General features: G+C 43.7%; 1 protein-coding gene and 1 pseudogene across 1 annotated transcript; both read right to left on the reverse strand.

Annotated features, from left to right (window-relative positions):
• Positions 1–3,460: 3,460 nt before the first annotated feature.
• On the reverse strand, positions 3,461–63,552 carry LOC116508144 (WSC domain-containing protein 1-like). Its single transcript, XM_032216644.1, is given in 14 exon segments — positions 3,461–3,893; positions 3,896–4,078; positions 6,342–6,492; positions 6,494–6,543; positions 9,766–9,796; positions 9,798–9,846; positions 9,848–9,896; positions 9,899–9,926; positions 14,297–14,472; position 33,299; positions 36,095–36,213; positions 44,545–44,729; positions 47,726–47,840; positions 63,126–63,552. Coding segments are annotated over 14 exon segments (1,731 nt in total). The 3' UTR covers positions 3,461–3,726.
• A 19,626-nt stretch (positions 63,553–83,178) lies between these two features.
• LOC116508548 lies at positions 83,179–83,301 on the reverse strand (annotated as a pseudogene).
• Between the last annotated feature and the right edge of the window lie 60,878 nt (positions 83,302–144,179).

Below are 144,179 nucleotides of genomic sequence, written 5' to 3' on the forward strand. Positions count from 1 at the left end.
TGTCTGGCTGGGGAATTCTGGGAGTTGAAGTCCACACGCCTTAAAGTCACCAATGTTTGGAGGCTCCTGTTACAGATAATTGAAAACCTATTTTTTCACTTCTATTTTCAGAAGAGAATAACTGCTCGGGCATATTTTATCTAGAAAATTCAAAGGGTCAAAACTCATAAAATCCACAAAGCCTCTTGAAAAAGCAGCTTTGGGACAGCCACTCAAATATTTTCTTGTTTGCAATCCAGATGTGGCAACTCTCTAAACTGCTTCATACAACAACATAAGCATCTCAATCCACACCCGTTTCCCAGACCAGTGCAAAGCCTCCATTGCCCTCCAGCAGTTCTGAATGTTGCAGGATATGCTTCTTTCATGTAGCTTTCAAAAGCAGAAGCTTTTGAGCTGCTAGAACAGGCTAGATCCGTGATGGCGAACCTATGGCACGCAGGCCAGAGATGGCACGTGGAGCCATTTGTTAGGGCACGCACATGTTCACTGACCAGCTGACTTCGGCCTTCTTTTAAGGCCATTTTTCATCCTCTGGAGGCTTCCCTTGGGAATGGACTTCTGGTTTGCCCATAGGGCCATTTTTCACACTCTGGAGGGCCTCAGGGTGGGGGGAGGCTGTTTTCGCCCTCCCCAGGTTCTTAAAAAGCCTCTGGAGCCTGGGGAAGGCGGAAAACAGGTCTATCATGCGCCAAAGGTGGGGGGGAGGGTTGCACGTGCATGCATGTGGGGAGTCGTGCACATAGCATTATGGGTATGGGCATGCCTGCGCATGACCTCCTTGAGCTCCCCCACTTTTGGCACGCGATGGGAGAAAGTTTAGCCATCACTGGGCTAGATGGTGTTCCAAAAAAAACCCAGGATCAATTGTACTACATTTTCACAGGACGAATCATGTTGCCTTTGGTATGCAAAGCACCTTGTTCAAAATATTGAAGCCATATTTCCTAAACCTAATAAGGATCAAAAGGATAGACAGTTTATAACAGTGTGTTGTTTATGCCGGCTGGGGAATTCTGGAGTTGAAGTCCATGCATCTTAATGTTGGCTTTGTAATCAACGTTTCCCTAAACCTTTATGGCAACACAACAGCTGAGTTGAAAATTCCACTATATTTTGGATTATTGGTTTCCATAAGCATTGTCTACTGTTTGAACCACAGTTTAAATAGTGAAAATACATTCTTCTTAATTTTTGTAAAAGATGTTGAATTATTTCTCCTTCTGATACATTGACAGTATGGTTTGTGTGGTCTATGGCAAGTATTTTGCATGCTCTGTTTTGCAAATGGCCATTGCCAATTAGGTGCTTCTTAATGTCTGCATCTTCTGCTTTCATTTCTCTGTTATTTCTCAATGTAGAACTTAGAGCCTAAGCCATGGGTGCCAAAGTCGCTGTGTGACGTTGCCGTCATGTGGCGTTTGATGAAATTTTTCCCATTTGTGGAGCTGGGGTGGGTGTGGCCAGCATCTGGCCCAACGGCCAGCAGTTTGACACCCCTGGCCTAAGCAATTGGCAGTACTTAGCTATCCTTGATTGTCCCCCCCACTTTTCGACCTAATCTTTAGTTACAGCTTGGTCTCTTTTTTGGAGCATGCTGCTAGTTGTTACTCATGTTGTAATCATATACTATTGTTTTTTAGTTTTTTTTACATTTTATCGAATCTTGCAGTGCTGAATAAAGTTTAGGTGGGAAATACTGTCTCCTTTACTGAATAGCAGGAAAGGTTAATTGCTCAGATAGCTTTCCATAGAGCCACAGGGTTACAAATTAGCGAATCCAAAGTATTCAAAAGTCCTTATTCAGTGTCATGATCCATGTCTCTTAAAATGAAAGCACTCCTCTTATTTAAGGGCCTGTGGGCTGGATGCGTCACAGGCTGGCCATGTCCACAGCCGGTTTAGCGAAAGTGGGGGGAAGTAGTGATATGTCACATGGTGCTGCCATAACAATGCTTGTTTGACACCCGTTATAAACCAATTAAAGTAAGTTTATGAAAATAATTTCCACCAAATTAATTTCATTGCTAAGCCTGTAATCCCCAGCACACTTACCTGGGAGTAAATCCCATTGTACTTGTCAAGACTTACAGCTAAATTCCCACATACAAGATTATCCTGTAAATAAGAAACAGCAAGAAGCAATGCAATGTCTTCATGTATCATATACTAGCTGGATTCCCATTGTCAGATCCCTAAAAGTGATACTGCCATTCAATTGGGAGGAGGGGGCCTCGGAATTAAATCACTAGCTGTATCTATAATGACTGAGTTTTACAACTGGTTTCCTGTCACCGGAAAACTGAAGGTCCCAGCACCTCTGAAGAGATGTTTATGATGGCCATGTGGGATATCTTACTTTAATGTCTAACTAGAGATAGCCATGGGAACGTGTGTTATTCGACTCTCAGGGCAGAAGAGTTAAGGAAACATCTTCACACTTGTGTATTGGTCGGAATCTGCATTCGGACAAAGGGGAGGGGTCATTATCAGTTTAATCCCACTTGTATTGCCTAAAGGGTTTCAGATGCTGCTTTGCCTCTAATGGTTTTTCATCCTGCTTGATTAAAGGTTCCTTTTGAAATAATCCATTTCAAGAGTCTTTACTTTCTTAAATTAGGAGGGGAGCTATTACACCTGTGCTCCACTACAAAACAATGTGATCGGGCTTGATAAATCAACACTTACAGCTTGAAAATTAATGAGTAGTTAACATTGGCCTCTCCTCTCCCTTTCTCTGCCTCAGGCAGAGACCTCTCCTATCTTATCCCCTTCTCTCCTTCAGGCTTGCCCCACAGAGGCCTCTCCTATCTTATCTCCTTCTTTCCATCAGTCTAACTTCTTAGCATCAGAGTGTTTTTGAGATGGGGAGAGGGAGTAAAATATCTAAACTCCCAGCCCGCAGGCTGGATGAGTCATGCGTTGGCCACGCCCACGTGGCAGTTGGGACAGAGCTTTTTTTAGATGGGAAGTGGGAGTAGAACATCTAACTTCTTAGCATCAGAGCGTGTTAATAATAATAATATAAGAAATAATAATGATCTGATGGTCATTTTGAAAAATCCCTCCTTAGCGAGCACCTAGAAACCAAGAGGCACATACGTGCCAAATTTCACGTTTGTAGGCTTTACAGTTCTGGAGATTTCCTGATGATGCATGAGTGGTATTTTGCTTTTATATATATAGATGAAACGGCGGGAAAAAAAAGACAAAGACAGTTATTGTTTTTTTCCCATTAACTTGCTTCACTAAAAATATTTATCAGGATGAGTTTTGAAACAAAAGAACCAACGAACCAAAAACCCAGGGGAAAAATACACATTTGAATTGCCAAAAAACTCTATAAAAATGTTTGATACTCTTGAGAAAATATTGCTAGTAGGCAGTAAGGATAAGAGAAAGGACACTGTTGCTTCCCGCCCCCAGCCACATTTCCCAGAATTAGCAGTGCACAAAAATGTTAAAATTCGTAGCCATTTATAGAGAAAAGGACACACACAGGCAGAGATGCTAATGGCTTTTGCCTCGGTTTATAACCTAATTTCCATCCTTCATTGCTTGCCTTTCATAGCACTTAGTACCCTGAAGACTGTCCAAGTCTTAAGAATTTGCATTCATCAGCAGACTCTGTGCAAATCTTGCTTTTAAATGCTATAAAATCCTGCCTTTTCTTTAATTTCATTATTCGGTCTTTCCTTAACAATGCAGCAAGCTGGCTGCAGGGCATCATCTGCGCAAATACATTTTTGGCAGCCCCGTAAAGTTCCTCTCACGTAGGGCTTTGTCCACGATCACAATAAACTGATCTATCATTTCTTTCATTTCCTTTGTGAAGGGTTCAAACCCTTTCTGCTTGGCTCCCGACCGCTTGAAATTCCCATCTCGGTTGTTTCAACGCAGAGGAGCCGGTCGTAAGTCACTGTGACGTTCAGAAATTCAACCATTTCCCTCAGCTTGGGAAGAAGGGCTTCTTCTAAGTCTTCATAATGAACCACAAGGAGATGCCTGCCGTATTTAAGCCAGTCGAGCACATGAGAGGCCCACCAAGAAGCATAGCTGTTTACAAAATCCGGCCATTCTGCGGGGCAAGAAAGATAATAAAAGATGTTTTTTATGGCTTTTTGGAACCCTGTGCAGAACATAAAATTGTTACACCTTCTTATATCTACATAGTCAACTAATAGTCAGCTGTTGTGGCCCAGCAGGAGCTGTTGGAGCTGCCACCAGACTCCGACAGCGAGGGGCCCTCTGAGTCGGCTCTGGAGGAGGTTGAGGACTCTGGACAGGGTTCCGACTCCGAGCAGGGCACAGAGAGGCTGGTTGGCCACCAGGTGGCACCTGAGCCTTGGACAGTGGGGAGGAGACAAGGGAGAGTGATCCAGAAGCCAGCAGTGAGTTGTTCCTGGATGCATGCCATCGAAGAGCTACTCGGTGTCAGGAGCAATTATGCAATTACAGGAGGTAATTGCGCTCCGCTGATGGTCATTAGGCTCCTCTCCAGACTATAAAAAAGACTGCTTGTGACATGTCCTTCTTGCAGAAGTCAACACATTGACTTCTGCAAGAACATGGTTTAGGACCTGGCTACCTGAGAGACCGCCTCCTGCCATTTACCTCCCAAAGACCGATTAGATCACACAGATTGGGCCTCCTCTGGGTACCATAGGCGGGTCAATGTTGGCTGGCGACCCCACGGGTGAGGGCCTTCTCTGTTGCTGCCCCGGCCCTATGGAATGATCTCCCCGTAGAGATCCGGACCCTCACTACTCTTCCAGCCTTCCGTAAAGCCGTTAAGACCTGGCTGTTCCGGCAGGCCTGGGGCTGTTGATCAACATCCAGCCCCATTTTAAGTGTATGTATGTTGTGTATTTTTAAAATGTTTATATTTCTATTTTTAACTTTAATTCCCTTGTTTCTCTGTAAGCCGCCCAGAGTCCCCGGGAGTGGGCAGCATACAAATACCAATGAATTGGAATAAACTGGACTAAAGAGAACGTAACTAACTTGGCCGGCTGGATTGCTGCCAAGGTTTGTCTGAATTGCTGCCAAGGTTTGTTGGACTTGCTGCCAAGGTCCTTATCTGTTTGTTTGCTTGGCTTTCAGCCACCGAGATTCTAGTCTTGTTATTAAAGGACATTCTAATTAAGCTCATCTCGGCTTTCGTTACTGGACGGATGAGGGGGTCAGAACATTCAGCACTAAATGGACACTAGATAGAATGAACAGAATTCAAGCGGGCTGGACTTGGGCCATTTCTGGCAACATAACGATTCTAGGCTACTTCCTCATTTGATTCTGCCCCAAGTTTTGCCTGCTCTTCTTCTACAGTAGAAGAGTCACAGAAGAGTAGAAATAACATTTGAAATAAAGGCTGGTTAACCTAAGAGAGAGGGCCTTTTCTGCAGTGGCCCCACTTGTCTGGAAGGGTTTGCTTAAAGCAGGGCTGTCAAACTCAAGGCCCATGGACTGGATCCGGCCCACAGGATGCTTAGATCTGGCCTGAGGGGCTACCCGGGAAAACAGCAAAGAACTGGCCAGTGGGGCCTCTGCCAGTGAAAATGGAGTCTCAGCCCTCCTGAGCTCCATTTTCACTGGCACATGGTTGCAGGAGGCTGTCCCAGCCAAAAATGAAGCTTGGGAGCCATTTTCTCTGGCAGAGCACTTGGGCCACCACAGGCGCCCCCAACACGAGTGACATCAATGGCCACATACACCCCTGCCAGAGATGGGTTCCTACTGGTTTGGACCGGTTTCGACCGAACCAGTAGTAACTTCACTGCCTGGGTCGCTGGAACCGGCAATGACCCATGCCTACCATGCCCCCGAACTCATTCTCCTATGGGCCGCCATCTTGTTTTTCGGTTCTGCACATGCACAGAACAATTTTCAGTGGAAATTTTTTTTTTTTTTAGGGTTTTAGTGTACAAAATGATGTGCAAATTTTTCAGGCACCGAACCGGAAGCAATGCCGGCAGCAACCCCACCTGACCCCCCACCCCCACCCCCCCGGAGATCACACACAACCCTGATGTGGCCCTCAATGAAATCGAGTTTGACCACCCTGCTTAAAGGTTACTCATGGAAGGATTCAATGAAGTCCAATCTATGTTAAAAGTGATAGCAGCTCTCAATTTATTCTGTGGGCAAGAAACCTTTACATTCTCGTCCCAGAATAAATTAATCATCTGAGGAAGTTGCAGAGAGATGCTATGGGTTGATTTGGCAGTGATTCTAATTGACCCTTCTCCGTTGCCATCCCAAACTGACCCCAATCCTTCCATGGCGGGAAGAAATATTCCCAGGGCCAAAATGATCACAAGAGACCTAGCTATCCTAGTTACCTTTACTTTTCCAGTTTTGGTCTGTGGCATATCCAAGATGGCCAGCACATTTCCTGTTGAATTCTGCCACCAGCGATTTGTACGGGTTGCGTATCAGTAAAATGGCCGCATCAAACATTTCAATTTCCTTTCTGCCACTCTCATGTGTTTTTGACACAGAGAGTTCTTCTGCTTCTCCAGTGGTCCTTTTCTCCTTTGAAACCTGGGCAGGATGTAAAGACTGGGGTTACTATTTTCAGAGTCTTAAAAAGTCTTGGATATGTTATGTGAGAAATAGCTTCTTCCTCTATAATTCCTCCCCATTTATGAAATCATCTGAAGAAATTCACCTATAAATGACATCATTGACATCAGGTGATGACCCAGGTCAAATATTTCTGTAGTTATCCGAGTTTCCATTCACAGAGCAAAGTGAAGTTCTTATTGACATTAAAATACCATAAAAAGCTTGGTTATTAAAAATGGTGGGGTGTCTAATTGTCTATGATTTAAATTAATTTTCATTCTGAATTTATTTATTTACTAGCTGGATACCCGTGTTTCGCGATGAAACTATAGATTTGGCTATTGAGGGAAATTCCAGTTCGCAATCTGTTGGCTCAGTGATGGTTGGTGCTTTGTGAAACACATAAGGAATATTGCTCCCACCAACACTTGAGTCCTGGAAGCAGTTCCATAGGTGAAAGGGTAGACATTTTCATGCAGGTACCAATGTTTAGTGCTGTAAGGAAGCCCGGCTCGCTCCTTAGTGGAAGGAGTGAACGTCTGCAGTTTGACTGAGGTAATGGAATGTGAGGATAATTGGCAGTTGGAACAGAGTTTCTTTATCAGGAGGGAGAGGGAGTAGAATGCTAACTCCTTAGCATTAGAGCATGTGTAATATGAGGCACACTGTCAGTTTGTACAGAGTTTTTTCAGGTGGGGAGGGGGAGTAGAAACTCCTTTAGCATCAGAGGATTATAATTATTGTATAAGAAACTACTAATGATCTGATGGTCATTCAAAAAATCCTTTCTTAGTGAGCACCTAGAGCCAAGAGGAATATACATGCCAAATTACAAGTTTGTAGGCTTATGGTTCTGGAGATTTTGTGCTGATGTAGTGGTTCTCAGTTTTTATATATATATAGTTTAAATGTATTTGCTGCCTAGTGTTGGCTAGGCTACAGCATAAAAATATTTAAATCACCAAAACTAAATATTCCTGATACAATAAATGAAAACATCATCAAAGTCAAATCATAGTTACAAGTTGGGATGTCAGCATTCTGAGTAATGCATCGATTGAAAGCAGAACTCCAAGGTAGGCATATTCCTCAAAGAACATATTTATTTTGATACATCATATAAGATATCCAAAGGGCAGGAGCCATGGCAGAGAAGGCTCCCTTCTTGGATCCCACCAGCCAAATTCCTTGGCTGATGAAATTTGCAGTATAGCCTCCTCTGCCAGCGTGAGTAGGGCAAGCCAATCCATCAGGGTGAGTCAGTTCCTCATATAACTTGCAGCCATGCCATGCAGGGCTTTAAAGGTAATAACCAACACCTTGAATTTGCACCCGGAATTGATATTTAAATATCTTCAGAGATTCTAATGATATGCTTGCATAGTATAATTGGTGAGCATTATTAGCAATGTAAGCATGTGATGGCAAATGAGGAACTGAATAAATGTAGGCCTCCAAAATTGGAGCTAAAGAGAAGGGTGGTCACATGAGAATACACAATCTTGGGTTTGATCGAAAGAGGGTTTGAAAGAGGCTTTTCAGAATGAGCAGAGCACAAGGATACATCTATTCAAACTGGAAACCTCACTAATTAGACAATTCATAAAAGCAACCATATCTTTATGTTATTATTTTATTTATTTTATTTATTTTATTTATTTTATTTATTTTATTTATTTTATTTATTTTATTATTTTATTTATTTTATTATTTATTTGTTATTATTTTATTTTATTTATTTATTTGTTGTTATTATTTATTTATTTATTTTATTTGTATTATTTTTATTACCACAGGGACACGGCTCAGTGGCTAAGACACTGAGCTTGCCGATCAGAAAAGTCGGAAGTTTGGCAGTTCGAATCCCTAGCGCCACATAACAGAGTCAGCTCCGGTTACTTGTCCCAGCTTCTGCCAACCTAGCAGTCTGAAAGCCATATAAATGCAAGTAGAAAAATAGGGACCACCGTTGGCGGGAAGGTAACAGCGTTCCCGTGCGCCTTCGGCATTACTCATGTCAGCCACATGACCACAGGGACATATGTGTGAGGGGAACCTTGACCTTTACGTTTACCTCACCACAGGCCAGATAAAAGCAACCTGTCTTTAATATGATCATTAATACAGCCATTCTTACTCCAGGCTCAGATATGGATTATTTTTTTTTATTTTTTTTTATAATGCTTGATTGAATTGATTGGATGGTTTTTAACTCCATTAAGGGTTATTTTTTTCTTCTTAAGCTTGGAATATAAAGAAGATAATAAGAAGGATTATAAAGAGGGTTGTAACAACAGGAGGAAAAGCACTGCCACTTAGAGGCTGGATACATTGTTTTTTCTTCTTTCTCTTTGATCACTTGAGATTCAAGGTTCTTTCAGTTTGTTTACGGAGAGTGATAATAGGAAGCGCACAAGTTGTTTATACAGATGCTTTTGGGAGTTGTATCACTAGCTTTTGGAGGAAAGACAACATTTTGACTTGAAAGATATAAATGAACCTGTTTGAAGTTTATTAAAATAGCCTTGAATCCTATAGGTGGCAGTGCCTGTAAAATTGGAACAATGGCGCAGCAGGAAAAAGAAACTGTAACATTGCAAATGATGTTTGAAATTCAAAATCTATTAGTTGTGACAGAGAGAATTGAAAAGAGATGGGAGAATATGGAATACAAAACAGAAAAATTTGATGGAAAAACTGAGGATGTTTATCAAATGAAGAATGTGGAGGACAGCGTTCAAAAAAAATGGAAGAAAAAAAATGAGCAAAAAGATAAGAAATCTGTGGATACTGACAACAAAGTGAGCGTGGTTGGTAATGGCAAAAGCGGAATATGGAAAGGGGAGATAGAACTCTACCCAGACTTCAAAGCACAGAAGAAGAAAAAAGTGTAGGCCGAGGTGTGGTGCAGTGGTTAGGGTGCAGTACTGCAGGCCACTTCACGACTGACTTATCTGCAGTTCAGTGGTTCTAATCTCACCGCTCATGGTGACTCAGCCTTCCATCCTTCAGGTGGGTAAAATGAGGATCCGGACTGTTGTTGGGGGCAATATGCTGACTCTGTAAACCGCTTAGAGAGGGCTGAAAGCCCTATGAAGCGGTATAAGTCTAACTGCTATTGCTATTGCTATCCATTGACTTCCAAAAGATTGCCTGCTTTTAATCCACAGCTTCAGTCTAGAAAGAGTCAACACATACCTTTATTGTACAGAGTTCCATCAAAGTAAAGAGCTCCCTGTGTAGACTCCTGTGGCATGCTCTATCAAATGGCGAACCCATGTTTCCTGCTCCTGGGAAGCTCGACAAAGCAACAAGAGCTTTTGATTGGTAGGGAGAAAATTCCGGTCAATACAAGGTGTCTGCAAGCAACATAGATGACAATTTGACCACAGTTAAATCAAACTGCCCCTCCCATTACTTATTAAGTTGCTTCCACCACCCCAATACTTTATTTTTATTTATTTATTTATGCTGCCAAATATGTATTAGATACAGATATAAATATAAACATGATTATGAATACATGAAATGGATACGAATAAAAGGGAACATTAGGACAGGGACAGTAAGCACGTTGGTGTGCTTATGCACGCTCCTTACGACCTCTTAGGAAAGGGATGAGGTTGACAGTAGACAGTCTTAAGGTTGAAGCTTTGGGGTTTGGGGAAGAAACCACAGAGTCAGGAATACATTCCAGGCATTGACCACTCTGTTGCTGAAGTCGTATTTTCTGCAATCGAGTTTGGAACGGTTACCTTGAGTTGTATCTATTGTGTCCTCATGTATTGTTATAGCTGAGATTGAAGTAGTCATGACAGGTAGGACATTGTAGAAGTTATTGTATGTACTATGCTTAGGTCAGATGAAGGCAGCATAGTTTTAAGATGTCTAAGCCCCAAATTTTAAGCCTGGTGGCATAAGGTATTCTGTTGCGAGCAGAGGAATGGAGGACTCTTCTCGTGAAATATATTGGACTCCTTCGATTGTATTAATGTCCGATATGCAGTGCGGGTTCCAGACAAAATGTCATTGAATAACAGAATGACAGAGCTGGAAGGATTATGGAGATCATCTAGTCCAACCCTCTACACAAGCAGAAAACAACTATATCATTTCAGTGGTTATCCAATCTCTGTTTTAAAAACCTCCAGTGCTGGCACCCACAACTTCTGAAAGCAAGCCTTTCCACAGGTTTATTGTTCTCACTGTCCGGCATTATAAAGTGGTATTAACACTTCACGTGATTTTGATTCTATCTCTCTGACTGCAACCTAGGACTGCATTGGCTTTTTTTGGCATCCGCAGCACACTGTTGAGTCATATGTTATCCATTAGGACTTCAATGTCCCTTTGCAGGTACTACTGTTGAGCCAGGTACTTGTGCGTTTGGGTTTGTGGAGCCCAATTGCTGTCTTGAGATGCTGGATGAACCAAGCCAATATGAAGATGTGGTGTGTGTGTGTGTGTGTGTATGTGTGGTGTGTAGCATGCTATGTAAAGATAGCAGTTATGTGGTATAAACCAGGGTTAAATGCATTGCGTGAAAGTTGGACTATAGGAAATATTGTTTATTTTTAAAATGTGACATTTATTATATATTACTATTTAGTAAATTTATAGACTATCTTTCTTCAGGGGAATTGGCTTCTTCTTCCTTCCTTCCTTCCTTCCTTCCTTCCTCTCTATTCTTCTCTCCTTTTCTTTCTCTCTGTCTCTCTCTCTTTCTCTTCTCTCTGTCTCTCTTCTCTTCTTTTTTCTCCCTCTCTTTTTCTGTCTGTGTCTGTCTTTTTCTTTCTTCTTTCTCTTCTTTCTTTCTCTCTGTCTCTCTTCTTTCTCTTTCTTTCTCTCTCTCTGTCCCTTTCTCTGTCTATCTCTTTCTCTCTCCCTCTTCTCTGTCTCTCTCTATCTCTCTTTTCTCTCTCCCTCTATCTCTCTCTGTCTCTCCGCTCTGTCTCTTTTTTTATCTCTGTCTCTTCTTCTTTCTCTTCCCTCTCTTCTCTGTATCTCTCTCTCTCTCTCTCTGTGTCTCTCTCTCTCCATGATTTTTATTCTACTTGAGCCACCCAGAGTCACATGACAGCAAGATGGGTGGCCTATAAATCTCATAAAATAAATAATCATTTGTTTCTGGGGCTATTGGTCAAAGGGGCGGATGGCTGACATAACAATGGGAAAACTGGAATTTAAAAATCTTGGATTTTTTTTTTTAAAGCAAAAGCAGTTGGAGATCTTTTTACAGATAAATGTGTTCACACCTGGACACACAGGGACCTACAGACTCTGGTTTATCTTTCCCTGCAAATGGCTTCCAGGCAACATTAAAGAAGATGAACATTGATAAGACACAGTTTCAAGGGGAAATGCTCAGAAGTTCTGAAACCATGAAATGAATGCAGTTCAACCAGAAAAAAAAAACAGTTCTGAAAACTGCATTAAAAACACAGAACAGGATGGAATACAGGATGAGCGATTATTACTTATTAGATTTAGACTCTGCGTTTCCTCCAGAAGTTTGTCATGGGAAAAAACTAAAACCTTTTTTCTTCAATGTTAAGCCCATAATTGCCAGGCATAAAGAACCGAACACGACACATGAATGGATTGGAGAGAAATATTTATGTTGCTTGCCTACGGACAGGAATCTTGCCAGACTAAAGCACATACTGCATAACTACTGCATAAATACTGTATTTGTATTTGTATTTTATTATTTGTATGCCGCCCTTCTCCGGGAGGACTCAGGGCGGCAAACAATTCAAGGGGGGAAAAAAAGGGGAACATAAAAGACAAAATACAAATAATAAAAGTAGACAACAGTCGCACAGCCATACATGTCGAGAGGGGAGGGAACTCATCAAAGTTCTAGGGAGGATCTCCCTTCAGCTCTTCCTCCTGACAAGGGAGTCATCTGTTTCATTTTCCACCTCTCCCCAATGCCAGATTCCATCACGACTTCACAAAGATAGTTGAGTAAGAGAGGGAGAGACTGTCCCTATGTCATCCAATTTGATCTTTCTCTATCACATGTCAGATTTGAAACTGGGTCCTCTGGTCCCTTTCAGTGTAGTAACTGCTACAACAGAGCAATTTGAATTCTGTCTCACTCTACCTTACCCCATAGACCCTTGGATACTTTTATAGTGGTATGTTAAATTGTACCCTAAAAAGAGGGTAGGACCCTAGAACAAACCATTCCTAACCATAAGGAGGTGAACATGATGAAATGTGTGGTGATGTCCACAATGCAAGGTCCACCTTTTTCTATTTGTGTTGCATATCTGTCTGTCTATCTATTTATCATCTATCTATCTATCTATCATCTATCTATCTATCTATCTATCTATCTATCTACTATCTATCTATCATCTATCATCATCTATCTATGTCTATCTACTATCTGTCTATCATCAACTACTTAACTTTCTACATCTATCTATTATCTATCTATCTATCTATCTATCTATCTATCTATCTATCTATCTATCTATATCTATCTATCTATCACATCCATCCATCCATCTATCCATCTAATCTATCTCTCTATCTCTACATCCATCATCAAATCTATCTAGATCTATCTATCATCTATCTATCTGTCTGTCTGTCTATCTATCTATCTTCTCTCTCTCTTCTCTCTCTCTTCTCTCTCTCTATCTATCTATTATCTATCTATCTATCATCTATCTATCTATCTATCTATCTATCTATCTATCATCTATCCATCTAATCTATCTCTCTATCTCTATCATCCATCATCAAATCTATCTAGATCTATCTATCATCTATCTATCTGTCTGTCTGTCTGTCTATCTATATCTCTCTCTTTCTCTCTCTCTCCTCTCTCTCTCTCTCTATCTACTATCTCTATCTATCTATCATCTATCTATCTATCTATCTATCTATCTATCTATCTATCTATCTATCTATCATCGTCTAATCATCTGTATCATCAATCATCAAATCCCACCCATCATCCATCCATCATCATCCATCCATCCATCCATCTATCTATCTATCTATCTATCGATCACTATCTATCTATCTATCTATCTATCTATCTATCTATCATCTATCTATCCCTGTGTGTCTGCAAGAGTGGCAATAAGGGGAAATGACAAAGTCAGGCAATCTCCAGAACTTTATTTCATGCAATTATCCTGCCAGGATGACCATTGGTGACAATTCTGGAAGCTGAAATGAAGTGAAGTGTTAGTCTAGATCAATGCTTCCCAACCTTAGCCATTTTAAGATGTGTGGACTTCAAATCCCAGAATGACAATAGCAATAGCACTTAGTCTTATATACTGCTCCACAGTGCTTTACTGCATTCTCTGGGGGTTTATAATGTTAATATATTGCCCCCAATGATCTGGCTCCTCAATTTACCACCTCAGAAGGGTACAAGGCTGAATCTACCTTGATCCGGTCAGGATCAAACTGCTGGCAGAGGGCAAAGTTAGCCTGCAGTACTGCATTCTAATCACTGTGCCACTACAGCTCTTATTTAATGACATATTTCTTATTTAAGAACTTCAACAATGCTGACATACATCTCAAAATGGTTATGGTTGGGAAACATTGTTCTAGCATGTTTTTGAAACAAATCAAATTTCTGTCTTCCTTCCTCCATCCCTGGGTGTTTGTCTGTATGTGTTTACTATATAAATATTAATATGATGATAGATGATATGAGTATGAGCAATGTAGGTCTCAATGCACTCTCTCCTACCTGGACTGGAGTCTGATAAACAAAGCGATGGTCTCCTGCATTTAAAACTTCAGCCGTAGTGTTGACATTTTCAAGCCTGCTGCAAAACGATCTGTCAGAACCATTATGCAGTGGGAAATTAATTGTTGCAAACCCACAATGGCATTGAGGCCTTCTAATAACCGCCAAAGGGAATTCTCTAATGGAAGAAAGTGAAGAAAATCAGGCTGTCATCCATAGTGGTAAACATCAGTAGATATTAACTACTTTAAAAAAAAAGTATTTATCCAACGTATATAGCCACCTGTGTCACCACTATGCAACTCTGAGCAGCATTCAATCATCAAGTAAAACCACAAAATAAAAACAATCATTATAAAAATATAGACAATAATCATTTAAATCATTAAAAAAGAGTAGGCAAACCATAAACAAAGAATTACAGTTACCACATATTCAATGGTGAAATTCAATTTTTTTTTTACTACTGGTTCTGTGGGCGTGGCTTGGTGGGTGTGGTGTGGCTTGGTGGGCATGGCAGGGGAAGGATATTGCAAAATCTATATTCCCCCACTCCAGAGGAAGGATACTGCAAAATCTCTATTCCTATTCCACTCCAGGGGAAGGATACTGCAAAATCTCAAATCCCAGCCACTCCAGGGGAAGGATACTGCAAAATCTCTATTCCCACCCACTCCAGGGGAAGGATACTGCAAAATCTATATTCCCTCCCCACTCCAGAGGAAGGATACTGCAAAATCTCTATTCCTATTCCACTCCAGGGGAAGGATGCTGCAAAATCTCAAATCCCAGCCACTCCAGGGGAAGGATACTGCAAAATCTCTATTCCCACCCACTCCAGGGGAAGATACTGCAAAATCCCCATTCCCTCCCCACTCCAGGGGAAGGATACTGCAATATCTCTATTCCTCCCCACTCCAGAGGAAGGATACTGCAAAATCTCAAATCCTATTCCACTCCAGGGGAAGGATGCTGCAAAATCTCAAATCCCAGCCACTCCAGGGGAAGGATACTGCAAAATCCCCATTCCCTCCCCACCAGGGGAAGGATACTGCAAATCGATATTCCCTCCCACTCCAGAGGAAGGATACTGCAAAATCTCTATTCCTATTCCACTCCAGGAGAAGGATACTGCAAAATCTCAAATCCCAGCCACTCCAGGGGAAGGATACTGCAAAATCTCTATTCCCACCCACTCCAGGGGAAGAATACTGCAAAATCCCCATTCCCTCCCCACTGCAAAATCTCTATTCCTATTCCACTCCAGGAGAAGGATACTGCAAAATCTCAATCCAGCCACTCCAGGGGAAGGATACTGCAAAATCTCTATCCCACCCACTCCAGGGGAAGGATACTGCAAAATCCCCATTCCCTCCCCACTCCAGGAGAAGGATACTGCAAAATCTATATTCTCCCCACTCCAGAGGAAGGATACTGCAAAATCTCTATTCCTATTCCACTCCAGGGGAAGGATGCTGCAAAATCTCAAATCCCAGCCACTCCAGGGGAAGGATACTGCAAAATCCCCATTCCCTCCCCACTCCAGGGGAAGGATACTGCAAAATCGATATTCCCTCCCCACTCCAGAGGAAGGATACTGCAAAATCTCTATTCCTATTCCACTCCAGGAGAAGGATACTGCAAAATCTCAAATCCCAGCCACTCCAGGGGAAGGATACTGCAAAATCTCTATTCCTATTCCACTCCAGGAGAAGGACGCTGCAAAATCTCTATTCCCACCCACTCCAGGGGAAGGATACTGCAAAATCTCTATTCCCACTCCATTCCAGGGAAGGATACTGCAAAATCTCTATTCCCACTCCACTCCAGGGGAAGGATACTGCAAAATCTCTATTCCCCCCCACTCCAGGGGAAGGATACTGCAAAATCTCTATTCCCACTCCACTCCAGGGGAAGGATACTGCAAAATCTCTATTCCCACTCCACTCCAGGGGAAGGATACTGCAAAATCTCCATTCCCACTCCACTCCAGGGAAAGGATACTACAAAATCGCTATTCCCACTCCACTCCAGGGGAAGGATACTGCAAAATCTCTATTCCCACTCCACTCCAGGGGAAGGATACTGCAAAATCTCTATTCCCTCCCCACTCCAGGGGAAGGATACTGCAAGATCTCTATTCCCACCCCACTCCCCAAAATTAACGACTGCAACACAGCAGCAGCCGTAAGGTGACCATGCTCGCCGCTGCCTGCACCTCAAAAATAAGACCAAGTACATATGGGGGGGGACGACGACCCTGTCTTATTTTCAGGGAAACACGTAGAAACAACAGTACTCATATTCTTTATTCAATCAAAACAGTCAGTTTAGCCTTCTCTATTAACTCCCTCAACTTTGACAGCCATTTGTCCATGGTGGGAATCGATCCATCCTTCCAATATAACCCAGATCCTGAGGGACCTTCCGAACATTAGCAAGGATGAAGCTATCCTAATGAATGAAATTAAGTTCTCCACTCTTTTCAACTTCATTTTCAATATATTGGGGCCTTTTGAGATAGATTGTGTCAGATGAAGAGGATTAATGAGACTGTCTGTTGGGATATTGAATTTAGTAGCTGGAACATTAAAGTGTATAGGAGGCCAGAACACACAGTTGTAGTTGATTAATTAGAGAACGCTGACTGTAGCAATCTACGCTATGATTGTTTGATGTGGGTGTAAAGAGGGAGTTTTCCTTTCCCCCCTCATTTTCTGTGGGTTTGGTATATAGGTAGTCCTCAACTTATGACCACTATTGACCGTCCAAATTTATGTTGCTAAGTGAGACATTTGTTAAGTGAGTTTCCCCCCATTTTACAATTTTTTTTGCCACAGTTGTTAAGTGAACTACTGCAGTTGACCCCCTAATCCCTTGCATCAGGGTGGAATCGGGGCAACTCAATGGAGCTGATGTTTGGTGGTGTTTACTGGCCAGATGTCCTTCCTATCGCCAATGCAGAGTGTATTGTGCCCAGAGAGAGAAATATCCCTCTACTTAGCATTGAACTCATAGCCTCCTGATTGTGAGGCGAGAGCTCCACCTCTAGGCCACAGTACCACCCATGTTAGTAACACAGTTTGCCCACAGTTTTTCGCACTCCGGAGGCTTCAAGGAAGCTCCTAAAGCCTTTGGGGGGGGGGCTTCCAGGGGGGAGGGGAGGCTGGTTTTGCCCTCCCCAAGCTCCTAGAAAGCCTCTGGTAGCTGCGGAGGGAGAAAAAAAAGTGTACCAAAAGAGGGGGGGGAGTGCTGATCGTATGAGCATTTATGTGGGGGAGAATGCGCACATGCACACTGGGTTCATGCGCATAGCATTATGGGTGTGGCACACCCGTGCACGACTCCCGTGCGCTCCCCCCACTTTTGGCACATGATCCAAAAAAGGTTAGCCATCACTGTTCTAGTCCAACCCCTCTGCCTAGGCAGGAAACTCTACACCACTTCAGACAGATGGCTATCCAACATTCTTAAAGACTTCCAGTGTTGGAGAATTCACAACTTCTGGAGGCAAGTTGTTCCATTGGTTAATTGTTCTAACTGTCAGGAAATTTCTCCTTAGTTCTAAGTTGCTTCTCTCCTTGATTAGTTTCCACCTATTGCTTCTTGTTCTACCCTCAGGTGCTTTGGAGAATAGCTGGACTCTCTCTTCTTTGTGGCAACCCCTGAGATATTGGAACACTGCTGTCATGTCTCCCCTGGTCCTTCTTTTCATTACACTAGACATATCCAGTTACTGCAACCGTTCTTCATATATTTTAGCCTCCAGTCCCCTAATCATCTTTGTTGCTCTTCTCTGCAGTCTTTCTAGAGTCTCCACATCTTTTCTACATCGTGGTGACCAAAACTGAATGCAGTATTCCAAGCGTGGCCTTACCAAGGCATTAGGAAGTGGTATTAACGCGTCACGTGATCTTGACTATCCCTCTGTTTATGCAGCCTAGAACTGTGTTGGCTTTTTTAGCAGCTGCTGCACACTGCTGGCTCATTTAAATGGTTGTTCACTAGGACTCCAATATCCCTCTCACAGTTACTACTATCGAGCAAGGTACCACATATACTGAACCTGTGCATACTGTTAAGGGTATTTAAATAAATACCTGTGCTAGAGATAAGAAGAATTTTTACTGATCTGCATTTAATGATAGGCGAGGCAATATTAAAGAATGCTGAAATTATCAAACAATTGCACACCTTGCAAATCCTTATAAAATACTCCTCAGGGTTTTACAAAACAGACTTCACGGAATAAGAACTGACAAGGATAAAAGCTGAATTCAGAAAAGGAAAGGATCATATTGCTTAGCATCTGATGGATAATAGAATGAGCAAGGGAATTCAAAAATATGCCTACTTTTGATTGACTATTGAATAGATTACAACTAATTATGCCTGGTGTTTAAAAACATGGATATAACAAACCAGTTCAACAGCTTATTATACAATTTGGATGATGAGCAGGAAATGAATCGTGAATCATAGTAATTAATTTGACCTATAGTTAGAATATAAAGTGGCAATGAGTGTACCATTGGAAGACCTGGAAAATCAGGTTAGAATAGATCATTAAAGTCTACCTATGTCAGGGGTCTGCAATCTTAAACACTCAAAGACGCATTTGAACCCGTTCCCCACAGAAAACACTGGGAGCCACAAAACCTGGGTGGGCATGGCCAACTCAATGTCACTCTCATCCAGTCACATGGCCACCACCCACAGCCACGCCTACCCAGGGGTTGTGGCTCCGTGTTTTTGTGGAAAATGGGTCTCTCTCCCCCTCCCTCCCTCTTGTTTTTCTCTTTCTCTCCCTCTTGCTCCCTCCCTCCCTCTCTTTTTTCTTTCCTTTCTTTCTCTCACCCTCTTTTCACACTTTTCCCTCATATTCTCTCCCACCAGCTCTCTCATTTCTGTGTGTCTCGCTCTCCCACTTTTCTCTCTCGCTCTCATTTGTTTCTTTTTTCCTCTCATTCTCTCCTCCATCATTTTCTCATTTCTCTCTCCACTTTTCTCACTCTCAATTCTATCTTTCTTTCCCTCCCCCTCTCTTTCCCCCTCTCTCTCCCCCTCTCTCTGTCTTGTGTGTGTGCAGCGGTGGGTTTCAAATTTTTTAGAACCTCTTCTATAGGTGTGGCCTGCTTTGTGGGTGTGGCTTGCCAGGCATGTGACCGGTGGGAGTGGCTTGCCAGCCATGTGTGGGTAGGAGTGGCTTGCCAGCCATGTGATTGAGTGGGAGTGGCTTGCCAGCCATATGACTGGGTGGGCATGGCCAACTTGTAAAACGTGATGAAACTCACTTAACAACACTCTTGCTTAGCAACCAAAATGTTGACTCAGAAACTCTGGCATTTCAAGCACGCAAGTCTTAAAGTTGTCAAGTTACAAGACCCTTGCATCCCCAACCCTTTAGGAAAAAAAACCCAGGGGTGTTCAAACTTGACAGCTTTAAGAATTGTGGACTTCAACTCCCAGAATTCCTCCTCCAGTTATGTTGGCTCAGGAACTCTGGCATTGAAGTGTGCAAGTCTTAAAGCTGTCAAGTTACAAGACCCTTGCACCCCTAACCCTTTAGAAAAAAAAACCCCAGGGGTGTTCAAACTTGACAGCTTTAAGACTTGTGGACTTCAACTCCCAGAATTCCTCCTCCAGTCATGTTGGCTCAGGAACTCTGGCATTGAAGTGTGCAAGTCTTAAAGCTGTCAAGTTACAAGACCCTTGCACCCCAATCCTTTAGAAAAAAAAACCCAGGGATGTTCAAACTTGACAGCTTTAAGACTTGTGGACTTCAACTCCCAAAATTCCTCCTCTCACTCTTCATCTTGATGATGTGCGGAAGGGCGGCGGGGGGCGGGGGAGGGAGCTGGAACTGGTTCTAAACAGCACGGTAGATTTGTGGAACCTCTTCTATAGAAGAGGTTAGAACTGGAAGGAACCCAGCCCTGTCTGTGTGTATATGTGTGTGTGTTCCCTCTTGAACTGTTTCCAAAAAGAGGCAAGGGTTGATTGTTGGGACTTTTTTTTTGGTGATTTTCTTTCTTCTTTTTGTATGCTTTTTACCATATGACTTAAATAAAGAGTCATTTCAGGTTCTCAGATAAATGAAGCTCTTTCATTGCTGCTGCTTTCGCCACCTCCATGGCCTGCTCAATGCTTTTGCAGCACCTTGCGCAGCACGCTTAAATTTAGCGCACTTCACAATGGGGGAGACGGCGTCCCCTCCTCCTCCTGGAGCCCATTATGATGTGGAGCATCAGCTGCATCCCCGAGTGACCGGGTACGCACAGCACCAAGAAGTGCCAGCCAAAGCACCTCGAGATGAGAGGCAAGTACAGGGCACTTCCCTCCCGCTCTGGAATATGGAGCGAGTCTACATCCCTGCCATCGCCCTTACCTTCTCAGGCCACATGAGGAGTGTTTGGGAGGGGAGGGCAAGGAGCAGGGCCAGCCAGCTGACAGGGAGCCATGGTAGGGGGATGAAAGAGCCACATGTGGCTCAGGAGCCGCATGTGGCCAACACCCAACCTATATGGTCACTAAGAGTCAACAACGACTTTATGGCCCTTAATAATCAGATGATTTAAAATGGAAAGGAATGTGTCAAGATTGCCTACATTCATTTTCCTTCTGTAATAATATATTACATATATATATATATATATAATTAGTGTCACAACCCCTGGTATGCCCCAATTATGGGAGGAAGCTAACTGCTTCCATTATCTGTCAATCGCTCTCACAAGAGTCCATCACGACAGAAACCCAATATTTTACTGTTGCCTTTGTTATATTTGTGTTATATTTGTGCTGATAAATAAATAAAGGGAGACTAGTATAGATCTATTTCAAGCTATTTAGCTCTCATCAGCCAGCCATACTGGGCTGTATTACATGTTAGGCAGATGTATTAACCACTAAGCCACAGGCTGTCCTCCGTTATAAGAGACATCCAGACACAAACCCAATATTGTTACTGTTGCCTTTTTGTTACATTTGTGTTGTATTTGTGCTGATAAATAAATATCATATCATATTTGGGCATACCAGGGGTTGTGACTTTAAATATATACCTTTCTCCTGGCTCAGCTGAGAGCCGAGGTGGCGCAGTGGTTAAATGCAGCACTGCAGGCTACTTCAGCTGACTGCAGTTCTGCAGTTTGGCTGTTCAAATCTCACCGGCTCAGGGTTGACTCAGCCTTCCATCCTTCTGAGGTGGGTAAAATGAGGACCCGGATTGTTGTTGGGGGCAATATGCTGACTCTGTAAACCGCTTAGAGAGGGCTGAAAGCCCTATGAAGCGGTATATAAGTCTAACTGCTATAACGGAGGACAGCCTGTGGCTTAGTGGTTAATATATCTGCCTAACATGTAATACAGCCCAGGTTCGAATCCCAGTAAGGGTATGGCTAGCTGATGAGAGCTAAATAGCTTGAAATAGATCTATACTAGTCTCCCTTTATTTATTTATCAGCACGTATACATATACATACAAATATAACCTCACTGAAAACAATGATTTATGGCTGGTTTTCACACTCACAAGCAGCATCTTCATGCTCATGTGATCAAAAATTCAGGTGTTTGGCAACTGGCTTGTATTTATGATGGTTGCAGTTTCCCGAGGTCATGTGGTCACCTTTTGCAGCCTTCTGACAAACGAAGTCAATGGGGAAGCCAGATTCACTTAGCAACCCGGTTACTAATTTAACAACAAAAATGACTCACTTAACAACTATGGCTGAAAAGTTCATAAAATGGGGCAAAAAAATCATTTTATAATGGTCTTGCTTTCTGAAAGAAATTTTGGGCTTAAGTGTGGTCATAAGTCAAGCTACCTGTACATATTGTCAAGGCCATGATTCTCCCAATTGTGGCACAGAGATGTAAGAGTTACATTATTAGAAAGAGTGAACAGAGACAGTGATGGATGTCTTTGAATTGTGGTGCTATCCTTGGACACCAAGAAAACAAATCATTCAGTGCCAGACAAAGTAAAATCGGATGGCAGTAGTAATAAAGCTAAACTTTAAATACTTTGGGCCCATATTGTGAAGGAAAAGAGTTATTGGAAAAGATCTTGATAAAACTGAAAGCAATAGAAAGAGATGCCAAAAGATGGCTGCTACCGTATTTCCTCAAAAATAAGACCTAACTGGAAAATAAGCCCTAGCATGTGTCAGGATTCCAAATAGCACCCAAAATTAAATCAGAGTCCAAGACAAAGTATTGCTCAAAGTTCAAATTTATTAAGAGAGCCATTTTGGCACATCTGGGAAAACCCGAATCTGAAAGCTTCCCGCTTTCCCCACCTAGTTGAAAGTTCAAGATCTTTCGCCCACACCCACAAGTCCCTCACATGGTCCAATCTTCCACTGCCACGCTGGCAGTTCCACCCATCCCGGTCAGGCTCAGAGGTGCAGAGGCAAAAGATGACCTTGGCTTTCTAGAAAGGAATTTTGTTTTGGCTACATAGCATCTAACTCTGTACAGTTCCCCCCTCTCATTTTCCCACAATAGAAAAAGGCATAGTAGAATAATAGAAAGTGTGACAGGCCAAAGAACCAAAAGGAATATGGCTACAGGCTTGACAGCATGATTTTTCAGGATGATCGTAAGATAAGCCTCAAAATAAGGCCCAGTTAAGGTGGTCAGCCAGACAGACGCATTTATCACATTTCCCTGAAAATAAGCCCTAATGCAGAGGTGTCAAACTCAAGGCTTGCAGGCTGGATCCAGCCACGGGGTGCTTAGATCTGGCCCTTGGGGCTCCCCTGGAAACAGTGAAGGACCTGCCTGTGGTGCCTCTGCAAGTGAAAATGATGTGGCCAGCTTGTCGTCTCTCCTGTTGGAGGGCACCTGTCATGGCCCAAGCATTCTGCCAGCGAAAATGGGCTCCTGAGCTCCATTTTCGCTGGCAGGGGGTTGCAGGAGGCCATCCCAGCTGAAAACTGGAAACTTGGCCATAAAAGCTAGCTGAGTGACTTTGGGCCAGTCCCTCTCCCTCTCAGCCCAATCCACCTCACACGGTTGTTATTGTGAGGCAAATAAAAGGAGGAAGCTAGGATGTATTGAATACATTTGCCACCTTGAAATATTTGTAAAAATAATACAGGTGGGACACATTTCACCCCCTGTAATCCCTTACATTGGGGTGGAGTTGAGCGACTGAATGGAGCTGAGCATTTATTGGCCGGATGACCTCCCTGACACCTATGCAGAGTTCACAGCAGACAATTACTCATTGAGCCCAGAGAGAGAAATATCTGCTGCTATATACGATCGAACTCACAGCTTCCTGGCTGTGAAGCAAGAACTCCACCTCTAGGCCACCACACCACGCAAAGGTGGGATACAAATTAAATAAAGAAAATGTATGTGAACTTGAAAGGAAGCCCCATAATGCGGTGGGTGTTATGACTGAGAAGGTGTGCCTAGGATCAGGGCATCGGGAATAAGTAAGTCTATTCTTTCTCTATCTATTATCTGCACCAACTCCTATTTCTGCCAACTCAAGAAGCTCAAACTGCCCAAGGAGCTGATGATACAGTTCTACAGAGGAATTATTGAGTCTGTCATCTGCACCTCTTTAACTGTCTGGTTTGGTTCTGCAACCCAATAAGACAGACACAGACTTCACAGGATAATTAGAACTGCAGAAAAAACAATTACTACCAACCTGCCTTCCATTGAGCACCTGTACACTGCACGAGTCAAAAAGAGGGCTGGGAAAGTATCTACAGACCCCTCACATTCTGGACATAAATTGTTTCAAGTCCTACCCTCCAAGCAACACTATAGAGCACTGTACACCAAGACAACTATAACAGTTTTTCCCAACACCATCACTCTGCTAAACAAATAATTCCCTCACCACTGTCAAACCCTTCCCTAAGGCTGCATTACTATTACTATTAGTCTTCTCATCATTCCTATCACCCATCTCCTCCCACTTATGAATGCATGACTGTAACTTTGTTGTTTGTATCCTCACGATTTATATTGATATTGTTTCCTGATTGATTATTTGTACCCTATGGCTACCATTAAGGGTCGTACCTTATGATTCTTGACAAATGTATCTTGTCTTTTTATGTACACTGAGAACTTACGCACCAAATATTTCTTGTGTGTCCGTTCACACTTGGCCAATAAAGAATTCTATTCTTTTCTCTTTTCTTCTATTCTATTCTATTCCATTCCATTCCATTCCATTCCATTCTGTATTTTATTGTTGTATTCCATTCCATCCATCCCATCCCATCCCATCCATCCCATCCCATATCATTCTATGCAAAACAGAAGGCTAGTTCAAAGCAGGCAACAGCTATCAACTACCCTAAATGTGTCTGATGAAAAGGATCCAATGCTATTCTCCTAAAGAGAACTTTCTCGGTAATGATCCCCTCCTAATGAGGTAATTTATGGAGAGTCCCTAAGGCTTTTTTTTTCTAATGTTCCATCAGCATGACAAGGCATTAAATAGTTGTCAACATAATTGGGTTCAAACTGTCCCCTTCTGACTTTCCCTTTAGGTTAAAATCATGGCGGGGGAGAAAACTGTGGCTCTCATTAGTCCATTTTAACAGGATAGAAATAAATTCAGTTTGATTACATGTAAAAAATCCATTTTCTAAGAGAAAGGCATTAGCAGATTTTCCCTTTTCCTTCGTGGAGATGAAGTCTGGGAAAACAGTGAGGTTTATCTAAGCAAGCCAGAGCTGTGATTTGGACTGCTAAATTGCATCTTCTGGATACGCAACACAACTAATCTCAGCAGAAAAGCTTGTAGCTGCCTTTGCATAATAGGCTAAGTTTGGTTAGTATTAACCAAAATTGAGTTTTCTGTGGCTTAGCCTATTATCTTACTTATTGACTGGATTATGGTCCAGTGTGTAGCACAAATTCAGAAAACAGGTTACTTTAGAAATGAGGTTAACAATAATGTTTGAACAACACCATTGAATTGGAAGAGACTACAGGTAGTCCTTATGAGCCACGGTGGCGCAGTGGTTAGACTGCAGTACTGCAGGCTACTTCTTCTGACTGCCAGCTGCCTGCAATTTGGCAGTTTAAATCTCACCAGGCTCAAGGTTGACTCAGCCTTCTATCCTCCCGAGGTGGGTAAAATGAAGACCCAAATTGTTGGGGGGCAATAGGTTGAGTCTTTAAACCACTTAGAGAGGGTTGCAAAGCACTATTAAGCGGTATATAAGTCTAAGTGCTACTGCTTAACTTCCAACAGTTCGTTTAGTGACAGCTCAAAGTTACGAGAGCACTGAAAAAAGTGAGTTATGACTGTTTTTCACACTTACGACCGTTGCAACATCCCCATGGGGATATTTGGCAACTAGCATGCATTTATGATGGTTGCAATGTCCCAGGGTCATGTGATCACCTTTTGCAATCTTCTGAAAAAGTCAATGAGGAACTTAACAACTGCAGTGATTCATTTAACAAATGCGGCAAGAAAGATCGTAAAAGGGGCAAAACTCACTTAAGAACTGCCTTGCTTAGGAACAGACATTTTGGGCTCAATTTTGGTCAGAAATTGAGGACTACCCATATTTAGGCTGTGTAGCTCAACTTTTTATTGAGCACAGACTAAAGCATCTCTGACAGAAAAACACACTCATCAAAGGGGAATTCACCTCCAATATTGGTGGTTCAGTTGTTCTTAACACTGGTGTGTTTCCTAATGTTCATTTCGACTCTGCCTCCTTGTAACTTAAAGACATTATTTTGCGTCCTGCATTCAGCAAAGATAGAAAACCGTTCTGATCTTTTCCCATATGATACCTTTTCTTTCTATAGCAATAGCACTTAAGACTTGTATACTGCTCCACAGTGCTTTACTGCACTCTCTGGGTGGTTTATAATGTCATACCTATGCCCCCCCCCCCAACTATCTGGGTCCTCATTTTACCACCTCAGAAGGATGGAAGGCTGAGTCAACCTTGATCCAGTCAGGATCAAACTCCTGGCAAAGTGGAAGGGGGCAAAGATAGCTTGCAATACTGCATTCTAACCACTGTGCCACCATGGCTCTATCATTGTCTTTGCTCAAAATTAGTGCCTTTCAAGAGTGTGGCAAGACATCAAAAAATTGAGTACTGATTTTCAGATCTGAATGGATTCTTTGGACATCTCAGTGGGCTTCTGATACTAATCAGGACATCCTGGATGTATTCTGAACTCCAACAGCCTCACTGTTCCCCAGTGGAACAGCCCCGATTCCAATTCAAAGTAGATTAACTGGAAATTTCTTACGCTTGCTATGAAAATATTTCTATCAGGAAATATTGAAACAGAACAACCTGCTTCAATTGTTCTTCTGACCTAAGCTGCCCCAACAGCAGCACGAAGCCGAGTCCTCATCCCGATAAACCCTTTTTATTTAATTTACAGTCAATTTCTCTCCAGCAAAGTCTTTCCTCTCCCACAGTCTTTCAAGATAGTTCACAATTACCGACCTTTACCAGGCTTGGAGTGGTCAGGCTGATATCTTTCAGACGCCGATATCTTTTAGATGCCGCAATACTTGGCAAGAATGCAGGAACAAACTAATTGTCTCCTGCAAACACCCCTTCCCTTTCGCTCCTCTTTTATTCCCTATGTAAGGTTCACCTGTGGCCTTACTCCCAAGTCAACCCCTGTTCTTTAGCTGTTCCCTTCATCTGGCAACTCTGCCCATGTACACACTGGGAACAGGCTCCAGCTGTTTCTCTGCATCACTGATGTCTGACTCCGAAGGCAGCTGATAACAGTTGACGGCCTTGGCCCCCTCTGCCTCCGACACAGAGCCCTCATCAGAGCCTTCCCCAGACTCCAGGACTGGCCCATGTTCCTCCCCAACCTCCTCACTGTCCGACTCTCTGCAAACTCCGCTGGGCACTAGCAGGCCACAACAATTGTTTCCTCCTCAAAAGATGTTTCGAGCCCAAAATGTTTTGAATGCAAAATTCCTACAGGTAGCCCTTGATTTAGGATCACCAAGGGGCCCATTAAATTGTTGTTGCCATTAAGCAAGACACCAATGCAATTCCCGCTCTCCCCTTGCAATCATTATGCTGAACATGGGGTGCTTCAGAGGGTGGGGGAAGCTCTAGGTTTTTGAAGGAATAGTCATGTGGGAAGTTATCATCCAGCCCTCTCCCAGAAAAATGAAATATCCTAGGAAATATTGAAAAGGCAGAATATTTATCTGGATGTGAAAAGAAGCATGTTTTAAAAGACAGAATAGTTGCCTGTAGCTTCTTGCCCACCCCCACTTTGTCAATAGGCCCATTAAGACTAGCCAGGCTAGCCCACTCTACATAATAAAGACTTCACCAGCAGCTACAGAAAGGCATGATAATACTCAATTGACCACAAGGCATCTGAGAACTCATCACAGCCTAGAGAGTAGCCCCCTGCATGGCACCATGGGAGTCTGACAACCAATCAGAATATATTCTTACACAGGAACAGGAAACAGAGAGGTGGGACTAAACAGGGTATAAAAAGCCTAGCCAGCCCCTTCCTCAGCCCTTTTTTCTTCTTCTTCACCAACATTGAAACATGTGATCACCTTTTCTGTTCAGGGCTGAAGCCATGTGGCCCTGTCCAACAATAAACCATCTTTCCAAGCAGCCTCCATGTCTCCAGTGTCTTTTTCCCCACTTGGAGCTGAACCCAAAGGACATTTCTTTCAACAGTCATAAGTTGAGGCCTGCCTGTACACTTCCCTCCCTCGATCTCTCCCAACAGGGCTCTGATCTTCTTAACCCTAACCTTATTAAAAATTCCTGGAACCACATAAAATTGGAACTCAAGTTTTATTAATCCTTTTTGTTATGTAATCCTCTTTGCAGAGATTAGTAGGAAGGGTCAAAAAAGATGATGATCAAAACCCACACAATTAAAATCCTGCCTACTTTTGTGGGTCTGTGTGTTTGTTTGTGGGTGTGTTGCATAAAAAAAGAATTTTTTTAGTGCAATTGCCATCTTGATATTTTGACTGTGCCCAGGACTCCCCACAAGGTAGGGATTGGGGTTAAAAACAGAACTGGTTCCAATGATCTGCCTTGACATTTTGATGGACGTGATGATGGCTTCTTTGGGACTGTCTGTCACCCTATTCAGCCACAGGCAAAGCAAAGGTGTGTTATTCCAAACGCTTTGTGTTGCCTTTTCTTCTCAAATTTGAAATACAGCATCGTTTTCTCAAAGAAAGCCATGATCTGACATTAAACACATTCAACATGAATCACGGCAGGAGCAAACTCACTTTTTACTTTCATGGAAATAATGAACAGAAGAATGTTAAGAATGTATGTTATCATGGAAACAGTATTGAAGGTGAAGTGAACTCCAGACACCTGGGGACCTGGGCCATTAGGAAAATCAATCTATCTATCTATCTATCTATCTATCTATCTATCTATCTATCTATCTATCTATCATCTACCTACCTACCTACCTACTTACCTACCTATCTCTCTGTTACATCACCCATCTCACTGTGCAAAGGTGACTCAGGGTGACTTACAAAATAACAGGAACTGAAATATAGAAACAATTATAATATAAGAACAATTAAAGTAACAAAGGATTGGTACTTCTAAAATTAATTGCATGGGCCTGTAAGTGTAAAAAGGGGCTGGATGTCTTCTTCAGAATAATGAGTTGGAAAGGACCTCTTGGTCCAACCCCTTGGCTCAAACAGAAGACCCTATACCATTTCCTTAAAAAGCTCCAGTGTTGGAGCACCCACAACTTCTGAATGCGATTCCTTCCACTGATTAATTATTCCAACTGTTAGGAAATTGCTTCTTAGTTCTGGGTTGGTTCTCTCTTTGATTAGTTTCTATCCATTGTTCCTTGTCCTGCCCTCAGGTGCTTTGGAGAACAGGTTGACTCCCTCTTCTTTGTGGCATCCCCTCAATATTGGAACATTGCTATCATATCACCCTAGTGACTAGTCCCCCCCCTTGAACTAGACAAGCCCAATTCCTGCAACTGTTCTTCATATGTTTTAGCTCCAGTCCCTTAATCGTATTTATAATCATCTTAACATCAATTCCAGATATGTTTTCTATATCAGAAGCTCCTAGCTTTGAGGAGAAGTTAGGAATCTGAAGACCTAGAAGCAGAGGTGGGTTCCTACCAGTTCGCACCAGTTCAGTAGAACCGGTTCGTCAAATCTACTGAACCGGTTAGAAGAGGTTCCACCAGTGGACTCGGAAAGCAGGCCACACCTACAGAAGAGGTTCCAAAATTTTTTGAAATCCACCACTGCCTAGAACTTACAAACTTCTTTCATAGATATATCCCAAGGCCCTTTGACCTCATTTGCCAAGGGATGGTGGCATAGATTGCTGTAATTTTGTAGCAGAAAATAGGAAATTGAAATGTTCTGTAATAATAATAATAATAGCCCAGAGAAAAATGCCACTGTAGAAATAAATTGAAGTAAAATCTCGAACAATAACACAATTGAAATGCTAAATGGCCAAACCATTAGGAGCCATCAATCTGAAGCCAACAAGTATCTGAGCATTTTACAGTTGGATAATATCAAGCATGACAAATTTAAAAAGTAATTAGTGACAAATATATCCAAAGAGTGAGAAAAGACAAAAATGAATGGTGGAAATACCAAACAAAGACATCAATATCTGGGCCATAGCTGTGACTCAATATGCTGCTGGAATTATTAACTGGACACGGGCTGGATTGGACAATTTGAACAGAAAACAGGACAGCTAATGACTGTTCACTATGTATTACATCCCCATAGTGAAATTGATGGATTATATCTGCCCCAGGACTACACAGCCCTAGGCTGCATAAACAGAAATCTAGAATCAAGATCACATGAAGTTTTATTACCATTTTATAATACTTTGGTAAGACCACACTGAAATATTGCATCTAGTTTTGGTCTCCATGATGTAAAAAAAAACATTTTCAGACTCTAGAAAGAGTGCAGAGAAGACAAGAAAAATGATTAGGAGCCTGAAGGCTAAAATATACAAAGAATAATTGCAGGAATTGGGTATGTCTAGTTTAATGAAAAGAAGGACTGGGGTAACACAATAGCAGTCTTCCAATATCTAAAGGACTTAGCAATGAAAGCCAGCTGGGTGTCCTTTCTCTTAGCCCAACCCACCTCACAGGGTTGTCATTATGGGGAAAACAGGAGGAAGATATGTTTTCCATTGTGAGTTATTTGTAAAAAATAATACAGGTGGGATATACAGTGTGCATGTGTACTGTATGCACAGTATTATCCCACCTTTATTATACACACTATACACACACTGAAACTTAGTAAATATAGCCAACGGTATATATTCAATAAAATGTGTGGGATATAGATTAAAATTACTACTTGTGGATAACCAATTAAATGAAATGGTTGCTATATAAAATTAAACTTGAGGATTATTAATAGTAAAAAAAGAATAATAGATGGAAATGATGTTAAATTTGATTAACTTTGAGAGGCAAAAGGATACTGTTTATATTAAGAAAAATTCAAACTAAGGGAAGAATATGAAATAAAAATAAGACGACTGAAATTAAAATGGAAATATGATGTAAAATGTAATACATAATAGAAAATGAAAAGAGGGGAGGGGAAACCAGGACAACACTTTCTTCACAAAAGAAGTTAAAATATGCAACAAAAAAATAAATAAAAAACTTTGTTTGAAAAAAAAAACCTTGAAAAAGCCCGCCCAAATATGAATGTTTTAAATTTCCTTTCAAAACAGTTACAGTTAACAGTTAGGGTAAGGTGACCAGACATAACGCTTTTGGCGGGACACCCCCGCTTTTTGATGCATTTTCCCGCGTCCCGCCCGCTTTTTTAAAAGGCACGCTTTTTTTGGCGCTGGCAGCTCCCGCCCATCAGCTGCTGGGCTGGCTCATCCTTCTGTTCTATGCTACCTACAAATTTAAGCCAGCCCAGCCTGCCGCTCACTGATTTGATTGGCTGGACTCCAGCCAATCAGTGAGCTGGCCAACCAGCTCACTGATTGGCTGGACTCCTTAGCTGAGGACGCAGAGGAGTCTCCATTTTATTTTGTCTTTCTTGTTGGGGTTGCAGCTGCGCTTACTGGTGGTGAGTAAAATTAATCATGTTTTGTAAAAAATTTTACTCGGGAGTAAATTTTACTTACTCCCGAGTAAAAATTTTACTCGGGAGTAAAAAGCGGCTGCCGGTCGCGCAGAGAACTTCCACGTGGTTCCATCCAGACTTGCTGCCCGTGCTGGCTGTGAACTCCGCAAAGCCAAAGGGGGAGAAGGCAGGGGGCTGTCTCCTCCTCCCAGCCCAGCAAACAGTCCTTTTTTCAGCTGTGCAGACAACTTCCACGTGGCTCTCGCAGCCCGGCAGAAGCATTTTTTCGGGGGAGGGCTCTGCCTTAAGCAAGAATTGCATTAAAGACCAGAGCAACAGGTATTTCCTTATTTGCCTGGAGAGACAAATAATTCCTAGGGATACTTGCCATGTTCTTTCATCACCATGACGATCTTATTTTTTTGAGCTAAATGTATTTTTCCAGTTTGAATTGGGCATAATCTTTTTTATTGATCCACTGTCAGGAAGAGGGATTATAATTTAAAATAGATGATTTCAGTGGCATCTTTTTTATTAATTTAAATTTCTTTCCGTTCTCCATACCCATCTTCTTGTATCAAAATAATAGCTGTGGATTCATGTTTGAAGCAGTGCAGGAAATCTTGAAAACTTATGAATTTCTCTCCCCTCTGTGGCATTAGGCCTTAGTATCTGATTTGCTATATAACTTAGCAGTAGTTATTAGCACTCTTGGTGAATGATTCCCTTTTCTCAAATTATCTTGAACAATAGTTTGCAGTGTTTTCATATCTTGCACCCAGCTTTTTAAATTTATTATTAAATAATTTGTATTCTATCAGGGGCTTTCAGCAGTTTACAGCAACAAAAATGCCAAATAAATTATATTAATATAAAATCATTGTAACAATTCCACAAAAACAATAAAAAGAAAATCCAGTGATAAAACCATATTAAATCCCAATGGCTCTAGAAGACAGAATAATTTGTACAGCCTTCCTGAATGGACAGCAGGTTAGGGCTCCCTGCTCTAGGAGGTTTCCAAAGGATGGGCACCAGCTGAAACCTTCCTCCTGAGAAAGCCCTACCTTTGTCATGAATGGGATTACAGGGCCTCCCCAGATATTTAAAGCTCTGGTAGATAGCTTTGAGGGGGGTGGTCTTTAAATATTTGGACTTTAAGCTGATTTTGGAACATCTGTAAATTTGAAAGCACAAAAAATGCTATTGGCTTGTTTCCAGATGAGTCATTTACTGTAAGGAGTATAGGCTCAATGTATTTTAAAATAATATTTTATTTATTGTGCATATGATTTTTTAAAATAGTGGTATTCTGTGTTGATTCTTTTTTTAAATTGTCTTAGACTATTTAAAAAAAGATTCTATCCAAAATAAATTGAAACAAGCCATTTTTAAAATTTCTATGCACAATACTTTGAAATGGACTCAGGAGTCATGATTGACACTGAGTGAATTTGCACTTTAATAATCAGGAAGATACAATGGCATTGAAAAAAGTGACTGATGACCATTTTTCACACTTAGCGACCATTTTCACACTTAGTGACCGTTGTGGCATCCTCATGGTTACGCGATCAAAATGTTGATGTTTGGCAACGGATTCGTATTTCTGATGATAGTTTGAAATAGTGACAGTATAAATTATTGCTGTGTAATACTTAACAATGGTTTTTAAGGATTTCTTTATTTATAGAATACCTTTTTTATTTTTTGGGGGGATTTTTACTTTTAAATTGTTTATAAAATGTATTTACTACAAGAAATGTTCCTTTTTGCAAATGTGATCTTTGCAAATCTTTGTGATGCAATATGTTCAGACCAGGTTTATGTGTCTCAAAGTGGCTGCTATTCTATGGGCAGGCCAGGTTGGTGCAAGGCAGCTTTGCCAGATTTGGTGTTTTCACCCTCATTGAATTTTATATCGTATAAATAATGGAAGGAGGAAGGAAGAGAAAAAAGGAGGAAGGGAGTGAGTGAGGAAAGAAGAGGATGGAAGGAGGAGGAAGGAAGGAAGAAAGGGAAAGAGCAGAAGACAGATAAGGTGAAGGTAGATAAGCAAGAGGAATGAAGGAAGAAGTGAGGAGTCTCGAGGAGGGGGAAAACATTTAGTGACCAAAGTTACAATGGCATTGAAAAAAGTGACTGATGAGCATTTTTCACACTTAGCGACCGTCGAGACCATTTTTCACACTTAGCGACCGTTGCGACCATTTTTCACACTTAGCGACCGTTGTGACCATTTTTCACACTTAGCGACCGTTGCAGCATCCTCATGGTCACGTGATCAAATTTTGTTTGGCAACAGATTCGTATTTATGCTGGTTTCAGTGTCCTGGGGTGACCTTTTGACAAAAAATTTTTTTTTAATCAAGCCCCCCCCCCCCCCCCCCCGGTCAAGGGTGTCCCTCTTTTCCAATCTGAAAATCTGGTCACCTTAAGTTAGGGTCATCTAAAGATTAGTTTCACTTTAGCAGGGCTTAACCCAACTATATATTCAATACATAACAGCCAGTACATTAAAAGGAAAAAAGGCAAAGCAGTGTGGGAAGTTATCCGTGACCCGACAAAAGCGCGAACGTCATAAGCGCGCCGACAGAACCGCGGCGCTAAAACCGCGATGTCAAAAGCACGTCGACAACCGCGCCGACAGAAGCGCGATTTAAATTAAGGTAAGGTTTAGGGTTAGGTTTAGGGTTAGGTTTAGGTTAGGGTTAGGTTTAGGGTTAGGGTTAGGTTTTGGGTTAGGTTACAGCGCGCTTCTGTCGGCGCGCTGTTGTCGGCGCGCTTCAGGGCTCATTTGTCGCTCCTTCGTCGCGCAGTTTTGTCGGCGCGGTTTAGTGAGGCCGCTTTTGGCATTCGCGCATTTGTGGTGGAACCAAGTTATCATCCAGCCCTCTCCCAGAAAAATGAAATATCGTAGGAAATATTGAAAAGGCAGAATATTCTCTGGATATGAAAAGAAAGAAACATGTTTTAAAAGACAGAATAGTTGCCTGTAGCTTCCTGCCCATCCCCACTGTTAATGGGCCATTAAGACGGCCAAGCTAGTCCACTTTACATAATAAAGACTTCTCCACCAGCTACAGGAAAGCATGATAATATTGGCCCTTTACTCAACTGACCACATGGCATCTGAGAACTCATCCATACCTGGATTCAAAACACAGCCTAGAGAGTTGCCCCTGCATGGCCCCATGGGAGTTGGACAACCAAGCAGAATACATTTCTTACACAGGAACAGGAAACAGAGAGGTGGGACTGAACAAGTTATAAAAAGCCTAGCAAGCCCCTCCCTCAGCCCTTCTCTTCTCCACCAACATTGAAGCATGTGATCACCTTTTCTGTTCAGGGCTCAAGCCGTGTGGTCCTGTCCACCAATAAACCATCTTTCCAAGCATCCTCCATGTCTCCAGTGTCTTTTTCCCCACTTGGAGCTGAACCCAGAAGGACATTTATTTCATCAGCAAGTAACAAAAAGGCCTAGCGATGGATGGGTAAGAGCAGGAAAGTTGAAGAAAGAAAGAAGCTAATTCTGGCTGCATAAGATCAAGTCTTAAGGACAAATGTATACAAAGCCGAATTGAGAAGGGCACAACAGACAGGAAATGCCATCTGTAAAGAAGCTGAGGAACAAGAGGACCAGGAAACAGAGGACCGTCTGGTTAGCTTGTGCAAGAAGATCACACGGGGTTTGCAAACAATGGCACGACAAGGTAGCAAAAATGATGCATAGGAAATCTCCAGGAAATACTACTTGCCGGAAAGCAAGAATTGATGGGATCACAAATAAGATGAAGTAATATGAAATGAAGAGGCTAAAGTGCTCTGGGAAGACCCCAGACTTAACAATTGTTGATAAGAAAAAAAAAAAAATGTCTGTCTAGTGGATATTGCTGGAGATGATGGGATGGAATAGAATACAAAGAACTGGAAAGAGAGAGAGAGAGAGAAAAATCACAAATATACAGAGTTGCAAACAGCGGGAGAACAATTGTGACAATAGAAAGCAAAGATAGTGCCAGTGGTAATAGCGGTCTTGGTTGCAGTTCCAAAACATCTGGTTCCAAAACATCTGGAATACCATTGGCATTGACAAAATCACCAGTGGTCAATTGCAAAAGGCAGCTTTAAAGGTAGCCTTCCAACTTACTATCACAGCTGAGCCCCAAATTAGGGTTGCTAGGTGAAAATATTTGTTCAGCGTGTTTGCCCATTTTGCGACTTTTCTCGCCACGGTTGTTAAATGAATCTCTGCAGTTTGGTAAGTTAATAAGACGGCTGTTAAGTGAATCTGGCTGCCCCCATTGATTTGGCTTGCCAGAAGGTCGCAAAAGGGGATTGCGTGACCCCGGGTATATGAGCCAGTTGCCAAGTATCTGAAGTTGAACATGTGACCATGTGGATGCTGCAATGGTCATAAGTGTGAAAAACCTCACAATGTGAAAAACAGTCATAGGACACTTTTTCATACTGTACTAACTTTGAATGTCATTAAATGAACATTGTTAAGTCAAAGATTACCTGTACTTGGAAGCTTAATCCTGCAGCCAATATCTTATTAAACCCATTCAACTATGACCACCATAATAATATATTAAAGAGATAGAAAGGAGGGGAAAGGAAGGAAAAGAAGTAGGAAGGGAGGGAGGGAGGCAGAAAGAAGGGAGGAGGGAGGAACAATAAGGAAAAGGAATTCTTACCTTTTTGGAGCAAAATTCAGAGCACATCTCCACGTCAAATGAATGTATTAATGAGGCTGGCAAGATGTTTGTTAAATTTTCTGGTACTTTAAAACATCCTCGATAGATAATATTTTGCCCTGCAAAGAAAGACAGAAGTTTGTTCTTAGGTAATAACACCATGAAAACCTCCAATCACCACAAAGAATATAACCAACACACACATACATACTCAGAGGGAGGGAGGGGAGATAGAGAGTGGGAGAGGGGCGGGGGGGAGGGAGGGGGAGGAGAGGAGAATACATCTGGTTTCTATTAGCTAGTCAAATTCTTGATTTCAAGCTTGGCCTAAGGTAAAGGTAAGTTCCCTCCCACATATTGCTAGTGTTCCTGACTCTAGGGGGCGGCTTCTCATCTCCATTTCAAGCCAAAAACTGTCCAAAGACTCTCTGTGTTCATGTGGACGTCATGACTAAATGCCGAAGGCGCACGCAACGCTGTTACCTTTCCCACCAAACTGGTTCCTATTTTTCTACTTCTTTTTACATGCTTCAAACTTCTAGGTTGGCAAAAGCTGGGACAATAACGGAAGCTCACTCCCTATGCGGTAATTCGAAACCGCCGAACTGCTGCCCTTTTTGATCGACAAGCTCTAGATTAATGTGTGTGTGTGTGTGTGTGTGTGTGTGTGTGTGTGTGTGTGTGTATGGATATAGTATATGTTGTGGCCCAGCAGGAGCCGTTGGGAGCTGTCGATGGACTCCAATAGCGAGGAATCCTATGAGTCTGCTATGGAAGATGTGAAGGACCCTGAGCAGGGTTCAGACTCAGAGCAGGGACCAGAGAGGCTGGTTGGCTACCAGGAGGCGCCTGAGGCATGGAGCAGTGGGGAAGATCAAAGGGAGTTTGTCCCTGATGCCAGGCAACGGAGGGTGGAGAAATAGAGGCAGCAGTTACAGAGACTGACTCATAAGAGATAATCAAGCCCAGGTGGTTGTGGCTTGCCCCCCCCCCCCCAAGAGAGTATATAAGAGGAGACTTTGGGAGGAATCCTTTTGCAGGACACAACCGTTCGTAATAATCTGGAGAGCTCCTTGTCTGGAGTTCTTGTGTCTGCCTTGTGTTCCGTGTCTGTTGGAGTCTGGGTTGCTGCCAACTTCTTGCCAGTGAGTCGTGTCTGGGCTTTCAGCCAACAGGATTATAATTGCTGTGAAAGAAGAGTGGCAAACAGCTAAGCCTGTGTCTGCGTTCATTACCGGACGGAGGGGGCCCAGAACAAACAAACAAACATACATACATACATACATACATACATACATACATACATGATAAATAGATAGATAGATAGATAGATAGATAGATAGATAGATAGAGAGAGAGAGATAGATAGATAGATAGATAGATAGATAGATAGATAGATAGATAGAGATAGATAGATAGATAGTAGTAGATAGATAGATAGATAGATAGATAGATATAGAGAGATGGAGAGATATAGATTAGATATAGATTAGATATAGATATCCCCAAAAAAATCCTCTTCCTGGAAAGATCTCAAATTTCAATGATTGCAAAAACAGCTTCTGGAAGCCTCCTGTGTACTTGTGTCAGGAGGGGAAAGGGGATTTTTTTTTTTAACCAAACACATTTCTTCATCTTTATTCCTTTTCATAGGCAGGAAAGTTATTTCAATGTTCAAATGCTAAACAGATTTCTACTGTGGTGATCTGTCTCTGGAGATTCTCAGTTCATCCAGGTCATGGTTGTTGCAAAGGTGTTTTTTTTTCAAGAAGCAACTGGAGTTTCTTGGTTTTTTCCTTGAAGATATTCGGCTTCTCATCTAAGAAGCAGTTCTGTTAGAAGAAGTTTGTTGGATGAGAAGCAACATATATCAAGGACAAACAAAAAAAGTAGAGTTGCCATTTCAAAAAAAGCACTTTGCCATACTGTGATCATTATCATCATCGTAGGGATGGTTCCAGGAAGCACTACTGCTGATTCACTCTTGGGCATGCATGCATGTTTGATGTGCATATGCAGAAGCAAAAAACAAGATGGCACTGCCTATGGCGCTACCTATGGCGCTGCCCAGAGAACCAGTTTGGGGGCGCGGCAGGCCTGGGTCGCTGTCCTGCATCATCGTCTTTAATGAACCCATAATCCCATACCAGATGGAGTCTGAGCAACTGAATGAAGCTGAGTGTTTAGTGGCCAGATGCCCTTCCTGTCGCCAATGCAGAGTTGTATTCAATACAATACAATAGCAGAGTTGGAAGGGACCTTGGAGGTCTCCTAGTCCAACCCCCTTCTAGGCAGGAAACCCTATACCATTTCAGAAAAATTGCTATCCAACATCTTTTTAAAGACTTCCAGTGTTGGGGCATTCACAACTTCTGGAGGCAACTTCTGTTCCACTGATTAATTGTTCTAACTGTCAGGAAATTACTCCTTAGTTCTCAGTCACTTCTCTCCTTGATTAGTTTCCACCCATTGCTTCTTGTTCTATCCTCAGGTGCCTTGGAGAATAGTTTGACTCCCTCTTCTTTGTGGCAACCCCTGAGATATTGGAAAACTGCTATCATGTCTCCCTTATTTCTTCTTTCTATTAAACTAGACATCCCCAGTTCCTGCAACCGTTTTTCATATGTTTTAGTCTCCAGTCCCCTAATCATCTTTGTTGCTCTTCTCTGCATTCTTTCTAGAGTCTCCACATTTTCTACATCGTGGCGACCAAAACTGGATGCCATATTCCAAGTGTGGCCTTACCAAGGCATTATAAGGTAGTATTAACACTTTATGTGATCTTGATTCTATCCCTCTGTTTATGCAGCCTAGAACTGTGTTGGCTTTTTTGGCAGCTGCTGCACACGGCTGGCTCATCTTTAAATGGTTGTCCACTAGGACTCCAAGATTCCTCTCACAGTTACTACTATTGAGCAAGGTACCACCTATACTGTACCTGTGCATTTTGTTTTTGTTACCTAACTGTAGAACCTTACTCTTTTCACCATTGAATTTCATTTTATTAGATAGTGCCCAATGTTCGTTTGTCAAGATCCTTTTGTTTCTTAAGCCTGTCTTCTGGAGTGTTGGCTATTCCTGCCAGCTTGGTGTCATCTGCCCAATTTGATGAGTTCTCTATTTATTCCCTCATCTAAATCATTGATGAAGATGTTGAAGAGTACTGGGCCTAAAACAAAGCCTTGGGGTACTCCACTGCATACTTTCCTCCATGTAGATGCAGTTCCATTGAGGACTACACGTTGAGTGCGGTTGGTCAGCCAGTTACAAATCCATCTGGTGGTGATGCTGTACAACCCACATTCTTCTACTTTATCTAGTAGTAGGTTATGGTCTACCTTATCAAATGCCTTACTGAAGTCCAAGTAAACAATATCAACAGCATTCCTCTGGTCCACTAATTTGTCACTTTGTCAAAGAATGCAATAAGATTAGTCTGGCATGATCTGTTTTTGACAAACCCATGTTGGCTTTTGGCTATTACTTTGCTTGTTTCTAGGTGTTCACTAATTCATTGCTTGATTATCTTTTCCAGAATCTTTCCTGGTATTCAACAGATAGAATCTCAATGTGCCCAGAGAGAGAGAAATATCTGCCTCTACCTAGGATCGAACTCACAGCTTCCTGATTGTGAGGAGAAAGTTCCACCTCTAGGCCACCACAACACTCTTTGGGACACTGTGATGGTCAGAAATAAAAACAGCTAAATCCAGGGGCACCCAAGCTTTCCAAAAAAATTCAGTTGAATGATTCAGTTATAAAAAAATAATAATGTTCTTATAAAGATTTGCCAAAGATCCTTGAAAGCTAGGAGACTTTAATGAAGGAGGAAGCCATGGATTGTACGTAGAGGTAATGTTATATACAGATAGTCCTTGATTTGCGGCCACAATTGACCCCAAAATTTATGTCGCTAAGTTAGACAGTTGTTAAGTGATTCTTGGCCCATTTTTGCAACCTTTCTGGCCACTGTCGTCAAGTGAATCACTGCAGTTGTTTTGTTAGCCACATGGTTGTTAAGTGAATCTGACTCCCCCATTGACTTGGCTTCTCAGAAGGTCAATACATGCAGGGGTGGGCTTCAAAAGTTTCAGCAGTGGGTTCTCTGCTGGGTTGCTGGGTGGGTGCGGCCTAGTTGACCTCCTGCACCATAACGGGGGACGTTTTCACCTTCCCCAGGCTCTGGAGGCCTTCCTTGAGGCTCTGGGAGCATGAAAACTGTCTCCCCCAGGCTCTGGAGGCCCTCCGGAAGCCGGAAACAGGCTCCTTCCGGCCTTCTGGAACTTCCGTGAGGACCCCTTTTTTAAAGTGACCAGATTTTAAAATTGGTTAAGCGGGACACCATTGACGGGGGGCGGGGCGATGTGTTCTTGATTAAAAATTTTGCCGCCCGGCGCTGCGGCTGAGGTGAAGCCGCCAAAGCTCCTGCTGGCGCCCCTGTCCGTGGCTGCCTCCTCCTCCACTTGGAGCACCTGAGCTGGGCACCACGTTACTCCTGCCCCCTCCTCCTCCTCCACCGTGCTTTTGAGAAGCCATAGGGCCTTTTGTTTCCTGCTCCCCCCGCACCCACCCTCCGCCGCCTTCCTACTGGCTCCCGCGGCCTCATGACTCCTCAAAAGCACGGCGGAGGAGGAGGGGCAGGAGTAATGCGGTGCACAGCTCAGGTGCTCCGAGCAGAGGGGGAGGAGCCGCTGCCATGGGCGGGGGTGCCAGAGGGAGATTGGCGGCTTCACCTCAGCCGCAGCACCGGGTGGCAAAAGTTTTAATCAATAACACACACCCCCATCCCATTCCCAGGCAGAAGAAAGAGACTCCGGGGAGGAGAGCTTGGCCAGTCATTGGAAGGCGTTTGAGAAGGAGAAAAGCAGGCAAGGAAACTTCTCAAGAAGTTCCAGAAGCAGCTGCTTCTCCTCTGGGCTGGAGGGAGGGGAGGAGAAGGAAGGAAGGAAAGAAAGACGGGAGGGAAAGAAAGAGGGGAGGAAGGCGAAAGGGAGGAAGGGGAAAGGGAGGAAGGGAAGAGAAGGGAGGGAGGGAGGGAGGAAGAACCCGGCTTTCCCGAGAACAATCTGCTCCGGGCCGGGGATGGCAAACCAAGAAGTTTAGATGGGACTTCACTGGCAGTTGCAAAGCAGCCTTCCCTCGATTGCCTTCCCCCAACGCCCCCCAACCCTTTCAAAAGCCACCCCCATCGCCAGCCTCTCCAAACCGGATCCCCGCCTGCCTCCCCTCGGCTCACCCGGACCAGTTTGCTGACGGCGGCTTGCACGGCATGGCTGCAGGGAGAGTGGCACCCAAGAGAAGCGGGCAAAAAAAAAAAAACCTTCCGATGGCTGAGCCGCTTGGCCCGGACCAAGCCTCCTCCTTGCCACACTGCCGCCACCAGAAAGCCATCGCTCTCCCTGCAGAAAAATGGCACGCGTCAGCACTTGCACGCACAGGAGGGGAGGGAGCCTCGCCCCTCGTCGGGCGCTGCGAGCAAGGCGAGTGGAGAGGGAAACCACTGCCCTCTAAGGCCACATCGGGAATGACATTTCAGAGAAATACAAACTTTTTTTTAACGGCATCCTTTTTAAAATTGATGATTCAACGTCTTTTCTTTCTTTGGAAAATCGGGACTTTTTTGAACATGCCGTGGGACATGGGACAAATTATTAAAAATTGTGACTGTCCCGCCAAAAGCGGGACATCTGGTCACCTTAACCTTTTCCCCCCTCCCTGAGCCTCCATGCAGGCCCTGCACATACCTAACATCCAAAACGGGCCGCATGGAGACTCCTGGGAGGAGTGGAGGGTTGTGGAGGTTGGCAGTGGGGCATGGTGGTTAGGACCAGCCAGAGATGGGATTTGGAGGTTCTCTGAACCGTCTGTAATGCTAGCTATGGGTTCTCCCGAACCCGGGCAAATCCATAGCACACCACCCCTGAATACATGCCAGTCGCCAAGTATGTAAATTTTGATCATGTGACCACAGGGATGCTACAATAGTCATAAGTGTGAAAACAGATGATAAGTCACTTTTCCAGTGCTGTTGCAACTTGGATAGTCACTAAAGGAATAGTTTTAAATCAAGAAGTATCTGCATTTCATTCTGACTTTTGTCCTTTAAAGGGGGAACACCTAAGGACCGGAGCTTCTGCATTTTCGGCCAAAAACAAAAGGAAACCTACAAAGAGGTCAAATTCTTCTTGATCATTATTCTTTTAAATGAAATGTTCAAAAAAGTCCTGGCTTCATTAAGGAGGAAGCGGGCTCCCTTATTAGAAAATTCTTAAGCAACTGATTTTATGTGATGAATCAATTAATCTTGATTAAATCTGCATATGGAAGATGACAAAAATGCATTCTCTGCCACATCAGGACAGGAGAGTCAGCCAGAATGTGAAAGTACCTTTTCGGGTGATATACTTTGCAGAATCTGTAAGTATCCCGATTAAGAACAGTTTTCAAAAAAAAGAAAAAAATTAATTAATTGGGGCATACTTTAAGAAAAATGCAGAGGCTGCAATTCTTCAGCCAGAAATTTTTGGATTAAGTTACATTGCAGACTTTATTTCTAAGTCAAAAATGAGATAGTAAATGCTAATCATTTAATCTCCCCCCCCCCAATTAATCATTAATTGTTCTGGCTATTTTCATCAATAATAATGCTTTTTTTTTATTTAGGCATTTCTTAGAGCCGAATTGGTATCAATCAGAATTTTGAAAGCTTCAGTGTTAGTCCCCAACTTATGACCACAATTGAGCCAAAAATGTATAGTGTTAAGTGAAACAAATGTTAAGTGAATTTTATGACTTTTCTTGGCACAGACGTTAAGTGAATCACTGCAGTTGTTAAGTTAGTCACACAGTTGTTAAGTGGATCTGGCTTCCCTATTGACTTTGCTTGTCAGAAGGTTGCAAAACAAGATCATGTGATACCCCCCCCCCTCCATCCAGGACACTGCAACTTTCATAAATAAGAGTCAGTTGACAAGCATTCAAATTTTGATCACGTAACCGGGGGGATCGTAAATGTGAAAAATGGTTATAAGCCACATATTTCAGTCAAATGTTCACTAAATGAATGGACTACCTGTATTTCCTCTTTCCACTCAAACATTCCGAATTCTGGGAACAAATAATTAAAGCAATCAATAAACATTTGTACTTGAAGAAGTGTTAACACTGATGCAAATTTGGGAAATGCGCCAAGAAGAAGGTTAAACTCTGCAGGTTAAAAGTCCTTTTTATTAGCAGAGGGAACAGTGTTAGTGTTCCTTCTTCACAAATGGCATTCCTAGAGTGTTTGAGAAAAATAAGAATGAATCAGAGGTTTAAATATATTATTTCCCACTCGTAACAGGATAACTAGAAAAGGATGAAAAAGGAAATGTTGTTTTTTCTTTAAAACCAAAAGGATAAACAAAGTTTACCCTGAATTTTATTTTCATTGCAAAATCAACTCTTACTCATTACATTTTTTTTATGAATCTTCCATTTTTTTCTTTTGTTTGGTCCCTTAATGCTGGACTACAGCTAGGAAGGATGTGGTGGCTCAGTGGCTAAGATGCTGAGCTTGTCAATCAGAAGGTTGGCAGTTCAGCGGTTCGAATCCCTAGAGAGGATTGAGCGGAGTGACGGAGTAAGCTCCCATTACTTGTCCCAGCTTCTGCCAACCTAGCAGTTCGAAAGCATGTAAAAGTGCAAGTAGAAAAACATTCCATGCTTCCGATGTTTAGTCCTGCCGGCCACATGACCATGGAGACGTCTTCGGACAGCACTGGCTCTTTGGCTTTGAAATGGAGATGAGCACCACCCCCTAGAGTCGGGAACGACTAGCACAAATGTGCGAGGGGAACCTTTACCTTTACCTTACAGCTAGGATAGGAGCTAAGAATCCCTCAACAGAGTTAGTTGTGGAAAGTCCTGATCTATATGTCCCTAGGGTCAAAGTGAGTTGATGTGAACATCAGCAAAGATACAACCTAGAATTGTACTAATGAGGCAAATATAGAGTTCAAAATACAATCCCATCAATTTCCCAGTTCCATCTCCTGAACCCATCTTCTGTACCAGAGGTGGTTTTGTCGGTTTTCCCTGGATCGGGTGAACAGGTAGTGGTGGTGGCAGGAGGCTCCACCCATCCAGCCGGACGCTTCCTGCGCATGTGCAGAAGCATCGCGATTACGTGAGCACTCGCACGCATGAGCAAACCAGTAGTAAGATAAATAGAAACCCACCACTGTCCTGTACCCATCATAGAGATTTAGAAGCATTTTTGGGTCCCACCCATTAAAGCCTTCTGCTTGATTGTTTGTCTGGTATTAATCCCTGCTTATCTACTTACTTACTGCTTATCCCTGCTTATCTATTAACACCAGACAAACAGTCAAACAGAAAATAATACATGCATTCAGTTCCCCATCCCTATTGGGAATAAAATACTCACTTAAGAAGCTTACATCACTTACGTCGTTTAGGCCCTGCCCCCGATTCCTCCACCTGGTAAACAGAGAGCCTGTTGATGCCTCCACAGATGGTCCCTTTCTCCCCTTTACACTCATTGTTACACTCTTCCTGCTTTGCAATATTCACTGGCAGCTGGTTTCCACAATAGCATTCTGTTCCATATTCCAAGCCGGCATATTTATAAGTTCTGGACAAAACCAAAAAGAAAATTCTTCTTATATCATCATTGCAACCGATACCAAAAAAAAACCACATTTGCGTGATGTTCAAAAGCAGAGGGAGGGGGGTCCTGGGAAATGGTGGTGGAGGAAATCAAAGGGAAATTGAAAGGTGAGAAGTTGAAGAAGGAAAGGTAGAGCTTTCAAGGACTCTTTATAAAGCCCTAGTAAGGCCACACTTGGAATACTGCATCCAGTTTTGTTCGCCACGATGTAATAAAGATGTTGAGTGGAAAGAGTGCAGAGAAGAGCAACAAAGATGATTAAGGGCCTGGATACTAAAACATATGAATGGTTTCAGGAACAGAGGTGGGTTGCTGCCGGCATTATTGCCTGTTTGCAACCCATGTGCAATGTGCACACGTGTGTGTTTGTATGCTCTTCAATGTAAATTGTTCCATGCACAGTCATTTAAATCCAAAATGGCGGCACCCAAGCAGAAGTGAGGGAACCAATCCAGGGGCGTGGAAGGCCTGGGTCACTGCCAGTTCTGTGACACAGGCCTGAATTCCACTACCAGTTCAGCCGAACTGGACCGAACCAGTAGCAACCCTCCTCTGTTGCAGGAGTTGGGTATGTCTAGTCTAGGGAAAAGAAGGGCTAGGGGCGACATTATGGCAGTGTTCCAATATTTGAGGGGCTGCCACAAAGAAGAGGGAGTCAAGCTATTCTCCAAAGCACCTGAGGGCAGGACAAGAAGCCGTGGTTGGAAACTAATCAAGGAGAGAAGCAACTTAGAATTAAGGAGAAATTTCCGGACAGTGAGAACATTAACCACTGGAACAACTTGTCTTCAGAAGTTGTGGGTCTTCCATCACTGGAGGCTTTCAAGAAGAGTCAGGAAAGCCACTTATTTGAAATGGGATAGTGTCTCCTGCTTGATCAAGGAGCTGGACTAGAAGACTTCCCAAATCTCTTCCAACTCTGTTATTCTATTAATCTGACTCTGCTGGATCAGCCCAAGGACATCTAGTCCAGCATTGTTTGTCAGACTTGGCTAAATTCGCAACAGACATTGGGGAGGGCTTTGATGGCTCAATCACACATTTTGATGCTGTTGACCCAATGCCACTGTGTAACAGAATATAGAACATAGAATCCTAGGGCGGACGGGACCTTCTCCTCAAGGATACTATCCTAGTCAAATAGTTTTCCAGTCAATATAGTATTTATAGTGTAGTAGTAGTATAGTATATAGTGTCAACCCTGAAGCTGGCCTGACTCGAGCCATCTTGGAGCTTCAGTGCTGCCACACTGGAGCTAAGGGAAAGTGAGGGGGAATAGAGATAGCTGGGTTTGCAGCCAAAACAAAATGCTTTCTCCTGGGAACCAAGGTCATTCTTACATCTGGAGAGTGTGTGTGTATATATGTGTGTGTGTGTGTGAGAGAGAGAGAGAGAGAGAGACAGAGAGAGAGAGAGACAGAAAGAGGAGGAGGAGGGAGAAGTGACTTTACCAGCCAACCAGATAGCAACTTGATTGGACCATGTGACTGACTGTTTGTAGAAGGGGGGGAAAGCTTTTACTTTTAATTAGGTGAAAACAGCAGGAACTTTCAGAGTCGGTTTTCCCCAGAACTGTGTCAATATGATATACCCAATAAAACTATTATGAGGAATCTAACTGCTTTGGAGTTTTTCTTGCTATGGGTATATTACTTGAACCCCGACATATAGTATATTTGGGGATAATCTTGGGGAGAAAGAAGCAAGATCTGCAGACAAATCAAACAAGCAGCTGCTAAGCCCACAGAAGGAGTTGAGGTATGGCAAACGCCTCAGAAGGGAATCCTCTCTAGTTTCTTCAGTTGTAAAGGTGGGATTGAGGGGAGAGATGTACTTTCAAACTTGGATATCAGCCTTCGCAGCAGAGGTGGTATTCAGCCAGTTATAGAGAACCAGTAGTGAAAATTTTGAGTAGTTTGGAGAACTGGCAAATAGGCTGGCCCTGCCCCCGCTGCCTCCCAGCTGATCTTCTTTTATTGCTCTGAACAGGAGAACGGAGCTGGAAAGCAGGCTAGCGGGGTGGGGTGAGAATGGGGCAGTGGTGGGTTTCAAAAATTTTGGGAACCTACTCTGTGGGTATGGCCTCTTTTGTGGGAGTGGCTTGCGGCCCATGTGTTTCCTTCCTTCCTTCCTTCCTTCCTTCCTTCCTTCCTTCCTTCCTTCCTTCCTTCTTCTTCTTTCCTTTCTTTCTCTCTCTCCTTTCCTTTCTCTTTTGTCTTTTTTTTCTTTTTTCTTTCATCTCTCTCTCACTCTTTTTCTTTTTTCTTTATTTCTTCCTTTCTTTCTCTCTCTCTATATCAGTCTGTCTGTCTCTCTCTGTGTGTGTGGGGGGGCAGTGGTGGGTTTCAAAAATTTTTGGAACCTCTTCTGTAGGTGTGGCCTGCTTTCCAAGTCCACTGGTGGAACCTCTTCTAACCGGTTCTACCGAATAGGTGCAAACTGGCAGGAACCCATCTGGAATGGGGATGTTGCAGTAACCTTCCCCCAGGAGTGGGGGAGGGAATGGGGATGTGGCAGTATCCTTCCCCTGCCATGCCCAACAAGCCATGCTCACAGAACCGGTAGTAAAAAAATTTTTGAATGCCATCACTGCTTGTGAGGTAGTCTAAACAACAAGCATATCTATAAATACTACCTCCATCTTTATTGTAAGGCTACATTAATACATTCTTTGCAAGAACGAAAGCAAATCGCTCTCTCCCCTCATCTTTACAGACCAAGAAAGTAAGGAGAGTCCCTCTTGAGGCATTTGCCATGCTACCCATTCCTTCTGTGCGCTCAGCTGCCTCTTATCTGACTGTTCTCCAGACTGTGGCTCTTCCTTTTGTTGTCCAAGGTCATTTTGCATACCTGAGTCAATACATATAAAAAAGGACCAATTCATGTTAGATTGATTTCGCCTTTAGGAGCAACAGCATGTAGGAAAAAATAAAATACATTTTTTTCTTTTATTCTTTTACCTCTCAGCACAGGCTTCTTGGCAATGGGAAATTGTCATTTTTCTCAAGTCATAGAACACGGCTCCTTTCAACGTCCTTTTCCTTGAGTCGTCGCCAAAGCAGCCAATATAAGTGCCTTCAGGATATGAAAATACAATCAACAGTTAGAAAGAATCCTGAGAATCCTGAGAATAGAACTGAATACAACCCCCCTCCCTAAAGGTAAAAAGTTAGGGTTAGCACAGCAATGGCAGGGGGAGCATGGGGGGGAGGTCATGGTGCCACACCCATAATACAATGCACACAACCCCAGCATGTATACGCGCATGACCAGCGCTCCCCTCACATTTTTGGCGTGCTTTTTTCACCCTCCCCAGGCTCCAGGGGCTTTATAGGAGCCTGGGGAGGGTGAAAACATCCACACCACCCACGCACACACACACCCGCCCCGGAGGCCATTTGAAGCCTTCAGGAGTTTCCCTGAAGCCTCTGGAGCGCGAAAAACACCCCTACGGGCAAACTGGAATTTCGGCAACAGACTTCCGGTTTGCTCGTAAGGCCGGTTTTAGCCCAGTTTAGCCTTCAAGGCCTTCCGGAGTCTTCCCTGAAGGCTCGGGGGGGGGGGCGCAAAAAAAGACCCTATGAGCAAACCAGAAGTCACTTCTGGTTTGTTCGTAGGGTTATTTTTTTCCCTCCACAGCCTTCAGGGAAGCCTCCGGAAGGCCCCTGAAGGCTCCGGACAGCTAAAACCGGCTCCATGAGCAAATCAAAAGTACGTTCCCAAACTTCCGGTTTGGCCATAGGGCCAGTTTTCACACTCCAGACAAATGGCACCCCTGACAAATGGCTCCGCGTGCCATCACGGCCCTAGCACATATGTGCTAGTCATTCTTGACTCTAGGGGGTGGTGCTCATCCCTTTCAAAGCTGTAACGGGAGCTCACTCTGTTATGCGGCACTAGGGATTTGAACTGCCGAACTGCTAACCTTTCTGATCGAGAAGCTCAGCATCTTAGCCACTGAGCCACAGCATCCCTTTTAAAGTACACCCTTGCATTCCTCTCCCATAATAGCTGTAGCCTCATGTTCTGCCAGGGAGAACTAATAAAACATGATTAAGAACTAAACGTTATGTAAGAAAATATGTAGCACTTTTATGAGCAGCCCTTGGCTCACCACCATGCATTTAATAACCATTTGAAGTTACAACGGCATTGGGGAAAAGTGACGTATGACCATTTTTCACACTTATGACCATTGCAGCATCCCTGTGGCCACATGATCTCATTTCAGAGGCTTGGCAACTGATTATATATGACAGCTGCCGTGTCCCAGGGTGATGTCATCACCTTTTGTGACCTTCTGACAAGCAAATTCAATGGGGAAGCAAGATTCACTTAACAACCACTGCAGTGATTCACATAACCAATGTGGGAAGAAAAACGTAAACTGGTTCACAACTCGTTGAACAACTATCTCGCTTAGCAACAGAAATGTTGGGTAAATTATGGTCATAATTCAAGAACTACCTAAGCCATGCTATTTTTTTTCTCTTTTGCTGCTTCTTTGTCTTGTGCATCATTTAGCAATGACAAATTTTTTAATTCTCACACATAATATTCATTATTTATTGAATATTAACAGAACTCAAGTACTTGCTCCAAAACTTACTGAGAGTGGAGCTTATCAAGGAAAGAAGCAACTTAGAACTTAGAAACTAAGGAGAAATTTCCTGACAGTAAATTCTCCAACCCTGGAAGTTTTAAGAAGAGATTGGAACAACCATTTGTCTGAAATGGTACATGGTTTCTTGCCTGAGCTGGGGGTTGGACTAGAAGACCTCTAAGGTCCCTTCCAACTCTGTTATTCTACTTTATTCTAAAGTGCCATTGTAACTGAGTGCAGCTCCTAAATGATTTGTTTTAAGTTGAGGACTAACTACTGTATATTTCTTTTTGTTCCCAAACTATGACCATTTACAATCAACTTTCTCACTTCCCCCGTAAAGGTTGATTGGAGTTTATGAAACTTCTCATGCCAGTTGCAAACCATTATTATACATTCCCCAATTCTAGTCTTTAAAGCATACCGATTGGAGAAATGAGCCAAACCAGAAAAAAAAATCAGAGCTAGAAAGCAAAAGTGATATAATTTTTTCTGGCATTATTGAGGCATGTTTCCTGCTTTTCCCTGACTTTGACATCCCTACTTGGAAAATCTTCAAGCAATGCAACATTTATTTAAAACCAATCTTCCCTTCATTCTCCGCACTGCCCCCTCCCTCCTTCTGTAATGCAAAATTAAAATGAAACCATCATATTTGCATCTCCTTGATAAAGCTTCTGAATTCAATCTTGCGAACTGTCAGGCAAATGTAGAGATAGGGGAAAAAAGGCCTACGTGGAGAAATGAAGACTAGCCATTTATCTGATTTCTTGTGAAAGGACATGAAAATGATTTTTAATTATGTACTACCTATGCAAAGCTAAAAGGAATTTTTGGGCTGGTGAAAAAAAAATAATAATAATCACCTTTTGGTAGCGTGTGACAGCAGCCCTGGCCATTGATTAGCTGAAATTTTCTGTAAGGGTTGCCAAACTAAATACTTATGCATTGCAGGTAGTCCTCGACTTACAACGGTTCATTTAGTGACTGTTTGAAGTTACAGCGACACTGGAAAAAAAGTGATTTATAACCAGAAGTGGAATTCAGCTGGTTCAGACCGGTCTGGCCAACTGGATGTAATTTATATCCGGTTCACCGAAACGGTAATTGCAAGAATTGGTAGGCCCCGCCTACCCCATCCCACCCCTCCCAGGAGTCTCCATGTGGCCCATTTTGGATGCCAGGTAAGCGCAGGGCCTTTGTGGAGCCTCTGAGAGGGCAAAAAACGGGCCTCCCGGAAGTTCCGGAAGTTCCAGAAATGGGCCCGTTTCTGGCCTCCAGAGGGGCTCCGGAGTCTGGGAGAGGCCGTTTTCACCCTCCAGGAGGCTCGAGGAAAGCCTCTAGAGCAGTGTTTCTCAACCTTGGCAACTTGAAGATGTCCGGACTTCAACTCCCAGAATTCCCCAGCCAGCAAATGCTGGCTGAGGAATTCTGGGAGTTGAAGTCCGGACATCTTCAAGTTGCCAAGGTTGAGAAACACTGCTCTAGAGCCTGGGGAGAGCAAAAAATGCTCCCCACCATGGTGCAGGATGCCAAGTAGGCCATGCCCACCATAGCCACACCCACCCAGCAACATCCAGCGAACCGGTTGCTAAAAAAATTTCAACCCCACCCCTGCTTATGACTGTTTTTCACCCTTACAGCTATTGCAGCATCCCCATGATCACACAATTAAAATTTAGGCGCTTGGCAACTGATTCATATTATGACGGTTGCAGTGTCCTGGGCTTATGGGATCCCCTTTTGCAGCTTTCTGGCAAGCAAAGTCCATGGTTCGCTTAACAATCATGTTAGTAACAACATTAACAATTGCAGTGATTCTGCAAGAAAGATTGTAAATAGGGCAAAACTCCCTGAAGAAATGTCTCACTTAGCAAGAGAAATTTTGGACTCCGTTGTGGTCATCACTTGAGGACTACCTGAGTTACAGCACTCTATCATATCAACTAGAAAAAGCATCGAACTCATAAATATCTCCTTTTCATTTAAGAATGTATTGTAAAAGCTTTCGAAATGGATTGGTTGATGGTTCGTAAAGTCTCTCGTCTCATGATAGCTAGCTTCCTTCTTGAGTTTCTTAGAAATCTCTTCAACTGTGTGTGTTATCCTACACAAAATCTGACAGCGACACAAATGTGCCCAGCGGTCTCTGAAGCAGAACTAAATATTTATCTGATTGATTTGAATCATGGAAGATAAAGGCAGGCAACGAGTTTTGATGCAAAAAGAAAGCAACGCGCAAAGTGAACATAACCGATAATTATAATAATTTTTTAAAAAGGTACTGAGAATTCACTAGAGAATTTTACTCATGTGTGCATTTGTGGGTGAAAATTATTACTGACAGACCCTCTTTGCCCCCTTTCCATGCACACGTCTTGGTGAACAATTTCATTTCCATGAATGAAGGATTCACGCAATGTAGTTAAAATTATTTCTGCAGCGAGGACACGTTACAGAATTATCCTTCCACTCCCCACCATCCAGGCAGAGCTGAAGAAGCTTCTTGGAGGAGAAGCGAAACATCTTCAAGGAGAAGCAGAGAAAGTCCCAGTTGCCTCTTGAAAAGCACCTTTGGGACAACAATGGCCTGGATGACTGAGAATCTTTGTAGCTAGTGGTGGGATTCAGCCAGCCCGTACCTATCCGGGAGAACCGGTTGTTAACTTTCTAAGCAGTTCGGAGAACCGGTTGTTGGAAGAAATCTTATTTTATTTTTTTCCACTTTGCAGGGCTAATCCTGTAGGAAGGCAGGAAGGAAACATTCTGGTGTTGTTTCTAGCCTAATCTTTCTTGCCCTGCTTACAGAAACTGCCTCTCCAGTTAACCCTTATTACATTGTAGCAGCTAAGGTGAAGCACCCATCGACCTGAGTGACCTTGAGTTGGCCACGCCCACCCAGTCACATGACCACCGACCCCCATCTACTTAGATGGTCTTTAGGGAAGAGAACCGATTATTAAATTATTCTAGTCCAGATATCTTGAAATCGCTAAGTTTTGAAAAACAGTTCTAGGTGCAAGGAGTCTCTGACTTACAACCATTCATTTAACAATGTTTGAAGTTAAAAACGGCACTGAAAACCTGTTCTTGCACTGACGGCTGTTGCAGTGTCCCCATGGTCAGGTGATCAAAATTCAAATGCTTGGCAACTGGCATGCACTTATGCCTGTTGCGGCATCCTGGGGTCACCATTTGCAACCTTCCCATGGGCTTCCCACAAACAAGTCAAGGAGGAAGCAGGATTCACTTAACAACTACATCTCATAGCAATGAAAGTGTCATACCACTTTTGGTTGTAAGTCAAGGATTACCTGTATTTCATATATTCCCAGTCTGAGAACTTTAAAGTAGGGGAAGGATATTTGAAGAAAGATCAATATTTTGTTTTCCTGTTTCATGTTGTTATTTAATTATTTATTTTGCTTCAAAACAACCTGCAAACCTTGCCTGGTTTAACCTACTTTTCTTTTCTTTCTTTAAAAGAGAGCGCAGTGGAAAGAATTGTATATATGAATGGCATACTTAGTCCTGTTTCAAAAAGGCTCTTGAGTTTCAAACTCCTACACACCTTTCCCATTTCCTTGTTATTGTAGAGCTACATAAGCCCGATGTCAACATCCCAACTGTGGATCCCAGACAAATCAAGCTCACTCAAGACCTGCCAATGTCTCAGTGCAAAACTTCGTTGAGTGCATCATTTCGGCCAGAGGTGGGTTTCACATAATCTTACAACCAGTTCTCTGCGTACCGAAAATGTGAATGCGTGCATGGCTTGCACACATGTGGGCAGCTTAGAAAATATGGCTAAATAGGACGGCAGGTTTGCCTGAACTGGTCCGAACCGGCTGAATACCACCACTGATTTTGGCACTATCAAAGGCAAAACCAGCTCTACCAAATTCCCACAGAAACCCACTGTGGCAAAAAATATCCACTTGGTCCAACCCGGCGGGAGGGGGGGGAGGCATTGGAAATAAAATGGGGGGTGATTGGAAAGAGGGTCCATTTATTGATGAAGCAGGGTTTGTGGTTCTGGGCAGCTGACAAAATGGAGTTGAGAGTGGGTGCCAAGGTTGGATACCCCTGTCATAAAGCAACATAGTGTTAACAGATTGCTTATATTACAGGTGTCAAATTTGCAGCAGCACATTGTCAACACATGACATATCATGACATTTTCTCCCTCCGCAGAGCTGGGGAGGGCATGGCCTGCATGCGATGTATCCATCCCGTGGGCCACCTGTTTTGACACCCCTGGCTTATATCTTCCTCAAAGTCAGTTCTGTGTTCCTTTATAGCAGGGGTGTCAAACTTGTGGCCTGCGGGCCGGAAGTGTTATGTGCTGGCCATGCCCGGTTTAGTGAAGGGGAAAAAAGTTGTGATACATCATGTGACAATGTTGTGATGACACGAGTTGACACCCCTGTTTACAGGGAACAAAAGCAAGAAATTCAAGATGGCAGTTTTGAATAATTACAGCTGCCATCCTGACTTTTTCTGACATATACCACGTCCAGAGGTGGGTTCCTACTAGTTTGCACCTATTCGGTAGAACCGGTTCGTCAAATTTACGGGCCACACTTACAGAAGAGGTTCCAAAATTTTTTGAAACCCACCACTGGTCCTTGGATATGATTATTCTACACTTTCATGCTCATATTTATAAAACTCAGTGCCTCTGTGAAAGGTAAGGATGACTACTGCGTTTGTGGTGCAATCAGAACATTGCGTGTGTTGAAGTTGTTTTAACGCAAACCAAAGATGCCTTTTAAAAAACAAGTTTACATCATATTCTTATGCGTGCCAGTGCTGTGTGTGAGGTAATTTAAGGTGGTTCTGACAAGTGTCATCGGCATCTTCATATCCGGTCATGTGGGCGGCAAGCCACTCCCATCCGGTCACATGGGTGGCAAGCCACTCCCACAAAGGAGGCCACACCCACAGAGTAGGTTCGAACAATTTTTGAAACCCATCACTGACCACATCCATAAACACTTCTATACACAAGCTTTTTAGACTTAAATGGAGGCTTTGCGTTCTTCTGTTCCCACCCCCTGCATTCTTTCCCATCTCATCTTCAGTCTCTGAACGAAAGCTTTTCACAGATGGATCCAAAATAAATCATTCAATCTTCAGCGCTTTTTTTTTTTTTTTGCTAAAAATAAACAATAGAATCTACACCACTCTCCCTTTGAAAAAAAAAAGTGGAAAAAAAAGAGTAAAGAAGAAGATAAATCAGCGAAGTAGGAGGGAAAGCTAGAACTCTTGAATTAAGATGTTGAGACAAGGTGAATGGTATGTTTCTTCTAAAGAGGTGAACATTGGCACTTTCCAAACATGCAATTAGGAAGTTCGCAAGCTGTGAACAGGCACCCACAATAAGCCGCTAAGAAGGTAGGAGGTTCTCTCTCTGAGCTCCATTTCACAGGTTTGGAGAGGTGTTTTTTTTTTTTATCGTTTGCAGCTGCATATTCAAAGCCATCTGGGCTTCCTCAGTTGTCGTTGTTGCATTGCGAGGTAGATAGAATATTGTGGTTTAACCTCTTTTCCTCCTGCTGTCAACTCTGAAGCGAACCTGGCTGAAGCCATCTTATGCTGTCTCATAGTTGCCACGAACTCTGAGAGGGGGAAGGGAGGGGGAAGTAGATAGACTGGTTAACAGTCAAAACAAAAAAATTTCTTGTAGGAACCAAGGTCATCCCAGCCTCTCAGCTACTTACAATGTAACCGGTGACATTTGGGGAGGGAACTATTTGTTCTTTAAATTAGTCTAAAACTGCAGGAATTTTTGGAGTTCGTTTTCAGTAGCTGTGTCGATATGATGTATCTAATAAACATGTTCTTTGAGGAATCTACCTGCCTCGGAGTTCTGCTTTTGGCAGATGCATTACTCAGAATACTGATACCTGCTTTAAGGGTTTTTAATTAAGATGACAGTTACTTCTTGACATATGACCAAAATTGACCCCAAAATTTCTGTTGCTAAGCAAGACAGTTGTTAAGTGGGTTTTGCCCCATTTTGAGACCTTCTTGCCACAGTTATTAAGTGAATCACTGCATTGTTCAGTTAGTAACACAAATGCGGTATTGTAGGCGAATTCTGTCAATTGTTAGCAGTTCGATCCTGACCAGCTCAAAGTTGACTCAGCCTTCCATCCTTCCGAGCTCGGTAAAAGGAGGACCCAGATTATTGGGGGCAATATGCTGATTCTGTAAATGGCTTGGGCAATCATTCATTTAGTGACCATTCAAAATTACAACATCACTCAAAAAATGACTTGTGACCATTTTCACACATATGACTGTTATAGAACCCCCATGGTCATGTGATCAAAATTTGGACTGTACCGCCACTCCCTAAGCATCATTTCTCTCCCTGAGCAGCTCTCAATGTACGGTCTCCAACTCACAACATGGTGTCTGGGGAATTCTGGGAGTTGAAGACTACACATTTTCAAATTGACACAGTTGAAAGATGCTGCCCTATGGTACAAAGGATAGGAAGAGAGAAGACGAGGGGCAAATATGCAAGAATCTGTTACTACAGACTATCACAATAAAATATAGTTGTAGTCATCATGTGGAATCAACTTCCTGGTCTACCACTGGTTGACCAGTTACTAACCATCATTTAACCTCATGGAGGTATTGTGAAGGTAAAAGGACAGATGGTGAATTGTGAGCCACTCAGAGGAAATGTGAACATAAATTAAATGCTTTGCTCATTTTGGCCTGTTGTGCCTTAAAATGGCTTCTACTGTATTGCCGTAAAATGGCTTCTACTGTACAGCACGGTGGAGTTGCCATGGTACCGGCTTCACAGTACTCCACAAGGGAGCTCCCTCTGGTAAGGGGGAAAATCCAACATTAGAAATTACATTTGGTCCAGACATTTCCCCCCTATAAATAAATACATGGACAATGACAGGTTATCAACTAGTATTAATTTAAATTTTGATTTGACTTTTTGCTGATTTCTTGACAATGTTTCTTTAATATTTTCTACGTCATGCTATTGTAAACTGCCTGGTGCACTTTAATAAGCAGAAAGGTGGGAAATAACAACAACAACAACAACAAATTGAAGATAAACAGCAAGAAAAAAATCACAAAATACCGGGACTTGCAAATAGTGGTTGACGACTGTGGAAAAAGAAATCATGTGTTGTCCCAATTGTAATTGGAGCCCTTGGAGCAATACCTAAAGAGCTACCTCACTATTTGAAAATTCTAAATTTACCTGACTTACCTGTACTAAAAAAGGTCAATGAGGCTGTGCAAACCATTCAAACCACTACATTAGCTGAAACAAACCAGCTGATGTACGCAGCAGCCTTCATGACCACCAAAGAATTGGATTTGAAAATACAAAAGAACCAATGGGGCAAGAAGAGGAAGCCTAAGTGGAAAATTCGGTTGGAATTGAAGATCAAAAAATTTCGTGGAGACTTGAGCAACTTGAAGAACCTAAGGCAAGGTCAGCTAAAGCAGGTCAAAAGCAGCCTGGAAGTAAGATATGATTTGGAGAATAAGGAGATTGCGGTAGTAATTGAAGAGCTGAAGCAGAGGGTTGTTGCCGTTGCTGAAAAGATTAAAAGGTATGAAAACCGAGTAACTCAGTTCAAGGAAAACTCACAGTTCAGAGCAAATCAGCACCAGTTTTATAAAAGCTTAGAAAGTGGAGATGGAGTAACAACAAATGAAAAGCCTGATAAAGAGAAAGCTCTGAAATTCTGGAAGAATTTGTGGGAAAACAACAAGAACGACAACAGAAATGCAAAATGGATCAAACAGATTGAGGATTCTATTAAAGTGCATAAAATGGAAGATGTGAAAATAACAAAAGAAATGGTACAAAGAAAGTCAAGAAAAGTGAAGAACTGGAGTGCACCTGGACCAGATGAGTTACATGGCTTCTGGTTAAAGGCACTTACAAGTGTGCACAAAAGATTGGCAGCCCAAATGAACCAGATCTTAAAAACACCTGAAAATGATGAATGGATGACAACTGAAGGACATTTTTGATCCAAAATGATAAAAAAAAGGAAAGGATCCTGGAAACTATAGGCCAATCACCTGTTTGCCAACAACATACAAGTTCCTTACTGGTATCATTGCAAACCAAATTTATGGATACTTGGAAAGAAATAACTTGCTTCCTGTAGAACAGAAAGGATGCTGCAAAAATTCAAGAGGAACAAAGGACCAACTGCTAATTGACAAGCTAATCCTAAATAATTCAAAGAAAAGACAAAACAACCTGTTCATGGCTTTGATTCAGTTCCCATAGCTGGATCAAGAAATGCCTGAAAATCTTTGGCATCAGCAGCAACATACAAAAATTCATGGAAACTTCAATGAACCTCTAGAAAACGAAGCTTATAGCTAATGAAGAAGAACTGGGTGAAGTTGAAATTAAACAAGGCATTTTCCAGGGCGATTCCCCTTTCACCTCTACATTTATACTCTCAATGCTACCACTGACAATCGTTTTGAAGAAGATGGACTGTGGATACGAACTTGCAAAGAAAGGACTGAAAATTTCACACTTGGTGTACATGGATGATTTGAAGCTGTTTTGTAAAACAAAAGCTGAACTGAATTTATTATAGCAGTTATAGCAATAGCAGTTAGACTTATATACCGCTTCATAGGGCTTTCAGCCCTCTCTAAGCGGTTTACAGAGTCAGCATATCGCCCCCAACAATCTGGGTCCTCATTTTACCCACCTCGGAAGAATGGAAGGCTGAGTGAACCCTGAGCCAGTGAGATTTGAACAGCCGAACTGCAGCTAACAGTCAGCTGAAGTAGCCTGCAGTGCTGCATTCTAACCACTGCGCCACCTCGGCTATTAATTGAAAGCACAAAAGAATTTAGCCAAGACATTGGTATGCAGTTTGGAATTGACAAATGTACAACAATGGCAACCAAAGCAGGCAAGATCATAGAAGATGATGGAATAGAACTTGAGAATGAAGAAATAATAAAGGCAGTAAAACCAGAAAAAGGCTAGTACTTAGGGAATTTAGAGGCCTCTGACTTAATGCATAATAAAGTCAAGGAATTAACTTCATCCAAGTACATTCGACGAATTTGCAAGATATTAAAGTCCAAATTGAATGGAGGAAACATCATAAAAGCCATAAATACCTGGGCTATACCTGTGATTCGATACTCTGCAGGAATAATTGACTGGACCCAGATGGAGTTGGACAATTTGGACAGAAAAACAAGGAAGCTTATGACAATGAATCATGCTTTGCACCCTAAAAGTGATGTTGACCGATTATATCTACCAAGAGCAGAGGGTGGTCGAGGACTCCTACAAGTAAAACAGACTGCAGAAGAAGAAAAACACAGCTTGAATGATTACATCCAGAAAAGTGAAGAACCAATGATTAAGGAAGTAAATAAAGGAGGCCTTTTAAAGACAACTAAGTCAAAAGCTGAATATAAGAAAGAAGTAATTAAGAAGCGAGCTGAAAATTGGAAAAACAAAGCTATGCATAGCCAATACTTGAAAAGTATTGAAGGCAGAACTGACCAAAAGCTAACTTTATCAGACTTGAACATTCTGATTCTACAAAAAAACCACCCTACTTGGAATAGCTTATATCTTTCGACGTTACCTAAGCAATAGCAATAGCAGTTAGACTTATATACCGCTTCATAGGGCTTTCAGCCCTCTCTAAGCAGTTTACAGAGTCAGCATATGTTGCTATCCTATTTCTCTGAGAATGTCTTTCTTTGGAAAAGATTAGTAAGTGGCCCAAATATTTAAGAGTTACTAATAACATTTACTTGGTCATCCATTTAATTTAGTGGCATTTATTTCTAAGAATCACCATAGTCTGATAAGAGTAAGCACTGTAATAATTATTCTTTCAGCAATATTTGTTCACAAGCCTCCTTCTATAGGAAATGGTTTAGACAGCACATCTAGCCGCACAGGACGGATGTAGCCGACCACAAATTGTTCTTGATACCTGTAGAATTTGCTTGTTTTGTACTTGCTTGAAAACAGCTAAACTAGGGCACACACGTGAAACTTAGGAAGCGCGCAGTTATCAATTCTATTATTGGTCCAGATGCATAATTTGTAACCAATGACATTTGCAATGTTTGAAAACCTAATTTGCGTATGAAAGTTTATATATTCAGCTTTGCTACATAATAAAGTTGTCATTCACCCAGAGAGATCGTGCCCTCAAGTTCTTTCTAGGATTAGCTTCGTGGGTGACCCCACGTGATATTGTTGTGCCCAGGTGCCGCCCTGGAGAAGCCGTTTCCTCCAGGGACGGACTGTGGTGAACAACAAGTGGTGACCCCGACGTGATTTTTTCCGCCGGACCGACGCAGCCTCACCGCTGCGTGCCTGAGACCCCATCGCTTACCCGCGCACTCGTCGTCGTTCGTGGAAACGACTGATCTTTCGTAAGTATGGGCGCGGATCTGTCCAAGGAGCAGGGAACTCAGAACTTGGCCAGATTCTCAGAGCTTCTAAAAGTCAATTAACAAAGAAATTTGTCTTTCCTACCAAATCTGAATTACGCCAACTGTTAATGCACATTTGGCAAAACTGCCCCTCCTATCCTCACCATGGCTCCCTTAAACCTGGACCATGGGTGAAAATAGGCACATATCTCCATCAGGAACCTCGTGCTCCTACTCCGATGCTCCTGACTTGGAAGGTCATACTTGCTGCTCTTAGACTCCATTATTCTGACCCTTCTCCTGTTTTTCCCATAGAACCCCCTGATCTTACTCCCCCACCTCCTTATTTAGATCGCCCTTCAAGTTTTGTCCCGTCTGTCTCCTCTCCCTCTGTTTCCCCCCCTCCCTCTCCTTCTGTTTCTGACATTTCGCTCACATTACCTCCCCCTCCTTCTTCTGATCCTGCCGGCGTTTATTTTGCTTCCTCTCTCTCTCTCCCTACTATGGCTGGCAGTACTGTGGCCCGTGGCTTGGCTTCTGCCCGAGCCGATCCTTCTCTTACCCCAGACTTCTTTGTGTGAGTCTTATCTCTCTTCTTCTGTTGATTCACAACTTTTGTCTCTGTTTCTCACTTTACAAGGTCTTGTCTCCTCTCGCTGTTATTTTTTCCATGTCTCCCATATCTGAAGTCAGCCCTTCCCTGGGCCTCTCCAGGAGGGCAATGATGTTGCTGACGCTGCGGCATCAGCCCCCCCACCCCATGTCAATGTTTGTTCTGCTATCACACCTTGGGATAGCCACTCTTACTTTCACCAGAATAAAAAAGCGCTCATAAAACCATTTGGCATTACTGCAAATGAGGCATCAGCAATTATTCAACTATGCCCCACCTGTAGCCAGCAGGCAAACCCTCTCCCTATGGGAGTTAATCCCTGAGGGACAGAGTGTTGCCAAATTTGGCAAATGCATGTTATACATGTTCAGGCTACATTATGGCATCCCCCCCAAAGGGGTGAAGCCACCAAACATGTTATTAATCATTCGATTCGGACCTTTGCATCGCTGGGACGCCCAAAAGAGAAATTTGGCATTCCTTATAACAGCCAGGGTCAGGCGTTGGCTGAGCGCGCCAACCAGATATTAAAACATGCCCTGGACAGATATATTGGCAATAGGGGAAAATGCCCCCTGGCCTCCCAGCAGTGCAACACACCGGCAGTCCACCATCCTCGGCAGCGACTCGTCATTTTGCAGCTCCACCTACTGCAGACACCTCCCGTCCACCTGTCTACTATCGCTGCTTGCCTGACTTGACGTGGTGAGGACCTGCTGACCTGCTGACCTGGGAAAGGAACTACGCTGCAATCCAATTAAAAGACAAAGTTCTTTGGATCCCAGGATGGCACGTAAGACCATATTTGCCAAAACCACCTATACAACCACCTACACAAACACAGAAGCAGCCTGACCATGACCAACCAACAGGAACCACAGCTTGAGGCTGTCTCTGTCTCTGACCTGGAACACAGAGCAGAGCACCCTCCACCCTCCACTCCCCCGACCGGCTGCCCTGTCTTTCGCCGCAGATCCCCCTACTATGTGTTTGGTTGAATGCTACCTGTTGTCATTATTTGAACCAGTCTGGACAAATTGAAACCAGTGTGGAAAAATTACATGATACCGTTCAAACAGTTGGACAAACATACAAAGCCTTGGACTCCTGGTGGGATTGGATGACCTCTTGGTTACCTAATTTTAGCTGGTTGGGAAATACTGCCAAGACCGTTATAACCCTTGTTGCTTTGCTGATACTGTTGTGTTGCTGTATTCAATGTGCACCCTCTTTATTAACTATGTGTAAGAATATACTCTCTAGCTTGGCTCCACAGAAGAACATTCACATTGTCAACCACATGGAGTTACATGAACAGTCAACCCCTTCATGGGGAAAGCTCCCTTCCGCATGCCCAGCAATGAAGAGGGAGACGCTGCCTTTTAACAAAAACAGTGTTGGAATTCATTCCGGGTGTGTGTGTGCAGGGCAGTTTCTGCTGTCTGAAACACACATACACAGGGATGCAAAAACATCGCACCAGAAGCATCCTTCCGGCCTAAACGGCCAGGACTCATTATGCAGCCTCATGTAACATGAATTATATGAGCCAGCAACTCCCACACATGCCCTTCTCTCCCCTATGCTGTGCTGTAACTGTCTATTCCCCCTTTGCCATGATGTGATTTTTTATTGGTTTATGTGTAGAATGCTGTGATTAGCCCTGGTAGATGAAGAGGAAGAGTCTCTTTGACAAAAAGATAATAAAAAGAAAAGGAGGAGATGTTGCTATCCTATTTCTCTGAGAATGTCTTTCTTTGGAAAAGATTAGTAAGTGGCCCAAATATTTAAGAGTTACTAATAACATTTACTTGGTCATCCATTTAATTTAGTGGCATTTATTTCTAAGAATCACCATAGTCTGATAAGAGTAAGCACTGTAATAATTATTCTTTCAGCAATATTTGTTCACAAGCCTCCTTCTATAGGAAATGGTTTAGACAGCACATCTAGCCGCACAGGACGGATGTAGCCGACCACAAATTGTTCTTGATACCTGTAGAATTTGCTTGTTTTGTACTTGCTTGAAAACAGCTAAACTAGGGCACACACGTGAAACTTAGGAAGCGCGCAGTTATCAATTCTATTATTGGTCCAGATGCATAATTTGTAACCAATGACATTTGCAATGTTTGAAAACCTAATTTGCGTATGAAAGTTTATATATTCAGCTTTGCTACATAATAAAGTTGTCATTCACCCAGAGAGATCGTGCCCTCAAGTTCTTTCTAGGATTAGCTTCGTGGGTGACCCCACGTGATATTGTTGTGCCCAGGTGCCGCCCTGGAGAAGCCGTTTCCTCCAGGGACGGACTGTGGTGAACAACAAGCATATCGCCCCCACAGTCTGGGTCCTCATTTTACCCACCTCGGAAGGATGGAAGGCTGAGTCAACCTTGAGCCGGTGAGATTAGAACCGCTGAACTGCAGATAACAGTCAGCTGAAGTGGCCTGCAGTACTGCACCCTAACCACTGCGCCACCCCGGCTCTTAACAGTTCCTAGGTCCTTTGTTAGGACTCGAGCTGTTGAACTACCAACCAGCCCCAAAGGCTGTGAATCTCACCAAAGATTATCATCATCATCATCATCATCATCATCATCATCATCATCATCATCATCATATCATCATCCCACAGAAGATATTTCAATGTATCTATGTCTCCTTTCTGAAATGCTTCTGCAAAATCTAGCATAAATCAGATTTACCTTTGTTTTTGGAGGTGTGCTTCAGTGTTTTTGTTCCAGAAGCCAGAACAGGTTCTTGGTCATTTACAAATCGGAGAAACCAACGTCTCCGTAACTGTCTCAATTCAGAGTTTCTGGAGATCAACCACCGTGGTCCATCTTTCTGGTCCGGGTTGGACCCATACACTGTGTGCATGTTGACAAGAAGCTTAGAAGTCAGGTGAGGCATCTGAACTGGTCTGCTCTCTGCCTTTGCATCCCCCGGCAAAGTCTCCGCAACTGGTAGGCCTTGATTCCTGGAGAAGCCCCTGGAGCCTTGCTGGAGGACCAAGCGAGATCGCTGTAGGAGGAGAAGGCTACCTGCCATCAGATAAGCGGCTGTGAGGAAAAAGAGCAGAAACTGGGTCCTCCGAAGAAACTTTTGTGGTCTGAAAAAGGATCTGGCCATACCCTTCCCAGGAAACTGAGCTGTTTACGCCTTTAGAACAGCTTTGAAGCCCCACCTTGGCTTCCCGCTAGGCCCTCCCATGGGTTCATCGGATCATCTTAGATCTTTCCCCATCTCCAATATGCTTCCTTCTGCAGTCAGGCTGGTCGCCATCGTTCTCTGCACTAAGGAGGTTTCAGAAGGCCAGAAACATCCAGTCAACCATTCACAAGCATCTTTCTCGATCACGGCCCATCACACTTCGGAGACTCCGCTCCTCAAATCTGCAAGAAGAAAGCACAATCTGTTCAGTTCCGGTTTACCAATTTGTTCCTCCTTAATCCGTTCCATTCCTCTTTAGCTGAAACCTAATCTGTAATTTACCACAGTCTGTTTCTATCACAGTCTGTGAAACAATAATCCTTTGAAAAATGCTGGATGAGACACCGGGTGGGAGAGAAACAAAGCAGAGACTTTCAGCTGGTTGTAGCAACTCCTTTCCCTTCTGCTTTCTCGGAATTTCACCAAAATTCACACTGAGAAAGTTTGGGATGATAAGAAATGTATTCTTTTGGCAACTACGAACTCAGAAAGCTCAGACTGCCCAAGGAGCTGCTGATACATATCTACAGAGGAATTATTGAGTCTGTCTGAATTATTGAGTTGCACTTCTGTAACTGTTCGGTTTGGCACAGCAATCAAACAGGACAGGTAGAGACTCCGACAGATAGTTAGGATTGCAGGAAAAACAATTGCAACCAACCTGCCTTCCACTTAGGACCTGCATATTGCATGTCTCAGAAAGGGGGCTGTGAAAATATCTACAGACCTCTCACATCCTGTTTCAATTCCTCTCCTCGGGACTCCACTATAAAGCATTGTATACCAAAACAACACAGGTTCTTTCCCTTGTGCCATCACTCTGTTGAATATCTAATTACCATATTTTTCAGAGTATAAAACACACTTCCCTTGCCTATTCTTTTCTCTTCTCTTTTCTACTCTACTCTTCTGTTCTATTCAATTCTACTCTACTCTACTCTGCTCTCTATTCTGTTCTGTTGTTCTAGTCTAGTCAAGTCAAGTCTAGTGTATTCTATGTTCTGTTCTTTCTGTTCTGTTCTGTTCTACTCTACTCTATCTGCTCTCATTCTGTTCTGTTCTATTCTATTCTATTCTATTCTATTCTATGTTCTGTTCTATTCTATTCTAGTCTATTCTATGTTCTGTTCTGTTCTATTTATTTATTTATTTTATTTATTTATTTGTCTTGCATGCTGCCCACTCCCGGAGGACTCCAGGTGGCTCACAAAAGACAAGGGAAAGGGGAAAATGAGACAAAGACAACATATTAAAATAAAACCAACATTCACAATTTCCGTGGAGGTAGATGCTTCTCAGCCCCCCCCCCCCCCCAGCCTGCTGGAACAGCCAGGACTTGGTGGCTTTGCGGAAGGCCGGGAGGGTAGTAAGGGTCCGGATCTCAACAGGGAGCTCGTTCCAGAGGGCTGGAGCTGCAACAGAGAAGGCTCTCCCCCAGGGAGTCGCCAGCCGACATTGGCTGGCAGATGGAATCCAGAGGAGACCTAACCTGTGCGATCTAATTGGTCTGAGAGAGGTGATCGGCAGGAGGCGGTCTCTCAGGTACCCAGGTCCGATGCCATGTAGGGCTTTATAGGTAGTGACCAGCACCTTGAAGCGGATTCGGAGACTAATAGGTAGCCAGTGCAGCTCGCGGAGGATAGGTGTAACGTGGGTATACCTTGGTACCTATTCTATTCTATGTTCTGTTTTACTCTACTCTACTCTACTCTACTCAACTCTACTCTAAATATTCTATTCTGTTCTATGATGCTTTGATTTTGGTGCATAAAATGGAACCATGGAAAAATGGATTCATACCCTGTTTTAAAACTGGCTACGTAACCTACTTTCAACCAAAATATCCTTGGAATTTGGGTGGGCCAGCCAAGAAAAAGTTAAAACTTAATTTAAATTAAAGCCTAATTAAAACTTAGCAAAAATTAATTGAATAGAGTTGAAAGGATTGTTCCCCATGTACTTAACAATTATCCCCTTCTGGAATATTAAAATTACATCACTGCCAGTTGTTTCAGGAGCTCTGAACTGCAACCAAGTCTCAGATGAGGCTGTTGCCTGTGTGTTCTTCTTTTAAAACAAAGCAGTTCATTTGCATTCCAGGATTCATAAATCAGAATATAGTTATCCATATTTCACATTCCTCCACGTTTTTCATTTCACTTTTTTTCTGGAAGACAATGTGCACAAGCATCTATATTTTAGGCAAATATTGATAAAAAGGAGTACTTTAGGGGAAATGCAAATTTTCAAGAATAAATCTATGTTTAGAGAGTAAATGCAGATGTTCATACTATCTGAGCTGCTGAAACAGTTCTACAGAGGAATTATTGAGTCTGTCATCTGCATCTCTATATCTGTCTGGTTTGGTTCTGCAACCCAACAAGACAGACACAGACTTCAGAGGATAATCAGAACTGCAGAAAAAAACAATTACTGCCAACCTCCCTTCCATTGAGGACCCGTACGCTGCATGAGTCAAAAAGAGGGCTGGGAAAATATCTACAGACCCTTCCCATCCTGGACATAAATTGTTTCAATTCCCACCCTCAAAGCAACGCTATAGGGCACTGCACACCAAGACAACTAGACACAAGAACAGTTTTTTTCCAAACGCCATCACTCTGCTAAACAAATAATTCCCTCACCACTGTCAAACTATTCACTAAGGCTGCATTACTATTAATAGTCTTCTCATTGTTCCTATCACCCATCTCCTCCCACTTATGACTGCAGGACTGTAACTTTGTTCTTTGTATCCTCACGATTTATATTGCTATTGATTGTTTCCTGGTTGTTTATTTGGGTTCCACCACAAAACCGCGGAGGACAAAATCGCGCTCGACGAAAGCGCGCATTTGACGTCATCACAGCGCGACGAAAACATCGCACTGTGATCGAAAAATGTAAAAACAAAGTGAAAACCTTACCCTAACCCCCCCAAACCTAACCCTAAACCTAACCCTTAACCTAACCCTAAATCTAACCCTAAACGTAACACTTAACCTAACGCTAAACCTAACGCTAACCCTTAACCTAACGCTAAACGTAACCCTAACGCTCTAAACCTAAGTTAATGATAATTGAATCCATATAATTTTCTTGGAAATAACACAGGCTTACCATTGCCTTTCTCTAGGCGGTTTTTCAAATTCCCGGACTAACCTATGGGGATTTTCGGATGGGCACTCAGCCAATGGCAAACTAAGTCCAATTCTGCATAGCTTCCTAAATAAACAAAAAAATGACCATAATCCCCACCAAAGGCACTTTTTCCCCTCTAAGGGAATTTTCCTATGGTCTTGATTTTCAAGAATATAGTTTCTAAGTGTTTACATCAGCTCCAATGATCAAATAAACTACCAAAATCAATGTCTATGGAGATTCTCAGTCATCCAACTGGACTTTCTGCTTTTTCTTTGAAGATGTTTTGCTTCTCATCCAAGAAGCTTCTTCAGCTCTGAAGAAGCTTCTTGGATAAGAAGTGAAATGTCTTCAAAGAAAAAGCAGAAAGTCCACATATCTCTTGAAAAAGCACCTTTGGGATATCCAAAATCAAATAGACTACCAAACGTTTGAGTGGCTTGTGTTTAAAATAGAAAGACTTGTCCAGAGATATTCCATACAATACGTGTAATCCTTGATTTCTAACCACAATTAGGATCGGAACTTCTGTCATTAAGTGAGGTGATTGTGAAGTGAGTCATGGCTGATTTAATGACTTTTTTGTCATAGTTGTTAAGGGAATCAGCATGGCTGTTAAGTGAATCCGACAGTTGTTAAGAGAATCTGGGCTCCCCATCAATGTTCCCTCTAATTTTTTTTCAGTGTGAGCAGAAAAGTATAGTGTTTTTTGAGCGGCACATTTTCATGCCTGAGCACCTGAATTTTTTTCACAAACGTCACCCAAGACAACAACAAAATCAGTATTATTTGAAACTCAAAGTTATGTTTATTCAACATACCCGCTTAATTAAGTGTTATATAATATCAGTATCACTTAACAACATTTCTGCTTAGCAACCAAAATGTTGGCTCAGAAACTCTGGCATTTTAAGCATGCAAGTCTTAAAGCTGTCAGGTTACAAGACCCTTGCACCCCTAATCCTTTAGAAAAAAAAACTCCAGGGGTGTTCAAACCTGACAGCTTTAAGACTTGTGGACTTCAACTCCCAGAATTCCTCCCCCAGTCATGTTGCTCTTTTGCCTCGGCACCGCTCTGGCTACCTCCATCCAGACCTGGCAGCTGCGGCGATGTCATCTGCCTGGATCTGCTCCATCTTCAGTTTTTTCACCAGGGGCAGGGTCACTGCTGAAGATGCCGATGAGCCCCCGCTGCCACCAGAATAACTGCTGCCTCCTCCTCCTCCAACAGCACCACTGCATTTGTTGCCCGGCGCTGCAGCTGAGGTGAAGCCGCCAAAGCTCCAGCTGGAGCCCCTGCCCATGGCAGCGGCGCCTCCCCCTCCACTCGGAGCACCTGAGCTGGGCACTGTGTTACCCCTGCCGCCGCCTCCTCCTCCACCATTCTTTTGAGAAGCCATGAGGCCTTTTTTTCCTGCTCCGCCCCCTCCGCCGCTTTTGGAGCCGAGGTGGCGCAGTGGTTAAATGCAGCACTACAGGCTACTTCAGCTGACTGCAGTTCTGCTGTTCAAATCTCACCGGCTCAGGGTTGACTCAGCCTTCCATCCTTCCGAGGTGGGTAAAATGAGAACCCGGATTGTTGTTGGGGGCAATATGCTGACTCTGTAAACCGCTTAGAGAGGGCTGAAAGCCCTATGAAGCGGTATATAAGTCTAACTGCTATTGCTATTGCTATTCCTACTGGCTCCTGTGATGGCACCACCATCGGGTTCGTCCTCTCCACCTCACCTTTGACAGCCCTCCGGCTGTAGGAATGTATTACTATTATCCTTATCATTTTTCCTATTACCTATTTCCTTAACGTCTTATGATTATAATTTTGTTTGTATCACTTTTTATATTGATTGTTGGTTTTTTTTTACTATCCTAGTATGATTTATGTTATAGGGACATGGTGGCTCAGTGGCTAAGACGCTCAGCTTGTCGATCAGAAAAGTTGGCAGTTGGGCGGTCCAAATCCCTAGTGCCACATAACGGAGTGAGCTCCCGTTACTTGTCCTAGCTTCTGCCAACCTAGCAGTTCAAAGCCATGTAAAAAATGCAAGTAGAAAAATAGGAACCATCTTTGGTGGGAAGGTAACAGCATTCCATGCGTCTTTGGCATTTAGTCATGCCAGCCACATGACCACGGAGACGTCTTTGGACAGCGCTGGCTCTTTGGCTTTGAAACGGAGATGAGCACCGCCCCCTAGAGTTAGGAACGACTCACCAATATGTGTGAGGGGAACCTTTACCTTTACCTTATGATTGGTGTTGATTGCTTATTTAGTATTCTATGATTATCACTGTGTTGTATCTTACGATTTATGAGGATTGTATTTTATGATTACGATCATGATTTATCACGTTGCTTGTATGTACACTGAGAGCATATCAGAGGTGGGTTTCAACCGGTTCGCGGCGGTCCCTGCGAACTGGTTGGTCGGCGAACCTGGAAGTAAGTAACTTCCAGGAACGGCGAAGGGCCCACACACCCGCCCGCGCTCCTTACCCCTTTTTGACGAGTTCTGTTAGACAGCATCACCACCAGATGGATTCGTAACTGGCTGACCAACCGCACTCAACGTGTGGTCCTCAATGGAACTGCATCTTCATGGAAGGAAGTATGCAGTGGAGTATCCCAAGGCTCTGTTTTGGGCCCAGTACTCTTCAACATCTTCATCAATGATTTGGATGAGGGAATAAATGGGGAACTCATCAAATTTGCAGATGACACCAAGCTGGCTGGAATAGCCAACACTCCAGAAGATAGGCTTAAGATACAGAAGGATCTTGACAAACTTGAACATTGGGCACTATGTAATCTGCCCACAGCAGATGTCAACACTTAAAAGATAAAGAGATAGATAGCTCTACTCATAAGGAAATACACTCACCCAAGATCCAACAAAGGTAGGATTAGCCCTCAGCCCAGAGGTGGGTTCCTATCAGTTTGGACCGGTTCAACCAAACCAGTAGTAACTTGGTGGCCTGGGTTGCTGGAACCAGCCGCAACCCAGGCCTGCCATGCCCCCGAACCAGTTCTCCTACGGTGGTGCCAACTTGTTTTTCGATTCTGCGCATGCACAAAACCATTTTCATTGCAAAAATTTATTCATTCATTCATTTTATAAGGTTTTGTGCATGCACAGACATTTGTATTTGCAAATGCGCATGCGTGTGGAGCAAACTTTTTCTGTGCACCAAACTGACAGTAATGCCGGCAGCAACCCACCCCTGCCTCAACCACAATAGGAATTTCCCAACAAGCTCCTTCATTGCATCAGCAGACCAAACTTCAACCAAACTTAGCTCAGATAACCTACAGAGCCAGCTATGACCCCTACAACAGTCAATAGAATATATGTTCAGGAACAGGAAGTTCAAGTGCAAAGCCCAAGAGAAGGCATAAAAAAACCTTCATTCTCAACTCCATGTGATCAGCTGATCAGAGCCACTCATGTGCTTCTACTTCATTAATAAATGAAACTCTCTTTCCAATCAGCCTCCAGCCTCCATTTTGTCTCCAGTGCCTTTCTCCCGGCTTGGAGCTAGACCCCGATATTTCTTCCAACACTACATAACATCTGTCAGGCCTGCATTTATATTCCTTTTAGAGTTTTGGCCTGCCACACTTTCTCTTATTTCATTATGCTGTTTCTTTAAGTATACTCAATGGGAGGGGGGATTACAAGGAGTAGGATTTTGGAATGTATTGTTTTTCATTCTTTGCTAGAAGCCTTGGAGGTCTTCTAGTCCAACCCCCTGCTTAGGCAAGATACCCTACACCATTTCAGACAAATGGTCATCCAATTTCTTCTTAAAAACTTCCAGTGTTGGAGCATTCACAACTTCTGGAGGCAAGTTGTTCCACTGGTTAATTGTTCTACCTGTCAGGAAATTTCTCCTCAGTTCTAAGTTGCTTCTCTCCTTGATTAGTTTCCACCCATTACTTCTTGTTTTACGCTCAGGTGCAGAATAGTTTGACTCCCTCTTCTTGGTGGCAACCCCTGAGATATTGGAACACTGCTATCATGTCTCCCTAGTCCTTCTTTCTCTTAAACTAAACATACCCAGTTCCTGCAACCATTCTTCATATGTTTTAGTCTCCAGTCCCCTAATCATCTTTGTTGCTCTTCTCTGCACTCTTTCTAGAGTCTTCACATCTTTTATATATTTTTTTATATTTTTGGAGGAGCCCACCTTGGGGACCTTTTCTCTACCAGAATGTGGTCATAAATCAAAGACTTGAAATTCAGGTTTGTAGATCTTAAACAAAGGAGGACGCAGAGAGGAAAGGATAGAGCAATAGCACTTAGACTTATATACCGTTTTACAGCGCTTTGCAACTCTTTAAACAGCTTATAGAGTCCCCAAAAATCTGGGTCTTTATTTTAACAACCTCAGAAGGATGGAAGGCTAAGTCAATCTGAGCCTGTGAGATTTGAATCATCTTTGTTGCTCTTCTCTGCACTTTTTCCAGAGTCTCCACATCTTTTCTACATCGTGGCGACCAAAACTGGATGCAGTATTCCAAGTGTGGCTTTACCAAGACATTATAAAGTGGTATTAACACTTTATGTGATCTTGATTCTATCCCTCTGTTTATGCAGCCTAGAACTGTGTTGGCTTTTTTGGCAGCTGCTGCACACGGCTGGCTCATATTTAAACGGTTGTCCACTAGGACTCCAAGATCCATCTCATAGTTACCACTATTGAGCAAGTTACCATTGGACATTTTTTAAAAATCATTTTGATCACATTTAAAATATATACATGTTTGCATCACGTTCGGAATCATCACACTGAGGAATGACAACATTTTGACAATCCAGCATGTTTCTACAAAATGGGATTGACAAAAGGTTTCTCCTATATATTGTGGTGCTTCTGTCTGATTCTTCCAATAGAAATTGCGATGACTTATTTTACTTCGTTTTTAACACGAGTGATGTATCACCCAAACTTGTTTTAAAGACTGGTCAATAAAAGCACTGGGAAATGGCTGTCAAGGGAGGTCACCAGGGGCACAAGGGATCGATTTGTTATTCCTTGTATTAAATGTCTAGACCACCATTTCACAATCTCAGCATCTTTACGACATGTGGACTTCCAACTCCCAACATGCTGGCTAGATAATTCTGGGACTTAAAACGTCTGCACATGTTAAAGTTGCTGAAATTTGGAAACACTGATCTAGATAAACATCTGTAGAGATTCTCAGTCATTCAGGTCAAGGTTTGTCCCAAAGGTGCTTTTTCAGGAGGCAACTGGACTTCCTTCTTTTTTTCTTAGTCCAGTTGCCTCCTGAAAAAGCACCTTTGGGACAACCATCACCTGGATGACTGAGAATCTCTACAGACTTTTAGCTATACAATTTGGGATGAACACCCCTGGAATGGTGTGGGAATAGGAACGGATTCCCAGAGGGGAAAAAAATTCAGACTGCAGGAACCAGGACACAGATAAACCTCCAAGTGCTTCAACTACCCATTAAAAAAATCTGCAAGGAAAATAAATCCTCCCATTCCCCACTATCCCGTCAGAGTTGAAGAAACTTCTTGGACGAAAAACAAAACGTCTTGAAAAGGAAAAAAAACAAGAAAGTTCAGTTCAGTTCAGTTCAGTTCAGTTTATTAAATTTCTATGCCGCCCTTTTCCCCCAAAGGGGACTCAGGGCGGCTCACAACTCGAACCGGGGAGGGGGATACAGACAAAAGATTTTTTTAAAAAAACATAACAATATATAATTTAAAACTCACAACAGTCATACCATTCGAGATGGGGGCAACAGCTCTTTAGCCCCAGGCCTGTCGGAACAACCAGGTTTTGAGGGCTTTGCGGAAGGCCTGGAGGGGGGTGAGGGTTCGAATCTCCACGGGGAGTTCGTTCCAGAGGGTCGGAGCAGCCACAGAGAAGGCTCTCCTCCGGGTAGTCGCCAGTCGACACTGGCCGGCGGATGGAATTCGGAGGAGGCCTAATCTGTGGGATCTAATCGGTCTAGTGGAGGTAATTGGCAGCAGGCGGTCTCTCAAGTATCCAGGTCAAGTCAATTTCCCCTTGAAAAAGCATCTTTGAGACTGATCTGGGAGTCAAGTTATTGTCCAAAGCACAAGAGACAATGGATGGAAACTACTGTAATCAAGGAGAGAAGCAACTTAGAACTGAGGAGTAATTTCCTGACAGTTAGAACAATTAATCAGTGGAACAACTTGCCTCCAGAGGTTGTGAATGCTCCAACACTGCAAGTCTTTAAGATGATGTTGGATAGCCATTTGTCTGAAATGGTATAGGGTTTCCTGCCTCTGCAGGGGGTTGGACTAGAAGACCTCCAAGGTCCCTTCCAACTCTGTTATTCTAAATTATTCTATTCTAATCGTTTCCATTCCTGGTAGACAGGGAATAGGTTTTGTTACCCAACTAAATAACATCTTCAGGGTTATTTAGCACTGAAGATATTGCCCTAAACAGACAACAAAAATCTCTGCAAGCAAACAGCCAAGCCCAGAGAGTGAAAAGGACCCCACAGACTAAAATCTACCTAGCATTTTTAAAATGCTGAACTTAGCCTGAACCTCACTATAGTATTTACTTTACTATAGTGAAGTTCTAAAACTGCTAAAATATGGAAGACAAAGAGATCAAAGGAGATTACGGGCTTACATGCCCTAAGAGTTTGCTGTGTGTGTATATGCCTGCACAGGCATGCCCAGATACACATGTATTCATGTGCACACATGCACACCTTCAAATGAATGTTGATTCCTGGTGACTGTAGGAATTATGAGATGTGAAGTTTTCTATCTTGAACCGTGTTAAACCAAGGGTGTCAAACACAAGGCCCAGAGCTGTCCTGGGAAATGTAAGGGGCCAATCAGTGTGGCTTCAGCCCAGTCTACTCAGTGCAAAGAGGAAATATGGCAGCAGTTTGGGGAGTGGTGACAAGCTGGCCATGCCCACCCAGTCAGCCACGCCCAGTAAGTGGCGTCAAGTTGCCCATGCCCACAGAGTCAACCATACCCACCCAGTCGGTCACATCCATGCAGTCGGCCATGCCCCCCCCCTTCAATGAAATTGAATATGACTGCATTCAGTTTTGGTCGCCATGATGTAGAAAAGATGTGGAGACTCTAGAAAGAGTGCAGAGAAGAGCAATAAAGATGATTAGGGGACTGGAGACTAAAACATATGAAGGACGGTTGCAGGAACTGAGTATGTCTAGTTTAATGAAAAGAAGGACCAGGGGAGACATGATGGCAATGTTCCAATATCTCAGGAGCTGCCACAAAGAAGAGGGAGTCCAGCTATTCTCCAAAGCATTTGAGGGTAGGACAAGAAGCAATGGGTGGAAACTAATCAAGGAGAGAAACAACTTAGAATTGATGAGAAATTTCCTGACAGTTAGAACAATTAATCAGTGGAACAGCTTGCCTCCAGAAGTTGTGAATGCCCCAACACTGGAAGTCTTTAAGAAGATGCTGGATAACCATTTGTCTGAAATGGTATAGGGTTTCCTGCCTAGGCAGGGGGTTGGACTAGAAGACCTCCAAGGTCCCTTCCAACTCTGCTATTGTATTACTGTATTAATACCCTTGTGTTAAATGTTGACTAGCACTGATGATGTTGCCTAGTTTGTGCAATGAAACATCTGCAAAAAAACCAACCAAGCTCGGGGAGCATCAAGGACCCCTCAATTGAGTCCTCCTATGGAAGCTAAAGCTTTAAATTAAACATAGAAAGAGGCAACACTTCCACATATTTTGGATTATCATTCCCATAATATATAACCCATTGTTCCTATCTTAAAATCTCCTGAAAGTATCACCATGCCCAGTCCCACTACTCTATGCCAGCCTCACTGAGGAGTTCTGGGAGATGAAGTCCACACATCTTAAAAGTTTCGAAGATTAAGAAATGCTGGTCTATGTGACAGCTGCAAAAGACTAATGTCCCTGTACATTTTTTTATAAATACCAACAAGCTTGGACAATTTTAGGCCCAGTGAGGATCCCTGAATGATGTCCATTCAGGTTTTCTATTCCCAGAATAAATAAAGCTGTTTCTGAAATTGTTTTTTTTTAAAAAATAACTGAAAGTAACATTGATGCATTTTTCATCATCCTAACCTTAAAGAAATCCTCATTTAAAACCTGGAAAAAATATGAATCACCCAACGTTGGACAGCGTGGGTGGCAGGAAACACAACAGAAAGCTATACTTCCTGTCTTTATCACCACACCATGAATCTAGAATCATTTCAAAATCATTGTAAGAGTTACATAATTAATTTTGATTAAACAGAAACAAGATTTCAGAGGGGCACCAAACTTTCCCCCATTCATGTTGGGTGAGAAATGACAATTCTCACCAAGCATGAATGATGGTGAGAACAATTAATTGATGGAAGGAGTGGCCTCCAGAGGTTGTAGATCCTCCAACACTGGAGGTTTTGAAGAAGAGACTGGCAACCATTTGTCTGAAATGATAACAGAGTTTCCTGCCAGAGCAGGGACTTGAACTAGAAGACCTCCAAGGTCCCTTCCAACTCTGTTATTTTGTTTTATGGAAGTATTCTGTACATACTCAGAAGATTTCTCCACATCAGTCTTTCTCAATCTTGGGAAGTGTGTGGACCCAAAAAGGGGTCAAAGAAGCCCTCTTGAAACAGAAGGGGAGGGATACAACATAATCTATCTCCAGTTTACAACACAGTCCTTTCAACAGTTCCAAGAAGGGTCCACCCCCACCCCCCATTTGCACTATTCAGGTGACCCTGAGGACAAAGATAAACCTCCAGGTAGACTCAATAACTCTCTAAAAGAATGCAAATGACCAGCTGTCTGCAAGGAGTATAAATCTTTCCATTCCCCAGCATGCAGTTAGAACTGAAGATTGTTTTTGGATGAGAGGTGAAACGTCTTCAAAGAAAAACAAGAAAGTAATACAATACACAATACAATAGCAGAGTTGGAAGGGACCTTGGAGGTCTTCTAGTCCAACCCCCTGCCTAGGCAGGAAACCCTATAGCGTTTCAGACAAATGGCTATCCAACATCTTCTTAAAGACTTCGAGTGTTGGAGCATTCACAACTTCTGGAGGAAAGCTGTTCCACTGATTAATTGTTCTAACTGTCAGGATTCTTCCTTAGTTCTAGGTTGCTTCTCTCCTTGATTAGTTTCCACCCATTGCTTCTTGTCCTACCCTCAGGTGCTTTGGAGAATAGTGTGACTCCCTCTTTTTTGTGGCAGCCCCTGAGATATTTGAATACTGCTATCATGTCTCCCCCAGTCTTTCTTTTCAAAGTCTTGAAAAGGCATCTTTGGGACAACCATGACCTGGATTACTGAGAATCTCCATAGACATTCAATTCCCAGAATTCCCCAGCCAGCATGCTGTCTAGGGCAGAGGTCTACAAACCATGGCTCTGGAGCCACATGTGGCTCTTTCATCCCTCTCAAAATATGCATCACAACTGCCTATGTGCGATACCCGCCGGCATGCGATTTATTATTTATTTAAATATTATTTATTTACCTATCTTTTTTTTTCAGAGTTCAAAATGTTTTTGTTGCATGCAGAAATAAAAAAAATGTTTTCTCTGTAGCATTTTCATAAATGCAACACGCTATAGGTTTTTTTTATATACATAGCATAAAGGTAAAAACATAATATATTCAATGCTATCTTCATTGTAGATGTCAAAAGGGTTTTGTGGCTCCCGGTGTTTTTTCTTCTGTAGGAGATGAGTCCAAATGGCTCTTTGAGTATTTAAGGTGGCCGACCCCTGGTCTAGGGAATGGTCAGATAATGGGGGCATAGCCTGCAGCTGCATAATGGGTGGACACCAGGGGTGGGTTTCTCACCCCGTTCCAACTGGTTCGGTTGGAACGGGGCCGGCGGTGTCCTCATGCAGGCGCGCAGCGCACGCATGCGTACTAGCGTCTGTGTGATGCTCCAGCTGCTCCTGGAGGATCGCGCAGGCGCTGTATACATCCTGCGCATGCGTGGAAGCGCAGAACTCGTCAAAACCGGGTAAGGAACGCGGGCGGGCGGGTGGGCCCTTCGCCGTTCCCGGAAGTTACTTACTTCCGGGTTTGCCGACCACCAACCGGTTCGTGGGGACCGCCACGAACCGGTTGAAACCCACCCCTGGTGGACACAGAGACTCAGAAAGGACCCTCCCTCATTTCTTAGTCTGTAAAGGAGACAGTGGGAGATTTGTACTTTCAGACTTAAAGGACGCTGTTCACCTAACCTTACTAGAAAGTAGAATTAGCTCATCTAGTCATGTTTCCTGTCTGGTTTACCTGGGAACACTGACATCAATGTTGCAAGTCTGAAAGTCCAAATTGGTTAGAGCAGAGCTAAATTAGCCCTCAAATCCCATCCCAGAATTCTGCATGATTTGCCACACAGTTTTTAGTGGCTTTAGTTTTGCCTCAATTGAACATGATAATGTCCTTATTCAGTTTGGTGCCTTGACGTTACAGATTGTTCTTGACTTACAAGTACAACTAGACCATAATTTCTGTTGCCGTCATAAATTGAGGCACAACATGACCGGACTCAATTTCAGCACTGTTTTTAGGTAAAGGTTCCCCTCGCATATATGTGCTAGTCAATCCTGACTCTAGGGGATGGTGCTTGTTAGGAATATAATTCTAACGGTTGGGTTAGCAATATATAAATCATGTAACAATGCTGTACCTGTTTCTTTAAATCATACTGTAAAATGTGATTGGCTGCTGTTTTCCTCAATCGGCCATAAGAGGGAGCCAGAACAACTGTTAGTTCTCTCTCTGTTTCGTTAGATGCTGGGCTGAACTGATCTGAGTGCCGTGAGCTATTGTAAGTTTTGCAACTGCTAGCAAACTTTGAATGCCGAACTGATTATATGATTACTCAACTATGTTATTTGGATTATCCCTTAACTGAAAGACATTGATGACTGACTGAATTATCTGTGTATGACTTGGACTGTTTGATGGATTCTGAGACCTCTATTTCCACTAAAGTAAAACCCTATTTAAACTGTGGTTTGCTGGTTTGTGTGTTCTCCAACACAACTCTTACAACGCTTTGTTGCTCTCCCAATGGGGAGCTTACCTAACAATGCTCATCTCCGTTTCAAAGCCAAAGAGCCAGTGCTGTTCAAAGAGGTCTCCGTGATCAAGTGACTGGCATGACTAAAAGCCAAAGGCACATGGAATGCTGTTACCTCCCCACCAAAGGTGGCCCCTATTTTTTTACTACTTGCATCTTTACATGCTTTCAAACTGCTAGGTTGGCAGAAGCTGGGACAAGTAATGGGAGCTCACTCCGTTATGCGCCGCTAGGGATTCGAACTGCCAAACTGCTGGCCTTTCTGATCAACGAGCTCAGAGTCTTAAAAAGTCACCATGATTCTTAAGCCAATCCCCTGGTCATTAAGCAAATCGATTCTTCCGAAGGGGCACATTTTGACCAGAAACCATGCCAGAAACTGGCAAAAAAAATATTGCAAACTAAAGTTACTTGTCCGTAGGATGCTACAGCTGATCGTAAGTGTGAGCCAAGTATCCAAAATGTAATCATAGGGAGGAGGTAAGCAGTTGTAACTTCAAAGATGGGTTATAAGTAGTTCTTTTTTAGTCCATCTTAAGTTTGAATAGTCATTAAATAACTCGGTTGCAAGAAAGGACTGTAATCTTGACACCTGATGATTTCATAGAGGTTTCTGCAGCTTTCTAGGCAGAATGTGATTTTCCCCAGGGGTGAAATGCTACTGGTTTGGACCAGTTTGCCTGAACCGGTAGTAAAAATGCTACCAGTTCGCCTGAACTGGTAGTAAAAAAAATGCTACTGCTTCACCCAAACCGGTATTTCCGATGATCAACTGTGACACGCAATTTACATTAGCTGGAATCATCGGATTTCCTGCTTTCTAGCTAATTTAAATTGTCTGTCACAGCTGATTGTCGGAAATCAAAGATCCTTGGTTGGTTGATTATTACCTTTAAAGCCCTACATGGCTTAGGGCCAGCATACCTGCGAGACCGCCTACTGCCACACTCCTCCCAACGGCCGGTGAGATCCCACACGGTGGGCCTCCTTCAGATGCCGTCAGCCAGACAATGCTGGCTGGTGGCTCCCCGGAGGAGAGCCTTCTCTGTGGCTGCTCCGACCCTTTGGAACGAGCTACCCCCAGAAATCCGGACCCTACCCACTCTCATGGCCTTCAGAAAAGCTGTTAAAACCTGGCTATTCCGACAGGCCTGGGGCTGTTGACCTCATTGTTGAGGTCCAGCCCCGATCGTAACAAATGTATGCATGTTGATTTTAACCTGTTTTTATTTAAAATAAATAAATAAATAAATAAATAAATAAATAAATCCTGCGCATGCGTGGAGGTGAGCCCGCGCACACTCACATTTACAAACTGGTAGCGAAGATAAGTTGATTTCACCTCTGATTTCCCCCTCCCGTCATTCCTTCCTGACTGGCTTTGTGTCTAAGACAGGACTAGAACTCACAACCTCCCAGTTGCTAACCTGGTACCTTTAATCATTGTGCCAGGCTGTCTCTTCTCATTGAAAGTGACTAAGGCATACAGCCTGGGGCTGCTGATCTTTGATTGGACTTCAGCCCCATTATAATTGAGTGTATGTTGTGTCTTTTTAAATCTGTTCTGTTTTGTATTTTAAACTCTTTTTAATATTTTTAAACTGTTTTATGTAAGCCGCCCAGAGTCCTCCGGGATTGGGCAGCATACAAATCTATTAAAATTACAAAATTACAAATTACAATATTTTAGGTAAAGGCGAAGGTTCCCCTCACACACATGTGCTAGTCGTTCCCGACTCTAGGGGGCGATGCTTATCTCCATTTCAAAGCCGAAGAGCCAGCGTTGTCCGAAGATGTCTCTGTGGTCATGTGGCTGGCATGACTCAATGCCAAGGTGCACGGAACGCTGTTAGATTCCCACCAAAGATGGTTCCTATTTTTCTACCTACATTCTTTATGTGCTTTTGAACTGCTAGGTTGGCAGAAGCTGGGACAAGTAATGGGAGCTCACTCCATTATGCGGTACTAGGGATTCGAACTGTCGACCTCTCTGATCGACAAGTTCAGCGTCTTAGCCATTGAGCAACCACGTCCCCCTGACTGAGGCATGCATAATGCTTTAGCAATGGATCAAGAAATCAAATGCCCTTCTTTAAAAGACCTGGTTTTTTTCTTCTTAAGAAAACCAAATTACAGTGGCGACAATTTTGCTTTTATCTGATGGGCAAGAGCAATATTTATTTTATAATGTATTTTATGAACATCAGAAAGGGAAAGATACAAGTGAACAAAAATAAAAGAGAGTTGCAAAAAGCTCTGCAATTTGCAAAGAGGAAACTAAACCAGAATTAAAGAAGAGGGGAAAGCAGGCCTGGTAAATACAGGTGGTCCTCAACTTACGACCACAATTGAGCCCAAAATTTCTATTGTTAAGTGAGACATTTGTTAAGTGAGTTTTGCCCCATTTTACGACCTTTCTTGCCACAGTTGTTAAATGAATCACTTCAGTTGTAAGCCAGTTGTTAAGTGAATCTAGCTTCCCCATTGACTTGTCAGGAGGTCACAAAAGGGGATCACATCACCTTGGGATACAGCAGTGGTCAAAATATGAACCAGTTCCCAAGCATCCAAATTTTGATCACATAATTGAAGGGATGCTGTAACTTTTGACAAATGGGCATGTCACATTTTTCAGTGCCGTTGTAACTTTGAATGGTCACTAAATGAACCGTTGTAAGTTGAGGACTATCTGTAGTACACTATCTCTCTGGTCCCAGTGACCGACCCAAATTCGATCTCACATCATTATCCCAGGACACATTTATTTGCCTCCATTCATGAAGCCAAGGTGACACAGTGGCTAGAGTGCAGTACTGCAGGCTACTTCTGCTGACTGCCGGCTGCCTGCAATTTGGCAGTTCAGATCTCACTGGCTCAAGGTTGACTCAGCCTTCCATCCTTCCGAGGTGGGGAAAATGAGGACCAAGATTGTTGTGGGCAATAGGCTGACTCTGTAAACCACTCAGAGAGGACTGTAAAGCACTGGGAAGCAATATATACGTCTAAGTGCTATTGCTATTGCAGTCTAACTGCCCACTGCTAAGAGTTCGATCTTGACCTGCTCAAGGTTGACTCAGCCTTCCATCCTTCCGAGGTGGGTAAAATGAGGACCCAGACTGTTGGGGGTAATAGGCTGACTCTGTAAACCGCTTAGAGAGGGCTGAAAAGGACTATGAAGTGATATATAAGTCGAAGTGCTATTGCTATTATTCTGCCTAGCCTGTTGCTCTCATCCAGCTTCAAATTAAGCTTATATCTAAGATACTAGTTGTCCTTGTTTTCAAAAAAGACCACCATGTTCTTGAGTCTTATTTTTTCTACATTGAAACAAGAGATGACCATATATATCTCTGTTGTATGTACTTGTTTCAATGTAGATAAAATAATACTCAAGAACGTTGTGGTCTTTTTTGAAAACAAGGACAACTACTACCTTAGAGAGAAGCTTAGTTTGAAGCTGGATGAGAGCAACAGGCTAGGCAGAATAATAATAATAATAATAATAATATTAATAATAATTTTATATATCTATACAGTACATTCCTTCAAACATAACTTGTATGTCCATGGTGGGAGGAGTTAAGTTGAGTCTAGAGTCAAAAGTAAAAAAAAAAAAAAAAAAGAGTAATTGATTTTGTCAATGTTTGTCAACAGTTCCTTCCCCAGCAGAGTCTGGGAGTATCCACATTGGGAGGGTCAAAATTATCCAAATAAAGGTGGACAGAACATCACTGTGCAAGACTCACCCTTCTCCAATGTCCATATTTAACAGGGGAGGAGTTTTCAGTGCCTTGGTTCTGTCCACCATTTTGCTGATTTTGACCCTCTCAATGTGGACTGCCTTGTTTTCCCCTCATCTTCTCTTTTGTGAGTCTTTCTTCTGTCACTTGCCACTATCTTCATCCTACTTCTCCTCAGCCCTATAAAAAAGGTTCTTCTTGCCAGTATAATACATGTATTGTAAAAACAGACTTAGATGGACAGACTAAATATTTTAGTTCTTGAACTTAAGTGGGATTATGCCAAAGACCACCCAGTCAAGTTTTCTCATGCTTATGGTGGTCAACCAGATCTCTTTGCATTGCTTACAAAGAGGATACTAAAGCAATCAGAACTCTTCTGTTGCTTAAGCCTGGCCCTCAAAGCTGGACTGAAACGGAGACTTTCTCTCTCAAACATCCATATAAAATTACCAGAATAACAGAGTTGGAAGGGATCTCGGGGATCTTCTAGTCCAACTCCCTGCTCAAGTAGGAGACCCCATACCATGTTAGACAAGTGGCTGTTCAATCTCTTCTTAAAAGCCTCCAGTGAGGGAACACCTACAATTTCTGAAGACAAGCCATTCCACTGGTTAATTATTCTGACAGGAAATTTCTCCTTAGTTCTAGGTCAGTGGTTCTCAACCTGTGGGTCAGGACCCCTTTGGGGGGTCAAACGACCCTTTCACAGGGGTCGCCTAAGACCATCGGAAAACACATATTTTCGATGGTCTTAGAAACCGAGACACCAATTTTATGGTTGGGGGTCACCACAACATGAGGAACTGTATTAAAGGGTCGCGGCATCGGGAAGGTTGAGAACCACTGTTCTAGGCTGAGATCAGAGGTGGGTTGCTCCTGGTTTGGCCTGGATCGGGCGAACCGGTAGTGGCAGCGGCGGGAGACTTTGCCCACCTGCCCGGATGCTTATACACATGTGCAGAAGAATCGTGAGTGAGCACCTACGCACACGAGCAAACAGGTAGTAAAACAAAATGTCCAAAAAAATGGTTGGGATCTCTCTCTAACCAGCTTCCACCCATTGCTTCTTGTTCCATCCTCAGGTGCTTTGGAGAATAGCTTGACTCCCTCTTCTTTGTGGCAGCCCCTCAAATTTTGGAATAGCAATAGCAGTTAGACTTATATACCGCTTCATAGGGCTTTCAGCCCTCTCTAAGCGGTTTACAGAGTCAGCATATCGCCCCCACTGTCTGGGTCCTCATTTTACCCACCTCGGAAGGATGGAAGGCTGAGTTAACCTTGAGCCGGTGAGATTAGAACCGCTGAACTGCAGATAACAGTCAGCTGTAGTGGCCTTCAGTACTGCACCCTAACCACTGCGCCACCTTGGCACCTCGGCTCTGGAAGACTGCTATCATGTCACCCCTAGTCCTTTTCATTAAACTAGACATAGCCAGTTCCTACAACCCTTCTTCATGTGTTTTAGCCCCCCAGCCCTCTAATCATGTCCGTTGCTCTTTTTTCCACTCTTTCCAGAATTTCTACATCTTTTTTTTTAGGATACTCAAAACCGTTTTACTTTTAGGTGGGGGTTTTTTTTGAAGGGTAGTTTAATGTTTAAAAAATTATTTAATATGTAGTCCTCAAATAGAGGACACATCAGATATTAAACTGATAAGAACAGATACTACACTTGATCTTAGTCAACAGGCAGAAAAGCGAGCTCTACATCTTTTTTTATAATATGGTGACAAAAACTGGATGCCGTATTCCAGGTGTGATCTTAAAACTCTGCTCTACACAATTACCTACTGCTTACTTCGCCACCTATTGGCAAATCCCATTTGGTTCCCTTCGACTCTTGTCACCTTGCATAGGGACATTGGGTTGGTTGCAAATACATTCTGGGTCAGGTTTTGTATATTTACTTATTATTCTGTCCTGTCTTTCTGCCTGTATCTATACCCCTACTGAACCCTATCCCATACATGTACATCAAATCGGGGTCACCTTTTTCTATGCAGTTCCCCCAAAATATCTTTGTAGACAAAGTTCCCAAATATATACACCCTGTTTGACACGCTGTTTCTTCATAATTGTTTGTTTTTTTACTCAAGCATCTACCATGACTCCCTCACCTGGCTTCCTCTCCCCTCCCCAGGGGTGGGGGAAGAGGAAGGATGTGCGCCTACCCCTTTTTCAAACACCCGTTGTTTTGCATAAAAAGTTTTGAGGACATTCTGTATATTTCCACCAGCCGTGCTTATGACTCAGACTGTACTGGTGGACTGTATCTTTCTGTTCTAAAGGAAATAGGCAATTATTTCTTTTACATCCTTAATGTCCTGGACCCCTTAAGAAGAATAGTTATTGATGGGCTTATGTCCTCTACGGAAACCCAATTTGATTTCAATTTGCCTCTCCGTGTAATGACCTAATTGGCTCATTTGCACTCTTTTCCTTGTTCTCAGGATCATTCACCTGCATGAATGGGTAAGCCTTAATGACTTAAAGGGCACCCAATAGATACTGAAGTGGCATAGGGCAATCGGAGGGGGGGGGAGGGCTATGGAGAATACATATGTGGAGCAAAACAGTGGAAGGAAGGCAGATGCCACCATAAGAAATGCAAGAAATTGCAAGGATGCCCAAGGAGATGGTGAAAAGCAGTAAACAAACATGGTATCGTAAGAGGAACAGCCATCCGGTAGTATCCATCAGCAACAATTTGAGATTTCTCTTATTCATCATAGTCAGGGTTCAATTGGAAAAGGGGGGTTTGGAGAAGGAGACATATTCATGGAATTACTTTCAAGAACATTGCCGTTACCCTGGAGAAATAAAGATAAGAGACTGACTGAAGTGGAAGGGAAGAATGCTTTCCTTCCTTCCTCCTTCTAAAGTAGAACTATAGGCTTGCTTCCTGCAGTCTTACAATGATCCATTATGAGTCAACCACAACATTGGAAGATTATGGTGTGAAAAATTAAGATTAAACCCTACCGGTTTAATAGAAATAAACTTGAGCTCTGTGTGTGTGTGTGTGTGTGTGTGTGTGTGTGTGTGTTTGTTTGTTTGTTTGTTTGTTTCGGTATAATTATGACCATCGGTGCTCTATTGTCTTTTATATCAACATTAAAAAAAGGGGGGGGGAAGGAAGGCTGCCAAAGAATTCTTATCAAATTTAAGATCAAGGGAGCTTTCAAAATAATAATAATAATAATAAACTCTCCCTTTGGATCTTCCTGGAACAGCATGCAAAATACTTCCCGGAAAGCCAATAGGATTTTCAGAGGTGAAGGAATAAGTTTTTTTTTTTTTCTCCTGAAGAAAGAAACCCCTTAGAACAAGCTTTGCATAACACCAATTTCAGAAAAGCAGCTTTCTCCAGCCGGGAGAGGACACGGTTTCCAATACATCTCGATACATTCTCGAAAGAGGCCTGAGCACTGAAAGCACCCAAAATGCCAGAAGACCCCCCCCCCTACTCCCCTCCAGCCATCGAACCCCCCAAAGCAAAAAGAGGCTATTGATAAAGTCTTAGAAAATATCTCTGATCACGAAGAAGGGTGCTTGGAAGAGAAAGTGGATTGTACCTGTTTTTTTTCTCTCTCTCCAAACCTAATCAGGCAACCTCTTCCGGCAATAGACCCAGATACAAAATTGGTCCTTCCAAGCCTCCCTTGGTGCCCTACATATGAGAGATGATGAACCCTGATCCACTAAGCCAAACCTTCGTGAGATCGCCCTGTCCGTCTATTCTACACCCCCCCCCCAATTGAAAAGGATGCTTTTCATCCTTCCTTGAGAGAGGCTGCCTTCCTTAAAAATAAATAAATAAAGGCACGCAATCCCTTAAGGCTGGGGTGGGGGGGAGATACCCAAAAAACTGTTGGCGAGGAAAAAGCCCGGAAAAGTTCTCCAGTCCCGAGCCAAGCAGTGGAGGATGGGAAAGTGCCAAGGTTTCCCCCCCATGTGCCAGGAAGGAAGGAAGGAAGGAAAGAAAGAAAGAAAGGAAAGACTCACCTCTGGACAACAATATTCCCAAAACTCCGGATTCAGCCAAGAGAGAGGAAAAAGTCCCTGGAAAAGCCCAGGGAAGACAGACAGGGAGGCAGACAGCCTACAAAGTGGACGGCAGCGTCGAAAAAGGGTTGCCCTTGACTAATCCTTCTTCTGCCAGCCCGACGGAAAGCCCGCAGAAGCCGTAATCCTCCCCTCGCATCTCCTCGCTCCGGCGTCTCTGCTGGGTCTCTACAACTCAGCCTTTTGAATACCTCCAGCTGTTTATATCAGTAACTAACCCAGCCTTAAGAGAGCAAGCCTCGCTTTCGCACATGCTCAGTGGGCACCCAGCTTTTGTTCCTGCACTCGCTGAAAGCTCTCCCGGGGTCCTAAGTGACTCACTCGACCACGGTTCCAAACGGCGAGCCAGGAGGATGCAAAAATATCTCCCGGGAGCTGGGCTTTTGGGGATGTTCTTGCCCGCGGGCTGCAGGATAAAGAAGAGCGATCCCTTGGGAGCAGCTCTGGGAGACGGAGACGATGACATATAAACTGTGAATCCTTCCTTCTTTTCTTCTTTTCTTTTAATTTTAAAAACACAATTTCATTACGGTCGCTCTATACAGCTCTGGATGAATTCCTTCAAACAGTCCAAACAAACAGCTTGGAGGAGCTGTGCCTATACTCCCTTCTGCCTTGCTTAACCTCCAACTCAAATAGAGCAGAAGCAGCACATTGTCTAATTTATTACTTGAAACCATTTCAAGGGTAGGTGGATAGGAAGGAAGGAAGGAAGGAAGGAAGGAAGGAAGGAAGGAAGGAAGGAAGGAGGAAGGAAGGAAGGAAGGAAGAGGGGAAAGGAAGAAGGAAGGGAAAGAAAAGGAAGGAAGGGAAAGGGAAGGAAGGAAGGAAGGAAGGAAGGAAGGTTGGTTGGTTGTAGAGAAGAGCAACAAAGATGATTAGGGGACTGGAGACCAAAACATGAAGAACGATTACAGGAACTGGGCATGGCTTGTCGAGTGAAGAGAAGGACCAGGGGAGACATGATAGCAGTGTTCCAATATTTGAGGGGCTGCCACAGAGAGGAAGGGGTAAACCTGTTGCCCAAAGCACCTGAAGGCCAGACAAGGAATAATGGATGGAAACTGAACAAGGAGATATTCAAACTAGACATAAGGAGAAATTTTCTGACAGTGTGAGAAATCAACTAATAGAACAGCTTGCCTTCAGAGGTTGTGGGAACTTCATCCGTGGAAGCTTTCAGGAAGAGATTGGACTGCCATCTGTCGGAAATGCTGTAGGGTCTCTTGCTTGGGCGGGGGGGGGGGGGTTGGACTAGATGACCTACAAGTTCCCTTCCAACTCTGTTAATCTGTATCTAAGGAAGGAAGGATCCTGCTGAGTTAAATTCTCAAAAGTTGCATTTGGTCCATGCACTGACATTAAATTAAAAATGATTTCTTTATTTCAAGGAGAGGGAGGATGAGGGGTGAAGATTTGTTGAAAGGTACTTTAACTGGTGTGGAAAACGAGTTTCTCTAATGTGTAGAGAAGAAAAGGGATGCATACAGCAGAACGAAAACCCCAATTACTGGCATTTTCCTTGAGAAATACAGGGTTTGCCGATGTATTTTTTTTTCTAAGTGCCAAAATCTGTACCCTTCAGAAATCCCAATTTAATGCACAATTCAAAATATACACACAAAACATGTACATCCAGGAGAGAGATAAATGGATGGACAGATGGACAGACCTGAATTCATCAAGTATGCACAAACGTGGTTTATCATGGCAAAATGTTAAAAAAAATGGTGATTGTGTTGTCCCCAAAACTGGGCTCTTGCTTGGTGTCGAAGTCAATAAGTCACCAGACATAAAGTGTGATATAGAATTATACTTTTATTTTGGTATCAGTTTGAAAAGCTAATCAAGGGTCAAGATTAGAATCCTACAGCCGCTTTTATAATCAAGGGATGGTCACATTCAACCCTTTGCCCTTCCCCTTAATGATGCATGCATAACAGATAATATTGATTGGTTATTTGGATTTCAGCCCCCCCCCCAAACCCTTACACTTGTTATGTTAAATAACTAAATGTCACGTAACCTGTTTTTCACCCCAGGTCACGGGTATCTTGCAAAGTGTGACAGCTATGTGAGTTTTGGAGGTTTTCTTATAAGCGAGCTATTCTTGTTCCTAATATCCTGGCTAGTGGTTTTAAGGTGCTAACTTCTGTCTCGCTGTTATTTGTGCAGCCCCCCACTTCCTATTGCAGAGCAGAATAAAAGAACAAACAGTTTTTTTTCTGAGGCAACCTCCCCCCCCCCATAACCCCCCTCTCCTTCCTCAGTGAGAGAGACAGGAAAGGAGCAAAGCTTTTAATTGCCAAGGCAAATAAATGAAGACAAGAAAAAATGTTTTATCAGAATTCATATTCCCACCAAGATAAAGGTTCCCCTCACACATATGTGCTAGTCGTTTCCAACTCTAGGGGGCGGTGCTCATCTCCGTTTCAAAGCCGAAGAGCCAGCGCTGTCCGAAGACGTCTCTGTGGTCATGTGGCCGGCATGACTAAATGCCAAAGGCGCATGGAACGCTGTTACCTTCCCACCAATGGTGGTCCCTATTTTTCTACTTGCAATTTTTACATGCTTTCAAACTGCTAGGTTGGCAGAAGCTGGGACAAGTAATGGGAACTCACTCCATTACATGGCACTAGGGATTCGAAGTGCCGAACTGCCGACCTTCTGATCAACAAGCTTAGCGTCTTATGCTAATATACATGTGATTGCTTGTTTTCTCTCTCCCCCCCCCAAAAAAAATTGGTAAGCAAGAGGCGTGAACAGACATTGTGGTGAACCAAATGAAGAATGCAAAGAAAACGAATTGACAGTATTGTGTGTTGCTAGATAGGAGTAGTAAATTGCAGTTTCTTGTGTGATAAGAGAAAAGCCTTCTTAATAAAAGTGTTGGGTAAGGAAATGTATCCGTTTCACTTCTTCCCACCTTCATAGTCTTTTAATCTCAAATTCTTTCTGTCTTCTTTATGAAGAAACATGGAGGGATAATAAGCATGTTGCTTTTAAGGGAAAACAATAAATAAATAAACCTTTACGTCCTGAGCCAACTGCACTAAAGTGAACGGAATAGCTGAGTCCTTTTCCAGTGTTTTGAAGAGGAGCAAGTCAGGGAGAAATGACCACAAATCTAATCCAACCTTCTAAACATGGTTGATTACCCCAGCATTCAGAGATTCATTTAAAAGCTAAGTTAGAAGTGGGCAGCTATCAGGGAGTGGGCTGCTGGGGGTTGGCAGGGCTTCGGGAGAACCTCTAACTAAGATTCTGTGTAGTTCGGAGAACCCTCAAATCCCACTCCTGGCTGGCCCCGCCTGCCATGCCATGCCCCTCCCCTCCCAGGAGTCCCCACGTGGCCTCTTTTGGATGCAGATAAGTGGTCCGTTTTAGATGCAATAGCAATAGCAATAGCAGTTAGACTTATATACCGCTTCATAGGGCTTTCAACCCTCTCTAAGCAGTTTACAGAGTCAGCATATCGCCCCCAACAATCCAGGTCCTCATTTTACCCACCTCGGAAGGATGGAAGGCTGAGTCAACCCTGAGCCGGTGACATTTGAACAGCTGAACTGCAGAACTGCAGTCAGCTGAAGTAGCCTGCAGTGCTGCATTTAACCACTGCGCCACCTCGGCTCTTGTTGATGCAGGTAAGTGCAGGGTGCACACAGAGGCTTGGGGTGGGCAAAAAACAGGGCTACCGGATATTTGGGAAGGTGGGCCCATTTCTGGCCTCCAGAGGGCCTCCAGAGACCCAAAGAAAGAGACTCGAAGAAAGCCTCTGGAGCATGGGGAGGGCAAAAACACAAACATTCCCCCCCACCCCCACTGTGGTGCAGGAGACCAATTAGGCCATTCCCACTATGGCCATGCTGACCCAGTAACCAGGCAGAGAATCCCTTGCTCAAATTATTGAAGCCCACCCCTGGCTGATTACCCCAGCATTCAGAGATTCGTTTGAGTTAAGCTAGCAATAGCAATAGCAGTTAGACTTATATACCGCTTCATAGGGCTTTCAGCCCTCCCTAAGCGGTTTACAGAGTCAGCATATCGCCCCCATAATCTGGGTCCTCATTTCACCCACCTCGGAAGGATGGAAGGCTGAGTCAACCTTGAGCCGGTGAGATTAGAACCGCTGAACTGCGGATAACAGTCAGCTGAAGTGGCCTGCAGTGCTGCACCCTAACCACTGCGCCACCTCAGCTAAAAGTGAGCAGCTTTTTTCCCATGTCAGCCACCAGGATGGGATTAGCAATACCACATTCTCAGAACCTCAGAGGGATCCAAATTCACCGCAGCATTTCAGTTAGGAAGAAAAATCCTCTGATCAACAGCATAAGAGAACCCAGGCAGGGTTCTCTTACGGCCACAATCGACCCCCAAATTTCTGGTGCTAAGTGAGTCCCTTGTTAAGTGAGTTTGGCCCCCAGGTTACATCCTTTCGTGCTAAGTGAATCACTGCTGTTCTTAATTTAGTAATAACGGTTGTTAAGTGAATTTGCCTTCCCCACAGACTTTACTCATCAGAAGGTCGCCCAAGGGGATCGGTTGATCCTGGAAGCCTGCAATCATCGCAAATATCATCACCAATTACCTCCAATAGACCGATCAGATCCCACAGATTAGGCCTCCTCCGAATTCCATCCGCCGGCCAATGCCGACTGGCGACTACCCGGAGGAGAGCCTTCTCTGTGGCTGCTCCGACCCTCTGGAACGAGCTCCCCATGGAGATTCAAACCCTCACCACCCTCCAGGCCTTCCGCAAAGCCCTTAAAACCTGGCTGTTCCGACAGGCCTGGGGCTAAAGAGCTTTTGCCCCCCTTCTCGAATGGTATGGTTGTTGTGTGTTTTTAAATTTTTGTATTGTTATGTCTCGTCTTTTTTTATCCCCCTGTCTGTACCTCCTTCCCTGATTGAATTGTGAGCCGCCCTGAGTCCCCTTCGGGGAAAAGGGTGGCATATAAATGTAATAAATCCAATCCAATCCAATATGAGCCGGTTGCCAGGCATCGGAATTTGGAATATGTGACTATGGGGATGCTGCAATGGTTGTAAGTGTGAAAAATGCCCATGTCACTTTTTTCAGTGCCGTTGTAGCTTTGAACGGTCACTAAATGAACAGGTATGTCAAGGACTACCTGAAATAGACTGTCATGCCCCCCCATTGGAGCCTGAATCTGCAGAAAAGGACGACCTGGAGCTGGAGCTGATGAAGATCAAGGGGGCGGATTTGTTGGCTTCAGGGGAATGAGGAGAAGGAGCAGGATGAGGCAGGGCCCCTCAGGATTCTTATGGCTTGCTAGCAGGGAGGAACTCAGGCAGGATGACCAAGAGTGGGCAAGCAGTGGAAATGAGGAGCGACGGAGCTCAAGCAATGAGCAAGGACTGCCCCCTCCTGATCAGGAGTAAGTTCCAGCAGGCACGACTACCGGTTTGCTTGTGGGAGCCCTGCGCGCGCATCCACAGTGCACTAAAAATTGTTCTGCACATGCACAGAAGCCAAAAACAAGATGCCAGTGCTTACAGCGCTGCCCGGAGAACCAATTCAGGATCGTGGCAGGCCTACGTTGCTGCCGGTTCCAGCGACCCAGGCCGCCAAATTACTACCCGTTCAGCCAAACCGGTCTGAACCGGTAGGACCCCTGCTCCTGATCCCCGAGCATGGATAGTGGAGAGAAGGCAGGAACAGCGCAGGCCGACCTAATGACTCGGGAGCAGAGAGCCCTGCCGCTCTCCACAAGGCACACCTGGGGACTGAGATTTAAGGAGACATGGGAAAGGCGTTTGTTGCAGTGGTGGGTTCCAGATCCTGTTGCCACCGGTACGCTGCAACAGGGCCCGGCATCCACCACGTGAATGCGTGCAGCACACACGCAATGCGTGCATGCATACTTACCACCCACGACGCTCCAGCTGCTCAGCGGAGCGTCACTCAGGTGCTGTACTTTCCATGCTCGTGCGAGAAAGCTCTGATCGGCTCAAATAGTGGTAAGGAGTGCGGGCGGGCAGGTGGGCCCTTCAGAGCACTGTACCGGAACAGTACCTGGTGCTCCCAGCAGGCTATTCCTCCCCCTGTACTGGGGAGTACCGGTCGTATCCCACCACTGGTTTGTTAGGAACAAATGCCGAATTTGTGGAGCCTTGTGTGGCATTTGCAGACATCTGGTGTTTGCAAGACTGCTAGCCTTCTTCTTTGCTTCGTAGACTCATTGTTTCTTCCTTGCTTTGTGGGCTCAGTGCCTTGTTCCTTTCTTCGTAGATTCATTTCCCTGTTCCTTTGCTTTGCTGGACTGCTCGCAACCAGAGACTGCTGTGTGTGTGAGAGAGAGACTGCTTTGCTCTGGGACTTGCCATGAACATGGGAGCATTGGGGGAAAGTTGGAGCATTAAAGGAGAGTTTGAACTCTCAGCTAGCTGTGTGACCTTCATGCGTTTCCCCAGGTCGTCACATAGAGTTGGAAGGGGTGTTGGAGGTCTTCTAATCCAAACCACAACTCAAGCAGGAGATCTTATATCTCTTCTTAAAAGTGTCAAGTGACGGAGCACCAGTGGTGGGATTCAGTCAGTTTGCACCTATCCGGGAGAACCAGTTCGTAACTTTCTAAGCAGTTGGGATAATCGGTTGTTGGAAGAAATCTCCTTTTGTTTTTTCCCCACTTTACAGGGCTAATCCTGTAAGGAAGGCAGGAAGGAAACATTCTTGTGTTGTTTCTAGCCTAATCTTTATTGACCTGCTTACAGAAACTGCCTCTCCGGTTAACCCTTGTTACATTGTAACAGCTAAGGCGAAGCTTCCATGAACCTGAGTGACCTTGAGTTGGCCACGCCCACCCAGTCACATGACCACCGAGCCCCACCTACCCAGATGGTCATTAGAGCAGAGAACTGGTTGTTAAATTATTTGAATCCCACCACTGCGGAGCACCCTTATAACGTCTGGAGGCAAGGCATCCCACTGATTGCTCTATTTGAACATTTGATTTGACCCGTCACTGTATCCTAAAGAAAAAGGGGCTGTGGAACATGTGCTCCCATGTACCAAAGCCCCTTTTAATCATCTTGGATCAAAGTTACACAGCACTGTCAATGTTATGCTACCATTGGGCATGCTTTGAACACATGAGGGGATGGAAGATTCATTAATTCAAAGTGCTCCTTTGAAACTCAGCATAGTTGCACCGATCATTGTTCTATATTCCTGTGGTTTCTTGTGTAGCGAGTATAGAAAATATTAAATGGCCTAAATCTTTCAAGACCACCAATTTATTTTTTTTAGAGGTTTCAGCTCAAAAGATCTTTCCTGTCATCTTAAGAGACTTCAGAACTCAACTCACCAGGAAGGCTCAACATTCAAATGCTCCTGTCAATATAGCTTTCTTCCATATTTTGTTTTTGAAGCTGTTTTTTTTACATCTTTTCTAATATTAGTTCTTTAAAAAAAAAAAAGACATTCCTTAGTCAACATTGCCTCCAAATGAATGTGGGTTTCCTCCTTCAGAACTCTTAATTACCGAGAATTCTAGGAGTTGAAATCCATAAATGTTGGGGTTATTTAAGTCGGGAAGGCCAAAGTTGCCTGGTTAAGACCCTGGGGCTGTTGACCGGAAGGTTGGCAGTTTAAGACCCAAGCACTGTGGGGTGGGCTCCTGTCCTTGGCCCAGCTCCTGCCAACCTAGCAGTTCGGAAGCATGCAAATGTGAGTAGATAAATAGGTACCACTTTGGTGGGAAAATAACAGCATTCGGTGTGCCTTGGCGAATAGTTGCATTGGCCACATGACCACTGAAGCATCTTTTGACAATGCTGATTCCCTCACCTGAGAAATACAGATGAGCATCGCCCCCCTGGAGTTGGACATGACTGGACAGAGGAAATCTTCATCTTTTTTAAAAATGAGAAATTGGAGAAGAAAATCTTGTTTGGACCACCATGCTTTTTACCTTCTAAACAAATTCCTCAGCTATTGCAAGTGTGGTATGTATAATTTTCCCACAATGGTCATTCAATTCTGAACTTTGTGATGTAGTTTTTCAATCAAGGAATGCCTTTAATGACACACTAGAGAAAATGGCATTTGAAAGGTCAAGTATCAGATAAATTATTTTGCAAAAACATGTACAGTAGGAAAAACTCTATATAAAATATGCATACGAGGAAACGTGTCCCGAAAACTCCTATATGAAAAGGACTGCAGACAATACGACATAAAAAATTCATGATGACATTTAATAAAAATATGCTCAGATGGATGCAAAAACACGAAAAGGCACAAAACAAATGTAGGCTTTAAAAGAAAAACTCATCGAAAACCAAATAGTTTTTCCCATTCTTAGTAAGATGTATTGTTCTACTAGTTACAGAGATACCTAGAAGCCTTGAGAAGAGAAAACCAGGCAAGAGATACAGTGAGGTACAGTGGTGGGATTCAACCGGTGTAACAACTGATTTGCTGAGCGCACGTTTCTCTGGTGCTTTGGAAAATAAATTAATCTCTTTGTAGCAGCCACTCAAATACTGGAATTCTGCCATCCGAACTGTGGTGGCACAGTGGTCAGAGTGTAGTACTGCAGGCTACTTCTGCTGACTGCCAGCTGCCAGCAATTTGGCAGTTTGAATCTCACTAGGCTCAAGGTTGACTCAGCCTTCCATCCTTCTGAGGTGGGTAAAATGAGGACCCAGATTGTTGTGGGCAACATGCTGACTCTGTAAACCGCTTAGAAAGGGCTGTAAAGCACTGTGAAGCGGTATATAAGTCTAAGTGCTATTGCTATTACTATCATGCTCCCTCTCCCCCAGTCCTTCTTTTTTCTAGACTAGCCAAACCAAAACTCTGCAACTATTCTTCATATGTTTTAGTCTCCAGGTCTATAATCATCTCAGTTGCTGTTCTTTGCATTTTTTCCATGGTCTCAACATCTTTCTTGCTAATGTGACCAAAGCTGGATGCAGTATTCCAGGTGTGACTTTACCAAGTAATGTTAATATTTGTGTGGTTTTGATTCTATGCCTCTGTTTATGCAATCAAGGATTTTGTTCGCTTTTTTGGCTGCTGCCAATGAAATGCTTCTGTCTGGATTTCTATACCGGACGATGCTTGGATAATATAATTATTATCTTGGAATACTGCATCCAGTTTTGGTCGCCACAATGTAAAAAAAAGATGTAGAGACTCTAGAAAGAGTGCAGAGAAGAGCAGCAAAGATGATTAGGGGGCTGGAGGCTAAAACATAAAAAGAAGGGTTGCTGGAATTGGGTATGTCTAGTTTAATGAAAAGAAGGACTAGGGGAGACATGATAGCAATGTTACAATATCTGAGGGGGGCTGCCACAAAGAAGGAAGACTCAAGCTATTCTCCAAAGCACCAGAAGGCAGCATAAGAAGCAATAGACGGAAACTAATCAAGGAAAGAAAAAACTTAGAACTGAGGAGAAATTTCCTGACAGTCAGAACAATTAATCAGTGGAAGAGCTTGCCTCCAGAAGTTGTGAATGCCCCAACACTGGAAGTCTTTAAGAAGATGTTGGATAGCCATTTGTCTGAAATGGTATAGGCCAGTGTTTCTCAACCTTGGCGACGTTAAGTCATATGGACTTCAACTCCCAGAATCCCCCAGCCAGCATAGCTGGCTGGGGAATTCTGGGAGTTGAAGTCCACAGGACTTAAAGTCGCCAAGTTTGAGAAACACTGGTATAGGCTTTCCTGCCTAGGCCGGGGGTTGGACTAGAAGACCTCCAAGGTCCCTTCTAACTCTGTTTTTCTATTCTAATGCTATTCTATTCTATTCTATTCTAATTCTAGTCAGGATTGTAGATTTGGCTTGAAAGCACAATGAGTTTTAGTTCTTACGTTTTTAAAACTAAGTTGATTCTAACTCTCAAAAATCATTTCCAGAATGAAGGTGGAGTGGGTTGGAAGCGCATCTGAAGATAGATGATTCCATCTTCTTTCCCTCTCTTGCCACACACCTGCATCCATCTTTACATTTATGATTGCTCTACATCCAAAATCCTTTTCCAAGAAATTTCTGCAGGGATGTTTATAAAATCTCATGATGGGAATTACAAAGTAACGATGTCGTCAGGTGTGTGAATTTAATGTGTTGATTTCTGGGTTGTTTTTTTTTAAATTTCCTGAAAATTGTGTGTGATAAGATAGATGTGGAGAGAGAGAAAAGAAAGAAAGAAAAAGAAAGAAAGAAAGAAAGATAGACAGACAAACAGACTACAGTTGCTCAATCAATAATATGACTAAGGAAGGAAGTAATACTAAGGAAATAGGAAGGAAGGAAGGAAGGAAGGAAAATATATCACTCTCTTTGCTCAAATATTCTCTAAGCAGGAGAGCCAGGGTATTGATTTATAATAAATGAACGAGTTGTTAATAATGAAAACACTTACACTGTGTTCTGGCAACAGCCACTGCAAAGTATGTCTTAACCATTTTGCAACAAACCTCCCATATCTATAATGATTACTTCAGACCTTGCAAGCTTGCATTTATTGTTGCCAATGAACAAGCCATGCCCAGGAATAGATATGAAAGTTTCATGATGATCGTGAAGCACATTATGAAATGTTCTTAGGAGTACCAACTCCTCACCCTCTCAAGTTAAGTTATAACAGTCACACTTAGAGTTACATACCGTTTCACCGTGCTTTACAGCCCTCTCTAAGCAGTTTACAGGGTCAGCATGTTGCCCCAACAATCTGAGTCCTCATTTTACCTACCTTGGAAGGAGGGAAGGCGGAGTCAACCTTGAGCCGGTCAGGATCGAACTGCTGGCAGTCGGCAGAATTAACTTGCAGTACTGCATTCCAACCACTGCACCACCACGGCTCCTATGAAGGAGTTATGAAGGTTATCCCAGCTGCCCATTCAAAACAGCCAGGCACCTATGTTGGACAGCAGTAATCTAGGAAGATGCAAAAGCAGAAGGTCACTTTAGTGACCTGTTCTGATCCTTCTCCGTCTGGTGATTAACGCCGACACAAGCTTACTGTTAGCCACACTTTATTCACAGCCCACACATGACTCACAGGCAAGACATTGGCAGCAACCCAGACTCCCACAGACAAGAGATACAAAACAAACAAGATCTTCTCCAGCTTGTTTGAACGGTTATGTCCTGCAAAAGGTCTCCTCCCAAAGCCTCTTCTTATATACACTCTTGGGAGGAGCCAAGCCACAACCACCTGGGCTTGATTATCTCTTATGAGTCTGTCTCCATAACTGCTGCCTCCGTTTCTCCGCCCTTCGTTGCCTGGCATCAGGGACAAACTCCCTTTGATCTTCCCCACTGCTCCATGACTCAGGCTCCTCCTGGTGGCCAACCAGCCTCTCTGGTCCGTGCTCGGAATCTGAACCCTGTCCAGGTTCAGAGCCGACTCATAGGGTCCCTCGCTATCGGAGTCCATCGGCAGTTCCAATGGGTCCTGCTGGGCCACAACAGTTACCACAGCAAAGACATTTGTTTATATAGATTGCAGCACCGCAGGCTACCTACTTCAGCTGACTGCTAGCTGCAGTTCAGCAGTTCAAATCCCACCAGGCTCAAGGTTGACTCAGCCTGCCATCCTTCCGAGGTGGGTAAAATGAGGACTCAGATTGTTGGGGGCAATGTGATGACTCTGTAAACTACTTAGAGAGGGCTATAAAAGCACTATGAAGCAATAATAAGTCTAAGTCAGTGGTTCTCAACCTTCCCAGTGCCATGACCCTTTAATACAGTTCCTCACATTGTGGTGACCCCCAACCATAAAATTGGCGTCTCAGTTCCTAAGACCATCAAAAATACGTGTTTTCCGATGGACTTAGGTGATCCCTGTGAAAGGGTCATTCGACCCCCAAAGGGGTCCCGACCTAAGTGCTATTGCTATTGCTATACTCTGCAGGCAAAGACAGTGGTTAGTCCCTTCTCTATTTGGCCCAAGAAAACCACATGAAAAGAAAATATAAAATTATGGATGATAGTGTGCCAATTGATAAGCACCTAGAGTCAGATCGCACTCAACCTGATACTGAGGAATTGCTGAAGATCTTTTGGAATACAAGGCAGTCCTTGGCTTGTGGCCACAATTGAGACCAGCATTTCCAGTGCTGAGCAAGACAATTGTTAAGTGAATTGCAAGCAGACTGCAACTTTTCTCCCCATGGTTATTAAGTGAATCATTGCCGTTGGCTTAAACTGAGCACTTCTTTGTCTATGCTGATTGCCACCAAACAAACTTTATCCAAACACCCAAATCACTTCTTCTATACTCTCTCATCTTGTTCCCTCCCGTACATTCATGTCACTTAGCAGAATGTTGTTTCCCACCAAAATCTTTTCATTCATAATTTTCCTGCCAATTTTCAATAGACCTGTCTTTAGTTCCTGTTGTGGCCTGTCAGCCGCCAGTCCCCCCAGCAGCCGAATCAGAGGAGGCGGCGTGGGAGTCAGGGCCAGCATCAAGGCAACCTGACAACTCTGAGAGGGAAGAGAGAATGGAGCTGGCAGAGAGAGGCAGAGGCAGAGCCTAGGCTGTCTGTCAGCCCTCAGATGGAGAGTCAACAGCCCCCAGGTCTGGAGGTGACTGATGAGGAAGAGGAGGAACAGCCAGGTCCAGTGCCTGACACACAGATGTGCAGAAGGCAGAGGAGAGGAGAGCAGTGGAAATCTATGGGCTGATCCTTGGGAAGGAAGAGCTATCACTGCTAGCAAAGCCCCACCCTAGCTCTGGGGATAAAAGGGAGAGGGCGGAGATTAATAGATGTGGCAGACAACTATTCATTTTCCGGACGGACAGACTTGTTAGCCTGTGTTGAGAGAGAAATCTTTTGCCGGGAACTGCCAGCACTCCTAATAAAGGAATCTTTGATTTAACTTCAGAGGGTTTGTCGTGTTTGGGGAGCTGGGTCAGAGCAGTTCTTTTAGCAATAGCAATAGCAGTTAGACTTATATACCGCTTCATAGGGCTTTCAGCCCTCTCTAAGCGGTTTACAGAGTCAGCATATTGCCCCCACAGTCTGGGTCCTCGTTTCACCCACCTCGGAAGGATGGAAGGCTGAGTCAACCTTGAGCCGGTGAGATTAGAACCGCTGAACTGCAGATAACAGTCAGCTGAAGTGGCTTGCAGTACTGCACCCTAACCACTGTGCCATCTCGGCTCTGTATGCAATGCTGTGATACATGGGAGAGTAGCATGCAACTGTCACCAACCCGGATGCCAAGGTTCTGACTGACAAACCCAACCAAATGACCGACATGATCCAATCTCTTAAGTCAAAACTTTATTGAGTACATCATTTCAGTATCGATGGGGACAAAACCAGATCTGGCTATTTCCTGCACAAACCCACATAGTCAAAAGTTCAGGTTCTGCCACCCTTCAATGAGAGCAGGTCACATTCTCCAGTTGAGTCTCCTGGTATTGTTGTGAGAAAGCCTTTCTGGCTCTGATAAACAAAACACCCTTTGTTTTCACACCTGGCATCTTGATGTCTGAAACCTAAGTTCTATCTCCCCCTTCCCTCCTCTCATAGTTGGATGGCAAGTTGAGAAGCGATATTAGTTGCAGCAGCAAAATGCGGCTTTTGAAGCTTGACACTAGGAATATCCCCACTTCCATAAGCATCCAATCTAAATAACATCTAGATAAAACATTTTTCTGTCGGTGCTCATCTCTGTTTCTTGGCCATGCGGCCAGCATGGCTATACACTAAAAGAGGCGTGGAACATTGTTACCTTCCCACTGACATAGTACCTATTCATCTACTCTCATTTGCATGCTTTCGAACTGCTAGTTCGAGGCAAGTAACGGGAGCTCAACCCATTGCATGGAGCTTGGGTCTTGAACTTGGGCTAGCAGCTCTCCAGCTCACAAGCGAAACATCTTTAACTCAGGAGTGGGCTGAGCAAGGGTTCTCTGCCCAGTTGCTGGGTGGGCGTGGTCATGGTGGGTGTGGCCTAGTCGGCCTCCTGCACTATGGTGGGGGGAGGATTTTTGCCCTCCCTGGGCTCTGGAGGTTTTCCTTGAGCCTCTAGGAGGGTGAAAATAGCCCACCCTGTAGGCCCGTTTATGGCTTTCCCAAACTTCTGGTACACCCATTTCTTGCCCTCTATGAGCCTCCATGTGCGCCCTGCACTTACCTGCATTCAAAATGGCTGGATAGGGATTCCTGGGAGGGGTGAGGTGGGGTGGGCGGGGCCAACCAGGAGTGGGATTTGGGGGTTCTCTGAACTGCACAGAATCTTAGCTAGAGGTTCTCCCGAACCCCCGCAAACCCCCAGCAGCCCACCTCTGATAACTATGTGTATTGTGTTCTATGTTTCCCCTTTTTCCCCCTTTGAGTTGTTCGCCGCCCTGAGTCCCTCCCGGAGAAGGGTGGCATACAAATAAAATAAATCTAAATCTAAATCTAACTGTTAGCCATTGTGCCCCCAAATAACATCTAAATAACATCCATTCATGCTTTCTCAGATTCATTTTAGCCCTTGCATTCATAATTATGCCTGTAACTTCACTTCCATACACCTGTTCATTAATTCCTTTGCACAAGTTCAGAGGTCATTGTTAAAGTCTCTTGCATCTACTCCTGTTTTAGCCTCACAAACACACAACATACCTGTTTTCTTTCATTTCATTGGTTAATTCGTGTTCTTTACCATTTTATCCGCTTATTTTCTAAGCTTCAATCTTCTACAGTTTATACCATGATCATCACCCTATAAATATTGACCTCTGCTTCCCAGTGAAATTGAATTTTTGACAGGTAACTCAGATTCCTCAATTTAGTAGTGCTACATTCCCTACTAACCACAAGGACTGTTCATTCGGAACAGGTTTTATCCTTTGTGCCATAAGCACAACCATACCTCAAGTTTATCCCAAGAACTAACATACTATGTATTTAGCTGGAGGCTAAAACATATAATAGGGACACGGTGGCTCAGTGGCTAAGACGCTGAGCTTGTCGATCAGAAAGGTCGTCAGTTCGGCAGTTCGAATCCCTAGCATCGCGTAATGGAGTGAGCTCCCGTTACTTGTCCCAGCTTCTGCCAACCTAGCAATTTGAAAGCACGTAAAAAATGCAAGTAGAAAAATAGGAACCACCTTTTGTGGGAAGGTAACAGTGTTCCATGCACCTTCGGCATTTAGTCATGACCACAGAGACTTCTTCGGACAGCGCTGGCTCTTCGGCTTTGAAATGGAGGTGAGCACCACCCCCTAGAGTCAGGAACAACTAGCACATATGTGTGAGGGGAACCTTTACCTTTACCTTACCTAAAACATATGAAGAAGTTGTAGGAATTGGGTGTGTCTAGTTTGAAGAAAAGAAGTATCCAAGGATATCATATTGGAATGCTAGGAGTGTTCCAATATCTAAGGGGCTGTCACGAAGAAGAAGGGGGGATCCAACCTATTCTCCAAAGCATCTGAAGGGAGGATAAGAAGCTAGAAACTAATCAAGGAGAGATACAACCTAGAACTAAGGAGAAATTTCCTGACAGAACAATTAATCAGTGGAACAGCTTGCCTCCATAAGCTGTAGGTGCTCCATCACTGGAGGTTTCTAAGAAGAAAACTGGACGGCCATTTTTCTGAAATGATATAGGATCTTCCTGTTTGAGTAGGGGGTTGGACTAGAAGACCTCCAAGATCCCTTCCAACTCTGTTACTCTGTTATTCCATGCAAGCTAGTGGTTTCTGATCTAGAGGCTGCCTACAAGCCAACGTATGTTACCTAAATCCTACCAGCCGGAAAATGGACGCAATGTAGTGACACATTCAGGGTATGCATAAAAATGCTCGCAAAAATAAATACCTAGGGATTTTCTGCTTAGGTGCATTACAAAACCCATTATGTGGGGTTTTGGAACAAGTAGAATGCATTCTCAACACAAAATAGACCTATAGATCCTCATTTGTTGCTGAGGAAAAGAAAGAAAAAAGTCCATTCCATGGATGAATTTTCCATTGCTCCAAGCAGGAAAGGATGAATTTGAAATGCTAGAATCTCCTACGTTGATATCAACAACATATATTCAGACTGATATACATATTCAATTTTTTTCCCCTTATAGCCGCTGCGTGTGTATAATCCCATTGCAATTTATAATTCTGAGCAGGTGGAAGTAAATTATTTATAAACAACAAGAGCCCGAAAGAGGTTGCTTCCTGCCTCGAGGGTGGGCTTATCAGCGATGCTAGTCCATTCCCTCTTTCCCTTCAACTTCGAAGCTTTTCTACACGGAACTGCCTCTGGGTCAACCAGATTTGTGAAAAGTGGCATGAGAAGATTGAGGTGCCCCGCAGGAGATAACACCAGATGCTTGTGGTGTCAGTCAGAAGATAGCATTGGAGATTTGGAATGTCAGTCAGGGGCTCTGAAAATGTCAGCTGTCAGAAGGTAGTGCTACAAGTTTAGATTTAGATTTAGATTTTAATAGCATTTATAGGCCGCCCTTTTCCCTGAGGGGACTCAGGGCGGCTTACAATAACAAGGAAGGGGAGTGAAGACAAAACATAAAAAGAAATGTGCAATAACTGAAAAATACTAAAAACACAACATTCTCTCAGCATTCGGGAGGGGCGGAAGAGTTTATCCCCAGGCCTGACGGGCTAGCCAGATCTTGAGGGCTGTACGGAAGGCCTGGACTGTGGTCAGGGTACGAATCTCCACGGGGAGATTGTTCCATAGCGTCGGAGCAGCAACTGAGAAGGCTCTCCTCCGGGTAGTCGCCAGTCGGCACTGACTGGCGGATGGAATACGGAGGAGGCCCGCTCTATGCGATCTGATGGGACGCAGGGAGGTTATTGGCAGAAGGCGGTCTCTCAAATAGTCAGATCCACTACCATGGAGCGCTTTATGGGTGGTAAGTAAGACCTTGAATTGCACCCGGAGATCCACAGGCAGCCAGCGCAGCTCGCGGAGGATAGGTGTTATGTGGGCGAACCGAGGTGCGCCCACAATCACTCGCGCGGGCCGCGTTCTGTACTAGCTGAAGTCTCCGGGTGCTCTTCAAGGGCAGCCCCATGTAGAGCACGTTGCAGTATTCCAGCTTAGAGATCACAAGGGCTCGAGTGACTGTCGTGAGAGCCTCCCGATTCAGGTAGGGCCGCAACTGGCGCACCAGGCGAACCTGGGCAAATGCCCCCCTGGTCACAGCCGATAGATGGTGATCAAAACTCAGCTGTGGATCCAGGAGGACTCCCAAGTTGCGGACCCTATCTGAGGGGTATAAATTTTGTCCCCCCAGCCTGATTGATGGTACGGTGGTCAAATTATTGGGAGGAAAACACAACAGCCACTCGGTCTTGTCTGGGTTGAGCACCAGTTTGTTTGCTCTCATCCAGTCTTTAACAGCTTCCAGACCCTGTTCCATCACGTCCACCGCTTCATTGAGTTGGCACGGGGCGGACAGATACAGTTGAGTATCGTCCGCATATTGGTGATACTTTATCCCGTGCCTCCGAATGATCTCGCCCAGCGGTTTCATGTATATGTTAAATAGGAGGGGGGACAAGACCGACCCCTGTGGCACCCCACATGTTAGGGGCCTCGGGGACGATCTCTGCCCACCCACCAACACCGACTGCGACCTGTCCGAGAGGTAGGAGGAGAACCACTGCAAAACAGTGCCGCCCACTCCCACCTCCCGCAGTCGTCGCAGAAGGATACCATGGTCGATGGTATCGAAAGCCGCTGAGAGGTCAAGGAGAACCAGGATGGACGCAAAGCCTCCATCCCTAGCTCTCCAGAGATCATCGGTCAATGCGACCAAAGCAGTTTCTGTGCTGTAACCTGGTCGGAAGCCGGACTGGAAGGGGTCAAGATAGTTTGCTTCCTCCAAGGTACGCTGAAGCTGGAGGGCCACCACTTTCTCAACAACCTTCCCCACATAGGGAAGGTTGGAGACTGGACGGTAGTTATTAAGAATAGCTGGATCCAGAGACGGTTTCTTCAGAAGGGGTCTCACCACCGCTGCCTTAAGCTCGGTGGGAAAATGCCCCTCCCGAAGAGATGCCACAGCAACCGCTTGGATCCAGCCTCGTGTCACCTCACTGCTGTTGGCAACCAGCCAGGAGGGACACGGGTCCAGTACACAAGTGGAGGTACTCACAGCTCGCATAGCCTTGTCCACATCCCCAGAGGCAACTTCCTGAAACTCAACCCAGAGATGGTTTGCCAAGTCTTTCCCCTGTGTCTCAGCTGGCTCTGCAAGAGTGGAGTCCAGGTCCGCTCGAAACCGGGCAACTTTGTCCGCCAAGAACTGAACATACTCCTCAGCCTTACCCTGTAAGGGGTCCCCCGTCTCCCTCCTATTTAGGAGGGAGCGGGTTATCCTAAACAGGGCGGCTGGGCGGGACTCGGCGGACGCTACCAAGGAGGCAATGTATGTTCTTTTTGCCGATCTTAGAGCGCGAGTATACTCCTTGGTGCATGCTGTTACAAGTGCCCGGTTCAATTCGGACCTGTCTAATCTCCACAGGTGCTCTAGGCGTCTCCTCCGGCGCTTTATCTCCCGGAGCTCCTCGGTGAACCAAGGAGGCCTCCGGGGGCCGCTGACCCGGAGGGGCCGTAGTGGCGCAATCCGGTTTAGAGACCCCGAAGCTGCCGAGTGCCAGGCAGCGACAAGGGTCTCAACCGAACTGTGGGCGAGAGTATCTGGAATAACCCCAAGCTCCGTCTGGAACCTAATGGGGTCCATCAGTCGCTTGGGGCGGAACCACCTGGTCGGTTCCTCCTCCCTACGGTGGGGGTTTGGCCTCCGGAAGTCTAGCCTCAGTAGGCAGTGGTCTGACCATGACAGGGGTATGATCTCATTACCCCTCAGACCAAGATCGTAACTCCACTGCTCCGAGAGGAATACGAGGTCGAGCGTGTGACCCGCTGAGTGGGTTGGGCCTCGAATTACCTGAGTCAAGCCCATGGCTGTCATGGAAGCCATGAACTCCTGCGCTCCGTCAGAGCGTTCACCAAGCGAAGGCAAGTTGAAATCCCCCAGAACTATAAGTCTAGGGAACTCAGCTGCCAGCTCGGCTACTGACTCGAGGAGCGAGGGGAGGGCTGCTGCAACGCAGTTGGGAGGCAGGTACGTAAGCAGCAGACCCACTTGACCCTTGAGGTCCAGCTTCACCAGCAGGGACTCACACCCGACAAGCTCCGGAGCAGGGATCCTACGAGGTACTAAAGACTCCCGGACTACAATAGCCACACCGCCACCCCTTCCCTGGGCTCTCGGCTGGTGTAGCACCTGAAATCCGGCTGGGCACATCTCTACGAGGGGGACTCCTCCCTCCGTGCCCAGCCATGTTTCAGTAATACATGCCAGGTCTGCGCCCTCATCAGTTATCAAGTCCCGGATGAGGGGGGCCTTATGAACCACAGACCTGGCATTTAGCGACAGCAGCCTGAGACCAGGGTCCTGATCACTCGCGCCATCTGACCTTGGAGTGGGACTCCTAGGGCCGGAAGGAGGGATCTCTGTAATATAGCGAACCCTCCTTCCCCAATGATGGCCTGCCCTAAAGTCCCCGCCGTATCTGCCTCTCCCTGTTATGACCGCAATGCTCCGACCCTCACCCGTGGATATAGCCCCCCAACCACCCAATGGCCCCCATATAACCCGCCAGGTCCTCCGAATCATTCATACTCAAACTCTCACACAAGCAGTCCTCACTAATAGAATAGAATTAAAACACAAATACAGCTAAATAAAGATAAAAGTGAGATCATTCATACAACCAGACAATCCCATGCACTCAACATACCAGTTAAAATTAGAAAATGATAGGGTTGCGCAGGTTCAAGATAGTATTAAGTTCGTAATAGTCCAACGTAATAGTCCACCCTCTCCTGAGGGGGGGAGGGGATCACACCCTAATGGGGGCTCCACTCTTCTCCTTCTCTATGCCCCAAAGAAAAGTCCACAGCCGGAAGGTCAAAGTTCGATGATATACAAGGTAGTCGTGTGTAATAAAGGGGAGGCAAAAATGCATGATGTTTATAAGCAAGAATTGTTCAATCTTATTCCCCTTAAAGTCCCAGTGAAAATCAGCGGACCACATAGGCGAAAGTCTCTTTCCTAGGGTTGTGTAATACCCATAGTCTGGTGGGCCAAGATCTAAAGCTGGCCCCAGCTGCTCAAGGCGAAGGGGGGGAAAGCGATGGTTTTCTTGATACCCAAACCTTGTCCCTACTGCTGCCATTATCTGTTGTTCCCAATATTCCTAATAACAAGGAATAATGATTCAGGCAGCTGCGATGGTAAATGGGACAAGGCTGGGGGGAGGGAGGGGCGTCCGGACCTTCTTCCTCCTCCTCAGATCGAAACGTCCTATTCAAGACTCCATCTTCTGTCCTCCGTTCAGTCCCCTAGCCAAGCAGGCAACGGCCCAGGGACCCTAGGAGCGGACAGGCAGCTGGCAGCAGTCAGCAAAATAAAACGGGAGGGGGATGTCCGGGGGGGGGGCTACGAGCTGGTAAACGCAGCCAATCACCCCAACCACAACTCCCGATAGTCCTTAACAGGTTAATCCTCGCCTCAGACTTGCAAGTCTGAGGAATCGCTCAGGAGCTGGCCCAGGAGGCTACATGTTTCAAATGGAAGACGGCACTGGACACTTGAGGTGTCTCTCAAGAGCTGACACTAGAAGTTAGAGGTTCCAGCCCAGTGGTGGGTTGCAGGCGATACAGGAGCACTGGGTACTATTCTGGCACGGTGCTCTAGAGGACCCAACCGCCCGCCTGATATTCTTACCTGTTTTTGAGCTCTTTGGCGCTTCTGCACATGCACATGGAGTGTACAACACCTGTGCGATGCTCCACTGAGCAGGTGGAGCATTGTGGAGGCACTGTGGAGGCAAGGACGCATGTGCACACTGTGCACATGTGTGTACGTGCTGCGTGCATGCATGTGGGGGACGCTGGACCCCGTTCCACCCTACCGGTTGCAATGGGATCTGGAACCCACCAGTGTTCCAGTTAAATGATGCCATTGGTGACTTGAGCAGGGTTGGGCTGCTACGGGTTCACTCAGGTTCTGGAGAACCCATAGCTAACATTATGGCTGGTTTGGAGAACCTCCAAATCCCACCCCAGCTGGCTCTGCCCCACTCACCCCACCCCACCCGAACGCGCCCCTCCCAGGAGTCTCCACGCAGCCTGTTTTGGATTGAGGTAAATGCAGAGCCCATGTGGAGGCTCAGGGAGGGCGGAAAATGGACCTCTTGGAAGTTCCAGTAGTCTGAAAATGGGGCCATTTCTGTCCTCTGGAACCCGGGGAAGGACGTTTTCACCCTCCCAGAGGCTTAAGGAAAGCATCTAGAGCCCAAGGAAGTCCAAAACACATGTAACCCCCTCCCCCCCCCCGCCACAGTGCAGGAGGCCGACTAGACCACTCCCACTCAGCAACCGGGCAGAGAACCCATTGCCGAAATTTTTGAAGCCCACCCCTGGACCTGGGATATCGGTTATCATTCCATGGAAGGTCTTGGGGCTCCTGAAATTCTTCTCTGAGGCTCAAGAGGAAGAACCTGGAAAAATAAGGTGCTTATAAATCCAGAGCTTCGGAGCTTCGGAGAAATGAAGGACATCTTGAGAAGTGTTTTAAAGATGAGTCACAACGATACCTACCAGAGATTTATATCGCTATTACTGGTAGTAATTTTATTCTTTCAAGCATTCTTAGTTCCGTTCTAGAACTTAAGATAATTCTTTTCAATAGAGGCGTCCCCTTTCTTATTTTTTTTCTTATTTTTTCTGGCTTTTCCTATCTCTTTGAATGTTTTGACCTTGCATACAGGTTACTACTAATTGTAGAAGCAATTGATATTGGTGTCCTGAATAACCTGAGCTCCCAATTTTTTAATTAACCCATTTTCTGAGTTTGTTCAATATGGGATAGCCATAAATCATAAGTTGACCAAAAATGTAAAAGTTAAACCCCAAAGATCCAATCCAGGTTAACATTAGAAGAGCCACAGTGGCGCAGTGGTTAGAGTGCAGTACTGCAGGGTACTTCAGCTGACTGCTAGCTGCAGTTCAGCAGTTCAAATCCCACTGGTTCAAGGTTGACTCAGCCTTCCACCCTTCCGAGGTGGGTAAAATGAGGACCCACATTGTTGGGGGGCAATAGGCTGACTCTGTAAACAGCTTAGAGAGGGCTGTGAAACACTATGAAACAGTAAGTCTAAGTGCTATTGCTATTGGTTATCATAGGATGTTGTGTCATTGAAACTATTTGGGTGTTAGCCAGGGGTGGGTTCAGGCTTCTGTTACTGGCGGTTCGCTCAAGGAGGCTCTTAGTGTGCACTATGCATGCATGCAGAGTAGTGAAAAAATTGCTTCTCTGCATGTGCAGAAGCAAAAAACAAGATGGCGGCACCTACCGTGGCGCCAATAGAACCGGTTCGGGTGTGTGGCCAAATTACTACCTACTCAGCCAAACTGGTCCGAACCAATAGGAACCCACCTCTGGTGTTAACGGACCTGGTTAAAATGTTATATCAACACATGCACTTAATAAACTAAAAGGTTGAAATTATTTTGTGTCAGGTGTTGGGTGGAGGGTTGCAACCATTCAATGAGAGGGACTAAATTTTCTAGTCCTCTTTGGGAACTATGTTATAAAAATCAGTTTACCCATAGGCAAATTGATTTTGAGGTTTATTGTTATGGAAAAGGACACAGGAATGGTTTAAACTAACAAATAGACGTATTTGTGGGAATCTCAGCAGTTGTTCACAGTCATGTTTTCTACAAGTTTCTTTTTCTTGGCACAAAGCTAAAAAATGTAACTTGAGTGAATGAGAGATGGATTCAGCTAAGGGAGAGGTTATCTCCACACTGAGTGATCATGCTGAAAATTCAGTTCTTGGTTTTATAAGAGGTGAAGCAAGCCATGGAAATGCCTTCAGCCTGATTGACTAAGAGAGGAATAGCCTCTCTTAGGAAGGAGAGGAAGGAGATTCATAATAGAAAAATGAGGATAGCAGTAGCAATAGCAGTAGACTTATATACCGCTTCATAGGCCTTTCAGGCCTCTCTAAGCGGTTTACAGAGAGTCAGCATATTGCCCCCAACAATCTGGGTCCTCATTTTACCCACCTCGGAAGGATGGAAGGCTGAGTCAACCCTGAGCCGGTGAGATTTGAACCGCTGACCTGCTGATCTAGCAGTAGCCTGCAGTGCTGCATTTAACCACTGCGCCACCTTGGCTCTTGGATCAAGATATAAAGCAAAATACAGATGGGACCTGGGGGCTTAGTGGCTAAGACGCTGAGTTTGTCAATCAGAAGGTCGGTAGTTGAGTGGTTCGAATCCCTAGCGCCGCGTAACGGAGTGAGCTCCCGTTACTTGTCCCAGCTTCTGCCAACCTAGCAGTTTGAAAGCATGTAAACATGCAGGTAGAAAAATAGGGGCCACCTTGGTGGGAAGGTAACAGCATTCTGTATGCATTCGATGTTTAGCCATGCCAGCCACATGACCATGGAGTTGTCATCAGACAGTGCTGACTCTTCGGCTTAGAAACGGAGATGAGCATCGCCCCGTAGAGTCAGGAATGACTAGCACATATGTGCGAGGGGAACCTTTACCTTACAGATGGAAACTTTATGCAAACAGATCTAGAGAGCTATTGGTTTGGGGGTTGTTTTGCTTTATAGTTCAGCCTGTGTGGGTCACAGGAGCAGGAATTGTGTGACGGTTGTGAGAACGGGTAAGACTAAACCTCCCTCAATAGCCTTCTCTGTTGATAGTGAAAGCAAAAGATGTTTAGCCTAGAAAAGGTAGTCAGTTATCATGATTTACATCTTTTATGTACACCGAGAGCATATACACCGAAGACAAATCACACTTGGGCAATAAAGAGTTCTATTGTTCTGTTTTGTTCTGTTCTGTTCTGTTCTGTTCTGCTCTGCTCTGCTCTGCTCTGCTCTGCTCTGCTCTGCTCTATTCTATTCTATTCTATTCTATTCTATTCTATTTGAGTTGAACTCAGTTTCCCATGATTGCACTGAAGTAACCATGTAGTTATCGTGGTAGCAATGAAGAGAGTAATGCTGTTCTCTTCTTCTGGGATGTGGTCTTTCCCCCCCACCTTACAGACTGACCTAATCTACTGAGATTTCCTGGTAGGTCTTCCATACACACATTAACCAAAAGTGATCCTGTTTTACTTCTGACAAGGTGACTCAGGTGCCCTTACTTCATTTGAGAAGATAAAGGAAAGGGAAATTGAGTAGACTTCTACTTTTATTTATTTTCATTTATTTGAAAGACACTTTCCTAGTCAATGAAAGAGTAACCTTCAAAGACTTTTATTAAAGACCATCTATTATGGATTGTATTACAAAAGCAGAACTTGATGATGAAGCATTTTAGTGTTGAAACAAGAAGAGAGAATGGAAAATTCAATAGTGTTTACAATGGCATAACAAACTGAAAAATGTTTTTCAGAATAACAGCATGGAAGGGACCTTGGAGGTCTTCTAGTCCAACTCCCTGCTCAGGAAACCCTATACAATTTCAGAGAAATGGCTGTCCAATCTCTTCTGAAAAATTTCCAATGTTGGAGCATTCACAACTTCCGAAGGCAAGTTGTTCCACTGATTCATTATTCTAATGGTCAAGAAATAAATGATTAATAGATCCATGAGGAAAGTGAAGGGCAAAAGTGGACTGTGTTTTTGTAGATGTTTATGTTGTTGTCTGATTTTCTAATGTCTATTTTATGTGTAGAATTTTAATAAAATTTATGTATCTGAAAAAAAGGGGGGGAGGGGAAGAAACAAATGTTCCAGAAAACTGGATGTCTGCTTAGATTCTGACCAGTGGTGGGATGCTGCCAATTTAACAACCGTTTTTCTGAGCATGCGCTTTGCCGGCGCGCACAGGCCTAAAACGCTTACACTCAGCACTGAGAATGGAGCATTTAGAAGCTCAGCTGCTTACCTTCCAAGTCAGCAATGGTAAGTATAATAGCAAGGGAGAGGGGGGAATTAGCTGTGCTGTGCAATTGAGATGAGCTAGAAAGCAGGAAATAAAGGACAAGATATGGCGGTGTGCGTGGGTGGGGCCAACTGACCATCAGAGCTACCAGCTCGCCTGAACCAGTCCGAACCAGCTGAATACCACCTCTGGTTCTGCCTCTCTGAAGCTATAATCAAATGAAGAAAAATTAAAATAAAGATAAAGTAGACAGGCCCTTTTAGAGGGCCATACCAAAGAGAGATGTCAACTATTTTATAATGCAACTCATCTGCCATGGGTTGGATCTGGAATGGATCCTTCTTCTTGCCTTAACACAGTCAAAGTGCTCCGAGTTGTGTTAAAAATTTGGAAACCAACAGTTATTTCTGTTGATCCCCAGGTGGCTCCCTACTATCATCCGTCAGGTCTACCAATTTGGTGCTTCACATAGATAACTGCAGCAACATCTTTATACTAAAATACTGTTAAGGAAATGACACCACAGGAAGGAGGGAACTTATAGATGGGGTGGGAAAATGAACAGAGGGAACTTAAAAGGAAACATTGTGGGCAAACATTGTGGGCATTGTGGGCAAAGCTTCCTTGGAAGTAAAAGACTTCTGAAAAATGAGATAAATCAAAGAATAGAATAGAATAGAATTATTTATTGGCCAAGTGTGATTGGACACACAAGGAATGTGTCTTTGGTGCATATGCACTCAGTGTACATAAAAAAAGAAGATACATTCGTCAAGAATCATAAGGTACAACACTTAATGACAGTCATAGGGTACAAATAAGCAATCAGGAAACAATCAATATCAATGTAAATCGTAAGGATACAAGCAACAAAGTTACAGTCCTGCAGTCATAAGTGGGAGGAGATGGGTGATAGGAACAATGAGAAGACTAATAGTGATAGTAATGCAGCCTTAGTGAATAGTTTGACAGTGGTGAGGGAATCATTTGTTTAGCAGAGTGATGACATTCGGGAAAAAATGTTTTGTGTCTAGTTGTCTTGGGGAGAGATTAAGTGTTGCCCTGATAGACTGGTCTCACTGGAAAAAACACTCTGAGCCTGATGGTTTTCTTGCAGATTATTTCATTACCAAACTAGGTAACATCGTCAGTGCACAAAGGACCCCACATTTTTAACCCTGAACTGCAAATCTTCTCCTCTATCAGTTTTGGGTTGATTTTAAATTCAACCTTCCAAATTCACAGGAATATATTGGAAGACTGCATGATGTTTGTCAGAATGGACAGAGCCAAAATATCCTCCAAATTGCAGGGAGTAAAAGGATTTAAGAAGTGAAATGGATATTGCAAAACTCAACTATGGTTAAAGCACCTGTGTTGTTATCTGAACCCCTGAAAAGGGCTGATATTGTGTTGTAAGAGTGAACAAAGAATGTCAAAGTCTTTCAGAGTTTTCAAAGTCTTTCTATCTGCCACTGTTCCAATTAAAAAAAAAACAGTCTGAAAAGGGAAATTGGAGACTGGACAACCATTGTCCAATTCGGTCAAGTCAAAAAATGGAGGTGAATAGCTTGCTCCTTCAGGGCAGGTGGAATTAAGAGTTTTCATTAAAAAGAATAAGCCTTGATTATTATTATTATTATTATTATTATTATTATTATTATTATTAGGCCAACATCCTTTGCTGCTACTAACACAGAGAAGGCAAATGAGTGAGGTTTGGTTTTGCTTATTCCTCACAATCATCAAACAGCTCCTGGCCACTTACAACCACTCGAGGCCTGCCCAGGTTCCTTCCCAGAAGACCAAAAACAACAAGGTGTGGCATAGTTCTGAACATGGATGGCAGAATCAACTTTTCAGGATCTGTCCAGTTTCTCAGATGTAATGGATTGAACTTGCCCGATAAGTAGACAAGTTTGGAGGTATCTGTGAAGTCCAATTGTGGGTATCTAAATGTAGAAGGAGGGGAGGAGGAGAGGAGGAGGAAGACAAAGAAGAAGAAGACGAAGAAGAAGAAGAAGAGAAGAAGAAAGAAGACGAACAAAGAAGAGGAAAGAAAGAAAGAAGAAGAAAGAAGAAGAGAAAAGAAGAGGAAAAGAAGGAAGAAGAAGAAAGGAGAAGGAAAAAAGAAAAGGAGAGAAAGAAGAAGAAGAAAAAAGAGAAGAGAAAGAAGAAAGAAGAGAAAAGGAAGAAGAAGAAGAAGAAAAAGAAAAGAAGAGAAAGAAGAAGAAAAGAGGAAGAAGAAGGAAGAAAGGAAAAGAGAAGAAAGAAAAAGAAGAAAGAAAAGAAGAAAGACAAGAAGAGAAGAAAAGAAAAGAAGAAGAAAGAAGAGAAGACAAGAGAAGAAAAGAGGAGAAAGAAAGAAAGAAAGAAGAAGAAGAAAAGAAGAAAGAAAGAAGAAAAGAAAAGAAAGGAAGAAGAAAGAAAGAAGAAGAAGAAAGAAAAAAAAAGAGAAGAAAGAAGAGAAGAAAGAAAGAAGAAGGAAAGAAGAAGAAAAGAGAAGAAAAGAAGAAAAAAAAGAAAGAGAAAAGAAGAAAAAAGAGAATAAAAGAAGAAGAGAGAAGAAGAGAAGGAAAAGAAAAGAAAGAAAAAGAAAAAGAAGAAGAAAAAGAAGAAAGGAAGAAGAAGAAGGAAAAAAGCGGAGAAAGGAAAGAAAAGAAAGAAGAAGAAGAAGAAAGAAGAAGAAGAAGAAGAAGAAAAAGAAAGAGAAAAGAAGAGAAGAAAAAAAGAAGAGAGAAAGAAAAGAAGAAAAGAAGAAAGAAAGAAAAGAAGAGAAAGAGACAAACGAGAAGAGAGAGAAGAAAGAGAAGAAGAAAGAAGAAGAAAGAAAGAGAAGAAGAAAAGAAAAGAAGAAGAAGAAGAAGAAAGAAGAAGGAAAGAAGAAAGAAAAAAAGAAGAAAGAGGAAGAAGAAAAGAAGAAGAAAAAGACGAAGAAGAAAGAAGGGGAAGGAAGAAGGAAGAAGAAGAGAAAGAAAGAAGAAAAGAAAAGAAGAAAGAGAAAAAAAAAGAGGAAGGAAGAGGAGGAGGAGGGGGAGGAGGAGGAGAAGAAGAAGAAAAGAAGAAGAAGAAAAAGAAGAAGAAGAGAAGAAGAAGAGAAGAAGAAGAAGAGAAGAAGAAGAAGAAGAAGACATTGTTGATGATGATATCCAACCAGTCATGCTGACTCTTGGTGATTTCCTGGGCCAGGTCTCTCCACAACTTCCAATCTTGCACTATTCTTTGAGTTGTTCTATTCTCTGGCCGGTGTCAGCTTTGATGGTGTCCAGCCACCATGTTCTTTGGCAGCCTGAATTTCTTGACTGTCTATCCAAAGGGAGCCATTCGAGTCTGTATTCCTGTGAAGCCAGCTTAAATGCTTTCTGCCCAATGGCTGTGCTCAACATCCTATATAACAGTGATGGTGAACATTTTTGGCACCGAATGCCCGAACTGGAACACACGTGTATGTGGCGGAGCCCCAGAAATTTGAAGACCAGCTGACTGGTGCGCATACACGTGTCAGCCAGCTGGTCTTTGGGTTTCTGGGACTCCGGCATGTGTGAAGATCAGCTGGCCAGCATGCATGCCGGAAACCAGAAGTCCTGGTGATGACCGTGTGCATGCCCACAGAGAGGGCTATGTGTGCCACCTCTGGCACATATGCCATAGGTTCACCATCACGGCTATATAACATACTCTAGGTTTGAATGATAAACTAAACAACCAACCAACCAAGCATGTTTAGGAAACATTCTACCACAACAAAATAAAGTTCAGTTGAACCAAGCTTTGTCTGAATGTATCTGCTGAATAATAGTAGTAACTGTGAGAGGGATCTTGGAGTCCTAGTGGACAACCATTTAAATAGGAGCCAGCCGTGTGCAGCAGCTGCCAAAAAAGCCAACACAGTTCTAGGCTGCATCAACAGAGAGATAGAATCAAGAATCACGTGAAGTGTTAATACCACTTTATAAGGCCTTGGTAAGGCCACACTTGGAATACGGCATTCAGTTTTGATCACCATGATGTAGAAAAGATGTGGAGATTCTGGAAAGAGTGCAGAGAAGGGCAACAAAGAGGATTAGGGGACTGGAGGCTAAAATATATGTAGAACGGTTGCAGGAACTGGGTATGTCTAGTTTAATGAAAAGAAGGACTGGGGGAGACATGATAGCAGTGTTCCAAAATCTCAGATGTTGCCACAAAGAAGAGAGAGTCAAGCTATTCTCCAAGGCACCTGAGGGTAGAACACAAAGCAATGGGTGGAAACTAATCAAGGAGTGAAGCAACTTAGAACTGAGGAGAAATTTCCTGACAGTTAGAACAATTAATCAGTGGAAGAGCTTGCCCTCAGAAGTTGTGAATGCCCCAACACTGGAAGTCGTTAAGAAGATGCTGGATAACCTTTTGTCTGAAGTGGTGTAGGGTTTCCTGCCTAGGCAGGGGGTTGGACTAGAAGACCTCCAAGGTCCCTTCCAACTCTGCTATTGTATTGTATTGTATTTACTTGAATTAGTTAAGTGTGCCTAGAAAGAATCCCATTATCATTGCAGTTTGAGCTTTAATGCTGCCAAGGATGCAAAGGTTTCATATGAACATGAATCTATTCTCCAGCATTTATAAAAACCACTTTTTACAACAGAAAGTGAAGGATTTAAAAAGTATAGTTCGGTAAATACGGTTGCTTTTTACACCACAGGTGCTTTTATTACATTTTTTAAAAGTTCTATTAAAATTAGCATTCATTTCTGTTGCTTTCCCCAGTGTTCCTGGCTTTTGCCTGTGGCATATAGGTTTTCTCAGAGGAAGATTTCTAACTTATGTTATTGTCTTTTTATGTAAATATCTGCACTGCAGATTCCGGCTTTTAAAATACACAATTCCCTGATCTAATCTCTCTTTCTCGCTCATTTAGCATTTTCATAGTATGCACTTTACATAAACATATTTTTTTTCCAGATGCCTTGTCACAAATAAATATTTGGGTTTTTTTGTGGGCACATGTTAGTGCACATGTGTCTGTGTGTGTATTTTTAATGAAGATCAAAGGAACACTCTTCAGAAGTTCTGTTTCATGGTTTGAGATTCCGGTTCCTTCCTTATCCATGTGCTCTTCTTAGGGTGAGGCCAGAAATAAGTTGACTTGCAACCACAGAGGAAAGGAACCGTGTCAAAGAGAGTCCACTGTTGCTGTTAGCCTAACTGGGAATTTCCTTTTAGAATTTTCAAGTTTATGTTTTTAACTCTGACTTGCAAAGACACATAGAGATGAACAGGGGTGGGATCCTACCAGTTGGACAACCGGCTCACTGAGCGCGTACTTCGAGCGCATGCATTCACTTTGCTAGTGCACAAACCAGTATATAAGTGGTGGGTTCCGGATCCCAGTGCAACCGGTACGGTGCAACGGGGCGGGCGTCCACCACATGAACGCACACACATGCACGCAGTGTGCGCATGTGCACTTACCGCCTGTGATGCCTCTGTGACGCTCCAGCTGCTCGGCGGAGAGTCACGCAGGTGCCGTACACTCCGTGCGCGGGAAGCCCTGAAAACCTCAAATACCAGTAAGGAACATGGGTGGGTGGGTGGGCCCTCCAGAGCACTGCATGAGAACGGTACTTGTGCTCCCGGCTGGCACCGGTACACCTGTACTGGGGCGTACTGTTCGTGACCTACCACTGCAATACATGCACATGCACAGTTCAGAAAACATTACCTACCGGATTGCTGCTTGGGAAGAAAAAAGCTGAGGCACAGCAATCCACTCTGCTGTGCGAGTCAGGTGAGAAGATAAAGGTAGGTAAAGCGCAGGGGCGGGTGGGCCCACTTGATCATGGGAGCGAATGGGTCGCTCCCAGCTGATGGTTGGAGGTATTGGTTCATGCAAACCAGACCGAACCGGTAGAATCCCACCAGTGGTATCCTATTTTCTTCACTACCGGTTCCAATAACAGAAGCACATGCGCCTGGGAGCATGCACACCTGGGAACCTTCTGCACATGCGCAGAAGGTCCATGATGATGTCTAGGTGGGCGGGCGGAGCCTTGCACCTCCACCACTGCTGGTTTGCCTGAACTGATGCAAACAGGCAGAATATCACCTCTGAATCCCACGCCTGGAGACGAACTACATTTACAAACTGATAATTAAAACAAAAAAGATCTAGGAGGAAAACAAGAAGGGTAGAAAACCTTCCTCTTGCCCAGCAGCCAATTCTCAGATAAGCAGGGATGATACCAGACAACAATCAGGCAGAAAAGCAATGCTCCAATCAAGGGACCACTCAGGAGAAAACCACACACGAAACTTTACAAGACAGGCTACTATAAGTAAGTAGCAAACTCTACGCTTGTTTGCACTGCAAATGTTTCATTGGACAACGGAAGATCTACAAACAAACAACCAAGCTCGGCATCAAGAATCCTACAGTTCAAACCTAAGTTACAAATACTCTCTCCTATTGGAAGAATACTTCTTCTTAATCAATGTGTCAGGTCTGCAGCCATCTTTTCTTCTGGGTCTTTGGCCCTGCCGCTCTTTCTATTATTCTGCAATGCATTTTCTATTGTGGGGAAATGGGAGGGGGGGATTGTAAGGAGTCACATGCTATGTAGCCAAAACAAAATTCCTTTCTAGAAAGCCAAGGTCATCCTTTGTCTCTGCACCTCTGCACCTGACTGGAACTGGATGGGTGGAACTGCCAGCATGGCAGTGGGGAGATTGGACCATGTGATGGACTTGTGGGTGTGGAGGCAAGCGTCAGGGTTCCAAATATCATCCAAAATTAAATCAGAGTCCACGTCAAAGTCCCAAGGAGTAGGCGGCATACAAATCTTATTAAAGTTCAAAGTAAAGTATTGCTCAACGTTCCAATTGATTAAGAGAGCCATGTTGGCACATCTGGGAAAACCCGAATCTGAAACCTTTCCGGTTTTCCCCCACGCAGTTGAAAGTTCAAGATCTTGCCCCCACACCCACAGTCCATCACATGGTCCAATCTCCCTCTGCCATGCTGGCAGTTCAACCCATCCAGGCTCAGAGGTGCAGAGGCAAAGATGACCTTGGGCTTCTAGAAAGGAATTTTATTTTGACAACAACACATTCTACTCCTTACTATTCCCCCTCCCAATTCCCACTAATGAAACAGCCTAGTAAAATAAGAGAGAGTGTGGCAGGCCAAAGATCCTAAAAGGAACCGGCTGCAGGCGCTGACAGCAAGAGCTTGAACTTTCAACTGGTTGGGGAAAACTGGGAAGCTTTCAGATTCGGGATTTCCCAAATGTGCCAACATGACTCTCTTAATAAATTAGAATTTTCAGCTATCTCATAATGCAGGGAGGAAGAGGGGGTAGGAGGAGGAGAAGAAGGAGCAGGAGGAGGTCCTTCTAATATAATGTTGTTACTTAATGTGGTCCAAAGAGAAATCCACAAGGCAGGGGGATTCAAAAACTGCAAGATCATCACATCAGCGTGGTGGATCCTGTGTCTGCCATCTTGAAAATGTTGAGATGCAAACAGCCATGAACTCTGCTGTGGCCATATGAAACTTCCATTCAGTGATCAGTTCAAATGAGATTCAGCTAAATCTTGAAAGTGACATCCCCAGATGAGACAGGTAATTCAGACTAAGTCACAGAACACATCTGGATCCATCAAAGCTTTCAGACGACTCTGTACATAAACAAGAACCTTCTTTTCCTTTCTGTATCACTTGAAAACATCAGGTCCACCCAATCACCTCTGATTGGATTATTCTCACTGATTTCGAACAATCAGATGGAACGGATGATCTAAATCCCACCGGTAATCAGCACTCAATCTACGTACTCCGGTTTCTCGACGCAATCAGCTTCTTGAAGATGTAGTGATCCAAAAGGCAGTAAAACAAATTCGTGAGCACAAGGCTAGAACAGTTGCTGAGATCATAATGCTCATTCTTGAAGGGAACCAAAATTGAGTAGAAACTTTCACATTCAGATATATTTATGTGGCATCCGAGATACCTGAACAGAATTGGTCACCACACTATAAAAAAAGATGTTGAGACTCTAGAAAGAGTGCAGAGAAGAGCAACCAAGATGATTAGGGGACTTGAGGATTAAACATATGAAGACTGGTTGCAGGAACTGGGCATGGCTTGTCTAGTGAAGAGAAGGACCAGAGGAGATATGATAGGAGTGTTACAATATTTGAAGGGCTGCCACAGAGAGGAGGGGGTCAAGCTATTTTCCAAAGCACCTGAAGGCCAGACAAGGAATAATAGATGGAAACTGATCAAGGGAGATTCAACCTAGAAACAAGGAGGAACTTTTCTGACAGTGAAAGCAACCAACCAATGGGATGGCTTGACTTCAGAAGTTGTGGGAGCTTCATCACTGGACGTTTTAAGAAGAGACTGGACTGCCAGCTAGCAGGACCATGATGGCGAACCTAAGGCACGTGTGCCACAGGTGGCATGCAGACCCCTCTCTGTGGGCACATGAGCCATTGCCCCAGTTCAGCTCCACCGCACCTGTGTGCGCTCCACTGGTTTTTCGGGTCTCTGCCATGTATGTGCAGGGGGAAAGGTGCATGTGAGAGACGCATATGCCTGCAGAGGGGCCGTGCATGCATCCGTGGTGGTCATGTGTGCATGTGTGTGGGAAGCATGGGGTGTTGGGTGCACACATATGGGGGTCAAGGCACCTGCCAGGGGGCCCACATGCATGCACAGAGGGAAGGCATGTGGGGTGGTTGCATGCGCATTGCATTATAGATGCATGCACACTTCCGCTTTTGGCACACAACAACAAAAAATTAGCCATCATTGGTATAGTATTTCCCGCTTGAGCAAGGGGTTAGCAATAGCAGTTAGACTTATATACCGCTTCATAGGGCTTTCAGCCCTCTCTCAGCGGTTTACAGAGTCAGCATATTGCCCCCAACAACAATCTGGGTCCTCATTTTACCCACCTCGGAAGGATGGAAGGCTGAGTCAACCTTGAGCCGGTGAGATTTGAACAGCCGAATTGCAGAACTGCAGTCAGCTGAAGTAGCCTGCAGTGCTGCACTCTAACCACTGCGCCACCTCGGCTCTATAGGACTAGATGACCTACAAAGTCCCTTCCAACTCTTTTAATCTGTCTGTCTGAAAACATCATCTGGGCATGTGATATCCAGCTTTTACATAAAAGGAAAGACATTGGCAAGTCCCTGGAAGCTGAGATATGTGGATTACATTGCAAAGTTTGTTTAAACCTAATTGCTAAATTTGGACATTTTCTGGGTTTTGCAGAGTGCATTAATCTAACCTACATCGCAATAAGCCAGGAAAAGCTACTGGGTGGAACTGAAGTCACTTAATTGACCTGAGTAGATTAGTAGTAGAATGTAGTCTTCAGGGGACAGGGAAAAAAAAAAGATGAATTTGTGCTTATCTACAATGCGAGTTTCCTCAAGAGTAACAGACATTCCCAGTTAGAATAACATTTTAATCATGAATAATGTTTCTGGTTTATTGAAGCGTAACTGTTGAATCCGAGTAGCTTTGTGCAAATATGGTCATAAATGCTCTGTCTACAAAACGACGAAAACTTCATTGGGTTTGTTTGTTTGTTTATATCCTCAAGTTAGCCCAAACGGTACATTGTTTTGTAACAATTTTTGTGTCAAGGCAACCAAAATCCACTATCTTAAAGAATGTGTAAAACAAAACAAAAATCCTGGCCCCATTAATTACAATTTGGAATTAAAATTTCTCCAGTGTTAGATCAGTTTTATCCACAAATGTATGGCTGTTGAGCAGCCCTGTGGCCATGTGTTCATGATTAGCAAAGTCAATGGGGAAGCCAGCAGGAAATCGGAAGTTACTCCCACTCCAATGCTTTTTTGCCCATTCATGTTTAAGTAAGTACACGTAGCCTACAATTTACAACAGTTTGTTTAGTGACTGTTCAAAGTTACAATGGCAATGAAAAAAAGTGACATGGCCGCTTTTCACACTTATGACTGTTGCACATTCCCTTGATATTGGGATCAAAATCCAGATGCTTGGCAACAGATTCATATTTATCTGACATCGGTCTTGCAGGTCTGCAAATCCAACTTTCCCACTGTCTCATTTACAGCCCGATAAGCTAGGAAGGGTCCCTTTGGATAAGGTGACCAGATTTAACATTGGTAAAGCGGGACACCATTGACGGGGGTGGGTGGGGGGTTTTCTTCATTAAAAATTTGGTCTATATGGATTCTCTCCTCTCCTCCTGGCACGCACCCCACTGACTAAGGTGCTTCCTTTCACCCGCCTGAGCTCTGCTGCGGGCAAAAGAAAGCACTTTAATCAGTGGGGTGCGTGCTGGAAGGAATCTCTCCTCTCCTCCTGGCACGCACCCCACTGATTAAAGCGCTTTCTTTCGCCCGCCCGAGCTCTGCTGCGGGTGAAAGAAAGCACTTTAATCGGTGGGGTGCTGGGGAGAGGACTGCGTCGTGCATTCTTTCCAAAAATTGGGAGTTTTTTAAAATGCCGCGGGACGTGGGACAAATTGTTAGAAATTGGGACTGTCCCACCAAAAGCGGGATGTCTGATCACCTTACCTTTGGAGCAATAGCAATAGCAATAGCAGTAGACTTATATACCGCTTCATAGGCCTTTCAGGCCTCTCTAAGCGGTTTACAGAGAGTCAGCATATTGCCCCCAACAATCTGGGTCCTCATTTTACCCACCTCGGAAGGATGGAAGGCTGAGTCAACCCTGAGCCGGTGAGATTTGAACCGCTGACCTGCTGATCTAGCAGTAGCCTGCAGTGCTGCATTTAACCACTGCGCCACCTTGGAGCAGGTGTAAAATGCTACCGGTTTGGGCTGGTTCACCCAAACCGGTAGTAAAAAAATGCTGCTGGTTCCCAGAACCAGTAGTAAAAAATACTAAAAAAAGTTCCCACGACACAGATGATCTTTGGAACTTTTTTTTAACCTTTTAAGCATTTTTTTTTTACTGCAGGTTCTCTGGAAACATGGGGGAGGGGGAGTCTGTTTTTGCTTCCAGCAGGCTTCCCTGAGGCATGCTAGACCCCCCCAAAAAGGGTGGGGGTGGATGCTAGACCAAAAAGGGGGGACGTTTTTACTCCCAACATACTTCCCTGAAGCCTGCTAGGCCAAAAACAGGGAGTGGGGGAGTCCATTTTTGCTCCCAGCAGGCTTCAGGGAGGCTCGGCCAAAAATGGGATTGCAGGATGCTGAGAAAGAAAAAAAGAAAGAAGACAGAGAGGGGGGAGGGAGGGGGGGAGGGAGGGAGGGAAAAAGGAGAGGAAGGAAGGATTACAAACCTGGCACTAGACGCAGCTTCAGAAGATAATCCAGGGCTGGAAGGGACCTGGAGGTCATCTAGTCCAACCCTACTCCAGCAGGACATTGTTAAAGTGAGTTTCTGTCTTTTGATCCCTCAGTCACATGAGGCCTGTAGCAAAAAAATATAGATTTCACCACTGTTTTGGAGCCTCTTTCTCCATCCATTATGCAGATGAGGGCTATGCTTCCTCTTATCTGGCCATTTCCTAGCCAGCATTTTTTCACTCCTTCTCCCAAAGTCATTCCCACATACTATTGCAGTTCCTGTGCTTCCATGAAATCCAAGTGATGGCATCAAAAATGAATTCCTTCCCAGAGGGCATTTTCAATAACAGTGATATAGCAATACCATCACCTATGTGTTATTTTATTTCATTTCGTATTTGTAAGCTGCCCAGAGTCCTTCAGGATTGGGCGGCATATGAACTCCTTAAATTGCAAAATTACCTCCAAAGGGGAACTCTTGCCTTTGAGAAAAGTTTCAAAAACATCCCCTTTCCCAGAAAAAATTGGGAAAGGTGTGGAATTTTGAAAGAAAAAGTTTCAAACATCAGTTTGGCTCCAGCTTTACCTAACTTACTGTGCTATTTGAATGTCTCTTGGAAAATCATTTTAGACTGATTTGATCAACCAACTGCAACAAGCTGATTTGGTAGAGTGGCAGTTCAAAGTCCCTCAATTTTAAATCAGGGAAAGTTTATATATATGATGTACTGTATATGCATTGACATTCCTGGGAAGCACAATAAAAAACAGCACAGTGTATCATCTTTTCCAGATATGATCTTTTAAAATCTGTCTTACCTTAACTTTTCCTTCCTTCCTTCCTCTCTTCTTCCTCCCTCCCTATCATTCTTCCTTCCTTCCTCTTTCTCCTTCCTTCCTTCCTTCCTTCCTTCCTTCTTTCCTTCCTTCCTTCCTTCCTTCCTTCCTTCCTTCCTCTTCTTCCTCCCTGCTAGTCATTCTATCCAGGGGTGAAATGCTACCAGTTCGAGCCGGTTCACCTGAACCGGTAGTAAAAATGCTACCAGTTCGCCCGAGCTGGTAGTAAAAATGCTTTAAAAAATAAAGAAAAAGTTCTGATGATTGCGCAGCACAGCTGATTGTTGGAATTTTTCTTTTACTTTTTAAAGCATTTTTTATCTATCAGTTCGGGAGAACTGGTAGTAAAAAAATGCTTTAAAAGGTTTTTTAAAAGTGTGGCGCACATGTGAACCGGTAGCAAAACTTCAAAGCATCTCACCCCTGATTTTATCCATCCCTCTTCTTCCCTTCCTTCCTTCCTCCATCCCTCCTTCCCTCTTTCTTCTTTCTTTCTTTTCTTTCTTGTCTTTTTCTTTCCTCTCTTCTTCCTCCCTCCCTGTCATTCTATCCCTCCCTCCCTTCCTTCCATAACATGCTGACTCACTCATTTTTTACTAGAACTTGACAGCAGTCATTACTGACCTGCTGTGTTTGAGAGTACCAATGAAATTCCTATCCAGATTCCAAATTAGAGCGGGCAACAATCTGGTAGGACTCCTTCATGGGTCAACTCATGTCATTAGCATTCCCCACCTTACTGGCATCTGAAGGAGAAGTAGCAGAGACTGGACAATAGTCTCTCTTGGTCAATTTCAACTTAATTACCACAATGTTTCCAGGCAAGAGCAACTCAGGCTAATTAGTAATGACCCGTTTTGAGAAGGTGGGCCTTCCTTCATCATCTTAACGGACATCACAAATAATTCAATGACAGTTAGGCAGGTCATCAAGAGCCAGAAGCGAGAGTGACCAATTAATAACAACAGAAACAAGGCGGATTTGAGCCTCCTGTTGTAGGTAGTTATCAGCTCCTCCTTTATTATTTATCCAAACAGTTCAAATCTAATGATAATATACTGCCCAATTTTGAGTCGTGTGAAAAACTTATCGCAATTAAAATTCACTTAGAATTCCTACCGTATGGACACAGATTATAGCAGCGGCATTCGATCACGGCTCAATATTAAGAGCGTGATTTAAAAAGAGGTCTTAAGATAGCAGTAATGTGTGTGGGGGGGGTCGTCATCTTTCATATAAAATAGAAAGAGGGTATTTTCTTTGTGGTCTATGTTGTTCTTACTTTTAATCAAGATAAGATATCTCTAGGCAGAATGGTATTGGCTAAGGCAGCATTGCTCAGCCTGAATAATTCCCAGGTATGGGATTTAGGGGACTGGAGGCTAAAATATATGAAGAACAGTTGCAGGGAACTGGGTATGTCTAGTTTAATGAAATAAAGGACATGGGGGGACATGATAGCAGTCTTCCAATATCTCAGGATTTGCCACATAGAAGAGGGAGTCAAGCTATTCTCCAAAGCATCCAAGGGCAGGACAAGAAGCAATGGGTGGAAACTCATCAAGGAGAGAAGAACTGAGAACTAAAGAGAAATTTCCTGACAGTGAGAACAATTAACCAGTGGAACAGCTTGCCTCCAGAAGTTGTGGGTGCTCCCTGGAGGTTTTTAAGAGGAGGTTGAACAACAATTCGTCTGAAATGGTATAGGGCTGTGATGGCAAACCTATGGCAAGTGTGCCACAGGTGGCATGTGGAGCCCTCTCTGTGAGCATGTGAGACGTCACCCCAGCTCAACTTCATTGTGCATGCGGGCATGCCTCCCACCAGCCAGCTGATTTTCAGGTCTGTGCCACACATGCGGGAGACACAGACGCATGTGCGGGGGCAGAGCAGTGGGTGGCGCCCCTCACTGAACCCTGTTTTTGGTCCCAGGAGGCTTCAGGGAGGCCTGCTAGGCCCAAAACAGGAAGCAGGGAGGGGGGTGCTGCGTGCCCTGTTTTTGGTCCCAGGCGGCTTCAGGGAGGCCCACTAGGCCCAAAATGAGATATGTGTGTGTGTATGCCACACATGCTTGCACAGAGGGAGCTCAGGAGGGTTGCCCGCACATGTGCGGGGGGGGGCAGGGTATGCAGTGGGGTGTCAGGCGGGCATTGCATTATGGGTATGGGCACCACTGCCCTATGGAAAGTACAAAGGTGAAGCTGATGGAAGGAAAATCACAACTATATGAACTCCTTGTTTACCTGTCAAAGAGAAAGGAAAGCAGGATTCACTTCCACCCTGCTCTATTAAAATAGTTCAGTTGGATTCTGCATGAGACAAAGCTAAAAGGCAAGGAGGGCTTTTTTTTTAAGCCCTGTTGTGATTATATGTGATTTGCCTCTGAAGGAAGAATTAAAAAGATATATACAAAATGATCCTGAAAGAACAACTTTTCAGAGACATTAGTTTGGAAAGCTTATTGAAAAGCAAATCTCTCTCTCTATCTCTCTCTCACATACACACTTACTCCCTCCCTCTCCCTCCCTCCCTCCCTCTTTAAATGTCACAGCCAGTTACCAAGCAACAACTACAATCTCTCTGCTGCATTCACAACAAGAGCACACTTTCAAATTTTGGGAAGTGGTACATCAGACAAGCAGGAGAGATGCAGGAATGCAAGCATATATTGTACATCCTCCTAGGAAAAAAAAATCTGGAAAAGCAAAGTCTAACATGCCCACCAGACTTCCATCTCCTTCTTTTATCCCTGTTTCTCTTCCCTTTTAAATTTAACCGGTGCTGTACTCAATCACGATGTACAATAGTTAGTTCACACACATCACCATAAGCCTTAACCCTAATTTAACTAAAGAGACTTCTTCTGCCCAAATGCAAATACTATCTTCAAGATTAGGAGGAAGATTTCATAAGGGCAAAGTGTGCCAATGAGTACATTCGCACCACTAAAGCAGAGAATAACAGATTAAGGGAGTTGGAAGGGACCTTGGAGGTCCTCTAGCCCACCTATACCAGTGATGGCTAACCTTTTTGTCGTTACATGCCGAAAGAGTATGTGTGCATGTGTGACAGCGCACATGCGCGCCCACACCCATAATGCAATGTGTGCACGAACACCCCCCGTGACCCCCACCCCTTGCGCATTCGATCCCCCATGCTCCCCCCACACACTTGCACATGTGACACCTCGCACCGCATTTTGGGCCTAGTAGCCTCCCTGCAGCCTCCTGGGAGCAAAAATCGGATGGGGAGCAACACAACCCCATGCTCCCTCACCCCTGCACATGCGCACACGACCCCTGCAGGCCCTCTCGTGCATGCACGGCAGAGGAATGGTATAAGATATCCTGCCTGAGCAGGAGGGTTGGACTAGAAGACCTTCAAGGACCCTTCCAATGCTGGATTTTTAAGTTCTATGTCTTCAACATAGTTTCAACGAGTCCCTTGGACTGCAAGGGGATCCAACCACTGTCAGGCCTGCAGTCATCTTTTCTTTTGGGTCTTTGGCCTGCCACACTTTCTATTATCCTACTATGCATTTTCTATTGTGGGAAAATGGGAGGGGGGATTGTAAGGAGTGAGATGCGATGTAGCCATAACAACATTCTTTCTAGAAAGCCAAGGTCATCCTTTGTCTCTGCACTTCTGCACCTGACTGGAACTGGATGGGTGAAACTGCCAGCATGGCAGTGGGAGATTGCACCATGTGATGGACCTGTGGGTGTGGGAGCAAGATCTTGAACTTTCACTTGGCTGGGGAAAACTTGGAAGTTTTCAGATTCGGGTTTTCCCAGATGTGCCAACATGGCGCTCTTAACAAATTGGAACTTTGAGCAATTCTTTGCCTTGTATTCTGATTTACTTTTGGATGCTATTTGGAACCCTGACACAAAAGAAGCCAAGATGGCAACGCAAACATACATTTGAAGCTCCTTATGCATGTCTGTGATCCTGAAGCATCTGCAAAACAGGTGAGGCTTCAGTCTCACCACTGGAACTGCTGAATCCACCCTGATGGTAGCCTCCGTGTCCAGCTGGTGAAATATGTAGACAAAGCTTTTTTGGGGAAAATGTTCTAGGTTTCCCTAGGCTGCATAAACAGAGGGATAGAATCAAGATCACATGAAGTGTTAATACCACTTTATAAAGCCTTGGTAAGGCCACACCTGCAATACTGCATTCAGTTTTGGTCGCTACGATGTAAAAAAGATGTTGAGACTCTAGAAAGAGTGCAGAGAAGAGCAACAAAGATGATTAGCGGACTGGAGTCTAAAACATATGCAGGAATTGAGTATATCTAGTATAATGAAAAGAAGGACTGGGGTGACATGGCAGCAGTGTTCCAATAGTTTTTTTATTTTTTATTTAATTTAATTTTAATACAAAATACTATATTTCCTTAAACAGTATGTCGCCTGGGAACAAACATTTTGCACAATAGCAATTAAAATTACAGCCCTCTTCATTATTTTATCTATTCTTAAGTTAATACTAATACATAACATACTATTATAATTTCCTTCTTATTTATCTTTGTTAATACAATTTCGCTATTTCACTCCTCTGCTTTCATTTCTATTTTTCATATTTATTCTCTAACCATTGATAAAATAACTCCCATATACTATAATAGTCAGATTCTTCTTTTTCTTTAATTGCAAGTGTTAATCTGTTCATTTCTGCACATTATATTTCCTTAATCATGTTTTCATCCGGAAATGTCATCAGATACCGGGATCGTACTATTATATGTGGTAGACATGTGTAGAAGCTAAAAAATATTGGACAAAAATTCATATCTGGTTGGAGAAGATGACACAACAATATTGACTTTAAATTATTCTTGTTGTGGATTTTACCAGAAACTTATAGTAAAGAAAATGTGTATTTGATTATTCATGTAATAACTGCAGCTGGAATTATATTTCCACAAAATTGGAAAAGTGAAGAGATCCCTACGCAATGTTCCAATATTTGAGGGGTTGTCACAAAGAAGAGGGGGGTCAACTATTCTCCAAAGCAGCTGAAGGCAAGACAATATCTCAAGAACTTCCTCAAAGAAGAGGGGATCAAACTATTCTCCAAACCAGGCAGGATATGAAATAATAGATGGGAACTAATCAAGGAGAGAAGCAACCTAAACTAAGGAGAAATTTGCTGAAAGTTAGAAGAATTAATCAGTGGAACAACTTGCCTCCAGAAGTTGTGGGTCCATCACTAGAGGGTTTTAAATAAGAGATTGAATGCCTGTTTATCTGAAACGGTGTAGGGTTTTCTGCCTGAGTGGACAGTTGGACTAGAAGATTCCCAAGGTCCCTTCTAGCTCTGTTATTCTGTTATTACTTGTTGCCAGAGATGCCTTCATCTGGCACCTGGGAAATGGCCATTTCTTGCTTTGCTTCAGACTATGAAATGCATTTTCTCAAATTGCGCTTGGCTTCCACCCACCCTTCCTTTAGAAGCTCAGCCAAGGTTCACCTCTTTCATCAGGCTGTCTGTTGTTAATGGATGTCTGGATTGGTTATAACTTATGTTTTTTTATATTAAAAAAATCCCTTCTGCAATCCCACCTTCTTTTTATTTATTGCCACACCAAACCTGATTGTGGAGACTTAGAAGAAACCTGGTGTCAGGCCTGCAGCCATCTTTTCTTTTGGATCTTTGGCCTGCCACACTTTCTATTATCCTACTATGCATTTTCTATTGTGGGAAAATGGGAGGGGGGATTGTCTGGAGTTATATACTATGTAGCCATAACGAAATTCTTTCTAGAAAACCAAGGTCATCCTTTGTCTCTGCGCCTCTGTACTTGACCGGAATTGGATGGGTGGAACTGCCAGCATGGCAGTGGGGATTGGACCATGTGATGGGCTTGTGGGTGAGGGGGCAAGATCTTGAACTTTCAACTGACTCTTCTTTGTCCTTTAATCTTAATGTTAAGGTGTCCATTTCTGCACAATCTAAAATTTTCTGAATCACTAATTCATCTGGGGGATTATTACTTTGTTTCCAGCATTGGGCAAATGTTATTCTAGCTGTAGTTTGTATTTAATTTTCTTTCTGTATTTCTCCTTGGTTATTCCCAGAAGAAAGAGTTCCAGTTTGTATTCTATTTGTTCCTCTGTAATTTGTTGAGTCCATTTCCAAATTTTCATCCATTATTTTTGAGTTTCCGGACAGGTTCACCATATTGATAATTTTTTTTGCACTTCCAGCAGGTTGGCTTCATGTTCGGGTACATTTTGGCCAATCTCATTGGTGGTAATTGCCAACGATAGAACATTTTGTACATGTTTTCTTTGAATGCTATTGATTGTGTTAGTTTACAATTTTGTTTCAAATTCTTTCCCAATCCACTAAGTCTATATTGAAGATACACATTATTTCAAGGTTCCTCAAACTACAGATGCATCAAAAGACATCCAGCCTTGTCAGTTTTCTTGGAAACTTCCCTCCTCCCCCATGAGCTGGCAGATGGATTTTAATCTTTCTCACACCATTTTTCACACACGTGGACTGGCATTTTCATTCCACTATCATTTTGATTACAATAGCCAGGCCAGTCCCTACCAATAGTACACACACACACAACAAACACACACATACACATACACACACACACACAAAGATAGAGATAGAGATTAGATAGATAGATAGATAGATAGATAGATAGATAGATAGATAGTAGATAGATTAGATGTAGATGTAGATATAGATATAGATAATAATAGTTGATTATCAGAATTTATATTCTGCCTTCTCATCAAATTCAGATGTCAGCTAAGACCTAGAAACACAAGCACAAAATGACAACGACAAGTACAAAATTGCTATGGTCTGTGAAGCCAGCCGAGTAAACAAACAGCTAAATAATATACATTCTGTGATGAATTAAAAGATTGATCCCATAGTTAAAAAGGAGGGAATAGCCAAAAATATTTAAAGGCCATTAGATGATTAAGAGAGATGTGTCTTTGGACAAGTGTTATAAAATATTGTATATTATAAAACAGGCAATTCATAAATGGAACAGCTACTTCCTTCAAGATTAAATCAATAAAAGCACACCGAGCAAAAAGTGAGCCACCAGCTTCTTCATAGACAGCTTTAAACCATCCTAGAATTAGGAATGCAGGAGAGAAGATTCTGGATAGAGGGTTCCAGCTAGAGGTGGTCTGCTGGGGGTTTACAGGGGTTCAGGAGAACCTCTAAGATTCTGGGCAGTTTGGAGAACCCCCAAATCCCACTCCTGGCTGGCCCCGCCCACCTCTCCCCTTCCAGGAGTCCCTATGACTATGTGGCCCGTTTTGGATGCATTTAAATGCAGGGCACACGCGGAGGCTTGGGGAGGGCGAAAAATGGGCCTACTGGTAGTTTGGAAAGGCCGGAAACGGACCTTCGGAGCCTGGGGACGCCATTTTCATCCTCCTAGAGGCTTGAGGAAAGCCCCAGAGTCCATGGAGGGCAAAAATGCCCCCCCCCCACCATGGTGCAGGAGGCCAACTAGGCCACGCCCACCATGGCCACACTCACCCAGCAACCAGGCAGAGAACCCCTTGCTAAAACTTTTGAAGCCCACCCCTGTTTCCAGCCCTTAAGAATCGTCCTCAATAAATCCTTGTCTTTGTCTGTGAGGCTGTTGGCTGTGAGGAACTTGGGGAAGCTTTACTCATTCATCCAACATACCATTTTCCTTATGGGATTTTTGATGCTCCAAATGCTCTCCTGTGTATGGAAACAGATATCATTAGTGATGGTTCTAAATGGAGGAACAGAACTCCTGATGCCTCTCCTATGAGGTCACTTAGCCTATCAGAGTAAATGGAAGCTTCAGTTTGAGCTACTCTCAGGCCCAAACTTAGAGATCACAGCAAAGTCCAATCAAGTTCAATCGTTTATTTGCTGACACCTAATGGACAGATCATGGCATCCAGCCATCTCAGTTCCTGGCAAATAGCTGGGGAGGAAATAGAGCTAGTGACAGATTTTATTTTCCTGGGCTCCAAGATCACAGCAGTTGGGAAATGAAGCAGGGGTGGGTTTCAGGGGTACGCCCCGGTATGCTCGTATCCATTCCTCAAATTTAGCGTGTCTTCTAGTACCCATTCTTCTGGAGGTTGCATACGGAATGCTCCCTCCCATTGCCTGCCCCCTTGCTCTCTCCCCCCACCCGCCCAGTCGCCGCTTGCTTGCCCCGTCTGTCCGCACCAGGCTTGCCCCACCAACAGCCACCTCGTTACCATAGAGGGTGGGAAATCCATGCAGAGGGAGGAAAACACATGCATTCCCCATCCTCTCCATTGGAAATGAGGTGGCTGTCACAGAGAAGAGGGCAGTGACACCATGTGGGCTTGTGCAGCAGCTGAAGAAGGAACAGGAGGTGAGGATTGGGCTGTTGCACAAGCCCACAGGCACACCCTGCCCTCTTATCTCTAACAGCCACCTAGTTAAAAAGCCACCCCCCGCGGCATTTTCCCCTGGGGGGCTCCGCAGAACATCCCAAGACCAATGCCACATCTGCCCTCTTCGGGGACAGGTCCTTTTCAGAAGGACAAGGCCTCCATGGTCCCCCTCGCGTTCCTTGTCTTCCCGCCACAGCTCCATGCTGTGGAAATCATAGGCGCATGGTGCACACCCTGAACAATTACAGCCCAGAGCAGGACCAAATCCCCTCTCCCAGCTGGCCCTTCCTCCCTCTAAGGGCTTCGGAGGGAAGCTTCTGCAGAAGCCCGGGTGAGTGAGAACAAGTTCCGCCGTTACAAAGTCTCCAAAGCTGTAATTGTGTGGAGTGTATGCACATGCCTATGTTTTCCGCAGCGAGGCTCTGCGGGGCCGGCAATGACTCTGGAGCCCATCCAGGGGGGATCCCCCTTGCATTCCTTGTCTTCCTGGATGGGCTCCGGAGTCATTGCCGGCTGTGCAGAGCCCACCGCGGAAAACATAGGTGTGCGTGCACACCACATTTTCCAAGTTGGCCACGCCTACCCGGTGACATGACTGCTGAGCCACTCCCACAAAACAGGCCACACCCACAGAATAGGTTCTAAAAAATTTGAAACCCACTGGACTATAGCCAAGAAATTAAAAGATGCTTGCTCCTGAGGAGGAAAGCTATTGCAAATCTAGACAGCATACTAAAAAGCAGAGACATCACCCTACCAACAAAAGGGTGTATAGTCAAGGCTGTGGTTTTCCCAGTTGCAATGGATGGCTGTGAAGGTTGGACCATAAGAAAGGCTGAGCGACAAAGAATTGAGTCATTTGGACTATGGTGCTGGAGAGGACTCCTGTGAGTCCCTTGGACTGCAAGGTGATCAAACCGATCAGTTCTAGAGGAGATCAACCCTGACTGTCCTTTAGAAGGCCAGATCCTGAAGAGGAAACTCAAATACTTTGGCCACCTCATGAGAAGGAAGGACTCCCTGGAGAAGAGCTCATGCTGGGAAAGATTGAGGGCAAAAGAAGAAGGGAACGACAGAGAATTAAGTGGCTGGATGGAGTCCATGGATGTTTTTATATTGTTGTAAGCCGCCCAGAGTCCCTAGGGAGTGGGCGGCATACAAATCCTATTAAATTTGAAATTTGAAAATTTGAGTCACCAAAGCAGTAGGCGTGAGCTTAAATGAACTCCAGAGGATGGTAGAGGACAGGAAGACCTGGAGGAATGTTGTCCATGGGGTCGCAATTGGTCAGTAACTAACAACAATGGACAGACTCTTGCCAAACTAAAGTTATTATCTAACCTACTAGATATAACCTGTTCTAGGGTGTGTCTACTCAGAAATTCTTTCTCCCTGCCCTGCCATCTAGTTTGGGATTGCAGTCTCTTAATCTGGGCCTCTTTCTCTGAAAATGCCCTGTGTTGCCAATACTCTCCCCACTCTGCAAGTGTGCAGTCCATCACAACCAATAATGGAGTCCATTTCCTATCTGCAAGCCCTGGTGGTGCAATGATTAGAATGAAGATTGCAAGCAAACTCTGCCCACAGCCTGGAGTTCGATTCTGATGGAGCTTGAGATTAACTCAACCTTCCATCCTTCTGAGGTCGGTAAATGAGAACCCAGATTGTTGGGGACAATATGCTGACACTGCAAACCACCCAGGAGTGCTATAAAGCACTATATAGGATGGTATATAAGTCTAAGTGCTAATGCTATTGCTATCGTAACTGAAAAGCAGTACAAGGTGAAACATGTAACAGAGTAGGCATCATCCTACTGTTCACACAGAGTTTGTTTCTTGTGATCACAACCCCTTCCTTTTTAAGACTCTGTACCCATGTAATTGTACTGATTCCTCCAAGGACAATTGGGCAGAGATGAAAAACTTGGAAAATGTCCAGTGTGACCTTGTGGTTAAACTCCACCAATGTGGGTGATATTGCCACTTGAACAAAAGGGATAGGCCATGGGTTGTGATGCCACATCTGCCATCTTGCAGATTTGACACACACGTACTGATTGGATATTTAAAAAGCCCTGCTTGTTCATGACACACTGATGTGACAGTCAGATGTGGTTGGGAAACTCACAAACAAGAATAAGAAAACCAAAAGCCAATGCAATCCTAAAATGCATTTACAGAGGGATACAATCAAGATCAAGTGAGGTACTAACACCACTCTATAAAGCCTTAGTATGACCAGACCTACAACACTGCATCCAATTTTGGTCACACACTAAAAAAGATGTTGAGGCTCTAGAAAGAGTGTAGAGAAGAGCAACCAGAATGATTAGGGAACTGGAGGCTAAACCATATGGAATGAATGTTGCAGGAACTGGGCATGGCTAGTCTAGTGAAGAGAAGGACCAGGGGAGATATGATAGAAGTGTTCCAATATTTGAGGGGCTGCCACAGAGAGAGGTGGTCAAGCTATTTTCCAATGCACATAAAGGCCAAACAAGGAATAATGGATGGAAACTGATCAAGGAGAGATTCAACCTAGAAATAAGGAGACATTTTATGTCACTGAGAACAATCAACCAATGGAACAGAAGTTGCCTTCAAAAGTCGTGGGAGCTTCATCACTGGAGGCTTTCAAAAAGAGGCTGGACTGTCACTTGTCAGAAATGGTGTCGGGTTTCCTACTTGGGTGGAGGTTAGACTAAATGACCTACAAGGTCCCTTCCAACTCTGTTAATCTTTTGATCTTCATTTTCCACTGTTGAACCCCAGAACCTAGAGTTTAAGGCAGTGTTTCTCAACCTTGGCCACTTGAAGATGTCTGGACTTCAACTCCCAGAATTCCCCAGCCAGCGAATGCTGGCTGGGGAATTCTGGGAATTGAAGTCCGGACATCTTCAAGTGGCCAAGGTTGAGAAAACACTGGTTTAAGGGATGTTGCCCATGATTCTGAAATAGTAAACCCGATATCTCAGTCCTCCATAAAATTACTATTCCTTTTAAAATCAAATAAAGAGGTATTCTGTCCTTGCTTTCGAAGGCAATCAATTCTAGAGCCTGTTGTATAAAGGCATCCTATCAATTGAAACTCTCAAGAGAAAACTTTAATAGATGGCTCGAATATTTAACCTTGTGAGAGAGGCAAAACATTTCTTTTATATAGATATACACATATAATAGCTTTATTAGATTTCAACATCAAACATTAAAATATAAACTAACATAAAGGTGAAAGGGAATAAAAAAAAATTGGTGATAAAAAAAGTGTGCATCAAAGAAATATTACAAAAGCTTTTCTTTTAGCAAAGAGAGATTAACAATGCAACCACCTGTTCCTAAGTTTAAGCAAATAACAGCAATCTGTAAAATATCTTACAATACTGTCAGCGTATAAAAAAAAACAATATTCATGAAATGTCCTTTTCAAATTTCATTTAACAGAGAGTGAATTATTAAATGTCAACAACCTTATATTTAAAAAGCTGCAGTATTTCTCTAGGCAACCCAATCTAATCTCACAACCAAAAATTGATTCAATCTCTTTACCTTACAAGAAAAGTAACTATGGCCTCCCCATGTCACATAAAATTTAGCCAAATTATTGTCTCGAAGCAAAGTAGTCAGTTTTGCCATCTCAGATAGTTTCATTAATTTCAAAATCTATGTTTCCATTTTGATTGCGTATGGTTCTTTCCATCTTTGGGCATACAGCAACCTTGCCACCGATTGTAAAAGAAGAGTAGGCAGAGCTAGGGGGCAGAGTTAAGCAAGTCAGTAGCCTAGAGTCTTTAAGTTCCCACAAATGGTTTAAATCCAACAGTTCTTGAATTCCATTGACCTTGATCAAGGGCTAATTTAGTGTTGACCATTAGTTGACCGGATTTTTGTACATTTTCTGAACTGGAATTTATCAGTGACCCTGGTCCTTTGTGACTAACACCAATATATGTATATAAAAAGGATCCTATGTTTTTCTCCACCTGTTCATCTGCCATCCCTAAAAGAAAAGCTTCAAGTTTCAAAGACATTTTCCATGGCACATATTTCATATCATGCACGGCCTTACAGACTGCTTCCGAGGTGGCGCAGTGGTTAGAGTGCAGTACTGCAGGCCACTTCAGCTGACTGCTACTTGAAGTTCAGCGGTTCAAGTCTCACCGGCTCATGGTTGACTCAGCCTTCCATCCTTCCGAGGTAGGTGAAATGAGGACCCAGACTGTGGGGGCGATATGCTGACTCTGTAAATCGCTTAGAGAGGGCTGAAAGCCCTATGAAGCGGTATATAAGTCTAACTGCTATTGCTATTGCTTCACCCCAAGTAAAAATATTCTAGATCAGGGGTGTCAAACTTGATTTCATTGAGGGCCTCATCAGCGTTGTGTTTGACCTCGGGTAGGGGGGAACAGGGTAGGCGTGGCTGGGATGGGCATGGCCAGCTTGACATCACTTGTGTTGGGGGTGCTTGTGGTGGCCAAGTGCTCTGCCAATGAAAATGGGCTCCCAAGCTCCATTTCAGCTGCAACGGTCTCCTGCAACCTTCTGCCAGTGAAAACAGAGCTCGGGAGGGCTGCATGTGACCCTCCTGAGCTCCATTTTCACTGGCAGAGGCACTGCGGGCTGGTCCTTTGCTGTTTCCAGGGCGGTCCTGTGGGTCAGATTTAAGTATCCTATGGGCTGGATCCAGTGGTGGGATTCAAATAATTTAACAATCAGTTCTCTGCCCTAATGACCAGCTGGGTAGGTGGAGCTTGGTGGTCATGTGACTGGGTGGGCATGGCCAATTCAATGTCACTCATGTCGATGGGTCTGAGCTGTTACAGTGTGTTACTGAGGCAGTTTCTGTAAGCAGATTAGGCTAGAAACAACACTAGAATGTTTCCTTCCTGCCTTCCTTACAGGATTAGCCCTGTAGAGTGGGAAAAAACAAAAGGAGATTTCTTCCAATAACCGGTTCTCTGAATTTCTTAGAAAGTTAACAACCGGTTCTCCCGAATAGGTGCGGAGTGGCTGAATCCCACCACTGGCTGGATCCAGCCCCCCAGGCCTTGAGTTTGACACCCCCATTCTAGATTCTGGTTGTTCTTTTTATTCTTTTTTTTTTGTTTGTTTGCATTTTTCCAGCTCCTAAACCCATATGCCAAAAATGGGGTTGTACTCATCTTTGCATCTGCGAGTCTGCTACTTTCCTTTGTGTTGTGTGTGTGTGTGTTGTTGATATGTTGCATGCTGTGATCAACAATAAAACTTTATATCGCAGGGCAGGGTGGCGATGTAGCTCTCCTTTCATCGGGGACGGTGACAAAAAGCATCCGTCAGTGCAGTTACATACATAACGCTCAATTAAAAATAGGGACAACGAATGGCTTCACTTCAGCATAGATCAAAAGCCTTTCTAGCACAAAGGGATCATGGGGAGGCTAAAAAAAATATATTTTGCATGTATTGAGCATCTGCCCAAATGTTTCCCAGCCAAACTTTTCAAACCAAGCAGTATGTCAAGCTCTGTTCTTTTATGTACTTGCAAGTATATTTGCTTTATAGATCTGACTCTTTTTTTTCAATCTCATCTTCTGGATGCTTCAGTGTTTATTTTAGGAATGTGGTGAGAATTGACTGCTCTTTATTTTCTCCTCTGTTCTTCCTCGCAATGTTCATACGTCGAGCCCCGTTCTTTCCCTTACATTTGCCAGAGTCTCATTCCTTCCCAACTGAAATACATTCAGGCAAGCACAGTGTTTAGAACAGGGGTCTACAACCTTGACAACTTTAAGCCCGGTGGACTTCAACTCCCAGAATTTCCCAGCCAGCTTTGCCTAACCTACTGTATTTTTCGGAGCATAAGACGCACTTTTCCACACCCCCCCCAAAAAAGAGGGCGAAAATCTGGGTGCGTCTTATACACTGAATACAGCATTTTTGGCCTCCCGAAGCCCCGCCCCCTTTGCAAAAATGGACATACAGAGGGTTTGGGTGGCTTGCAATGTGCTCCTGGGGTCTGGGGAGGGCAAAAATGAGTAAAAAATTGGCCATTTTTGCTTGTTCCCCCACCCCCACCCCAGGACCACTCTAAGAGCCTCCCAAAGTTCTACATGCCTCTTTTTGCAAAAACCAGCCTGTTTTTGCAAAAAATGCACCATTTTTTTGCTTGTTTTGCCCCCCCCCCGAGGGCTCAGGAGCACTCTACAACCTCCCAAAGCTTTGCATGCCCATTTTGTGTGTGCAAAAGATGAGGCATGCAGAGGGTTTGGGAGGCCTGCAGATTGCAAAAACTTTTTTTTTTCAAATTTACATCTTCAAAATCATGGTGCATCTTATACTCCCATGCGTCTTATAGTCCGAAAAATACAGTAACCCTAATTCCTAATCCCTAACCCTAACCCCTAATGCTAACCTTTGCTGGCTGGGAAATTCTGGGAGTTGAAGTCCTCCAGGCTTAAAGGTGCCAAGGTTGGAGATCCCTGGTTTAGAGAACATACACAAAGTATTTTCTGTAGAGTCTTTGGTACTCTCTGAGTTTGGGTGTTGGCTTGCAGACCCACCATTACCCAACTAAGTAACATCATCAGGGCTGATGATGTTATCTAGTCAAGTAATAAGAGAGCTGGTTGAGTCTAGCGGTTAAGGTACCATGCTAGAAAGCAAGAGACCGTGATTTCAAGACCTGCTTTAGCCATGACAGCCAGTTGGATGACTTTGAGCCAATCACTCTGTCTCTCTCACTCTCTCAGCCCAACCCACTCACAGGGCTCTGGTTGTGGGGAGAACAGGAGGGGGAAGGTGAATTGGACATGTTTGCTGCCTTGAGTTATTGTTAAAATAATAAAGATACAAATGAATCAGCGAAGCTCAGAGAGCAACAAGGACTCCACAGTTCAATCCAGAACTACTTATGTTCTCTTCATTTGAGAGTATTTTCTCTTTTTTTTTTCCACCGAGCCTCAGTGGCGCAGTGGTTAGAGGGCAGTACTGCAGGCTATGTCTGCTGACTGCCAGCTGCTTGCAATTTGCCAGTTCAAATCTCACCAGGCTCCAGGTTGACTCAGCCTTCCATCCTTCCGAGGTGGGTAAAATGAGGACCCAGATTGTTGGGGACAATAGGCTGACTCTGTAAACTGCTTAGAGAGGCTGTAAAGCACTATAAAGCAGCATATAAGTCTAAGTGCTATTGCTGATCCTGATCATAGACTCAAAGAAAGGAGCCATCTAGGTCATGCTTTGCAGTGCAGCAATCCTTACAATTGGACCTCAGAGAGAGTGGATGTCCATCCACCATCACCAGTGAAGAGAAACCCACAACTGAGTCACTGGTTTCACAATCAGATTGGATTTACTATTATGATATTGTTCACTGATGTTCCACCTGAATCTGCTTTCCTCTAATTTACATCCATTATTGCACACTCTGCATTGTGGAGGGATATAGAACATTCTTTGGGATCAATCAGGAGAGATCTGGAAGGGACCTTGAAGGTCTTCTAGTCCAACTCCCTTGTCAAGCAGGAGACCCTACACCCGTAATGGTGAACCTATGGCACCTGTGCCACAGGTGGCATGCAGAGTCCTCTCTGCAAGAGTGCGTACTGTCACCCCAGCTCAGCTCCACCACACATGCCCGAGCGCCTCCTGCTGGCCAGCTGGTTTTCAGGTCTCTGTTGCACATGCGCGGGTATGGGACACATGCAGGAAATGCTCATGTAAGGGCGTATGTGCGGAGGTTGCATGTGCATGTGCAAGGAGCATGCACATGGGTATGGATGTATGCATGCATGGGGCCGTGCATGCAGGAGGGCCATGCATGCATGCACAGGGAATGCGGGGGGGTTGTGCAGGCAAGCACAGGTAGTGGGGCGCACACAGGGGGGTCGTGTGCGCATATGCGGGGGGTGTCATGCAAGCATTGCATTATGGGTTTCATCACATAGCGACAAAAGGGTTAGCTATCAGTTCCCTACACCATGGGTGTCAAACCCGCGACGTTACATTGCCATCAAATAAAATTTAGCAACTTTTTTCCCTTTGTGGAACTGGGGTGGGCATGGCCCACTTGTGACACATCCAGCCCACATACCACCAGTTTGACACCCCTGCCCTCCACCAATTGAGATAAGTGGCTGTCCAGTCTCTGCTTAACTTCCAGCGTGGAAGCACCACAACTTCTGGAGGCAAGTTGTGCCACTGATTAATGGTTCTCACTGTTAGGAAGTTTCTCCTTAATTCCAGGTTGCTTCTCCCCTTGATTCATTTCCATTCATTTTTGTCTTGCCTTCTGGTGCTTGGGAACAATACCATTATATCCATTCTTGCTCCTTTCTTCTCATCTCTTCTTCAGTCTTTGTCATTCATCTATGGTCCCTGGTCAGCCTCACTGCCCTTGTTTGGACCCTTGTTCTAATTTTTCTGATTTGGGGTGGGATCTGCTCCAGGTAAAATATATAGCAGATGCATTTCTAGTCGAATATTAGGAGCCGAGGTGGCGCAGTGGTTAGGGTGCAGTACTGCAGGCCACTTCAGCTGACTGTTATCTGCAGTTCAGCGGTTCTAATCTCACCGTCTCAAGGTTGACTCAGCCTTCCATCCTTCCGAGGTAGGTGAAATGAGGACCCAGACTGTGGGGGCGATATGCTGACTCTGTAAACCACTTAGAGAGGGCTGAAAGCCCTATGAAGCGGTATATAAGTCCAACTGCTATTGCTAGAATATATGTAGGTCAAGGATGACTATAGTGGAATAATTGGTTCTTTCTGAAATTGGTTGTTTTCTTGCAGATGTTTCATTATTCAACTAGGTAACAACAGCAGTATTGAACTTGTTACCTGGTTAGGTAATGAAATGTCTGCAAACAAATGAAAAACTCAAGAAGCATCAAGGGTCCCACTGGTCTATTTCTTCCATGATTTGAGAACAGCAAAATATCTTTGGGTGCTTTCTAAAATTGCATTTGTCCTTTATTACAGGCACCAATGTTCTGTTAAACAGTTTGGTTGAAAATGGTGAGAAATAATGAACTGAATCATATAAGTCGGGCCACACTTATAATCCATATCCTTTCAGGATGCAAACGAATGCACGTACAAATCTATGTGCACTTATAAAACTAATTTAAGTGGCGCTTTTTGAATACAGCATTCAGTTTTAGATTTGCATATCTGGGACAGACGTTGACAACCTGGAGCATGTCCAGAAGACAGCAAAAACCGAAGATGAGAGGGTGGAAGAAAATAATTGTAAGTAACAGCTGGAGGCATGCTTAGCCAGAGGAAGATAAGACTGCTGGAAAATATGGCAGCTGCCTGCAAGTATTTGAAGAGCTTTTAGAAGACAAGTTTCCATGTTGGTGTTTAGTTCCGAGTGGTTCAATACATACAATACAATAGCAGATTTGGAAGGGACCTTGGAGGTCTTCTAGTCCAACCCTCTGCCTAGATACCGTTCCAGACAAATGCTATCCAACATTTTCTTAAAGACTTCCAGTGTTGGGGCATTCACAACTTCTGGAGGCAAGTTGTTCTACTGATTAATTGTTCTGTCAGGAAATTTCTCCTCAGTTCTAAGTTCCAGAAAACGACACAAGGAAAAAGAGACTTTGACCTTGATTAATTACAATAATCATAATATAGTAGAAGGAGCTCAATGGTGGAATAGTTTGCTTTGGGAGGTGGTGGCATTTGGTCCTCCCTACATGTTAGTCTGTTTGCACTTTTGCATGCAGCTAAACCCACCTATCCTCCAATAAAACACCCTATATGCGTTGATATGAATATTTTATTGAAAGAACAGGATATGGTGAAACTGGGGAAAATAGGGATACATACAATGAGAACCAAATACAAGATAGGCAGTATTACGTTAGTGTTGAATATAACAATTAATAATACAAGCAATCTAAATCTCACCAACAATGCACTGTGTGGGATGTGAGTTTGTCCTTTTGCCACAGATTAAGATGGATGCTTCTTTATGCTTCTGCTTTCTCCAAATGCTAAAGGAAATGGAGCAGAGGTGGGTTGCTCCCAGTTCGGCCTGGATTGGGTGAACTGGTAGTAGCGGCGGTGGGAGGCTCCACCCATCTGCCCGGATGCTTCTGCGCATGCGCAAAAGTGTTGCATGAGAGCGAACCAGTAGTAAAAAATTTGGAAACCCACCACTGAAATGAAGTCTACCTTTCCAGCATGTACTTGTTTTGAGAGCGCAGGCTGATGGGTAAGAAGGTTGGGTCAGCTTCAAACAACATAATTGGTATTTGTCTCTCCAGCCACTAGATGGGGCTAGAGAGCAACAACCATATATAAAGATTGCATGTTGGGGGATATTTGTCCCTCCGGCCACTAGATGGGGCTAGAGAGCAACAACAGTATATAAAAGTTATATGACAGGTGGGCTCTTTTCTCCTTAGGGCTTACAGAATAACAGTGTTGCAAAGACCTTGAGGTCTTCTAGTCCAATTCCCTGCTCAAGCAGAAGAACCTATACCATTCTGGACAAATGTTTGCCCAATCTCTTCTTAGAAAAACCTCCAATGTTGAAGCACCCACAGCTTCTGGGGTCAATTAACCCCATTGATTAATTGTTCTCACTGGCAGAAAATTTCTCCTTAATTCTATGTTGGGTCCCTCTTAGTAAAGTTTCTATCAGTTACTTCTTGTCTTGCTCTCAGGCGTTCTGTGCTCCTCTCTGTAACACCCCCTCAAATATTGGAAGATTGCTATCATTTCACCTCTAAATCTTCTCTTCATTAGATTAGGCATACCTAGCTCCTGCAACCGTTCATCATATGGTTTAGCCTCCAGTCCCTTAATCATCCTTGCTGCCTTTCTCTTCACTCTGTCTGGAGTCCCAAGATCTAGCCATAATTGGATTCAATATTCCAAATGTGGTCTTACCATGCAGTGCAATAAAAAGCGGTACTACCACTTCACACAATTACTATTCCTTTAAGGACTTTAAGGCTGCATGACTAGATAAAACATAGAAGTGGATTCCTGCACTAAACATGGGTTATTTATTTAAAACTAGCCGATAATCCAAGTATTTATTTATAGAAGGAAAATGTCCAGACCAAATGTAATTTCTAGTGTTGGATTTTCCCTCTTACCAGAGGGAGCCCCCTTGTGGAGTACCGTGAAGCTGTTACCATGGCAACTCCACTGTGCTGAACAGTAGAAGCCATTTTACAGCAGTATAGTAAGAGCCATTTTAAGGCACAACAGGCTATAATTTAACAGAACACACTCCCTGAGGGATTTTAAGGGTGTCTTACCCCACAGTATTTATTTCCAGAGAGTAAGTCATCTGTATACCAAGGTTGGTTGAAATTGCTCAAGGCGTTCCAAAGTTACACACACACACACACACACACACACACCACACACACACACACACAATTGTCTATCTTCCAATGAACTTTCACTGGCTCCTAATCAAATGTTGAACTGTTGAGGGGTTGAACTTTTTGATTTGAAAACTCCCAATCATTACATTTCACAATTCTATGGAATACATAGAAAATCCACCATGTTTTGGGGAGGCTTTGGGGAGCTGGACTATAGATAATTAAATATAAATTAATGTTGAGTGTTACCGCATACGCAAACTGACTGAAGCTATTGTAGTGTCAGTCTCTTGGACCCTCCCAAGATAGTCTGATCTTTCCCACACAATTCAAAGAGGTTTAATATTTGCTATATTTTAGAGAGTTTAATATTTGCATATATTTTAGTTGCGTTTTTTCCCTGCCACCTATGGAATTGATACAAAACTGAAAGGCAATACAAACCATTTCAGCAAAACAATTGAAGCCGATAGCTGAATTCAAGAACAAACTTATGTCTTAGCACAGAATCACCGGGCAGCCATATACATTGAATATAATAAATAGATGAAAGCAAATAAATAAATTTTCTACCAAGTCCTTCTTTTATATGTGATGTGTGTAAAAGTAATGAGACTTCAATTCCATTTGCAACCACCATTCACACACACACCACACCCACACACACCAACACCACCAATAGTGTTCTGTATTATGGATTAATTTTAATGGTATTGTGTCATTGTAGTTCTGAGTTATTTGTTAATTTATGATGATTAGCCGTGTACCTATGAGGAGGGAAGTGTTAAAAATTTACTTGTTGCTTTGCGGGCGTCCACATGTGTAGTTACATGTCTTTTATAACCCTCCAGCCTCCCTGACTGGCCTTCTTAAAAGTAAAGATAAAGATCCCCTCACAATATGTGTTAGTCGTTCCCGACTCTAGTGTGGGGCTCATCTCCGTTTCAAAAGCCGAAGAGCCACGAAGAACATATCAGTGGTCATGTGGCCGACATGATAAATGTCAAGGCGCAAGGAACGCTGTTACCTTCCCAACAAAGGGGTCCTATTTTTTCATACTTGCATTTTATTACTTTTGAACTGCAGGTGACAGGAGCTGGACAAGTAACGCGGGAGCTCCTCCGTTCTATGGCGCTAGGGATTCGAACTGTCAAACTGTCCAACTTTCTGTTGACAAATCCGATCTTAGCCACGGAGCCAACTTTATTTTCATACACAAGTGCTTATGAACAGTGTATTGTGGGTCAATTGAGTTATAAACAAGAGCGGGACAGTAACGGAGCTCACCTCATTACACAGCATAGGGATTCGAACTGCTGAACGCTGAGCTTTCGATCGACAAGCTCAGGCTTGGCCACTGAGCATCGCGTCCCTAGCCTTTTTACGTCACATCAAAGGTGCCATGCAATTTTTTAAATTTACCTCAAGGGTGAATTAAAGGCTGCAGATTTGGAAGTACTTAAGCCTGCAAGAAAGAGTTGAAGATAACAGACCATAACAATTCAGAGTTGGAAGGGTCCAACTCCCTCCTCAAAGCAGGAAACCATAGAACATTTCAGACAGATGATTATCCCATCTCGCTTTGAAAGCTTGCAGTGATGGAGCCACAACTTCTGAAAGCAAGCTGTTTCATTGATAATTGTTCTAACTCAGGAAATTTCTCCTTCATTATGGGTTGCTCCTCTCCTTGGTTATTTTCCACCCATTGCTTCTCATCCTGCC

Source organism: Thamnophis elegans, chromosome 4 (assembly GCF_009769535.1).
Source record: "Thamnophis elegans isolate rThaEle1 chromosome 4, rThaEle1.pri, whole genome shotgun sequence".
Taxonomy (NCBI): Eukaryota; Metazoa; Chordata; class Lepidosauria; order Squamata; family Colubridae; genus Thamnophis; species Thamnophis elegans.